Source organism: Camelus ferus, chromosome 6 (genome assembly GCF_009834535.1).
Source record: "Camelus ferus isolate YT-003-E chromosome 6, BCGSAC_Cfer_1.0, whole genome shotgun sequence".
NCBI classification, from domain to species: Eukaryota; Metazoa; Chordata; class Mammalia; order Artiodactyla; family Camelidae; genus Camelus; species Camelus ferus.
In genome coordinates, this window is record NC_045701.1 from 3,704,669 (window position 1) to 3,845,542 (window position 140,874).

The following is a 140,874-nucleotide window of genomic DNA, read 5'->3' on the forward strand; positions in this document are numbered from 1 at the left end:
CATTTTAGTGGGGTGGGAGGAGGCGTGGTATTTAGAAACCATCTAATACAATACTGTGTTCCAGGATGAGGTGTCAGTGGACAAGGTGTTGTATTTTAAAATATATATTTGAATCCATATTGATTCAAATTTTAAATTAGAGTTTTGCTGGTATTTTCTCTTACATGGAAAATCTTTTTAAAATCAATACTAGACTTTTCATTTGCTGTACATAAAATAATTTCAAAATTACAACACCAGTATTACTATAAAAACTATAACTACCAAGTAAGAGTAAAGATTTTTCTGCAGGTTTTTTTGTCCTTAAAATATATCCTACTAAGAGTATATAGTCAGAGCACTGTGTTCGAAACTTACTGGAGATAATTATTCTTTCCATGTGGTTTTGTTAATCTAGTTTGATGCATAGTTAAGTTTATGTGTTTCAATTTGTTTTTAATTTTCAGGGTTGCTTTTTTCCCCTTTCCAGTTAAATCTTATTTTTGAATCATGTAAAACATTTACATGATTCGAAAGTTAAAATTATTTGAAATGGTATGCTCAGAGAAGTCTTGCTTCCTTCCCATCCCCGTCTCCTCCAATCCTGTTTCTCTCTCCCTCTACAGTTACTAGTTTCTGATGTATAGATTTAATTTCTGATTTAGCCTTCCATTTGTTCCCTTTTATCAAAATAAGCAAAAACGCATATTTTAAAACTGATTTTTTCCTTTTTTCTTCCACAAAAGATAGCACAAAGTATACACTCTTACACTGCATCTTTCTTTTTTCACTTAATAGTGTCTCCTGGTGTTCATTTCCTATCAGTGAGAAGAGACTTTCCTGTCCTTTTTTCTGGCAGTATAGCTCTCACTTATGGGGTTTATCATAATTAATTCAACAGATCCCCTATTGGTGGACATTTGGATTGTTTCTAATCTTTTGCTATTTCAGATAAAGCCACTAAGAATTACGTTAAGCATATGCTAACCTCCTAATCTAATAGATAAGAAATTGTGTCTTGGAGTAGTTTTGATTTACATTACTTCTTGAGTGAGGTTGAGGAGCTTCTCATATGTTTAAGAATATTTGCATTTCTTTTTTCTGAGAAGGATCTGTAATATCTTTTGCCCATTTTTCTATCTGGTGTTTGGTCTTTTTCCTCTCACTTTTTAGGAGAACTTTGTGTAATAGATGTAAGTAAATCTATATAATAGGTATAAAGTTTCCTAAATATAAACATATATTTCATAGATATATAATAATAATTGTATATAAATATTTATATTTATTATATAGATATAGCTCTCATAATAGACTGTATGTAAATAGATATAAAGTACTGTGATATAAATTGAAAATACCTTGTTTGTCCTTTGTTTTTAGGCCTGACTTAGAGCATTTCTTTTTGTCTTATAAAAGTTTATTTTTATGTGGTCACATTTATCATTCTTTTCTTTAATTGGTTCTGGATTTTGAGTCATAGAAGGACTTCTTTCTGTTCCTAGGTTATAAAGAAATTCACCCATGCATTCTTCTGGTACTTTCATTTATTATGTATGTATGTGTATATTTATTTTTACTTTATATTATAGAAAATTTTAAACATATAAAAGCTGAGAAAATAATATAGTGAATTCTCTTGTGTCTGTCATTCAGTATCAATAATTACTAATTTATGGTCATTGAACCTGATATTCATTCTTGCTGTTGGCTTTATCTTGTAGCCCCTAAGATTTCTGCTGCTACCAGCTGTATAAAATGGGAGGAACAAACTTCAGAGCAGATATTCAGACTTTATCGTGCTGTTGGAAATATAGTAAGTTGAAAGTCAAATTGCAGTTTTACCTAATTGTGTGTGTAATTTACTTTTGATGTATTTTTATTTAGGAATAACTCTCATAAACAAAACTTGAGGTTCCTGAAATTCATTTTTTTAAAAAACCATTTTTTTATTGTGGTAAAATATACATAACAGAAAATTTGCCGTTTTAACCATTTTTAAGTGTGTAGTTCAGTCATAGTAAGTATGTTCACATTTTTGTGCAACCATCACCAGTATCCATCTCCAGAACTTTTTCATCATCTCAGACTGAAACTATACCCATTAAATAACAACTCCCCATTCCCTGCTCCCCACAGTCTCCCTGGTAACCACTGTTCTACTCGCTGTCTCTATGAATTTGCCTGTTCTGTACCTCAGATAAGTGGACTCTTACAATATTTGTCCCTTTCTGCCTGGTTTATCTCACTTAGCATGATGTTTTCAAGTTTTATTCATGTTGTATCACGTATCAGAATGTCTTTCCTGTTTTAGGCTGAATATTCCGTTGTATTTTTATAGCACATTTTGTTTATCTGTTCATCTGTTGATGGATGTTTGGGTTGATTCCACCTTTTAGCTAATGTGAATAATGCTGCTGTGAACATGGGTGTACAAATATCTATTTGAGTCCCTGCTTTCAATTCTTTTGCATATCTGACATTAATTTTTTAAATATTATTTAAACTTTAAATTTTTATAAGTCCTTCAGAATTCACAAAGCACTTTAAAGTATACATTTTGCCATTTCCCATAACCAATTTCTGTTATCCCATTTCATGGATGAGAGGAATGAAAATGAAGTGACTAACTTCGGGTGCCCAGTCACTAAATAATGAACTTAAATCTTGTAGCTCCTAATCCAGTGCTTTTTCCAGTATGTCTTTCTGCCTTTGGCAAGTTTTTTACAATTTAATTCTTAAATTCTTGATTTCTACATATGGCATACAAAGTGGAATTATAATAACTTGTTAAAATATGTGAATTAAATTCTCAGTTCTTTGACAAATTAGGCAAGGGAAAAGGAACAATGTAAAACTCTATTTGCGGATCACATGATCTTATATTTGGAAAATTATAAAGAATCCCCCAAAAACCTAGAAGACTTAATATTGTCAAGATGGCACTATTCACCAAATTGATCTACAGATGCAACACAATTCCTATAAAAATCCTAGTTGACTTCTTTACAGAAATTGATAAACTTATCCTAAAATTCATATGGAATCCCAGGAAACAAAGAAGAGCTAAAAAAAAAAAACACACTTTGAAAAAGAACAAAGTTGGAGGACTCATAGTTCCTGATTTCAAAACTTACTACAAAGCTACAGTAATCAAGGCAATGTGATACTGACAAAGATAGACATATGGCTCAATGGGATAAAACTGAGAGTCCAGAAATAAACTCATACATTATTTGTCAATTGACTTTGATAAGGGTGTCAAGGCAATTTGATGGGGAAAGAATAGCCTTTTTTCCACATGGAGTTTGGACAACTGATATCCACAATCAGAAGAAATGCATTTAGATCCCTACCTCACACCACATACAAAAATGAACTCAAAATGGATCAGAGACCTAAATGTAAGAGCTAAAACTATGCAAACTCTTGGAAGAACATACAGGGGTAAATCTTCATGACCTTGAAATAGGCAGTGGTTCTTAACTATGATGCCTAAAGCCTAAGCAACAAATTAAAATTAGGAAATTGAACTGCAAAATTAAAAACTGTTGGGCTTCAAAGAACATTATTAAGAAAGTGAAAAACAACCTACAGAATAAAAGAAAATATTTGCAGATCATACATCTGATGAGGGTCCAGTATCCAGAATGTATAAATAACTCTTACAACTCTATAGCAAAAAGATAAATAACATGATTGGAAAATCAGCAGGGGCTCTAAAAGACATTTATCCCAAGAAAGTATATAAATGGTCACTAAGCATATGAAAAAGGTAACCAATTGCGTTAGTCAATTCCATTTGCAAATGAAAACTTCTGAGATACTACTTCACATTCACTAAGATTGCTATAATTGAAAAAAACAGACAATAACAAGTGTTGACAGGGATATGGAGAAATTTGGACCCCTCATTCGTTGTTGGTGGAAATGTAAAATGAGGGCAGCTGCTTTGAAAAACAGTTTGACAGTTCCCCAAAAAGTTAAACACAGAGTTACATCACTGCATAATCGTTATCTTCTGCAATTCACCTTTCCTCTCCACTGAGAAAAGCTTGTGCTGTCACAGGAGTGCTTATCTTGGAACCAGAAGATGAGATTTGATTCCTACAGCTGCCATTTCTTAACCAAGATCAAGACCCTTAATCTTCTCTGAGCTTCTGCTCTTTTACCTCTAATATGAGGTTAATGACCAGATCCACAGCTGTCAAGATCAAAGGAGATAAACTGTGAATTTAAATCCATGCAAACATATGATTTTGACAGTAATGACATGGACTCTGAAATGGCTATATTCTTACCATCCCTCTCCTTTCTGCAGTGCTCTGATGATAAGGTAAAGACGAGCTTTACCTCCTCAAGAACAAGAACGTATATTCTGATTCTATGCCAATCATATTTGTAACTCAGCAAATGTTTTCCAGTCAGTAAGCAAGTTTCAAAAGTATTTTGAGTTCTTTGAAAGAAAAAAGTTACATGCATGTAAATCATTTCATAACTTTTATTGAAAGCAGGTGAGAGAAAAATCAGTCAGCAAATTATAGAAGAGGATTTTGTACCAAAATAGGGCATATAAAAGGTCATGAACACGTAGAACTTTTCTTCAAATTTATTTAATTCTCTGACTTACCGTTCAAATCTTTGAAACAACCTAACCATTCTGGAAAATTAAATGTCCTCTTTAGAAGGTGTTGTAAAAAGAGCACTGAGCTGAGAATAAGAAAACAGATTCTGATCCTTGGCTCTGCCACTAACTAGCGGCGTCTAAAACTTGGGAAAACAGTATTTTTCCCATTTCTGCATTTCTCTAGGCCAGTTTTCTTTCCTGTGAAATAGAGGACTGAACTACAGTCTGAAAAGCAGTTTATTTACTTTAGAAATTTGAGAGAACTTATTTCCTGGTGTTGTTTAGTTTCTGTTAGTCTGTTTAAATCAAAATGTGATTTTGCAGCAAAAGGCACTGTCCCAGAAAGTAGTGTTGGGACAGCTAGATTAGCCATTAGAAGGGGGAGCCCTCAAGTCTCACGTTTTAAAATCAAAATAAAATCTAGATGGATCAAGGATTTAAATGTAAAAAAAAAAAAAAAAAGAAAAAACTGCAAAGAACTGGGAAAAATCACGGTTGAATAATTTTATAATATTTGATAATCAGAGTGTGGCTAGGCCTTTTTTAAAGCATGACATGAACCACTGAAGTCATGAGAGGAAAGACTGATAAATATTACTCCATAAAAATTAAAAACTTATTATGCATGGAAAAAAATTACAGGACCCAGGATTAAAAGTTAACAAACTGGAAAAATATTTATAATACATCTAAGAGTTAAAGGGCTAATTTCCTAAAAATATAAAAAGCTTTGTCAATTAATAAGAGATGAATAACTCAGTTTTTTAAGGGGCCGAGGACATAAATCAGCCTGAGAAATAAATAAAATGTGCAAGTAAACATATGGAATACTCCTCAGCCTGATTAATAATAAACAGCAATAGGATGCCATTTTTTCCCCTCTTATGGAGGCAATTTAACAATAGAATGTTGATGTTTTTTGAAATCTAAGTCCTCAAAGATATACCTACCAGACTATTTCTTACCACACTTAAAATTTTTTACATTATAAAGTATCCATCATAAAGATACTGGTTGCATAAATTACAGTACATTTCATAAAATGGAATACTCTGCAGCAGATAAAAAGGGTGAAATAGATCAGTGTGTACTGATGAAAGTTTGTCCATGGTTTATGGTTAAGTGAAAAAAGTTCCTTGTCAAAGAGTATGTTGTAGATTTTTCTGATAATTATATTTATAGAAAAAAAATACAAGGCTGTACACATCAAACTATTAACAGTGGTTACTAACCTCTGGGGATGAGAGTACAGAATACTTCCACTTCTAATTTTTTAAAATATAGTTGTTGCAATGCTTGCACTTTTTATAATGAGCATACATTTTTAGCTAGAAATACTAATAAAGATAGAAATATTTTTTTAAATAGTGTTTAATTTTAAGATCTTGTAAGTCCTGGAAACTGATGTAGAGAATCATGTTCTGTTCTGTTCCACAAGGTTTAGAGACTGAGTTCCCAATTCCTCTGTAACTGGGAGAGAAGTCAGACCAGAGTAACGTAAAATGGTAGTTGAAAAGGGTTTGGGGGTTGAATGTAGCTCTTTATCATACCTTCTTTAATTTTATTTGCAGATTCCGTTGCAGACACTCTGGATGGGTAATACCATTAAACTTCTGGATTTGATAGAAGTTAATAATTCCATCCTCACTGGTACTTATTTTTGAATAGCTGACATGGAAAATATTTTCACTATAGTCTATTTGAAAACATATCTGTTTTACCATAGGTCCCATTTTCTAAAAATAAGGATTCTTTTAGTTTGTTTCAGTTCAGTAATGGTAATACTTTACTTTCATTTAGTCTTATTCTTTGCAGTGTCCATTCACATGTATTCTCTCTTTTAATCATCATGAGAACCTGGAGAGTAGGCAGAGCAGTGTTACTATCCCATTTTAATCTCTGTGATTTTCTCTACTAAAGTTTTAGTACAGAATGACTTGTTTGATTTCACTCTTGTGAATATCATAGTGAAAATCATCTGGGCATCTCAGTGAGAATCTTAGGCCAGGGTGTAGCATTTCATGACACTGGTCCATTCGAAAGCCCATCAGTGCCCTGCTGTCCTGGTAGACTGAGGAGGGTGAGCCACAGAGGGAGCTGGCGTAGTTCAATTCCTCAGGAATCTAGGAATTGGAATTTGGTCATAGATGGAAGGGCCAGCTTAGATCTAAGCCTCTTGTATGTCTCTCCACTGATAGCTAGTTATCTCCCCTGTATGGTCAAAATGTCTAGATTCAACATTTTAGGTTGATCTCCGGGACACTGGGTAAAGACTCATAGCTTCTTGTGTGTATGGAAAGCTTCCCTTTGGATTTGAGATACACACAGAACATCGTGGCTTTACCTTAAGTTTTAGATTATAAAGTCAGGACATCAGCAGATATGTCCCCTCCCAAAATGATTTTTGATTTTTAAGAAGCACCATGAAGTTGCATCATTATTTATCTTGTCTCTCATATCCCTTTCCCCCCCCCATTCTTTAGATCCAAAATTAACAGGACAGGCTATTACTCCAGGGTCAGTAATATACCACAAACAATCACAGATACTGCTGGTTTGTTGCAAGGTACGTTTTCCTTTAATTTCAAATTAAATCAAATTAAATTTAAAAACTTGTTTTACTGTGTTTACAGTTTGTATCATTTATCATTTTAACTTTAGTTAGTTATTTTTAGTGGAGGTCCTGGGGATTGAACTCAGGACCTTGTGCATGCTGAGCATGTGCTCTACCACTGAGCTATACTCACCCCCCATTTATCATTTTTAGTTGGGACTTCCCTGCCTATCAGATTGAGCCAATGGACAGTTTGATTTTCTTAAGAAACAGTAGAATCTCTAATATTTTTTAAGTGATGAAGTTTTGCCAAAGCATTATTATTACTCAGACAATGAAAGAAGATTCAGTGCTTTCTTAAAAAAAAGCTTTTATATTCTCAGGAATCTAATTTAATTAACAAATCATTGTGTTAACATGACTATCACAAAAGATAGTCCTATCAAAGTAGCTAGCTGAACTACAACAGAGCTTGCATCCTACTTGCTTTTACTGTTCAACAGTGGTTAGACACAACATTGTAAAATGACCATAACTCAATAAAAAATGTTACAAAAAAAAAAAACAGGAGATTTCTTAACTATTTAAAATAACTTTGGAACCATCATTGTTGTATAAGACAATGGCGTTGTCCTGAGACATGTTCCACGTTCCTTCCATTTCCTGAGTGTTTTCCGTCCTGTGGTGGTTATGTGTGATGTTCCATGCTCAAGAAAGGGTATTTATATAATGTGTGATGATGGATTGCTCTGACCTACACAGACTGTAGACGCAGAACTCCTACAGCAACCTCTCTTCATCTCTCTTCAGCTTATCCTGGAGTAGCATTGGGTGCACATGTCTATGTTGCACATCTGCAGTTTGCTCTCATGGAAGAGATGGGTTGTCTCAACATGTGAGTTTGAGTCCCACCAGTTGTGTCTCCTCGGACAAATCACTCTCCGTCTCCAGGCATCAGTTTTCTCTTCCAAAATCAGTTTCTCTGGGGATAATACTGGATCTGCCGACTTTTTAGAGTGGTTATATTTTGACAGCCAGTAACAATAAGATACTTGGACACACACTGAAAATTGTAAAGCACCACACAAATATAACATACCTTTTTCTTTTGCCACTTCTGTGTTTAAACAGGTTTAATTAGGTCTGTACATTTGTTATCACTCCTTGGTAATGAACTTGTAGTGTCAAAGAATCATATATGTTACTTAGTGCTATTTACAGTTAGGCATTTAGTAAAGATTTGTTGTTGTTGTTGTTATTGTTGTTTTTCATGATAAAAGTTTTATAAACTAAAATTTACCACCAGTTTTGCCAGCCCTGCCTATTCACTGTTTGTCTTTTGCCCCTTAGGATGGCTGGATTGGTGTTCAATCAGTGATGCTCAAGAAAAAACTAACAGCTACTGATTTCTACAATGGATATTTGCACCCCTGGTACCAGAAAAATTCCCAAGCTCAACCAAGCCAATGCACATTTCAGACTCTCAGACTTCCACCGAAGAAGAAGCAGAAGAAAAAAATTGTTGCTATGCAATAGTGCGTTAAGTAGTAAGGAAGAAGATGGACAAGATCCTACTGTGTATTTATAATTTGTTAAAAGCCTTATTTATATGGAATTACCTTGACTTTCAAAGAAGATGACACTGTTGGAAGGGAAGATTATTGTCAAAAAGATGAATTACCTCACTTTTCACTTTTCGCTTAACAGTAATTAAGAACGGCTTTTTCTATTTGAATAACAAAAGAAGCTTTGAATTAAATTTTTATTTATAATATCAAATTCATGGAGACTATCTTTCCCTAAAAGTGAGTACAGCTAACTGGTATGTGTATACATACTGAAGAGAAGTTCTTTTAAAAGTGTGTCTATTAAATTTTTTAAATCATATATTCCCTTTGGCTGTTCTTTCAGCAGTATTTAATCTACATTTCTGATTTTCAACAAGGAGTAAAGTCAGCTCTTTAAATTTATTTACCATCTAGTCACCAAGTAGTAAACATTTATAATATGTAATAATCTCTGTCACATTGATCTGTACAGTAAATTCGTATTTTACATCTAGATTTTATTAAAGTAGGAATATGCTAACATTCTTCAACTTACTTGTGCAGTAAAGGTTACTGAGCATCTGGTCTGTGCAAACTCAACCTTTCTATCTCCAGGGGAGTCCGGCACTTCTGGAGGAGGAAGGATGTACAGCGGCCAGCTGTTGAATTTTTGAAAATCTTTACAGGTCAGCTTTCCCTGCCTAGATTCTATCAGTTAAAAATTTTCTCCAATGATTAACTTATCCATTCAACAACATTCACTGATAGGGCGATCTTATAATTGGTCACCTAAACTGGGACATGTTCTTGAATAAAAGTTAGCACTTAAAATAATTTCTCCTGGACAACAGGCATAAACAGGACCCTCCCAGGTTGTATGGACGTTGTATTTATTGAACATTTGCTAAGTAACTCATCTTTATTGCTGATTGCTGGAGATTCAGAGATTAAATAATATTTGGTATCTTCAGTCTGCTAGTGAGGCTACATAAGCAAATATATAATTTTGTTACAAATGCCGCAATGGAAGTATAATGGAAGCATTAAGTCTCCCTCAAGGGAGTCATTGGAGGGCATTGGTATTCATTTAAAAATAAATAAACGTAATTACCTGCCCTCACACACCCCCAAAAAAACCCAAAATGTAGATTGCTGTTCCAGAGCTTGAATCATAATCTGGATTTTTTTTTTTTTTTTTTGCACATGGAAAATGAGACTCTGCATTTTATCACACTCAACAAATATGCCAGAGCAATAACAGCTTTAAGTAGCTTAAGACGAATAGGGAGCCACGTGCTAGCCCTCAGGTCCCAGGTCCTCCCAGGCAGGGTGGACCACTGCCTATTCTGTGCTCTGGCTGACAGGATGGATTTGCAAATACACTGCCTCCTTATGCAAGATGCTTCTGCTTTGATTCTTGTCATTGCTGAAAGAACATCAGACTCAAAACAGAATTAAAAAAAGAAAAAACAAACCAGAATTCAGTTACTCATTACTAGTTGGGTGACCTGGGACAAGTTACTTAAAATTTTTAAATTCTAATTTCTTAGTTTAAAAACATAGGTAATACCTACCGTGCAGAATAGAAAAACATATAGACTATGCCCAGGGACGTGCGTGGCACACAGTAGATGATAAAATGGTAGCTATTTTTGTCACCACGGTGTAATTGTGCTATAAGGCCTTCTGCGGGCCTGCAGCAGTATTTCCTCCTGTGGAGGGCAGCTGCAACTTACCGAGATGCCTTTAGATGAACAGGAGGAAAATAATTTGAGTGGGAGAGGGTTTTTAATTCAGTACTCACAATTTCAGTTTGGAGATGATGAAACAGGTCCAGCAGCAGCTAGCTAGTGACAATGTGAGGATTAGAACCCAGAGACTACAGTAGGTTTCGTTTAAAAAAAGGATTTTATTTTTGGTTCGATTTGAGGGACAAAAGAAATGGTTCTGAGCATAAAATCAAGCTCTTGAGAAAGGCCACTGCAAAGGGATGTTTATTGCTTTTAAACGTTGTATTTTAAGTCAGTACAACCTGTTTTCACCATTTTTCTTTGTATTTATCAAACAATTTCAAGATAAAGACACATGATTTGAAGAGGCAGAGTCTTACATTCAGCTAACATGGTGTAGGCCCTGGCCTTGCTACTGACCCTAAGCCTAGGCTGACTACTCACCGTCTCTGAATCTATTATCTATGAAATGAAAACGGTACCTACTTTGCAAGGGTTCTCAAGAGGAATAAAAATAATGCATGTAATTCACCTAGCTCGGTGCCTGGAACACTGCAAGTTCTCAATACCATTATTATTTTTTTCTGTGTTTTATTTTACTTTTATTAACACTTTCATTGTAGTCAATTCCATTATTATTAGCCAACATTTATTGAATGCTAGCCACGTTTCTAAGGACTTGACCTGAGCTATCTCATTTTATGTTTACAGTAACCCTGTAAGGCAGGTAATGTTAATGCTCCTCATTTTCCCAGAATGTTAAGATAGCTAATAGGTAGTGGAGCTAGAATTCACATTCCAGTAGTCTGACACCCATCTGTAGGCCTAACCACTTTGCTACCCTGCCTTTATTGCAAATGTTTTTATCTCGATCAAGGAATTTAATGTATTAGACTTCGGTGCTCAGAAATGAAGAAATAGGAGCACATATTGAGTGCCCATTATATGCAGGAACTAGGCTAGACAATTTCAATAAGATTTTCCTATTTTAGTTAGTATTTAATCACTGTCTTTATTACTTCTAAGAATTCATAGTTTTCTGGAACCCTACAGATAGAAGCTGCTTTACTTTGCAGTATAATAGTGCAGCCCTTCTTTCCCAGGATTTTTTTTATTGCAGCTCTTCTTTGAGAAGGTAGATTATCACCTTGTTATTTATGGAAGAAACATTAATGAGATGCTAGGTTGGCAGATGATACAAAAGATGTGGTACCTTCGCTTAGGGACTTTTATTTTACAAAGTTAATAACGGTCAAACATTAACTTATCCAAGAAGTCAAAATACTGTTTCCATAAGGAGGCATGTTGGGGTGGAGGCTACTTTTTTAAAAAGTTTGATTGGAAGGGAGTAGACGGGGTTAACAGAGAAGAGCAGCTTTGAGGAAAGGCTATTGTAAAGATTCTGTAATATAGCTCTCATAAGTACACAGTCTAAAATCTTAGAACTGATAAGAACTTAGAGATCATTCAGTTTAAGCTTGAACTCATTTTACAAAGAGGGAAACCACATCTAGAAAGAGGAAATGTCTTGCCTAAAGATAGAACTCAGGTCTTAACTCCCAGATGATAATAAATTATTAATGCTAAATTACTGTATATAACTTGTTTGATAGGATGTTTAAGTAGGTAGCAAGCTATAGAATAATCACATCAGTATCCCCACTCTGTGTCTGATCCCTGTTACCCAGTGTACTATATATATGATACAGACTGGGGCTGGCAGTGAGGAAACAGCATTCGTTTTCAGTCTTGGTTTTCAGCATAATTTGACATATAACACTGTAGTCAGTCGTACCCTGGGAAGCTTTAAAAGGATGGTATTCCAAGAATTGATATTCGTATGAGAAACTAAATGTTTTTCTCCTTTTTTACTTTTTTTACACATGGTTCCTGGGGCAAAATAAGGGTAACTGACTGATGAGTCAGGTGGAGGGAGGCACTCTGAGTGGAAGGAAGAGCATATACCAGCACCTAGAGGTTTGAGACCTCATAGGGTGTTCAGGGCCCTTTGAGAGAGTTGTATCTGCTCTAGCCTATGCACTTTGGACTTTAGCTTGAAGGCACTGGGGAGCTATTGAAGAATTTAGAGCAGGGTTTAGAGCAACATTTAAAGCATGAATATAGTTGCTTTTAAGTAATTTTTTTATCACAGGATAACATATGGATACATGTTTATATAAATTCAAATACTAAGTATAAAGCCAGCTGCTCCTTCACCACCCCTTGCATTCCCAGTTTCTCCTCAGAGGTAACACTACCCTAATGTATATACATGCAGAAGAGCTATACCTTGGATTATTTCACATGTGTGTTTTAGAACAAGTATTATCCTGTCAAAAGATCAGTATGAGGGAAAGAGCTTGGGTTGGCCAGTTCTGAGAACCAGCTGGCCATCTGTTTACTTTGCTTGATGTTCACAGTATATTTTGTGAACATTCCAGTTTGTAAGTGAGATTCTCACGCAGGGATTGGTGCTGTGGGAACTATCTGGAAGACCCCAACCATGACAGCTGCAAACTGTCCCAGCCGTATCTACCAGGTCTGCCAGCACTGTGGTCTCAAAAAGTTTGCTCTCTGCAGCTGTGCAGTTACAGGACAGCTGGAATTCACAGATATTAAGTGTTCCTTGTTCAGATTAGGGAACGGACAATGTGTTTGCCGTGTATTATGGAACAACTGAAGATCCAAACATGACCATGGTTTCCTTTTCCAAGGGAGACAAAACTTTCATTATTTTGGGTTTGACCTTTTAATAAAATTATACATAAAACAAAACATCCACATAGTGAAGTGGTTTTCCATTATCAGCAGTCAAGTTAAAAATTATTACCAAACTAACAGAATAAGGACTTCTAATATATTTGGGCACATCTATAGATCAAGTCTCATTAGGGTTGATACTCAAGTGAGGTCTGGAATGTGGGATCTAAGGACTACAGCTTGAGGAATACATGGGAATAGATTTTTTTGTTCACTCATTAATTCATTCAGTACACATTTAGTATCCATTATGAGCCAGGTCACAACAGCTAAGGCACTGGTTAAATCACTCTGTTCCCTTTGCTCTAAATTAAAGCTCCCAACCTACTGGGGGAGATGGATAAACCATGTAATGAGTACCCATAATGGGTTTTACATACAACCAGTGATTTGCCAGTTATTCCATTCATTAAACTATTCCAGGTTTTTGAGGAAAAGTGCCAAGTTTAAAAATCTTCTGAGGAAAGATCTCCTCTATGGCACCTATGTGGTGCTTATAATTAAAAAACCACTTTCTGTTACTGACTCAAATTGTGGGAAAGGTGATTGGTGGGTGGCAGAAGGCGGATATATTACTGTGGTCTTGGGAATGCCTTCGGGATTAGTCCAAGTTCTAGATGGGGATCCAAGGGTCCTGAGTAGGGGGGCAGAGGTCTTGACTTAGGAAGCAATTTACTCGGATTCTCCTCTTGACCTTGACAGCTGCCTGGGTAAAGACAAAGGTCTTTAATAGAGTACAAGTTTTTCCTAAAACTGATTAGGGAGAGGCATTTTCAGCAGGACCTTGTTGCAGGATCATTAAAAAAACTCCCAACAAGGAGATATACATGTTATTCACCCTTATCATACCTGCATATATTTTACTGAGAAAGAGTCGTGACCTCTGCAACATCTTACTTAAGACTAATTATTATAAATATATTAATAGGCTCTATTCCTTTAAGGGAAAGTGATGAAGCTGGAAGCTCGGTGGGCTGTTTCTGGAAATCCCCAGAACGTCAGCACAAGCCTGGAAGGGAGGTGGGGGCGCTACAGTGGAGGATTATGGAGGGCGTCTGTAGCTGTGCCAAAAGAATTAAAATCTTGCTAAGAAAAGAGAGTACACAAAGCCCAGTTTATCAAAGCCTGCAACACGAAGGGGCCCCCTCAAAGCCTCACATGGCGGAGAGAAAACGTTCGGCATCTGCTTCCTCCAAGAGGGCGCGAACTGCAGGCAGAGACAGGCCCCAGGGGTCAGGCTTCTTCCACTTCCACAACCTCTCCCTCGGTGCTCATGTCACAGAGGTGACCTAGAACTGACCCAGAGTCTGCTCGTTCTTCCTCCCCGCTCACGCCGCCACCGTGGATGCGGACTCCGCACCCAACAACACGTAAGAAGAGCGCCGGAGGTCCCACCCTGTGAGCAAACCCGCCCGTTGCCATGGTGACCACCGGAGCCACGCAGCCCCGCCCCTTCCTCGAGATGTGGCCCCGCCCCTCCGAACCCGGAAGCGCGAGGCTCGCGCTAGCTGCGCGAACAGCTCGGAAGGAGGGAGGGCGGCGGCCCAGGCTCGCTCGGCCGCGCGCCCCGCCCCTCGGAGGCCGGCCTTCCAGCGCACCCCCGCCGTCCTTAGCGCTTGCGGGGACCGAGCGCCCAAGCTGCCGGCCGCGACCCGGGCCCAGCCGCCTCCCGGGCCGCACCAGTACTGGAGGGAAGAGCCGCCCTGGGGAGGAGGGAAAGGGACCTGGGGGCGGCCACGGCAGGTGAGGGGTGGGCGAGGCCCTGGGAAGCGGGGGGTGTGGATGTGTGATGTGTTTGTGGCTGTAGGTGAGTGTGGTTAGTAGTGTACGCTACCTCTATCGGTGTGACTTTGTGAGTGTGGCCCCAGTGAGTCGGTTCATGTGACCATGCACGTGATTGCACGTCCCTGTGTGTGTTTGTGTGGTGTGTGTGTGTTGAGGCCGAGTCTGAGTTCATGCGGGGAGGAGGGGTCGGTGTGCCTGTGATCCTGCCTTTGTGTGGCCTGTCACTGGTGGGGTTGGGAGAAGGCGGAGGTCAGTGTGTGGGTTGCCTGGGGTGGGAGTGGGGGTGGGGAGCTCTTGACCTGGGCATACTGCTATAATTCCATCCTGGGGCTACACTGCTACAGCCCAGGAAGGTATTTTTCAGTAAACTTTTAAGAACTCTGAGCAGAAGCTAGTTATTTCGGAGATTGTACCTCAGCCTGAAAGCGACAAATGTCTTTGTCATTGCCGAGTCCGGGCCAGGTGTGAGGCTTCTGAATGGGGCATGAGGAAAGTAGCAGAGCTAGGCTGTCTCACTTCTCCTCCTTTTCCTGGGGAGTCATAAGTTCTGCATTTATGCTGCTTCTTTGTCTCCACCTACAAGGTTCCAGCTCCTTTTGGCACAAAGATTCAAGAGACTGAGGGGTAATTGACTAGCTGTGTGCAAATTTCCAAAAGCTTTTATACTAAGACAGATTACAAAATGAATTGTCACAGTTGAAATGTCAGGTAGTCAGCTTTTCCCCTCATGAGGTTTAGAAGATTTTCTGAAGAAGAAAGGGATCAGTCTTCCCCTGAGGAAACCTAAAAAAAGAATGGCTGTGTCCTGCTGTGGTGAGGTCTGGAGGCTTGCATTAAAATGCCAATCACATCACTTGGAGACTCTCAGGTTCTAATATTTTGTTACTGCTGGTGTTAATAATAATCCCAGATTGACCATATATATAGATCATATGATTGAGATAAAGGATCAGAAAAGCTCTGACTAGTTGAACTGGTTTTATGACTTAAACACTTGTGAAGGCAACTTCACTGACTCTAGATTGGCAGCTTCTGTTGAAATCTTGAGGGATAAGTGGACTGTAAACTGGCTGGTTCTGTTGAAACCTGGAGAAATAAGTGCACGTAATTCTTGGTGCACACTCCCACCTGGCAGTCCTGTTGTCGAGCAGCACAAGGGCCTATAGAGGATGGAGTGGCCAGAGCATTCCTCCCGGAGGGATTGTCATTTCCTTAAGCAAGATTAAGGCAAAATTCCTGCAGTGATTTTCCCACCAGCATGAACAGGTGCTTTCATTTTTGTGAAGAATTGCGTTGTGAGAGATCAAATCACTGTTGAGCTCATGGTCCGCACATTCTTTGTTATTTAATACTGACCAGTTTGGTCACAATCTCAGTTGACCTTTTTTTTTGCCATATGCAGAACATTCCCCTTGTGACTTGGAAAAGTATTCCCCTGTAGTGGAGGAAAGAGGGCTGGGAGAACAAACTTCCTTTTCATACCACTCACAGCTGCTTTCCCTTTGCAGCAGTTTTTTTCACTTAGACGGCAGTTGGTCAGATGCAGCATTTGGTATCTATCTTACCTTTTATGTACTGCCAAGCTAGCACAAGTGTTAAAACCGCTTGCCTCTACAAAAAATGTAGTCACAGTTGGGTGGAATCTCAGGCAGATTAGTTATAAAATGTTATAATATTGGCTGGTTGTGAATAATACTGCAGACTGGGGTAAGGAACATCTTTCTACTTACTACTGAGGGAAGAAGTAGATGCCTGAATGTGTGTGTCTGTGTTTGATGTGTGTATGTGGATTTGTGTGGTACACTGCAACTGGTTCCAAACTATGAATAATTTATTTTATCCCAAGTTTAGTGAATCTAAAAGCAAAGTTTCTGGCCTTTATTACCTGAGGTGTTTTATAAGTCTATTGAGTAGATTTTTTTTTTTTTTGCTAAACATGTTTTTTATATTTCCTCCTGCAGAATAGTAATTGTTTATAGAAAATGTCTCCATTAGGAAATATTTAGATGATATAGGAATATTTCAAGTCTCTCCAGGTAGAAAATATTCCAGAATTAGGTGTATGTGCTAGTTGCTCTCAGTTAAAAGCAGTTACCAGCTTAGAGAAAGGCTATAGTTCAAATGGCTTTGATTTCTTTAACATGTTAATACTTGTTAAGAGAAAATAGATACGCAAAGAATGATCTTCTTTACTTCAGTCCATCTTTGCACACTTGATTTTCAGCATAAGCCTGGCAGACTATTTTCTTTAGTGGTACTTTAGGGCCACTTTTCTGAAAGTACCATCCTAGCCTTAAGAGACCATTATTACAATGTCAGCGTTGTAAATCAAGCTTAATATTTGATGTCTGCATTTCCCATCTCATTGGGGTTCAGCTTAGTAACCCCCTCAAGGTTGGAGGTAACAGTTAAGACTGCTGAGTGCCCAGTGTTCCTACGGAGCAGATGTGGTGGGCCAAGGAGGAAGATTAATTGGCTTTAGAATCCCTTGTTCCTGGCCAGTTCAGAGTTAGCCCAGGACCTAAGTCCTAGGGTCTCAAACTCATCCTAGCCCTGCTAGGAAAATCCAGGCTTGCCCTGAGGTGGAGGACATGATGCAAACAAGCATTTGAATCCTACCAAACGGATGGATGGACGTTCCTCATTTGGCAATAAGAATCTGCAACAAGGAACTATAATTTCAGGTTCCTGTTATGACATAACACAGATGCCTGAGCAAAGAGGGGTGGCCTTTAAATTGAAGATGCTCAGCCAATCCAGTGCTCGTAGGCTCGTAGGGTTAAAAGGGACTCTGGGATTGCCTAGTTGGGTCTGCTTCGGGTGTAGTCGTTCACTTAGGCAACAGATAATGCCTGCTGTGTGCCACGCACTGTTCTGTGCTTTGGAGATACAGAGATGAAACAGTCGTAGATGAGAAAACAAGCCCAAAGAGGGTCAGTGACTTTTCTGAGGTCACAGAGCTATAAAAACTGGAAATCACTAATCTCACAACAGAAAACCACACTTTTTTTTTCCCCCTAAAGGCACTTGTTTTGTTTTGTTGCTAGTTAGCGTGCCTTCAGGTCTGTTCTGGTATCTTACCCTAGATATTTCAGAGGGACATTATGTCACTTTTAATCACATGCATATGAACAAGTTTTCCTGTATTTTGGTTTAAAAATTACGTGTGAGTTTCTGAAGTTATGTTCCCACGGGAGTTAGATTTATGGCATTTTATGAGTTTATCAGGAGGTTGGCTTACATTAACTCCTTTTTCTAGAAAGTGTGAATTGTTCCCTAGAATTCTCTCTGACAGGACCATCTTTATTGCAATGGATTCTTAAGATATTGTCAAAAAGTGATACTGCTGCAGTTTGGAATCATTTAACTAGGACAGGCAGTCAGGTGTAGAAATACTGTCCTGCATCTGGTCCTGGTTTCTCAATAGCTGTAGGATCTTGGGTAAGTCACTTACATTTTCTAGACCAGATTCCCCTTCGGGAGGAATGAAGTAGACTGGAATAATTCTCTCTTAGGGCCCTTTGTGCTCCATGATTTTAGGATTTCATCAAATTGTTTTCTGTAGTTTAAGTATATATTGACTAGATAAAATAGCTCACTTCCTTGGTTTCACCCTTTAAAGTATTGTTGGTAGAGCTCGACCAGACTCTACATTTAGTTCTGATGTAAACGTGAATTCTTGACATGAAACATCACATGCTTTTATTTCAGGGTTAACCTCCATTTCAGCTAATCATGGGAGAGATTAAAGTCTCTCCTGATTATAACTGGTTTAGAAGTACAGTCCCCCTTAAAAAGGTATGTATGGTTTTACTACACCTCTTATTTGCAAAATCTTGTATTGTTTTTATGTGTGATGTAGACATTATGTCTTCGTAGCATTTGGGAGTAAAGGTTGTTGCCAAGTTTCATGACTCTGGGTTGCAGAGCATAAAGTTCACCCCTTCCCTGTCCAGTACAATCAACTTTTTTTTAAATATATTTTTATCGAAGCGTAGTCAGTTTACAATGTTGTGTCAATTTGTGGTGTACAGCACAATACTTCAGTCATATACAATCAACTTTTGAGGCTCATTCAAGAATAAAAGCGAGAATAATTATGCCCATTATTTTATAATTGCTTTTACAAAATCAAGCAAACAGGAATATGTGTACTCCTCCGTATAGCTCAGTAGAAAGCTTACAGCAACAGCAGCTACACGGTGAGTGCTGTTACTTATTAGAAAGCATTTTCCTGTTCCTCAGATGTAACATTTACAGTGGGTCACATAGTAGCTCCTCTGTTTGCAATGACATATACTCATTCTGCCATAGTCATCTTCTGGAAGCGTTCTTTGCCTGGGATGTCCAGAAGCCCCAGACACGTACACTGAAGTTTGACCGTTAACTCTGAGTCCCAAATTAATCCCAAATGTTTAGGGATTACACTAGACAGAAGTTGTTCAAGCCACAGAATAAAATCTTTGCTGATCCCCTTGCAGAAGTATTAGAGAACTGTGATCTGAAGATCATCTGTGTCTCTGTTAAAATTATTTTGTCAAGGTAGAGAGCTGTGGGAGTATCATGCAAGTTTGAATTAATAAGAAAATTACTCTTTATATAGAAATTTGAGATACAGTCTCCAAGTAGAGACAGAATACCTACTGTATACCTGGCACTGTTGTAGGAAGTCCCAGGTGTCTTATTTAATTCTTTTAAAGTTTAACCAAAGGGTAGTGGCATGCCCATTTTACAGATGAGAAAACCAAGATTCGTGGAGATTAACATGTTAAAGGTCACACAGCCTGGTAGAATTTGGATTAAAATCAAATTAATCTGGCTTCAAAGCCAGAACTACTTGGCTGCTTACCGAAAGGAGCCCCCTTTTCTTCTTGCTACCCTGGAAACCACTGCCCATGCTAGAGGGAGCATCGTCCCCCTGGAGTCCCTCTCCCTTGTCCCATCCCCTCAAGTGACTCACGTGAGCTCCTGCTGATGGACTTGCTCAGCAAGCTGCTCGCCAGACCCAAAACAACACAAACTTACCTAAATATTCTTGGCAGTAGTTAGAGGAGGTAGTTTCATTGATGTAATTTTCTCCTCTGATTCTTTTGGTCCATACGTCATGAAAAGTTTGCTTGAAATTTCATAATGCTAGATTTTAAATCATCAAACAGATGCTGAGTCTTCTAAAGGGATTCTGACAAAATTGCCATTCAGAGAGCTCTGAGGAAGTTGAAGCAATAAACAACCTTCAAGTATTTTATGGTTTAGATTCAAAACATACACAACTCATGGGGTGGGGAAAGAAGGAAAAAAAGAACATGCTACTTTTATTCCTTTTCTTCCAGACTGTATTAGCAAAATAATTTCCCAGAAAATTTCAAAGATCTCTGAATATCTTATCGCATATGAATTTTTTTGCTACAAGGTTGGAATTTACTGTATACACTGTCGAAGGTCATTGAAATTTTTTACTATAGTCGTAGCAAAAAGAAACATGAAAAGCAAAAATGTGAGTGGCAAATACAAAGGGCAAAAGCATAATCATGAGATATATTGTCACCTGGGGAAGTCCAAAAGGTCTTTGTTAGGGCCATCTGGACTTTGCCCGGCCCTGTTTGTCTGCTCCCAGTGATGCCAGTGACCCTGGTTAGTGAGCGGCCACCACATTGCCACCTTGGGGCTGCAGCTCTGTCAGCTAGAAGCTCTCCGAAAATAGAACCTTGAACTTTTTAATGTAAAAGTCGGATGAGTATTGATTTGCATTGGCAAAAGTTCAAGCAGTTAATGTACTTTTCCAAACACCACCAAAAAGTCAGCCAAAGAGAACAAAAATTAAACTCTCATGCAGTGAATACCAATAGCTAACGCTATGGAACATTCCATATCTGCCAGACTCTGTGCTGCACACCTGATTTGTCTCAGCTCATTTAGTGCTCATCTTTTCCCCCTGTTGGGTCAAGAACCACTAAATCTGGAAGGTTCCTGATGACCTTCCTCCATCCCACCCCCTTTTCCCCAAAAAAGCCAGTTTTTCCCTGAGCCCACTCCCCACGTCTGACTGAATGGTTTGAAACATTCTCACGGGGCAGGGGGGCAGTGAAACCTACACCTGCCTCATCCCTCCTGTCTAGCAGAGGGCTCCCTCCTCAGAGGCTTGGTCTGCATCAGGCTCCTGAAGCATCTCCCGAGTGGCACCATCTCTACCCAGTTTCTCCTGGAGCCTGGAGTCTTTTTTCCCTTATTCACACGCTGACCCTGCAGATCCCAGCCCGTCCTCTGGGCCAGCACTGGAGAATGACTCTGCAAATCGCCCTCCTCCTACGTGCATGCACGCACGCACACACAGCCAGAAGTATGGGGGAGAAATAAGATGCCATATACAGTTTACTGTTTAATGGTAAACAAAATAAACTTGGTACAGTCACGGATGGGAAGGAAAATTACAAGCTGATAGAAAAAGCAGCTCTTGGGAAGAAGCATATAAAGCAATTCCACTGGACTGTGTCAGCACTGAGGAAGGAAAAGGAGAGCAGAACTATTTATTATCCTGTGCTAGTGTGGGGTGAACCCCCACTTAGCTGGTAACAACCAAGGCAGTGCTATTAAAACTGTCAGCGAAAGTACTGTGTTGAAATAACTATATAAAACCAAATCCATGAGGTTTTTCATTTTTTTTCTTATAACTTTCCCTCCAGATCATCGTGGATGATGATGATAGTAAGATCTGGTCGCTCTACGATGCGGGCCCCAGAAATATCAGGTGTCCCCTCATATTTCTCCCTCCGGTCAGCGGCACTGCAGATGTATTTTTCCGGCAGATTTTGGCTTTGACTGGATGGGGTTACCGGGTTATAGCTGTAAGTATCATTGATTCAGGATGAAAATGCAGGTCCGTGTTTTCTGGTTTTGTGTATGTGTGAGTACGTGCTTCTGTTTCTGAGTAACTATAGTAATGGGCAGGTTTTTTTTTTTTTTAATCGAGGTTGTATACTGTTTTCCTTTTTTAAAATGTGAAAGGGAGTTTTTTGAAGGAAGGTGGTATGGGGCACGGACATACAGAGGGGGACAAACTTCTTCTGGAAGCCTTTTCTCTTCCCAGCTTGTATGTGCATTTTCTGAATGAGTTGAACAGGAGTCCAGAAGCATTGTCCTTGTTTATAGATGAGGAAACTGAGGTCCAGACCATTTTAGTGATCACCGAGTGTCCCACAGCCAATAGGTGGTTGAGGGAGAACCCAGCCCAGTCTTCTGACCCCATTCCCACTCCCCTTTATTACCCACCTGCTTCTGGGGGCAGAAAAGGGATCCGCTAACATCCAGCTGACTGAAAGCTTGCTTTAACGCAAGTCTTCGACAGTTGAGGTGAGGTTCATTCATTAGCTCATATCCCTAGCACTGGGTTAAGAAGTTGTTTCTAATTGTTACTTTATGACTCAATTTGGTCTAAATCTAGTTTTGCATTTATCATTCTTTGATCTCCTCCTCTGGGAGAAGGGCGTAGGTGGGAAGGCACTTTTGCTCATGACAGAGTTTTTGGCATGCCCCGGCTGGGTGAGGACAGTGGACATTGGTTTCCTAACAGCCATTATTAGACACTCTACTTACTACCTAAAGGAGAGAAAACGTAGGCCAGATCCCTGCTCTTGGAAAGCAGTTGAAAATTCTACTGGGGTTACCACCAACTGGGGTCATATAAAACAAATCTAATTCCTCTCCCTCCTGACAGTCCTTCTCTTTCTTGAGAAAGCGAGCTACTGCCTGCCCCACCTACTGCCTTCCCCACAGGTCTCTTCTTCCCTGGCTGTATCTTTCTCCAGGTTTTTTAACCATTCCTCGGATGGCGTGTTTGAATCCCCACAGCATAGTCCTCCCTTGTTCTGGGTTTTCAGTAATCCCTCTCAGTGAACAGCACTCCAGGAGAGCAGGGCGGTAACCACCCTGACCCCAGACCTCTGCAGCCTGAGTCGGGACACTTCCTGTCCTAGTGGCCACTGCTAATCAGCCAGAGTGGGGAAGCCGAGCAGCGTCCACAGGTCCGTCTCACTTTAGAGCACTGTCCAAAGCGGACAGTGTTTATTGCTCCACATTGGCATTCACATAGTCTTGCCTTCCGGCTGGACAGTTCTCCTTGCCCTCAAGCTTCTTGATGTGGGCCTTCCCTCCTACTTAGCTGGATGATGACTCAAGAAAAGGCCTGCCACGTCTTCAAAATTACTTTAAGACTTGAATACCCAGCCCCATGACGTTCTGAAACATACTAGGTATTTGTTAGTATCTAGCTGTTAAAATACATGGATCCTTTTTTTCATTTAAATTTTTATTGCGATAATCATAGATTCACAAGCAGCTGTAAGAAATAATAGAGAGAGAGCCATTTTATACTTTACCCAGTTTCTCCTAATGGTAACATTTTACAAAACTGTAGTAGGCTATCACAACCAAGATATGACGTTAACATAATCCACTGACCTTATTCAGATTTCCCAGTGTCACTCATACTCCATTGTGTGTATGTATTAAGCTATATACAATTTTGTCACTTGCCTAGGGCAATTTTTAAATTAAAGGAGTCCTAAAAATGTCATCTCCTTTCTTTTAGGCTATCATCTGACTCAAATTGTAAAATTTTCTGCTACGGAGTGTCTGTTCTCCATCCTGCCTCAGAATAGTGGAATCTTATTAACAAATGGAATTTTAATAGTAAAAGTAACATAGTCCGTCAAAGCTGAAATTATCCCATAATTTACATGACAGTATCTATTTCAGTGATTTGTCAATGACTGAATCTAAGTGCTTAAAACAAGCCAGTCAGATGGGTTTCATTTACATTAAAGACAAGGGGAATTCTTAGGTGACAAGCCTGAGTCCCCTAGAAAGGAATTAGTGACTTGTATTTCTTTTTCTTCATTTTCATTAATAGGCTACTCAGGGTCAAGCACCTGACTTTTTTGGTCACAAAAGTACTACGAGAAATCAGATAGAATAACTAAGTCAATTAAAAGTAGAGCTATGATTTTTTTTTTTGAATACTCCTTTAAAGAAATGCTACCAAAGAGAGGAAACTCTCCTTGGAACAGATTTTATATCTAGTTCTTTGAGCCGTAATTCAGAATGAAATTGGATTAAAAAGAAAACAGCATTTCTTTACTTGATGGGTTCTGCTCTATTCACCCTTGAACCTCAGAGTTTCTCAACCTATTTGGAAAGGAAATCGAGGTGAATTGAAATTGTTGTGTACATTCATAGTATCACTAGAGTGTGCTTTTTATTTTTATTTTTTTAATTGGTCTGTTGGATAAAATGTGAATTTGATAAAATTTGAAGTTTAGGAGAAGTCGAGAGCTTATTTTCATATGTTTTGAATAAGGAGCAGAGCTTGAGCAAATGAAAAATATTGGTATGAGAGCCCTAAATTTTTCAGATATATATTAGTTGCATTTTACCTCTGTAGTTTTTAAAATAAATTTTTAAATTATTGTTATTATTCCAGTTGCAATATCCAGTTTATTGGGACCACCTTGAATTCTGCGATGGATTCAGAAAACTTTTAGACCATTTACAGCTGGATAAAGTGAGTACCTTGAAACTCATTACTCATGTGTGATTTTAATGCAGCATTTACATTGTAAAGCCTGGTGTTGTCTTTCGTTTTTTAAAAAGAGCTCTTTTGAGGTAGAATTCCCATTGCATACAACTTACTCTTTGAACATGCGTAATTCACTGATTTTTACACATTCAGAGATATGTGCAACCATCACCACAGTCAGTTTTTGAACATTTTTCACCCTAAAAGTAACCCCATACTTACTTAACAGACACTTTCCACCTTGCCTCCCCTAATCTACTTTCTATCTCTATGGATTTGCCTATTCTGTTTATTTAGGTGGAATCATAATTTGTGGTCTTTTGTGACTGGCTTTTTTCACTTTAACATAACATTTTCAAAGTTCATCAATATTGCAGCTGGCATCAGTACTTCATTCCTTTTTGTTGTCCAGTAATATCCCATTGTTGGATATAACAAATTTCATTCGTCATTTGGCTTGTTTCCATTTTTTAATTATGAATAATGCTGCTGTCAACACTCATGTACAAGTTTTTGTGTAGACATGTTTTCAGTTATCTTGGGTATGTACCTAGGAGTAGAATTGCTGAATCATAGTTTCATTTTTTTATTCTTTCTTTTTTAAAAATTTTATTTTTTGTGTGTAGGGGAGGTAATTAGGTTTATGTATTTTTTAGAGGAGGTACTGGGGATTGAACCCAGGACCTTCTGCATGCTAAGCATGTGCGCTAGCACTTGAGCTACACCCTCACCCTGAATCATAGTTTTCTTAAACAAACTATAAAGTGGCTTCATTTTCTACTGTAATCTGTAAATATTTTTTAACATATAATTTGTATGCACAGTTGTATTTTCTCTCAACAGGGTGTATACGTTGTTTTTAAATACAGTATTTCCTTAGCATGCAAGCTGTAGATGTTTCAGTCTAACGGCAGGTGATGACATTGTATTCTGTGGTTGGTGAGAATTAAAACGTTTTTTTGATGCTTATGTTCAGGACTGATCGTTGGTTTAGGATCTGTCTTGTGTTTGTTCCAATTAGGTTCATCTCTTCGGGGCTTCTTTGGGAGGCTTTTTGGCCCAGAAATTTGCTGAATACACTCACAAATCTCCCCGAGTCCATTCCCTCATCCTCTGCAATGCCTTCAGTGACACTTCTATCTTTAACCAAACATGGACTGCAAACAGGTAAGAACGTAAACATTCTGCCAAATTTATTATTATTTTTGTTCAGTGGAGTTTTGAAAATGTTGGCTTCTGAGTTTTTTGATGCATTAGGGAGGGGCCATATTTACTTCTGTCTTCTGAAACCCTGCTGGGTTTTAGGGGTTTTCCTGTTTGGGGCTTTTTTGGTGGGGGGAGGTAATTAGGTTTATTACTTTTAGAGGAGGTACTGGGGACTGAACCCGGGACCTCATGCATGCTAAGTATATATGCTCTACCACTGAGCCATACCTCTCCCCTGCATGCTGGCTTTTAAAATTAGAAATGATCACCTTTGTAATAGAAAAGAATTGCATGAACTCTAAATTCAGCTGTTTCCATTCGTCTAAATCATTGTCTGCCTTTGTTTCCTATACATTCATACGCCTTAACAGTTTCTCTTTAGTGCACGTGTAAGGGATACTGTGTTCCGCTTGTTCCACTTAGACTATTTTGTGTACAGTTCCATGTGTTGACTGACACAGTGTTTTTAAGGCATCTGGCTTCTCCCGACTTTTTCATCATGTTCTGCTGTAAGTCTTTGTACAAATGACTTTTGTTCCTTCCCTTTCTGAGTTATTTCCTTGAGTTATGTTCCCCAAACTGGAGAGACTAGAGCATTTAGTCTGTCAGCTGATGGTCTGCACATCCTGACACTTACACAACAGGAGTCTGCTTTTTAGAAAGATGGAAATGGTGAAATGCTTTGCAGGGCAACCAGTGGGGTATCTGCCTCCTCTGAGTCATCCCTTCATGGATTTTCTCTTCTTAATTAGTTTGGTAGTGTCTAAGGGTACCTTAAAGCTGACTTCATGTGCATTTCTTTCATTGCTAGCAAGGCTAGGCTCTACCCTAAAAAGTAGCCCAGCGACTAACCTACCTGTGTGAGCAGATTGGTTTTTCACGTAACATTCTAGGTAAACATCTTCACGGTTTTCACACCTACTTAAGATTGCAGTCTGATTTTTTCAAGAACTTCCCCTGATATTTTCTCAGTTGTTTACTCGGCATTCATGCAGCGATCTGTTGTTGTATACATTAGCCACAGATACACTTCATGTCCAGGTGCTGCACTAAAGCTCATTGATTATTTGTGATGATTTTTCATGTTGTTTTAACTGTCAGAAGTCAAGACTGCCCCCCACTTTCTGCTCTTGCGTATCGGCTACTATTTGTCAAATGTCTGAGTGCCTACTATGTGCCGCACTGAGGCCGCAGGGGTGAGCAGAGCCGGCAGGACACCGCGCCCCCCCCCCCCGCCCCCGAGCACACCTAGGCGTCATTTAGAAACTAAGAAGCTGTCAGAGGTGGGGACTAACTTAGAAAGGTCACTGAAAGATGGCCGCTGGTCCTAGTGAGGGAAGCTCACTGAGAACACGCAGCAGGAGGTGGTCTGCACCTTTTATCAGATATTTTCAGCACAGGTTGAGAGAAATATGTCATAGCTCTCAGTGTAATTAATGGAATAAATAATTAACTAAAGATCACATATAGAAGTACATCAAGACTGAATTGCCTTGAATTAGCCCAACTGACTAATAGTAGCGGTAGGAGGTACAGTAAGTCTTTCATTTTGCTATTTTGAAATCTGCTTTAAAGGTGATTTGAACCTTAAGATTTTTATGTTAAGTGCCGAGTTTTCCAAAAACAGGTTAACCATTGGAATTAAGGCCAATTAGAAAACAAAAGCTTGGAATCATCAGAATGTCTACCTCCATAAAGGCGTTTTGAAATACCGCTTATTATTCCAGATTCTTAAAAGTTGAATCGTATTAAACTGTCACACTTTTGGAGCTTGGGAAAGTGTATATGAAAACTGGATGCTTCAAAACTAGCTCTTTGAAGGAAGGGACGAAGTCTTTATCTCTAGATCCCAAGAACCCAGCTAACACAGAGCTTCAGTGTTGAATGATTGCCGTTCACATGTAGTCTTGCAAGTTTAAATGATCGGGTCTTTTTTTTTTTTTTCTTTCCCTGCAGCTTTTGGCTGATGCCATCGTTTATGCTCAAAAAAATAGTTCTCGGCAACTTTTCCTCTGGCCCAGTGGACCCTATGATGGCTGACGCCATTGACTTCATGGTGGACAGGGTGAGGACACCTTGTCCTGGGAATTCACATGTCTGCTTGGTTCCTAAAGAAATGGCTGTGTATTAGAGGTGTTTGTTAAGTAATTTTCCATACTAACTTTAATACATCCAGGCAGATAGTCCTGCTGGTAAGTAATTCATCAGAATCACTTGGGGGAGCTTTTAAAAATACAGATTCTAAGGCCTCACACCAGACCAGTGAACTGGAATCCCTGGCCAAGGCACCTGGGACTCTATTTTCCCTCGCTCCTCCTCCTCTTCCACCTCCCCCAGGTGAGTGTGACGCAGCAGGTCTGTAGATTTGCATCTCAGAACTGCCAGGATAGATTTTTTTTCCTGAGGCCTCTCCCTGCTGTAAGATCACTTAGATGTCTCCGTTGTCTTTGAGCTGCTGGAACTGGCCTGCTGCCCACAGGCACCTGGTTGAAGAGGCAGCTCAGGTTGAGGGCTGGGGAAGGGCCTCGTTCCCAGAATAGAACAATATTACCACTTGAAAGGCCCAGTTCTTGGTCTCAAATACATCGTGTTTCCTCGCTGGTGACCTTACTGGCCCCACCACACATAATACCACCTTTCTAAGCACAAATATCATCTGTGGATTTAATGTAAATGTGAAAAACAAAATTCATTAAAAAAAAAAAACTTTACCTGTGTTTGTTTCCACAGCTGGAAAGTTTGGGTCAGAGTGAACTGGCTTCAAGACTTACCCTGAATTGTCAGAATTCTTACGTGGAACCTCATAAAATTCGGGACATCCCTGTCACCATTATGGACGTAAGCAAGCTTTATTTTAAGTAGAATAGATACTTTGCCTTTTTAAAATGTCTATATCAAGATCCACCTTATAATTATTTTACCATTTTTCAAAGTGCCTCTTCAAATGCTGCCTTGGATTTTTTCTTTTTTATTTTTTACTGCCCTACTTTCTCAATTCCAAAATAATTGTTTTTTCTTTTTGCTTAACCTATATTTTTCCTGGCAGGAATAACACCATTGAAATCAATGTAAATTTAAACAAACATAGTAGTCCTTACTCATTTTGGTTTGTTTTTGCCACAGACACCGCTCTTTAGCTGTTGCACATCTCTGGGCAGCAAAGTGAAGGTGCCTCATGAGGGCGGAGAATTCAGAATTCCATAAAGTCTAACATGAAAGCTTGCTTCTTATATTTTTTAATTGTAGTGAACTATATACATAAGAAAATTTACCATCTTAACCACTTGTTAAGTGTACAGTTCTGTGACATTAAGTCCATTAACATGTGGTACAGCCACCACTGGTATCCATCTCCATCACTTTCTGTCATCCTAAACTGAAACTCTGTACCCATTAAGCAATAACTCCTCATCTCTCAATTCCCCTCAGTTCCTAGTGACCTCTGTCCTGCTTTTTGCCTCTGAATTTGCCTATTCTAGGTACCCCATATAAGTAGAATCATATAATTACCCTTTCGTATCTGGCTTGTTTCACTTACTTGGCATAATGGTTCCAAGGTTCAGCTGTGCTAAAGCATGTTAGAACATCATGCCCTTTTACGGTTGAATAATATTCCACATTTTATTTATCTTTTCATCTGTTGCTAGACATCTGACTTGTTTCCACCTTTTGGCTATTGTGAGTAACGCTGCTGTGAACATTGGTGTATGAATACCCACTTAAGTTCCTGCTTTCAGTTCTCTGGGGTAGTCTATACCTAGATGCGGAATTGCTGAATCATTTGGTAAATTCGCTGTTTAACATTTTAGGACCTGCCTTATCATCTTCCACATGGGCCGCTATATAAGGCTTCCAACTTCTCCGTATCCTTATCAGCACTTGTTAGTTTCTGTTTCTGTGATCGTAGCCGCCCGAATGGTTGTGAAGTGGAATCTCTCTGTGGCTTTGACGTACTTTTTATTTCAACCATATAACTGTCCTGTCTCACGGATTTATCCCTAAATGCTGAGAATATGGTATTTTTAAGAATCAGTTTTTATCAGGAAGTTACCCACATACTGTAACTTATTCTCTACTGTAACTGCTACGTTCCGACATTTAGCAGTGAAATATTTGGTCCTCACGTTGCATTTGCTCTGCTTGCCCTTTCAGAGCCGTTCGTCACTTGGGTATGTGGTCACGTAATACCGCCTACAAGCTTGAGCAAGTTGGAAATGCACCTATTTTTATTTTCATGGGGTTTTTTGGTTTCTTTAAATTACTCTTTGAAAAACTTTCTGAATGTGTGGATAAACATACATACATTTGTGTGGGTATTGAAAGTTATATAGTCACATACTCCAACCTTCTAACAGTGGCTCTCCAGGAAAGGATTTGGACTTTTTGTCTTACACTCTTTAAAATTTTTTTTGAATTTTTTTTCACTGAGCATATAACTATTTACATAACTTTTAATAAAATTAAGAAGTTCTTTGGGGATTTTGAGATCTTTTGAAATTGCCATTTCCACTAATGATTGTTCACTGTTAATATTCTGTTAATTCAGAAGTCCATGAACAATAAATGCTGGAGAGGCTGTGGAGAAAAGGGAAGCCTCCGACACTGCTGGTAGGAATGTAGCTTGGTGCAGCCACTGTGGAAAACAGTATGGAGATTCCTCAAAAATTGAAAAATAGACTTACCATATGATTCAGCAATCCCACACTTGGGCATATATCCAGAGGAAACTCTAATTTGAAAAGATACATGCACCCCAGTGTTCACAGCAGCATTATATACAATGACCAAGACATGGAAGCAGCCTAAATGTCCATTGACAGATGACTGGATAAAGAAGTTGTGGAATATTTATATAATAGAATACTACTCAGCCATTAAAAAAATAAAATAATGCCATTTGCAGCAACATGGATGGACCTGGAAATCATTGTCAGTGAAGTAAACCAGAAAGAGAAAGAAAAATACCATATATCATTCATATGTGGAATCTAAGAAAAAAATTTTAAAAAGGACACTGTGGATTCATCTACAAAACAGAAACAGACTTGCAGACATAGTAAACAATCTTATGATAACAGATACTAAATTTTGAAGAAAAAAATATTCTACTAATTTAGTTAACTGTTTGAGAAAAGATGGAATTTCATGGTAGATTTTTTTCCCCCAAAGAATGCAAGAGACATTTGGCAGTAAAGTGTGTAGCTAACTTTTTACCTTGGAGTTGGAGTCACAGGGATGAGCAGGAGAGGGTGGCACTTTGCTACTGTGAAAATATACTGAAATAACAGTATCAGCCTCATTTTTTTTCTTTAAGGTGTTTGACCAGAGTGCACTTTCAACTGAAGCTAAAGAAGAAATGTACAAACTGTATCCTAACGCCCGGAGGGCTCACCTTAAAACAGGAGGCAATTTCCCGTACCTGTGCAGAAGTGCAGAGGTGAACCTTTATGTCCAGGTAGGTTGGAACCCAGAGTCTCTGGTTTGAAACAAAAAGGTTTGTTGGATTTTTTTTGGTGGCAGAGAGTAAGAACTACAGAATTCTCTATAGAAATGAAGCACTGACTTATAATAGATTCTATTATATGTGACAGATAGATTCTAATAGATTCTAGGATAGATCGATTGATAGATTCTGCTAGACTCTATGACAGACAGACAGACTGGGATTGGGAGGACGAGGCAGCAGCGGCTTACCTGTGCCCAGAACAGAGATCTGCTTCCACAGGCCTTGACTAGAGGCTTCTTGGCAGGAGGAGATGCTTGGGCAGGCACGTTCTTTTTTTTTTTTTCGTATGAGTGTGGATTTCTCAGGTCACCCCTGCCCTGTGAGAGGGAATGGTCTCCCCATGGTCCCGGGTGTGGGGGTTCACATGCCCCTGCCAGGTGTTGCCACAAGGTCCAGGGTCTGTTGCCCAGGCACCAGGGGAGGGAGCAATTTCTCCCTATGGGTTTTAAAAAGTTTCTTTAGCGCTCCTGAAAACTTAAGGTTATTTGTAGTGGTTCCTATGGGTTAAAAAAATAACCCACAATAATTCTCACGTTCTAACTGCTAACTTTTTTTATAAAACAGCTTTAAAACCAGTTTTTAAATAAAAAGATCCTTACCTGGGGTATTTCTGGACAGTAGGCTTATAAAGGATGTTTATTTTCCTCTTTGTGCTCTTTTGAATTCTAAGTTATACAATAAACACAAAAAGAATTTTCCTTCTTTGATCAAAACATATGCACATAAACACTTCTTTAAAAGGAAGACGGCCTAGATACAACACCTCCTTGACATTCACAGACTTGATACTTGCCATTTTAACTATCTGAGGAGGAGGCCCAGACAGGTCATTACGGCGTTAGAACAGCAGAGGACTGAAGGACCGGATTCATCGTGGCAGGCGGTAGGGGTGGGGGTAAACACCTACCTGTGAAGAGCGTGCCGCAATCTTGCAGTTACCTAGAAATATCCAGACTGGTTACACAGTAAATGAGGAACAAAGATCTCAAATTGTGGTTTTAAAAATTATTTTTCGACTTTTCTGTTTTCCAGTTTTTCTCTAATTAGCATGTATTACTGGATTTTTTAGCATTGATATATTTATTTTTATTGAAATATAGTTGATTTATAATATCATATTAGTTTTAGGTGTATAACAGTGATTCAACATTTTTATAGCAGGGGAGGGTATAGCTCAGTGGTAGAGCACGTGCTCAGCATGCACGAGGGCCTGGGTTCAATCGCCAGTACCTCCATTAAAAATACATAAATAAACCTAATTACCTCCCTCCTCCAAAAAACGAACAAAAATGTTTATAGATTATACTCTATTTAAAGTTATTATAATTATTGGCCATATTCCGTGTGCTGTACAATATATCCTTGTAGCTGATTTATTTTGTACATAGTAGTTTGTACCTTTTAATCCCCTACCCCTATCTTGCTCCTTTCCCCATCCTCTGTAACGTCAGAAGTATAGAACATTTATATACAACAGTGACGTTTACAATGATTCTGCAGATACACCTGCTACAATTCCACGGAACCAAGTATGCAGCCATTGACCCATCGATGGTCAGTGCCGAGGAGCTCGAGGTGCAGAAAGGCAACTTCGGCATCAGTCAGGAGGAGCAGTAGCCGGGGCGTCGGCTGTCAGTGGTGAGTGACCCAGCGAGTCCGCACAGTGACATCCGTTCCCGCCCGTCGGCCTCTCCGTTCGCCAGGTTCACCGCTTATCACTGTGTTTGGAACGAGGACCGAGTGTCGACTTTGTGACAGGCGGCAGCTCTTCTAAGCCCGTGTAACTATTCCCTCTTTGGTTTTTTTAGCTTTTGAATTTAAAGAAGTACTTTTGAAGACACTCATTTTAAGACTTGTGAAAATTTTGCTACCAAAAGTCTTCACTACTATGTTAAGTTAACGTTAATTTTGGAAGTTCGGGATTTGTGGGGGTTTTTTTCTTTCCTTTTTCTTCCTTTTTGTTACTTGCTGTAAATGTTGCATATCCACACCGTGTGTCAGAAGGACACTGGTTATTTTTATGCTCCTCTTGGTTATAAGCATTATCAGTGCCAAGGCTGTCACCTATTGTTGGCTCTCCTGCAAATCAACTACTTCTAATTTCCAGTTAAGCTCGTTGTTTTCCGTTTTGGCTGTGGTCTTTCTACCCATTACAGTCTTTGGAATAAAAATTCAATTTCAGTGGGTGGCTCTTGTGATTATTGTAGCTGCCAACTGGGCTTCGTACACGCAGGACTTTCCGAGAAGCAGACTGGAGTGTCTGCCACGCCTGTGCGACTTTAGGTAAGTTACTTAATCTCTCTAAAGTGCGGCTTGCTCATTGTTAGCAGCTTAATAAATGACAGTTACTGTCACCTACATACCATGTACTTTTCATACCTTCTTTTTTCCCCTCGGTGGAAAATTTTAAACATAAAGTAGAGAAGAGAGTACAATGAACTACATCCCCATCACACAGCTTCAAAAATGATCAACTCATGGGCAGTGTTGTATCATCTCTTACCTCATCCTCACTTTTTCCACACATACTTCCATCACCGGAATACTTTAAAGCAACTTCTGATACCTTATATTATCTTTAAATATTTCTACATGTACCTCCCAGAGCTAAAATAATGCCATTATCACACTTAAAATCAACTCTGTTGCAGAACATCCATTGATGAAAAAACACAGAACCTACCAGAAAAGATCTTCTGTGACTAAAGATACAAATAAGGAACCACAGCAAGACGCGTAGGAGGGGTGGAGTCGCAATATAGTCCAGTCCCATACCCGCAGGTGGCAGACCCACAAACCAGAGAACTACAATTGCAACAGATCCTCCCTAGGGAGTGGGGGTGGGGAGGTCTGAGACCCACATCAGGCTCCCCAGACCAAGGGTCCTGCACCCAGAGTATCTGACTTTGAAAGCCCAGTGGGGCTTACTTTTGGGAGTCCCAGAGGGCTGGTGGAAATAGACACTTCACTCCTGAACAGTGCACACAAAAATTTCACCTGCTCCAGGCCTCGGGGCAGAAGCAGTCCTCTGACAGGCACCTGGGTCGGACCTACCTGCTGCTCTCAGTCTCCTAGAGAGGCAGGCGGCTACTGCAGCTCATCTGGACACACAGACACTGGTGGCAGCATGTTGGGGAGACTGTGCTACCATGTGGACACGGGCTGCCCAGCGCCACTGTGGAATCCTCCTTCCAGCTTATTAGCTCCAGGACCCAGGCAGACCCTGGCCCAACAGCCTGTAGATGCCAGTGCTGGGACGCCTCGGGCCAAGCAACTAACTAGGCAGGGACACAGCCCCACGCACCAGCAGTCAGGCTGCCTTAAGACACCCTGAGCCAACAGCCAGGGTGCTTGCTCTAGCTTCCAGACCAACCTGATCCAAGAGGGGGCAGACACCAACAGCACTGAAGGAAAAAAGCAGTTCCACAGCTGTGGACCCAGACTCCCAACAGCTGTCCAGGTCTTGCACTGAGACCCGCTGGGCCCTGGACCCATGCACTAGCAGGCCAACATGAACTTCGGGATGCCCAGGACCCTGCAACCAACTATATCGGGAATAGGTCCCACCCACCAGCAATAGGACAGCAACCAGCTCAGGGACTCCTGGGCCCCATGACCAGATTCCAGGACCTAGCTCTGCCTGCCTGTAGGCCAGCACTAGCCCCAGGATCTGGCTTTACCCACCAGTGGGTGGGCAACAGCCCCAGAGCCTCCTGGACCCTGACTGCCCACCAGTGAGCTAGCACTAACCCTCGGGGCCCCCCAGAGTCCCCCGGAGTTCCACAGTCAGCCACCTTGTGACCCAGTCCCACCAACCAGCAGTCAGCAGCCTCTGCACAGGGATGGACTCAGATTATCATATTAAATGAAGTAAGGCAGACTGAGAAAGACAAATACCATGATATCACTTATATGTGGAATCTAAACAAAATGATACAAATTCTATTTACAAACCAAAAACACTCACAGACATAGAAAACAAACTGGTTACCAAAGGGGAAAGGGCAAGGAGGGATAAATTAGGAGCTGGGGATTAACAAACACACATCACTATATATAAAATAGATAAACAAGGACCTACAAGGACCTACAGTATAGCACAGAAAACTATATTCAATTTCTTGTAATAACAGAAAAGAAGTTAAAAAAAGATGTATATATGTATGTATATGTATAACTGAATTATTTGCTGTACACCTGGAACACTATAGATCAACTACACTTCAATAAAAATGCTTTTTAAAAAGACCAAAAGCCAAAAAAAAAAAAAATAATAAAGTCTATTTGTTTAAACACACACACATACACACAAAACAAAAACAAAAACACTAATTCAAAAAACTATATGCACTGTGATGTTCATAGCAGCATTATTTACAATTGCCAAGATATGGAAGCAACCTAGGTGCCCATCAACACATGGATGAAGACGTGGTGTGTATACACACGTATACATACATACATACATACACACACACACACACACACACACACACAGGAATATTATGCAACCTTAAAAAGTGAAATGATGCCATTTGCAACAATGTGGACAGATCTGGAGAGTATTATGGTAAGTGTAATAAGTAAGACAGATAAAGACAAATACCATACATTATCACTAACGTGGAATCTAAAAAATAAAACAAACTTGTGAATATAACAAAAAAGACTTCAGATATAAAGAACAAACTAGCAGTTCTTAGTGGGGATGGGGGTGGAGGGACAAGACAGAGGTAGGGAATTAACAGGTACAAACTATTATCTATAAAATAAATAAGCTACAAAGATATATTGTACAACACAGAATATAACCAACAGTTTATAATAACTATAAATGGAATATAACTTTTAAAAACTGAATCACTATGTTGTACAACTGAAAGGTATATAATACTGTACATCAGCTACACCTCAATAAAAATAAAGTTAGCTCAGCTCCACCCTGCCAGTCCCTCCACCATCCTCCTCAGACAGAAAGGGGGATCAAGTTGGCAGAGTTAGAGGATGTGGAGTTCACCTCCAACACACACATCAAACATGTATCTACAGGTGGGACAATTCTCTTGGAAAACCAACTGGAAACTGGCAGAAGAGCTCCTATACAACCAAAGTTGCAAGAAAGATTTCCATATAACCAGATAGGATTGGGGGGGAAAGCCATCAGGTTTGGACCTGTGCCCCTAGAAGGATCTGTAAGGAAGAGAAGGTCCGAACGGGCAGACTCTCACCCTGGGGAGCAAGCAGGTTGAGCCGCAATCTGGGCATCCCAGTTCTGGGGTCCTGCATGGAGAAGACAAGCCCCCTTGCCTGCCGGGATTTCACTGGGATAAACAGAAGGTCTGGAGAAGCCTAGATCCTCTCTCAAGGAGTGCACACATGATGCCTTGCTAACAGTAAGGGTGAAGAGAGCCTTGTGTTGGTGGCTGCCACTGCACCGCACTTCCCAATCCAAAGAGGGGAACACATTGGCCCCGCTCCCTACACAGCACAGCCTGGGCTGAGCCCTGAGAAAAGGCCTGGTCTAGCTACATTAAGACAGACCAGGGCACCCGGTGTGTAATTCAGTGGAGGCAGGGCGGCCACTGTCAGCGTGTGCACACCCGCACCACAAGAGCACAGCCACAGCTAAGCGCTGACTCTCAGGCAGACAGGCCCTGGGAGAGGACTTGATTTAGCTATGCAGACACTCCCCAGAGGACCTGGGGTGTGGTCCGGGTGGGGCAGCGATGGTCATTGTCAGTGTACGCAGAAGTAAGCAGCGGTTCATCTCCCTACAAGAGCGCCCCAGCTCTGCCCACTCCACACGGCAGCTTAGCCCTAGGTCTGGGACAGACAAGTGCTGGGAGAAGACTGCCAGAGAGGCAGCCCAGATCTCTGGAGGCAGCAGAACCACCTCAGTTCCCGCAGCCACACACCCCAACACCCAGCCCTAGCCTACTCTACATCATAGCCTTGCACTAGATCTGAGATGAACACGACAGAGGAAGGGAAACGACCTTGGGTTGCTTCTGAGCAGAAATGTGTGTGCATACACAGGTGATTCACAGGTAACTCCTCTGTGATCCCAAGGGCCTCATTTGTTCCAACAATCACCCCATTTGCAGCAGGACATGTGGCCAAGGGCAACAGAGCATGGTTGAACCCGATCCTCAGTGCTTCTACTCCAACAACTGAGAAGCAGACCCCACGCTTAACCGGACTGTGACAGCCATGGAGCAGAGAGAAAGCCCTGCCTCACACCCTGCAAGGCTCTAGACACTAACACCAACCACACCTTCTATTAAGAACCACATCTCCTATAATGGGCAGCACTCCCTGAGGAAAGGTCTGGCTGTCATCCATGCCTACACATCAGTCCTCACATCAAAAACATCAGACACACGGTCCGCACAGGGATGCTCCCACATAAAAACACCCCTTCAAGACCACAGCAGACAACTATTTCTCCTAAATTCATAGAGACAGAGAACGTTAAGTAAAATGGAAAGGCAGAGGAACTACTCCCCATTAAAAGGGCAAGAGAAATTCCCTGAAAGAATAAATAATGAAACAGAGCTCACCCATCTACTAGACGTGGAATTCAAAAACTTGGTAATATGCATTCTGTTCATTCTTATTGTGTGGTTGGCTTTATTCCTTTGATATTTACTTAAGTTTAAAAAGCTAAAGCTCTAAACTGTTCTTAGACACCATGGTCAGTACATATATGTAAGCCAAAAAAATGTGCAGTATATTGTATATATATTTACATGCAATATATTGTATATGTGCAGTCAAACAATTCTACCTAATAAAACTGAAAAAAGGTAATAAAAATGGTAATTGAATTAAGATTGTTGATAGAAATGCAGATCACTGTAAGAACTAAAAACTGTAAAGATGAAATAATCAAAAATAGACAATTCAAATGCTGAGATAAAAACCAATCTAGAAGCAATGAATAGCCAACTAAATGACACAGAAGAATGAGTAAGTGACTTGAAAGATACAGTAATGGAAATCACCCAATCAGAAGAGCAGACAGAAAGACAAATGGAAAAAAAAAAAATGAAAGCAACATAGAGGATCTATGGGACAATATAATATATGCCACCAACCTATGCATAATAGGGGCTCCAGAATGTTAAGAAAAAGAGGACTGAAAATGCACTTGAAGAAATTATGGCTGAAAACTTCTCAAACCTAAAGAAGGAAACAGACATGGAGGTACAGGAAGCACAGAAAGTCCCAAACAAGATGAACCCAAACAAACCCACATCAACACATAATTAAAATGGCAAAAGTGAAAGATAAAGAGGATTCTAAAGGCAGCAGGAGAAAATGAAAAGTCACTTGCAAGAGACCCCTCCATAAGGCTATTAGCTGATGTCTCTGCAGAAACTTTGTGGGCCAGAAGGGAGCGGTATGATATAGTCAAAGTCCTAAAAGGGAAAAACCTATCACCTAGGATAGTCAAGCCCTGCGCAAGATTATGATTTAGAATGGAAGGAGAGAGAAAGAATTTCTCAGACAAGGGGAAAGGGTATAGCTCATTTGGTAGAGCGCATGCTTGGCATGCATGAGGTCCTGGGTTCAATCCCCAGAATCTCCTCTAAGAATAAAATCAGTGAATAAACCTAAATACCTCCCCCTCCCACCAAAACAAAAACAAAAACAAAAAAAGAATTTCTCAGACAAGCAAAAACTGAAAGACTTCAGCAACACCCTAAAAGAAACACTGAAGGTCTTCTCTAAATAGAAAAGCAAAAATCTATAGGAAAGGGAAAATCACAATAGGAACGGCAAATATATAAAAGGACTGAAGATTGCATAAATAAACCAGTACACAGATTAAAAAACAATTTAAAAAATTGTAGAAGTGAGTTTAACTACTGTAAACAGTAAAATGATAAGCAGGAAGATGTAAAACAGGACATCCAAAATTACAAAATGTAGAGGAGCGTAGTAAAAAAAAAAATGTAGGTCTTTTAGAATGTCCTTGAATTTGAATGACTATCAGTTTAAAGCAAGAAGATTTAGTTATGGGCCAACATACTTGAACTCCATGGTAACCACAAATCAAAAATATACAACAGAGTCACAAAAAAACAAAAAGAAAGGAATTCAAACATACTAAAAAAGAAAATCATCAAACCACAAAAAAAAGAGACATGATCAAATAGAAAACTGAAAAACAAGGATAAAAATGGCACTAAGTACATACCTATCAATAATTACTTTAAATGTCAATGGACTACTGTTCTAATTGAAAGGTATAGTGGCAGATTGGATAACAATACAGGAACCTGCAAAATGCTGCCTATAGGAGACTCACTTCAGGGTGAGAAACATACACAGAGCCAAAGTGAGGGGAAGGAAAAAGGTATTTCCTGCAAATGAAAATAATAAAGCAGTGGCAGAAATACTCATATCAGACAAAATAGACTTTAGAACAAAGACCAGAAAGACAAAGAAGGGGATTATATAAAATATATAATAATAAAAGGATCAGTACAAGAAGAGGGTATCACATTTGTGAACATATAAGCCACACCTAACATAGGAGCACCTAAATATATGAAGCAAATACTAACTGACACAAAGGAAGAAATTAAGGGAATAACAGTCGGAGACTTAACACACCACTAACATCAATGGACAGAAAATCAATAAGGCAACAGAGGTCTGACCAAGTTGGTGAAAGACTTATAGGCAGAGAAACTACAAAACACTGATTTAAAGAAATGGAAAGATATCCAATGCTCTTAGATTGAAAGAATATTGTTAAAATGGCCATACTACCCAAAGCAATCTACAGATTTAATGCGATCCCTATCAAGATACCCATGACATTTTTCACAGAACTACAACAAGCCTAAAATTTATATGGAATCAGAAAAGATCCAGAATTGCCAAAGCAATACTGAGGGGGAAAAAAAGAATGAAGCTGGAGGAATAACCCTCCAAGACATCAGACAATACTACAGAGCTACAGTAATCAAAACAGCGTGGAATTGGCACAAAAACAAACATACAGATAACTGGAACAAACAGAGAGCCCAGAAATAAACCCAAAGAACTATGGTCAATTAATCTTTGACAACAGGGGCAAGAATATACAATGGAGAAGAAGACAGTCTCTTTAGCAAGTGGTGTTGGGATAACTGGACAGCTTCATGTAAATCAATGAAGTTAGGACACTCCCTCACACCATACACAAAAATAAACTCAAAACGGCTTAAAGACTTAAACATAAGACAAGATACCATAAACCTCTTAGAAGAAAACATAGGCAAAACATTAGCTGACATCAATCTTAGCGATGTTCTCCTAGGACTGTCTAGCCAGGCAATAGAAATAAAAGCAAAAATAAACAAATGGAACCTAATTAACCTTATAAGCTTTTGCACAGCAAAGGAAACCATAAGCAAACAAAATGACAACCTACAGAATGGGAGAAAATATTTGCAAAAGATGATACTTACAAGGGCTTAAATTCCAGAATATAGAAACAGCTCATACAACTTCATAACAAAAAACCAAACAACCCAATCCAAAAATGGGCAGAAGATGTAAATAAGCAATTTTCCAATGAAGACATACAAATGGCCAACAGGCGCATGAAAAAAATGCTAAATATCACTGATTATCAGAGAAATGCAAATCAAAAACTACAATGAGGTATCACCTCACACCAGTCAGAATGGCCATCATTCAAAAGTCCACAAATGATAAATGCTGGAGAGGCTGTGGAGAAAAGGGAACCCTCCTACACTGCTGGTGGGAATGCAGTTTGGTGTAGCCATTATGGAAAACAGTATGGAGATTCCTCAAAAATCTAGACTTACCATATGATCCAGCAATTTCACTCCTGGGCATATATACAGAGGGAACCTTAATTCAAAAAGACACACGCACCCCAATATTCATAGCAGCATTATTTAAAATAGCCACAATATAGAAGCAACCTAAATGTCCATCGACAGATGACTGAATAAATTGTGGTATATTTATACAATGGAATACTACACAGCCACAAAAAATAATAATGCCATTTGCAGCAACATGGATGGACCTGGAGATCATCATTCTAAGTAAAGCTACAAGGAGAAAGAAAAATACCATATGACATCACTCATATGTGGAATCTAAAAAAAAAAAAAAAAAAAAGGACACTATGAACTCATCTACAAAACAGAAAGATTCGCAGAGACAGTAAACATTCTTATGGTTACAGGGGGAAGAGAGTGGGAAGGGATAAATTTGGGAGTTTGAGATTTGCAAATGTTGGCCACTATATATAAAAATAGATAAAAAGACAGATTTCTTCTGTATAGCACAGGGAACTATATTCAGTATCTTGTAATAACCTATAATGAAAAAGAATATGAAAATGAATATATATATGTATATGCATGACTGGGACATTGTGCTGTACACCAGAAATTGACACATTGTAACTGACTATATTTCAATTTTTAAAAATCTCTAACCAAAGAAAAATAAATTCAGACCAAGATACTGAGGAAAAAAAAAAACAAGATGGTATTGACACAAAAATAGACATATAGATAAATGGAACAGAATAGCAAGCCCAGAAATAAACCCACGTGCCTATGGTCAATTAACCTATGACAAAGGAGGAAAGAATATACAAAGGAGAAAAGACAATCTCTTCAACAAGTGGTACTGGGAAAGCTGGACAGCTACATGTTAATCAATGAAATTAGAAAACTCCCTTCCATCATATACAAAAATAAACTCAAAATGGTTGAAAGACCTAAATATAAGACATAACACCAGAAAATTCCTAGAAAAGAACATGAGCAAAACACTGACATAAACTGTAGCAATTTTTCCTTAGATCAGCCTCCCCAAGGCAAAAGAAATAAAAGGAAAAATAAACAAATGGGACCTAATCAAACTTAAAAGTTTTTGCACAGCAAACGACACCATCAGCAAAATGAAAAGACAACCTACAGAATGGGATAAAATATTTACAAATGATGTGACCAACAGGGGGCTAATATCCAAAATATACAAACAGCTCATACAACTCAGTATCAAAAAACAACCGAATCAAAAAATGGGTAGAAGATCTAAATAGACATTTTTCCCAGCAAGACATACAGATGACCAACAGGCACATGAAAAGATGCTCAATATAACTATTAAAAAAATGTCAATCAGAACCACAATGAGGTATCACCTCACACCTGTTATAATACTTAGCATCAAAAAGTCTACAAATAGGGGGAGGATATAGCTTGAGTGGTAGAGCACAGGCTTAGCATACATAAGGTCCTGGGTTCAATCCCCAGTACCTCCTCTAAAACCGAATAAATATAATTACCTCCCCTAAAAATTAAAATAAATAAATAAATAAATAAATTTTTTTTTTTAAGTCTACAAATAACACATGTTGGAGAGGATGTGGAGAAAAGGGACTCCTAGTACACTGTTGGTGGAAATGTAAATTGGTGCAGAAACTATGGAAAACTATGCAGGTTCCTTAAAAAACTAAAAATAGAGCTAATATATGATCCAGCAATCCCACTACTGGGTAAGTATTCAGAAAAGATGAAAACTCTAATTTAAAAAGACACATACACCCCCAAGTTCATAACAGCACTATATACAACAGCCAAGACATGGAAATAGTCTAAGTGTCTATCAACAGATGAATGGCTTAGGGTGTGTGTGTGTGTGTGTGTGTGTGTGTACACAAACATACATATATACATATTACTCAACCAAATAATAGAATGAAATACTGGCATTTTTAGCAACACGGACAGACCTAGAAAATATTAGATTTAGTGAATTCAGAGAAAGACAGACTATCCACATGTTGTCACTTACACATGGAATCTAAAAAACAATATAAATGAATCTATATACAAAACAGAAACAGATTCACAGACGTAGAAGACAAACTTTCAGTTACCAAAGGGGAGAGGGAGAGGTGGGAGGGACAAATTAGGGGTATGGGATTAACAGATATAAATTATTATACATAAAATAGATAAGCAACAATGATATACTGTAAAGCACAAGGAATTGTATTCAGTATCTAGTAATAATCTATAATGGAATATAATCAGAAAAAAAACAGTCACTATGCTATACACCTAAAATGAACACAGTATGGTAAATCAACTATACTTCAATAAAAAATTACTGATCTAAATATTTTTTTAAAGTTTTTAAGAAACATTGAAAAGTTTTAAAAAGTTGTTACAGGTTGATCAAACAGGCAACAAGAGTTCATTCATGGAAACCTTGTAAATCAATCTTGTAAATTCTGTTTAAAAAAGCAATCCACAACAGCTTGTTTCAAATTTTGCCACTAATCTCCCAAACAAAAGTGAGTATTGAATTTGCGAGATATATTTCAACATTTCAACTTTATTTAAGAACTTGCTTTTCTCTCTCAAAAAAATACAAAACTCATCCAATTACGTGATCTACGTCCCATGTGGTATAAAATAGTTGTTCATCCCACTGGACACATCACGTTTCAAGTGCCTGGGAGCCGCAGGTGGCTGGTGGCAGCCGTTTGGATAGCACAGATCTGGAACATTCCCATCCCAGTCAAGCCAGGCCTACCCCAGGTAGGTGACCCTTTGCACAGGACTCAAAACAGGGAGAGTGACAACCAAATGCAACGTGTGATCCCAAACCGGATCTTGGTCCAGGAAAAGGACCGCAAAGGCTCAACTGACAAAATTTGAATAAGATGTAAAGAAGAATAGTATCGTATCAGTGTTCATTTCCTGCTTATATAAGATGCTAATATGGGGGGAAGCTGAGTGAAGTGTATTTGGAAATTCTTGGTATTATTTCTGCAACTCCTTTTGTAAGTCTGAGATGATTTCAAAATTAAAAGTTTACAACTTTAAAAAATTATAAAACAAGAGGGGGAAATAAGAGTGCGTGCCTCCTATAATTGTCAAAGTGTACAAATAGGCGTGGGAGTAGAAGCAGCTGTGAAGTAAGCATGGCATTCGTAAAAGCCAGGGATTGAATTTAGGGTGATCCCTTTGTAAGTAATGGATGGAGCCCTTCGCTGGGTCGGGGAGACAGGAATACTGGGTTTGGCCCTTGACCTCAACACCTGATTAGCTTTTTACCCCACTCACCTGAGCCCCAGTGTCCTCTCTGAAAAGACACCCCTTGACCTCAGGGGACTGCTGTGGGGCTCCGATGAGATGCTGGAGATTAAAGTGAGCCGAGAGTTGTGGGAAGGGATTATCTGCAAAACCTGAGAGAGGCCCCCGAACCAATCCTTGTGACAAAGATAGCAAACATCTGCCTGCCGGTCCTGCATGACTGTGGGTTCCAGTGGAAGCAGCTGGAGGTCTGTTTACAGTGATTTTTTTTTTTTTTAAAGCCCTTACATGGCGATCCTCTTTTCAGTGGCCCCTGCTTTCAGGTCCCATGCTCCTGCAGGTCCAGCCCCTCTAGTTACATGGCTGTGCACCTCCTTGGGGCACTCGGGTCATCGTTTGCTTTCTTCCTGATGCTCTCTGCAAAAGACAAGAATCCCATTGCCTCATGTTGCCTAAGCTTTGCCTCATAGGGCTGGTCTGATGTTTTCATTGCCTGCCAGGGTTTGTGTTTAAAAAAAAAAAAAGATGCAACAATATTTAAGAACATTTTAGAAAAAGAACAAAGTCATCCCTAATTCCTCCCCTCTGAAAGGACTGTTTTCCCATCTTGTGTGTGGCAGCTGTGGGAGACCCACCACACAGGGGACCTTCACTTTGGTCCCCAATAACATGCTATCAACACTCATCCTTGTTGCCACATGACTGATGTACCTTCATTACTACGGGTGACTGCCTAGCACCCCATCCTGTGGTTGCCCCATAACGCACCATGCCTATAAACATTACAGAGTTTAAGCATTTTTCATCATGGGCTGATTTCGTTTTTAATGAGGAGTCAGTAAGAACCTGTTACTCCGCTTGCCTGATGGTTCCAGGTGGTGCTCTGAATTCCAAACCTCCAAATCCCAAAAAAAAGCTTTTGGGATTGACAGACTCAAATAGGTAGTGATGGCCTCAGAAATTTTATTTGACCAGATCTGACTGGTTCAACTCACATTAAGCCAGTTCTGGCCCGTAAGCCTTAACGTTTGTGAAAAACAACCCATTAGGCTGTTTCCGCCTTATTCCAAAATGGAAGGGGGAAAAAATCAAACTGGTATAGAGAGCCGATAGGAAGAGGCTGTTACTTCAATGGCTTTGGGGCTGTGACGGTCATAGGGATCATCTGGGCCACCCTCATTGCACAGATGGGGAGGCTCAGGCCAGGAGGCACTGTGAGTGGCCCCAGACTCTGCCTGAGTTTTGGAAGGAGGCAGGGCTAAGACCAGCAACCCGGAAGGTTCGGAGCCAGCGCCATGGCACTGAGGTCTGAGCAGCCCTTGGAGGGCCTTGCCACATTCAGTGGGGCCTGGCAGCTCTGACCCCTGGGGCCCACGCTGCTCTGAGCAGGACAGGGGACATCCTTACCAGCCAGGTCCCTCCTGCCAATGGCCACGAGGCCCTCGAATAGCTCTTTGCTGGGGTTCTCACCAGCCGTGACCACGCCATGCAGCCAGATGAGCAGCATCCGGTGGCCGTGCTCCCGGTAGCTCTTGGTGCCTGAAGACCGCGAGGGGAGAAAGAGATGAAGAAGGCATCAACCCTGTCTACCTTACCTGAGCGTGCCCCACACCGCCTCTGGAACAGCAGGTCCTTCTCCGAGCTCTGCTCAGCCCAGAAATGAGGAGGGGAGGGGAGGGGAGGGGAGGGGATGCGCAGCCTCAGATGGGTTGGGGGTGGGGTTTTCTATCAGGGACACCTGGACCTCCCCCGCCCCAGGCTTTCTCCTGAGCATCCACCAAGCATCCCGTTGGTGTTACTGAGAAGAGAGAAAGAACTGGCATTCGCTGTGGTACCACAATGTACGTGACTGTACTGTTCATCTCTCTGGCTGCTCACCATAATCTGTGCCTTGCATGCTGGCGGCCCTGTCTCCAGCTTAGTTAGAGACAGAGCTGGCCATGTTCTTGCCCCTGCCCCAGGGCTTCTCGGCCATAAATGCTCATTGGAAACACCTGGGAAGTTTTAGAAACTTGCCACCTGGGTCCCATCCCACCTCCCGCAAGATTCCTACACACTTGGATCTGGGTGCAGCCTAGGCACTGAGTGGTGTTAAGGCTTCCCAGGTGATTCCAAAGTTTGGAGAATAGGTGCCCACACTCTTCAGTGCTGGTGGTGGAGTTCACTGGTTACTGAAGTCTGTGACCAGGTCTGCTCTCCCAGCTGGGGACAGACACTGGGGCACAGCCATCAGGTCCAGGTCATCCGCCCACTGTGTCCGCTGATGTTCTGGCCTCTCTGCGCCCCCAGCAGGCACTTCCTCCGGTGCTTCTGCTCCCTAGCAGTTTCATTTGACCCTTTTATTCACTAACCCTTGTCCCCAGCCCCGTCATTTACCAGTGCTCCTTTATTGTCTATGAAATCCTCATCTCTAACAGAGTTTACTTTTGGACTCTCTGCTCTATTCCTCTACCTGATTTGCATATGTTTAAGTCACGTAGCTCTCTGTTAATTATTTTAACTTTCTAAGGTTGATTCTGGTTGAGTTAGACCCTCTTCACTTTTTTCCCCCAAATATTCACTTACATATTCCCTGTTTATTCTTTCAGATAAACTATAGAAATCCTTTAGTCAAGGACTACAGAATCCTTTAGTCAAGTTCCATAAAACCTCCTATTTTGATCTGATTAAAACTGGATCAAAGCTTTAATCTAATTTGGGGAAAATCAGTATCTACACGGCACTTTTTCTAGCTGGGAATACAGAAAGTCATTCCATTTACCTAAGTCTTATTTTATATAGTTCAACTACTTTTTAATACCCTCCTCATATGTCATTCATATATCTTTTTAGAAACACATACTATTATAAATGAAATATCTTTTAAAAAATACCTCTATATATTTTGCCCATTTATTGATGGTACACAGGAACACTGGTGTTTGTATATGTGATCATACATTTAGCTATTTTATTGAATTATTTCAGTCTAAGAGTTTTTCCATTGGTTCTTCTGGACTTCCTATGTATATAATTATAGTATCTGAAGTTAGTCTGTCTCTTCCTTTCCAATACTTACACTTTTTGTTTCTATATCTGTTTCATGCCTTAATACCAGGGCCAAAATTTCCAAACAGATATTAAATAGTTTCAACGGCAGCTCTTCTCCTTTAGCTCGATGTGTGGACACTGAGTATCGGCTCCAGCTGTTACACGAAGGATGTTTAGTTCACAGGTCAGTGCGGAGGGAGGGGCAGAGCACCTCGCCTGTGCAAAGGCCTGGAGCGGAGAAGAGCACTCAGCGTGTTGGAAAGGCTCTTGGTGAGGCTCTGCTGTGGGTGCATAGGTTTTCCCCCAGAAGCACAGACACCCCAAGTGCCCCCACGCCTCCACCCCGGTTGCTCTGGAATGCTGAGGCAAGGTGGTACCTGTCCACTGTTGCTCGATGGCAAGGACATGGGCCTCAGTGAACTCCCAGCAATAAGCCAGCTTCTTCCACTCATGGGGCCGCAGGTACCTGGAGGCCAGTTGCCAGAGCACGGAGCGGAGTTGCTGCGTCTCCTGCTGATGGTCCTGCTTAAAAGTCAAGCTCTTCCCACAGGGGTCACTGGGGTCCCTGCACGAGAGGCGGTCCTGTGGGGCAGACCCCAGAAGTGCAGCAGCCATCTGGGGGAAATCCCTGCCAGTCTCTCCCTCGTGAGCGTGGACCCAGAACTGGCATCATCACAGGCCTGGGGCTTAGTGTCCATCACTCTGGTTTCTGACTCCATGCTTTGCTTTGAATGTTGGCACCTGAGCTGCTTACACCGTGTCTCCATCCAGAATTCCTCTTCCCACCTCCCTGTCTCTCAACCCCATTGCCAAAGTCAAAAGACCGCCTACATGCTACCTCTTCTAAGAAGGCTTCCCAATTCCTCTCTTTTCTTTGTGTTCTTATAGCACAAGTATCAGTAGAATGACTGAGCAGCTATGGCTAAAACTAGCCAAGCCAAGAATCAGGCAGTAAGTAGACTTCCTGAATCCCAACAAGTAGAAAAGGGCGGGGTTACAGAATCCTTTCTACACAAAGCAGATGATAAAATGAGAGGTTATCAAAAAATTATGTAATAACATAAGTTAAACCCACAAAAGCCTAAGTTAGCCCCTCAAAAAGATGTGGATGCAGAGTTCTGGTTGTTAGAAAGATCAGATGAGTTCTGGCGTCTGTAGCGCCAAAACTTACATCCGGGTGAACAGTGCTGGCTGGTGACCTGGGAGGTGATGATCTGGGAACTTGCCTCTCACCGGGGGTGGTAAAAGCCGTTTCCTTAGAGCAACGTTCTCAGCTGCATCTTACATTGGGATCATCCGGGAGCTTTAAGAACTGCAGAAGCTTGGCCCTCACTCCTGAGATTCCGATTGAATTGGTCTGGGGGTAGGAAGGGGGGATTTGTGATTCTAACTGCACCACTGCTTTAGTGCTGAGAACTTTTAAAGCCTGGGGTGCTTTAAAGTTAAGTATAGACATGAATAAGTTCACCAAACCATTGGTATTAATATTTAGGAGTAATCTATTGTATGCAAAGGGGTTGTAATGCTTACAAGACTCTAGCTTGCTGGTGAAAGAAGATGTCTTATGATTCCTATGGAAATTTATTATCAATCAATTGACTTTGGAACAGGTGTAAGAGAAGGTTAGTAAGTCTGTAATCAATAAGGGAATGTTTACGATATTTGAGATTTACTTTATAGGTTTGATTTATTGAATTTACTAGGATAATTTAAGAACTTAGGGTGCATTTGAAGTGCTTAAAAAGAAAATTTATTACATTAAGTGTATCCATTCAGTTAAAATGTTTAAGGTGGTTTAAGTTTAAATGCGGGATCTCCCCTTGAAGGGAAGGGTGTAGTTCAGTGGTAGCGTGTGCACTTAGCACGCACGAGGTCCTGGGTTCAATTCCCAGTACTTCTGTTAAAATGAATTAACCTAATTACCTCCCCTCCAAAAATGAAACAAACAAACAAGGCTTCTTTGAAAGTGACTGTTAAAATTTACTAGTTGTATGAATACAATAATGTTTTTTAAATTAATTTAAAAGATTAAGGAAAACTTGGATTTAAATTTTGTAAAAAATTTAGTACTAATTTCTAAAACTGAAATAAATGCCAAAATTTATTTCCTGTGTAGAAACACAACCCTCAAGACACCAAAAGACTGCACCTACCCCCATTTGCTGACATTAGAACTGTAAATGAATAACCTTACATCTGCCACTCCTCTGTCCCAACATTGCCACAGACATCACTAGTCAATCCCAGCACACCTTCCTTCTGCGTTCAGAAACTTGCCTGAATAGAATACCCCAAGCCACAATTCCAATCACCTGGAGCTGACAGTGAGTCGGAACCAACTTGCCATCGCTTTACTCACACCTGTGTGCATTCCTCCATCAACCAGAAGTTACAGCAGTGTCTAGTAGGATCTCCACATTGGCATGGAGCTCAGTCAGCCTTATTTCAGGGTGGTTTCAGTGCTCACCTATCTCTGGATGCCCCCAAACCACCCTGATGGTAGGTAAGGCAGGAATTATCACTCCTTTGGAAAATGAGGGGTCCCTGAACTGGTCAGGGCTGGGGTTCAAAGCCAGCTCCGCCTGGAGCGACGGCCACTCCATCTCCAACAAGGAGAGACCAAGGGCAGGGACTCAGTACCTTCTCCCACCTGTAGAAGCGATCAGCTTTTATGATCATGTCCACCAGGCTGACGTGGTTGCTGCGGGCGGCCACTGCCAGGGCAGTTTTTCCTTGCTGCAGGTAAGAGACGAGAAGGGAAGCCAGAGTTTCTAGAAGAGGGTGTAGGGTGGCCTCCAGCACTGAGTACAGACCCTGCTGCCCAAAGAAAGCCACTTCCGGCAGTCTACACTGGAGAGCAGAAAGGCTTTCCAGGCATGACTCGGGATGTGGGAAAAGTCACAGGCAGAATAAGGCAATAATAATAATTCCAGCCACCACCTCTTGTGTTGCTTTAGAGTAGGAAGACTTAGTGCTTATGAAACTCAGCCTGAATAAACTCTTCAACATCATCTATGGGTAGATGTTACCAGCCCCATTTCTCAGATGAAAGCAGAACCCACAGAAGGGGCTTGGGCCCCTGTGTCACGCTTGCCGCCTCCCCTCAGGCTCCCAGGCTTCCCGCACAGTGCTGGCCTCAGCCCCCTCCAGGGACCTGCAGGGAGACGGGAAGCTCCTCTCCGCACTTGGCCGGCTGCCCTGGGGCCCAGCTCACAGCGGGCCACCCCTCCCAGGTCCAGCCTCAGGGCCAGTTCCCTGCCCCCACCTCTTGTCCACAAAATCCCAAGGGCTGGACCACAAGTGCAAGTACCCTCCCCTTCATGAGCCTGTGAATCCTCGGCCTCATACCAAGTCTTCAGCTCTCCTCAAACCTCTGACCACCTGAGGAGTTAGTCACCCCAGAGGCACAATAACCTGGGAAACCTATTTGACACATAGGGAGTTGTGGGGTGGTGATGCACTGTTCCTCAAGCCCCTCTCACTTCTCCCCACCAGATGACTCTAGGAGCTCAAAGTCTGACAGGGACCATGAACAGAATACGACCATATCACAGGCCAAGACCAGGAGAGGGAAGGGCCAAGTGCTCAGAGGAGACAGGGGAAGGTGGTGGAAGGGCAGGAATGCTTCCTGGAGGAGGCTGCATTTGAGTTGACATATAATGGATGAGAGGCCTTGAACACTCTGGGAGCAGGAGGCGTTTGAGCAGGGTCTCTGGCAAAGAGAGAGCTGTGAAAGTTTGAAAGGGAGGCTGGTTGTGAGCAGAAGTACCTTATCTCTCAGGTTTAAGTTAACCCCAGCAACGAGGAGCATCTCTGCTATGTCCTGCCAGGCGTGCTCTGCAGCAAGGTGTAGGGGTGTCTGCTGCCTCTGGAGAAGAAGCCAAGGGGACAGGGAACAGAAAAGCATGTAGAGATGGCCCACGGCTCAAAACCAGGACAGGACCAAGGTAGGGTATACGCCCAACTGGGCCTGAACAGAGTTTCTCAAAGAAGTTACAAGGGAGGGTAAACTGGGTTTAATCATAAAATAATTCTCAGCAGAGAAAACTTGGTAAAAACAAAAAAGTGGAAAGAACAAAGGAAAAAACACCGCTCACTAGCCCACCTAAGTCAACCTCTGCAATGATCCTAGTGCCTTTCATCTAGTTTTTTCTTTAATGCAGAAAGGTTTGTTTGATGGTTTCACAGATCTGAGATCATCTTGTGTATACATTTTGCATCTATAAAACTTTCTGCACATTATAAACTCTATAAACACCATTTTTAATAGCTCATAAGAACTGATCTATGTCTAGACCCTCATTTACCTATGTTTCAATTATGATTTGGGCCATTTTTGAAATGGAAACTGATAAACAGTGCTGCAATGAGGAGTATCTCGGTCCATGAGCTCTTAGTATATTTCTTGAGGCTCAACTTTCAGATGTGCAAATACTGACTGCCTTAAAGGTATATGTTATATTCCAGCAAACTGCTTTCCACCGCGAGTGGTTGCGTGTGGCGGCACCAGTTGGGGGAGTGGATTGTGGGGATGGGGGTTTAAAAGTGCTCCTGACTCATCACAACTTCAGGACTCAGAGGCCTCTTGTTACACAAGACAGTTCCAGTCATCCCTGCCCTGGGAATTTTCCCTAAGGAAAAAATAATAATAATAATAAAAGGAAAAGGTTGAATGTAGGCAGATGCTTACTGCGGTGTTCTATATATCGTGAGAAAAACTCAGAAATACCCAAACGTTCAAAATAGAGAAACGGTTGGGAAAGTGATGCTAGCTTCCACAAATATTCAAACAGTTTTTACAAATAAAACAGCAATTCCTCAACTCTGGGCCAGGCTAGTAGACCACAGCCAAGCCCTGGGCTCTCTGCGGCCCCGACGGTTTCTGCAGCCACTTACATGGTCAGTGGCGTCCAGGTCACTGCCGGAGTCGATGAGGAGCTGCACCAGGACTGGGAAGTTGTGCCTCACAGCGAGGTGCAGAGGAGAGGCGCCCTGCTGCGGGGGAGACACACAGATCAATGGATGGCACCCTCCCAGGACTGCCCAGCTGCAGGTTGGGGCTGGAAGATGGGAGTTGGGAGGGATATAGACAGTGCTTCTGAGTCTGACCCTTGTCGCTTCTCATATGACATGAGAGGCCAGAGGCATTTATAGCCCAAAGCCTGAATCCCAAACTGATCCCTGTAGTGTGCAGGGGGCCGGAAATCCCAAGTTGGAGACCTCGCTGTGCCAGGAACTCACTACATGACTTTGGACAAGTCATCTGGCTTCTCTGCTACTCTTCATCTGGCAAGTGATGTTTGCTGAGGTCCCTTCTAGCAACCACACCTTAAGATTCTCTGATATCCCACCTACTCCCATTTACTCGTATTAAAGTAGGTAGAAAGTATGTAGAAATGATATTATTCTTATTAGTACGTTCATCTTACAAATGAGAACACTTAGTGAGTTCAGAAAACTTACCCAACTCTTGGGGAAGGTATAGCTCAAGTGGTAGAGCACATACTTAGCAAGCATGAGGTCCTGGGTTCAATCCCCAGTACCTCTTCTAAACATAAATAAATAAATGTAATTACCTCTCCCCACAAAAAGAAAAGAAAAGGAAACTTACCCAGCTTACCCAAGGGCACGTAACTAATAGAGACCTTGTGTTACTGGACTTTCTACCCCCAGAACCTAGGCAGGTGCCTGACAACTATTTTTATATGAAATGAATGAAAGAGAGAGCCAGCCGGGACCAGCAAAGAGGCCTCACTCCAAGTCCAACATCCATCCAAAGCCTCACTCAAGGCTGGAGAACTCCATCCCCAGTGGTCCCCTGTGACTCCTGACTACGTGACAAAGTGGAGAGACTGACTGCCACCGCATCACTCTAAGTGATATGGTGACACACAGGCAGTGTAATAGTATAAAGCCAGAAAAACCAATGGTTTAGATCTATACTTAGTGTGGAAAAACACCCTCACATACTGAGTATTAAAAGGTTGTAGAACAGAACACACAGACATACAACCAAAATGCCCACTATTGCCATTACTAGTTTAGACCAGAAAGAAAAAAAAGTTTATGTATATTGGAAAAGAAGATTTAAACTATATGATTATTTATAGGCAAAGTGATTATATATTTAGCCAGATTATGCAACATTGTAAAATGACTATAACTCAATAAAAAAAGTTTTTAAAAAATTAAATACATAAAAAATAATTTAAAAAAATATTTAACCAGATTAAAATAGTTACTATAACCCTCCCCCCAAAAAAACTCTAGCAAAATTAATGAAAAGTCACATAGAAGATAAAAATACTAAAGTCGGATGTTGGGAGCCAACCAGAATGTCTACTACCTATTAAAGTATTTTTTGAAAAAACCCATTCCTCTTGTGGGGAGGGTATAGCTCAGTGGTAGAGTGCATGCTTAGCATGCATGAGGTCCTGGGTTCAATTCCCAGTACCTCCATTAAAAGTAAATAAATAAACCCAATTACCTCTATCCCCTACAAAAAAATAAACAAAAAATTTAAAAAGAAAAAAAGATTAGAATATAATGAGTATAATAAAATTATTTAAAAAATACCAAAGTCAATAGCATTCCTATATTGAATGCCTTCAAGAAATGACATATTTTTAAAAGCTATCCTGTTCACAATGGTCAAAAAATATAAAGTACATATGAAGAGTATAATTGGAAATAGATATTACAAAGGCAAATGAAAAGACTATAGAACATCACTGAGGGATATAAAAGAAGACATAAAGACATGGCAAGGCATGTTCCTGGTGAAAAAATAAAACATTGCAAAGACGACCATTTTCTCTTAGATTATTTACAAGCTTAATGTAATTCCAAGCCCAGATTTCAAGAAGTACCAAACAGTATTCTAAAACATAGCGAGAAAAAAAATTTAAAACCCAGGTAAAACTACCTGGGTAGAATTTCAACAGTGTCCTCAGATCATTGCTAAGTAAGTGAAATCAAAATCAGGCCAAAAGAAGGCGCGCTGTGAGAGTGAACGGGCAAACACTGGGAACCGGCTCCAGAGCCTGACACAGATGAGCCTGGGAACTTATCAGAGCCTGGCTCTCCAGGAAGCGGCTAGCCACAGGGATAAAATAACCCAGCATGCTGGATCTGGCCCCCGCTGTCCTGGAAACAGGTCTGGGGGAGTGTGGTGTGGCGAGAGAGTAATGTTGCTTTTCATTGTTTTACATTTTATGTATAAAAACCAAAAGAACCAAAAAAAAACAAAAGGTGTCTGGTGAAAAGCCTTCTTCCCACCCCAATAACCCAGCTGCTCAGTTCTCCCCACTCCCCAACCCCGATGGTAACATCTTACAAAGATCCGAACCGGAATCTTGACATCAATAATGCTCACCATCTTAGTCAGATCTCCCCAGTTTCACTGGTAGTCATTTGTACACGTGTGTGTTCTATGTAATTTTATGTAGGTTCGTGTATCCACTACACACACAAGATACAGCACAGTTCCATCACCACGAAGATCCCTTGTGTTGCCCTTTTATACCCACATCCTCCTCCCTCCTCTGCCCCAACCCCCATCCCTAGCCCCCAGCAACCACTAATCTGTTCTCCATTTCTATTTTGAGCAGTGAGGTTGGGAGATTCTGCAGTGGAAACCCCCCTTCCATCCTGACCCTGCACTTACACGATCAGCCACATTGGTGCAGCCTCCTGCGTGGATGAGGGCCCGGGCCATGACCTCAGAGCCACCGAGGGCTGCGTAGTGGAGGCAGCTCTGCTTTTTCTAGAGGGAAACAGGCATCAATGCAGCCTCCTGAGGACCCCCAGCAGCGGGGTTTACAATGCATTATGGGATTCATTATTCCATTTGCAGCTTACAACCCACCTGGGGCTATTACCCCCATGAAACCCTGAGGCGGGAGAGATCAAGGGCTTGCCCAGACACACCTGGTGGTGAGTAAAAGGCATTCACTATGGTCTCAGGCTTTTCCTCGCCTCCCATCACGGGCCAAAGCCTCACAATTCCTTAGCCAGTACAGGCACGCAGAGTATAGACTCTGAGAAGATGGTTTTCTAAGAGAGGGGACTGATAAGATTCCTGCCCACCCCACCCCACCCCACATGCACTGCCGAGCTGGAGCTGGTCTCGGAGCTTCCGCACAGGAGCCTGGCAGGGCCAGACCAAGGGCTTTATCCTGGATAGGTGTTCATCTCAGGCAGGACCCACTGGGCGACCAACTGTCCTAGACCGCCTGGGACTGAAGGTTCCCTGGGATGCAAGACCTTCCGTTTTAAAGCCAGGACAGTATGGGGCAGACCAGGACAGGCTGGTTGCCTTCCCAAAGTCGCATCTGAGCCGGCGCACAGGGTGGGTGGGAACTCACCCACCTCTCAGTGGGAAATGCAATCACTCTGGGTTTGCCCCCTCCTCAGAGACCCTGCCACATGACCCTGCGAGGGCAAGGGGTGGGAGCATGGGAATGGAATGTGGTCTCTGCCAGAAACCTCAGATCAAGGCTGAAGCACAAGGCCCAGTGGAGGGCGCAGCTCCAACCCACCAGTGACCGTCAGCTGGACTCAAACCCCCAGTCACTAAAGTCTGGTGCTGTTAATATAGGGGAGGGGGCCACGGCATGTCACGTCTTTGCCCTCTCCCAGGGCCTAGTGCTGGGCACAGAGAAGGGGCCTTGCTGACCAAGGAGCAGCACCCTGCTGATGGAAAGACATGGCTGGGTGCCCTGGGACAGCCACCTTCCCTCTCTGGGTGGTAGGGATCCCACCCCAGCACCCCTGGGGTAGTAGTTCCCACACTTTCAAGAGTTCTGCAAATTAAATATTTTGTGACTTATAAAGCATTATTCACATTTAGGGGAATTTAAGATTGATATTATTATTAAATTTCCATTTGCCATTTTGCTATTTATTTCCTGTCTTTTTTGTTCTATTTCCCCTTGACTGCCTTCTTTTGTGTTAAGCAAGTATTTTTAGCATACCATTTTAATCCCCGTTTTTAAACTATTTTGCTATTATTTATATTATTCATTGGTAATATTATTTTTGCTACATTATTGAAATTTAGAACAGAGAATTCTAGACCCTGAAGCCACTCAACCAGCTAACAAAGATGATTTGTCACTGATCTAAAAATGAAAAACAAAACAAAACACCAACTCCCCACCTAAAGAAAGGCCACAACCCCTGTTTTCCAAGGACACAGAGAATTTCTAATGGCCGACTTACAAAATGCAGCGGTGAGGGAGAAGAGGTCTGTCCCAGAGTCCCACTCAGGCCCCAGCTCTGAGAGCCAGGCTCCTGCTGGGGACCCTCTCACTGGGCAAGGCAAGCATTTCAGGCCCTGAGCTCTGGAGTCAGAGGAATAGGCTTCCTAGACTCAGCTTTGCTTCTTATCAGCTTGAGACCTGGGGAAGTCACTGAACCTCTCCCATCTGTAAAATGGGGGGAATTCTTCTGAGGTAACAGTTATAAAAGGGCTGTGTGAACTGTCAGGTGCCCAACAATAAGACACTAGTGGGTACTGAGCTCCTGTCACGTCCTGGTCTCCATGCTAGGCATTAAATCCACACAGCAGTGTAAAAAAGTAAGTATATACTATCCCCAGTGTACAGGTGGGAAATGAGGCTCAGAGAGGTTGAGTAACTTGCCCGAGGTCACAGAGCTCAGCAGTAGAGACGCCTAGTCCAGAAGCTGGGCTGCTGCCTCAGAGCCTCTGTTCTGTGCACACAATGTTCAGGAATCACACAGTCTCAGCTCGGCAGCCGAGGGCAGACATGAGTCGTGGGGAGGCCCGGCTACCTGGGTGAGGGCGTTCACGCTGCTCCCAGCCCTGAGGAGGAGCTGCACACAGTCGGGGTGGATCCGTTCAGCAGCTGCGTGCAGGGCGGTCAGGCCTTCCTGAAACACGGGACAGAGGTGTGAGGACTCCTTGCACCATGGCTGCAGCTCCCCGCTGCCCTGCTACTGAGGACAACACCTGGTTATCTGTGATTCCCTGAGCCCTGCACCCGATTCTCACTTGGAGGGCAAATGGTGCATTCACTCCCTCCGTGCACAGCTCTGCTCATGTCCTCCTCCCCATCTCAGCCGCCTCACCCCTGCTCTATTCCCTCCTACTCCAGGAAACCCTCCCTGCCAGCCTGGCCACAGAGACCTCCCCCTTCTTTAACACACACCACGTGCACAACTTTTCCGAAATCCCTCATGCCCAGTGCCCCACTGAGCCTGGAGTTTTGTGCTGCTGCTCATCTGTCCTGCTGGGCTGTTAGTCTCAGAACATGTCCTCGCTCCTGGCTTCAGGGGCCCCACCAGGGGAAGGTCAGACTGTACCACACGTGGGCTGTGGGCTCCTCAAAGGCAAGGAGCAAGCCAGTGTCACACATCTCTGCGTCCCCCAGGCAGGTGACTCACCGCATTCTGCTCCTCCAGGTCCAGCCTGATGTCCACGAGTCGCTGAAGCACAGCCAGGTGGCCCTGGCGGGCGGCCAGGTGAAGAGCCGTGTTCCCTTCCTGTGGGGAGAAGGGCTCCTGAGGGGCCAGTAGAATCATAGACCCTCAGAGGCCCTGGGAACCCACCGAGGTCCAGAGAGGGGAGACACAAAGGGTCACAGAGCAAGCCTGTGACGAGCTACAGCTCTGTGTGCTGGGCCAACGCCACCCTGCTCTGAGAACTGTACCCAAAATCTGAAAATCAGGGGCACTTTCAAGGGCCAACTTCTAGTCTCTCTTTTCTTACACTTTGAGACAGACACATTACTATTTTTTTTTTAATCCCTATTTTTTATGCTCCTGTCTAAGCTGGTCCCAACTCAGGGGACTCCAGATCCATCCCCTCCCTCTGCTCAGGCCAAGGCCCCAGCGACTGTCCTCACACTTGGGCTGCACCCAGGCAGCCACATGACCCAGCCGCTCCCCTCCTGCATCTTTGCTCAAGACGTTAGCTTCTCATTCAGTGGGTGCGGCCCACCCTGATGGCACTGTTTAAAACGGCAGCTCCCAGCCCCTGTCCTCCTGACCCTAGTCTGCTTCTCCTGTTTCCCCAAAGCACTGACCCCCTGACACACTCCGCAGCCTACTTGTGTACTGTATTCACCGTCCATTGTCTGACTCTCTCTGCTTGAACCCAGCACCACAAGGGCAAGGATTTCTATTCGTTCTCTAAAGTTTCCCCACGTGCCTAAAATAGGACCTAGGGCACATGGCTGACACTCAACAAGAGGTTCAATGAGTCAGAAAAGAGATGGAGAGCTTGACATGTGTCTGGACTGGGAATAGCCTCCCCTCTCCTTGAGAAGTCTAAAGGTGACAGTGACAGAGCCAAGAGAGGTGGCTCCACTGGGCGGGTGAAGGACACCATGTTCTTTGTGTTGGAAGCGGCACCGCGGAGGGCAGCCTGTTCGAAGTCATCCTTAAAGAGACTTGCTACAGAGAAGCAACAGGAAGGTGAGGGGCCTCAGCGAAGAGGAAGCAGCTGGATGTGACATGCCCGAGAGAATGTGTGTCCCTATAGAGGACCCACAGACGGGGGTCCCCAGGAGGACCCCACAAGAGCATCCAGAAGGGAAGACCCAGCTCTGGCCATTCATCGCTCCCAGAAGGCTGCGGGGACATAGTGAGCCGAACCAATCATGGGGCCCTCCCGGCTTTCCTCCACCCTAGCCTGTGTCAGTACCTTCCCCAGGAAGAAAAGAAGACACTGAATTTAGGCACAGATCTTTAAAGGGCCCACTGAGCATGTGAACACGTACCAAAGCCAAAGCAGTACTTACAGCAGTTAAAAACATACCCCACCTCCCATGAAAGATACACACACACATAATCAGCTGTTACTACCGAGGATCAAGGATGAAACATTTAAATTTACTTTATGATCATCGTCATATTATATTAATAAATAAAATTAAGTTTAAGAAATCCCCTCAACAGCTGTGTTCTGCTCCTGTCCCACCGGCACTGTGGTTAACTCACTGCTGCAAGCGGGAATCAGAGAATCACGCTGGGGAGATGTAGCCACAGCGTGAAGCCTCTTGTGTTCAAAGAGACAGGAAGGAAGCAGGTGAACTGTGGGGGGCCGACATGTGCCCCTCAGTTAGCTGAGACAGGGTAGGGTTTTCCTCTTCCTTCTGGATTATAAATATCCACTTCCTGCCCTTGGAAGCTGCAGGTGGCATGGACCCCCCACCAGGGCACTCTGCCTGGACAGCGCAGGGAGCTGGGTGGAAGCGGCATTCGCTTTGGGCCTGGTGCCCTCTCGCTTCCACCCACAGGGATGTCCAGCCTCTCCACCTCTGTCCCCCCATGCAGGCTGGGCATTCCTAATAGAAGTCAGATCTTCAGTGGCCCAAAGCCTTGAAAAACTGATCGTGCCCGCTCCCCAGATGAAGTCCAAAATGAAAACACTTCTCAGCTAAAAACACAAAGCTTAACAGGGGCATGCAATTTTAAAAGCTTCTTCCTAGAATTTGTGATTGCAAGATTCTGGGTAAGGTCACCAAAGCTAGACTTTTCTTGCTTTCTGGTTTTGATGCTCCTGGGGCCCTGAATACATTTTTCTTCCTTCCTTTCTTTCTTTTAATTAATTAATTAATTTATTTGTTTGTTTGTTTGTTTGTTTGTTTTGCCTCATGGTAGATATGCCCTTGCAAGGGCCATCCTTTACCCATCTCTGTTTACCCAGTTCTGGCCCAGGGCATGGCACAGAGCACGACCTGCTCAGCCCACGTTTCTAAAATGAAGGAAATCAGCCTGATCTGAACCTCAGAACATTTTCATCCCATAAGGATGTGGACAGACAGATCAGGTGGAGATACCAAGGACTCAGAGCCCCAGGAGGCAGCCAGGTGAGAGGGAGGAGCATGGGGCTAGGCATCAGGATGCTGGTTATAAACCCAGCCTGATCTTTGGTTTGCTGTGTGACCCTGGCTAAAGAATCCCCCTCTCTGGGCCTCAGCTTCCACATCTGTAAAATGAGAAGGGTGAACTGGCCCTTGATGAAGACACCTTCCAGTTCTAGGGCCTTGTGGTCTGTCTGTGAGCTCTGTCACTAGCTTATGAACAGGACTCCTATTCTGGTTAAGCACATTAATCAGAAGATTAACAATGGAGTCCATCCCTTTGTTGGAAGCATTGTTTAGAAATTGCTGCAACATATTTGCTTAATGATTCGCAATGAGCCATAGATACAAGTCATTTGTAGGGCCGTCCCCTCTGGTCCCCATCCCTCACCCCTTCTCAGCGTACTGGATTCCTGCTTGGAAGCTCTCCACCCTGAATGCACTGCTCCCCCCTCAGCGCTCTCGTCCCACCTTTGTCATAATCACAGTAGATGACTAAACACAAAGCAAGCAGCTACCCAGCGGGTGTGTGGCTACCATCCCCCTAACTCTTCCCCATTCCCCCCAACAACAGACATCTGCAATGGAATCGCAGTCCCACTCAAACCCACTCCAGACTCCTAATCAGATTTGCCATCCTGGCTCCCCACACTCTTTAATAGGACTGTGGCATTGAATTCCTTGAGTAAGAAACTGTGTCTTGGGCATCTTTGTGCTCCTCACCCATAGCATGGGACTGGCCCATAGTGCGTGCTTGAAAAATGCCTGCCCCATGATCATCGAACACACGCGGGTCTTCGGGGCACCCATCTCTCGGGCACATGAGAGTTGGAAGTAGGTACAGGTGAGCTGCAAATGACCATCCTGGTCAGGAGCCCAGAGTCTTGCCCTCCCCTGGGACCCACAGTCACAGTACCTTGTCTTTGACACTGTGGTCACAGCCAGAGCCCACAAGGAAGTCCAGAGCATCCAGCTGCCCGTGCTCCGCAGCCTGGTGAAACGCGGTCCTTCCCAGCTGGCGGGGGTGGAGAAGGGAGTGAACCTTTCTCATCCCATCCACCTGGCCTCAGTTTCCCCAGCCACCCTGGGCTTGCAGTGCCCCAGACGCTCTCCTGTTCCCTTGCCCAACACATCCTGCCTGGAAAGCCCAGACCCAACTTCCCAACAAGACCCCACTTGGGAAGGCCCCCTCCCTCCCTGAAACTCTCCTGTGGCTCCCTGCTGCCTGCAGAATAAAGGACCCATTCCTGAGGCTGGGGCTTGAGAGCTCCACCTGGACCCCCAACAACCTCTTGGGCCTTCACTTCCAAGACTTCAGTCCATCTGAACTTACACACAAAGAGCCCTTTTCCACCTCCAAAGCTCTAGCAAAAACCTCTCTCTCCTCCATTTGGAATGCCCCCCGTTTTCTAATTATAGCGACAAAATCTAGTTCATACACCGGATGCCACTTCCCCCAGGAAGCAGAAAGCAGCGGCTCCTTCTCTAGCTTGTTTAGTCCCGATCAGAGTCTCTCTGAGGGAAGTGACCATGTGTCCTACTGGTGTCCTGCTCATTTGTGCTTTAATGCCCCTTCTAGCTCAGCAGCTCCCTGAGGCGGAGTCCCGTACACAGTACCCGTGGCTCAAAGGATGCACTCAAGGAATGTGCAGCAGGGAATCAGGAATCCCAGGCCCCAGGGAAGGACTCACAGCCTGTGGCCACACTCACCTTGTCAGCCTGGTCCAGGGCCACGTCCTCCAGGTCCTCCATCATGAATGCCAGCACATGCACAGTGGCCTTTTTGGGCTGCACAGTGTAGTAAGGTCAGACCGTCCTGGAAACAAGCCCAGGGCGGTCCCTGCAGTCTGCGAAGGGAGGCCCCGCTCACACACTGGCTGTCTCCCAGACTGGTGAGTGTTTGGGACCAGAACACAGCTTTCCGATGGAAACAACACTGAAAATGGGGATGGGCCCCTGGGAAAACTGAGGCACCCACTTGGCCTCATGGGGGCTGGTGGGGGCCAGGATGCCACAGTTCAAATCCCAGCTCCAGCATTTATCAGCTGTGTGGTCTTAGGCAAGTTACCTGCACCTCTCTGAGCCCCCATTTTGTCACAGGTCAAATTAGAATAATGCAGACATACCTCATGTTACTGTGCTTAGCTTTACTGAAGGTCTCTTAGCCCCTGAAGCAGTAAGTGCGGGAGGTTTGCAAATCCCATGTTTATAACCCAGAGCTTCAACCTTGACCTCGCATTACAGCTAGATTATTTGGGGCACATTTTTTCAAATAGATTGCAACCATCAACGGGTCATAAAAATCAATAGAATGGTGTTCTACATCTTGACAGTGGTTTGGGTTACATGGGAGCAGCATTTGTCAAATCACAGTGAGTATAAATTTAAGATTTGTGTATTTCATTGTATGTAAAGAATGTGAACTCTAGTAAATAACATGTATGCTGAGGTATTTATTTAGTGTGACGTGTACACTGATGTCTGCAATTTACTTTGAAATACACCCAAAATTTATAAAGAACTCTAAAAACTCATCAGTAAGAAATTAATACAATTAAAACATAATTTGAACACCAAAGAAGATATATACGTTGCAAATAAGCACATGAAAAGGATATCTGACATCATTAGTCATTACTGAAATGCAAATTAAAACCACAAAGAGTTTCTAACAACAGAGACTGGAAAGGCAAAAATGCGAACATTCCAGTGGAGAAACCTGGCCAACACCACTTTAACCAAGTGGTCAAGCGTGGAATTGTGATTTATAATAAGAAATACATATTTGGTCTTCTTCCTGGTTCCTGGTACAGAGCTCCTAAAACCTTAGGAATCTCCTAAATGGTAAGTGATTATTATGTTAATGAGGTGACTTGAGACACCCCTAGGTACTGGTTGCCAGGGAAGCAACTGTGGTTAGGTTAGAACTTTCAGTCCCCCCACCTCTGGGGAGAAGTAGAGGGGCTGGAAGTTGAATCAATTACCAATGGCCAAAAATTTAATCTATTGAGTCTACATAATGAATCCTCCATAAAAACCCCAAAGGATGGGGTTCGGAGAACTTTCAGGTTGGTGAACTAGAACACATCCAAGCTCCACAGGGACAGAAGCCCCCGTTCCGGACCTTGCCCTATGCATCTCTTCATCTGGCTGTTGATGAGCCATATCCTTTAATATCCTTTGTAATAAGCCAGTAATTTAGTAAGTAAACTGGTTACCGAAGTTCTGAGAGTTGCTCTAGCCAATTAATCAAACCTGGGAGGAGGGTCGGGGGAACTTCTGACTCATAGCCAGCAGCATAGCCAGGCAACCACCTGGCCTTCTGACGGGCACCTGAAATGGGGACAGTCTTGTAGGACTGAGCCCTGACCCTGCGGAATCTGGCGCTATCTCCAGGCAGTGTCAGAACTGAGTTAAATGTGTGGACACCGGTCAGTGTCCACGGAGAACTGAGCTAACTGCTTGGTGATAGAGAAAAAACACACATTGGGATTGGTGTCAGAACGGGATCAAGATGACATCACCAGTGACAAGTCACATTGGTATCATATGCCCCCAGACAGGGGGCGATAAGAAGGGTACTTGACCTTGGTGGTCTTCTTCCCCACATTCTGTGGCCGCCAAACTACTCATTAGAAAATAGACAAACCCAAATTGAAGGACATTCTTCAAAATACTTGACCAGTGCTCTTCAAAAGTGGCAAGGTCATGAAAACCAGGACAGATTGAGAAACTGTCACAAGATCAAGCAACTAGACTGTGCTAATTTTCTCATCAGGAGGAGGAATCCAGTATTTTCCTCCCCCTGAAACAAGGCTGACCCTGTGTTGGGCTTTGGCCAGTAGAATGTGGTGGAAGTAACACTTCAGGAAATCCTGCCACTTCCGCTCTTGCTCTTGTGATGTCCTGGGGCAGTCACGTGAGGAAGTGTCCAGGACCAACATCAGCCACCACCTGGCCACACCATCCCCAGCAGTCCCCCTGCCTGCAGAGGCCCCAGGCATGTGCTGACTGTTCTCAGAAGTGGGCCCTGGCAAGGCCAGAGCCACTGACCAGCCAATGACATTAGTATGAAAAATAATAAATCATTGTTACTTTAAGCTACTACGTTTTAGGATGTTTTGCTACCAAAAACAGAAAATTAATACAAAGTGGATCTGCTTAAGTAGAAGAGTCCATTACTCAGAGCCCTGCCCTCCGCACACACCTAAGACCTGGCCTCCTTCATTCTAGAACACGGAGGCTCCTTCTGTGTTTACAGCAAATTTCATTGCAACAGCCCCTGGATTCCCCAGGGCCACTGAGCAGCTCTAAGGCTAAGCCAGGCACACATTTTCATCGGGCTGTTGATGACTCACATTCTTCGTAATAAAGCAGTAAATTAGCAAGTAAACTGGTCACCTAAGTTCTGAGAGTTGAGGACCCTCTGGTTGAACCTGGGTGTCTTCACAGGGTGCCCTTCTGAGGGCCCCTCTCTCTCTCACTCCCACATTCTGGGCTCAGGCCCTGTGGCCCATAACCTAGGGACTCCCTCACTGGGAGCCATCAGACATTCCCACCGCTGCCAACAAGATCCGGACAACGGCCCAGGGCAGACTTCTGTGCCATGGCCCTTTCTGGTGTCTGGTGAAGCCTATGGACCCCTTCTCAAAATGATGTTTATTTAAATGCAGAAAAGAAAAAAAATTGGGAAAAATTTAATCAAACATGCAGGCCTACAATGGCGTTTTAGTTTCATATTGCTGCTAACAAGTTATCGTAAATTTAGTGGCTTAAAACAATGCCCACTTATTATCTTACAGTCAGAAGTCTGAAGTGGGTTGGGAGAGCTGCTTCTCTTCTGGACATTTCTAAGAGAATCCATCTCCCTGATCTTTTCCAGCTTCCTAGAGGCTGCCCGCATCCCTCGGCTAGTGACTCACATCCCTCCAACCTCTGCCTCCTTCAATCACATCTCTTCTGACTTCCCCTGCCTCCCTCTGTCCCCTGAAAGAACAGGTGGGCACGTGTGGATAATCCAGAATAATCTCCCCATCTCAGGGGCCTTAACTAAATCACATCTGAAAAATTACCTTTGCCGTGTTACGTTGTGGAGTTCACAGGTTCTGTGGATTAGGATACGGACATCTGGAGGGGGAGGGTGTAGCTCAGTGGGAGAGCGCCTGCCTAGCATGCACAAGGTCCTGGGTTCAATTCCCCAGTACCTCCACTAAGAAATAAATAAATAAATAAACCTAATTACCCCCCCCAAAAAAGAAAAACCCAAAGGAAAGAAAAAAACATTTAAAAAAAAAAAGGATACTAGACATCTTGGGTGGGGGAGAAACACTATTCTGCCTTCACAAAAGAAAAACGATATTGAAATAGAATTATCAAAACATTAAAACCCCAATTTTAAATCTAGTTAATATGTGTGCTTGACTAGGTCCATTAAACAACAGGATGCAGTGAAAGGTCTAATAATAACTGCACATGATTTCTAAGTAATCAGTGAGCATAAATCATATTTTGAGATAACTGCAGAAACTGTGATGTGATATGAAAAGAGCTACATTTTGTCCTAGTGACAAAGTCACAGGTAATGCTTACACTACCTACATTCATCATTAAAAGAAATGCTAAATATTCAAGCAGAGGCCAGTTTGAGAAAAAAAAAGTACTTTTTTTCCCCCACCCAAGTCCATGGTTCCCTGAATTCTCTCTCTCTCTAAGGACCAAGATTGAGAACTCCTGGCCAAAGGTATTTGGCCCTGAAGTGTTGGCATTTTCATAAGGCCACCGATCCCCTAAAAGGTGAGACACCAGGGCAGGGGTTCTGGGCACTGTGACTCCCTGGGGCCCTCCTCCCTCCAACCACAGCGCACACCAGTGAGCAACAGGGGGCTGCCAGCTTCCCTAATATGCCAGGCGCTGAGCCAGGTGCTTGACACGCAGCACCCCACCTGCTTTTGCCTCAGCTCGGAGGTGGGTACTAGCTTTTAGCGCTCTCATTTCCAAACGGGAAAATGGAAGTTCAGAGCAGTAACATAACTTGCCCAAGGTCCCAGAATTTGTTAAAAGGTGCTTTGCTCCTTCCAGCCCGCCACACTGAGCCTGAGGGAGACAGGGCCGTGCAGGAGGGCGAAGGCCCCACCTCCCTCTCATTTAATCTTCTGAGGCTGTTAGTTTGAATCCTCTTTGTGAACAGGAGGCTGGCCAGAGGGGCCGGGACGGTCCCACCATCACAGAGTGGTAAAGGGCCCCGGGTGGCGAGGGGAGAAAGGGGCTTTCAGTGTTGATGGAAGAGGCATCTCCAGGCCCTTCTCCCAGCCCCAGTAGAAGCAGTGGGGGTCCCAGCTTCACCGGCCTGAGCTCAGCTGCGGCTTCAGGAAGGCCGGGGCAAGCTGGGGCAGGCAGAGGCACGTGGGAGGACAGAGGGGACAGCGATGGGGACAGGCAGCAGAGGTGGGGGCAGACCTGTGCAGCCAGGGGCAGGGGGAGCAGGAGGGCTGCCAGTCAAGGCCCTACCTTGTTCTCACAGTGGATCTTGGCCCCAGAGTTGACCAGGATCTGGAGGATCCGTAAGTGGCCAAACCAGGCAGACAGGAGAAGCGCATTCATACCAAACTGGGGGAGAGGACACGAGGCAGGAAGTGAGGAGAGTGTGAGGCGTGTCTGCCTTGCCAGGACAGAGCCCTGTGGCATATCATAAGAGACCTCCGTCCCGATGACATTCCCCAGCCACCCAATTACCTGTTCTACAGCCTGTATCTCTCCCTGTTCACACAGCATCACGAGGGACTAAAAAGGTTCTCTGAGAACTGAAAGGCCCTTGAAAATGAAGAGAGCTTCATGACTGTGCAAGGGGAAAATGGGATCAGCACAGTGTCACTAGTCTCCAAAAACTCAGACTCCCTGCCCAGCCGGCATCTGTGTGTCTGTGCATCAGTGGCGACCTGGGCGATGACAGCTGGCTCGCAGACCCAGATGAGCTCCGATGCCCCGGCCCGACCCTGAGACAGACAGGCAGACAGACACGCCTCCATGGCGGTGGGGTGGGGGGGGAGTCCTACCACATCCTCGTCATCCACAGCAGCCTTGTGTTCCAGGAGCAGCCGCACCGCCTGCTCATGCCCTGCGCCCGCAGCCCAGTGCAGGGCCACTCGGCCCACCTGGTAGGAGGGAGGGGAAACCGTGTGGCACCAGCTTGCTGCCTGGCCCACCTCCCAACCCTCCCTACCTCCCGGCCAGGACAGCTGGTCTGCAGGGTGGAAGGGCCTTTGCTGGCTCCGATGACCAGCTGGCTGGAGCCCCAGCCCCACTCGGGCCCCCTCCTCTTCCACGCCACAGCAGCTGAAATGAACACAGTAAAATGCCATGTCTAGATTCATCTGTCCCCCACCTGAAACTCTTCACAGCTTCCCACTGCTCTTGGGTCAAACTCCTAACCCTGGGTACGAGGCCCCACGGGGCCCAGCACTGCTGGCCACTGCTTCTCAGAAATGCCAAACAACTTTCCACATCTACGTCTTTGTTCCTGCTGCTCCCTCTGATGGGCAGCCACTTGCGTCTGAGGGCTATTCTCCAAGTCCCCGAGGAACCCTGAGTACCTGGGTTCTGTCCCCTCTTTTCTTCAGAACCGGGCTGGAGGGTTCTGACTCCCCACCTCATTGTCAAGCCAGCCTGGCAGTTCACCCTGGTCTCTGGCCCTCAGCGCATCTGAGCAGGCCCAGGGGAAGCCAGCCTCTGCCCCAGGAACCCACTTCCCTCATAGTTTTCAGCAAGTGAAGAGACAACGAAAGAAAACACGGATTTTCTGTGTGGTTCCTCTGGGGACCAGCTGTGCCCTCCTTCTGCTGGTGCTGTCCCTCTGCCTGGGCCACTGCCCTTCTTCACTGGCTCCTGCAAAAATGTCACTTCCTCGGGAAGCCTTCTGGTGGGGCAGGACCCTCCGATCCCCACATGCTCTCAAATTGTGCCAGTGAGAATGAATTGTTTGTGAGATATTCTGTTTAATGTTTGTCCTCCCACACGAGACCACCAGCTCCAAGGGGGCAGGGTCCACGTCTGCCATGGGTTCTACTGTCATCAGCACCGAGTACAGTGCCGACCGGAGGAAGCCCTTAATAAATACTGAATGAATGAATGAATCATTCAATGAGTAAATAAATGAATGAATCTGGTATTAGCATCCCATCATCCTCCAAGTCCATGCTTCCTTGCCAGTGCCTGCCCAGGAGTTGAGACTAAGGCTCCAGTCACCAATAATGTGCTGTGTGACCTAGGGGGTCACAGCTGCCCTCTCTGTGCCTGCACCCTTCTATAAACAGGACTAATCCTCTCTGCCCTGCTCACCTCTCCAGGGGTGAGTGGGGACCAGTGGGAAACAGGTGGATGAGTGCTCTGAAAACTAAAACACACCAGGCATACCCCAGAATTCCTGCCGCTATTACTGAGCCCCCAGCGGGCTCTGAAGACCCAGGTCACATACCCTTGTCACACCAAACCAGACAGAGCAGCCTCTGCTGCAGTCAGGAATCTCGCATTCAGCACTTTCAGCCCCCACTGGCCTCTCACCCAGGCCCTGGCATCTCCTCTAAGACGCTCCTGACAGCTAGAAGCCCCAGATTAGGGAGGGGCTACCCCGGGCAGAATGGCTTTTCCCTTTGTTCCCTTCTCCAAAAGGCTATGCACCACCCCACGAGCAGACCTGAGGCTTGGTTTGCGGGGCCTGGTCTGCCTCCCTGCCTGGGCTTTGAGCCCTCAGATCAGGCCTGGGCCAATAGCAGCTTTACACAGTCACCAGGCACAGCGGGCCCTCAGAGAACTGAACTAAATTGCTGCTTCACACGTGCTCAACCTCTCTTGGTCCCAAATCCCTGGACTTCTGACCGCAGGCACCACTCCATCTTTGTCTCTCCAGGTGCCTGCCCCTATCTGCCTCTCTGCCAGCCTCTGACTCCTGAACTCTGACCCCTTGCCCTCCTGACCCTAACCTCTGTTTCTTGGGGGAGCCTTCTGGATGGATCACAGGATTAAGAGTTGCAAGTTCTAGAAGTGCCCAAGCCTGGTTGGAATCCTGACCGTGACTTTGGGCCTCAGAGACCTTGAGACAATGCAGGCAAGAAGGACAGAGCCTGAGCCTCCCCAGGGTTAACAGGTGCCAGTGTGCCTGCCTTGGACTCTGTAAATTGTCCCTCCCAAGTGGTGGTAACACCATGGCACTGTCCCCAGCCGGTGCCCCTGTACACACGTGGTTTCTGGCCCTGACGTTGACCCTCCTCCCGATCAGCTCCTTCATCCTTCCGACATGGTTCCGGCGGGCAGCCTCGTGCAGCTGCCTCTCCAGGGGAAGCACTGGGGGGACAAAAAGGGGGGCAGGATGAGGGGGGACGGCCCCTCACACTGCACAAGGAGGAGCAGGGAACAGCCTCTCCCAGGCAGATGGACTCCCAGCTCAGAAAGGTGGGGGGGGGGGGTGCCTCCCTGCCCTCTCATTGTCAGGGAATTCCCCAGACAGGCTGCTTCTCCTTCTAACGTGAGCGTCCACACGACTGGGACCCGGCAGAACCCGGAGAGCATCAGCAAGACCATCCACAGGAGCCAGGTGTGTGCCCCTCCACCGAGAGATGCCCCGTCATCCAGTTTCCATGACTCCAACTGCTGCTCCCGAGGAAGGAAGGGAATGGCATTCATTCCCACCGAAGCTGACAACTGTCTTCTCCATGGCTCTGTCCAGGGAAGGAGGCAGCCAGGGTTTACTGAGCCACTCACTGCACTGGGTATGTGCACCTGGCTTCCCTGTCCTTGCCCCTCCACCTCTTCTCTCCTCATCCCCAAATCCTAACCATCTTTCGCCTCCCGGCTCTGGGGCGCACTCCGATGTGACTTCTCTGTGGTCTCTGCACGCTTTTCATCTTCATCGCTGCACCTTCATCTCAGACAGTCTCAGACTAGAGGGAACCTCTGAGCCCCGCTGCCAGCCCCTCTCATAGGCAGCGGAGGGCTCAGAGGGTTGGAGGCCAGGCCAGGAGGACTCAGGCCTGGTGATGTGGTCCAGGGCTTATCTTACTGGCCCCCCATGCTGCCGTCACCCTGACTGCTCTTGGCCTGTGAAGACAGCTAGTCTCTTTGGCTGGACCACAAGCTCCTTGCGGGCCCTGGCCACACCTGACCCTTACTGATCCACCACAACTCCCAGCAGGCTCAAAGCTGAGCACAGAGGGGAATTCACAAAACTCTGCTTCCATGAGTGACACTGAAAATCCCCAGATTAACAGATGCCTGTCCTTCTTTCAGGAAGGCTTAGACACATGAGCACAAGGGACAGCTATCTATCTGCTGGTTTTTTTCATAATCAGGACAGAGTATGTAATTTGAGATTTTATTGCTGCCAAACCCCCATCCTGCAAGTTTGGTCCAGTGCGAATGTCCAGACCCAGCCCCTCTGTGTATCCAGGGACAGGTGGCCGGTGTCTTGGCAAGGAAGGCTAGGATGTGTTTAGGTGACAGACAGGCCTGGCATCACTTTGTTTTTCCAGATAAATTTCATGTGGCTTTCCAGATACAGGAGAGGATTTGGGGCTTTCTGGGCCTCACAGATGCAACCTATGGACCTCAGAGCCACTGGCCCATGGCTGAGCTACTTTCTGGCTGTGTGAGCTAGGTTACTTAACTTTCTTGTGCCTCAGTTTCCTCACCTGCAAAATGGGGGTATGAACTGCCCTGCAGGGTTATTATAATGATTAAATATAAGATGTAAAAAGCCCCTGGCACTGGCAAATAATACCATCACCATCACTATTATTCCTCCAAAGCAAAAGATCAGAGAATAAATTTTGGTGGCCAACGATCTAGAGGTGGTAGGGCCCCCTTTATTCAGGGCCCTCTGAGCCGGTCAAGCTCCAACCAAGGAAATACCCTCCCTACCCACCTGCCTGCATTGCTTCTCTCCACAGCACCTCTCACCATTGGCGTGTGCTATATTTATACATTTATTAGGTTTATTGTCTGCTTCCCCCATTATAATATAAACCCATGAAAGGAGAAATTTCTGTCTAATTTGTGAGCTACTGTATCCCCAAATTCAGGCCGTGGCACATATTTGCGAATGAATGAGTGACACACAAATCATTAAACCTCTTCAGGGCCTTTGTACTATAAGATGTTGCCCCAGTTAAGACTCATTAGTCCCCTGGGAAAGCAAACCACAAGCCCAAGTAAATAGAAGGAAAGAGGTGTGGGGGAGGGGGTAAGCTTCAAGTCAATACATCAGGGGAGAGGGGAAAACACTGCCTTCCAAGTGGTGCCCATTGATAGGCCCACCCTCCCTCGCCCCCGAAGGCTCTTTCAATCCAGGGTGGGCGAACGATCTGGCCCTTCAGGTGTGAGCTTCGAGAAGCTGGGGTTTAGTACCCACTCTGCCACTTTCTAACAGCAGGAAACATCCCCCTTGGGGGCTTCAGTTCCTCCGGGTGTAAAGCTGGGGGAGGGTGATCTGCTGAGATCCCTTCCAGCTCTGACTCCCTTTCTCGTAGCTGAAGCCTGGGAGGAGGCAACCTGATCTGAGCTGGCAAACAGCCAAGAGTCCATTGAGAGCAAGCAGACCCTGCAGAGCGCCAGTGAAACCCAGTCCAATCTCACCTCTTCTATCCACCTCAACCCATGCATCCTCTTCTCCGGCCACATCAAACACACAGTGCACTCTGGCCTCTGAGCCTTTGTCCAGGCTGGGTCCTCTACCCAGAATTCCATCCCACACATCCAAAAGCTCCATCGCTGCACATTCCTTAAGGGATTGCCCCAGGCAGAACCCTATACTGTTTGTAGCATGTGACAGAGCCCCCAACCCCACCCCCATTCACTGGCACAATCCTTCTCTCCCCTCACCAGGCAGTGCAGCCAAAGGCCCCCAGGCCAGCTGATGCCCACAGGGATGCTGCTGCCCCGCCTAGAAGCCCTGGCACTGGGCACACCCCCAGAGGGAGGCTCTGAGGTGCCCTCATCCCCTCTGCAGCACACCACACCTCCGTCTCTGGGTCTCACTTTCCCCATCTGATACGGTCCTCACTCTGCATCCAGCCTCGACATTCTGGAGAAGCTGCAGCCTTCAGCATTTCTACTACTTAAAGGATGAGTGACCTCGGGCAACTTGTTAAACTACTCTGTGCCTCAGCTTTCTCTTCTGCAAAATGGAGAAGACATTTTGTCCAAGCCATAGGGCCGCTGTGAAGATCAAATAACGTGCCTGTCGTGGCTCGGACTGGCGCACAAAGTAGTCAGTGAAGGATCGCATTACCATCTTATTTCTAGCTAGTGTCTCCTCTGCCCAAGCTCCCTGCTCTCAGGAGTCCCAGATGCGCAGCCAGTGTCCCCACGGCCTGATGCCCGTTCCTCCAGGAACGGAGGAAGGAAGCCAGGACGCCAGTGGCCACGCAAACCACGCCAATCGCAGCCTTGGTCGCCCTCGAGGGGGTGCGGGGTACTCGGCCCGCTCCCGACTGTCCCCCTACCCCCAAGCCCGGCCCCGCGACTCACGGCCGCCGGTCTCCCACGCCAGCTCCTCGTCCATGCCGCCGCCGCTCCGCTCCGCAGCCCCCGCGCGCTTCTGCCCGGGCGCGAGCCGCGCGTCCGCCCAGCGGGACCCCCGGGAGCGCAGGGAAAGGGCGCTGAGCTGGGGGTGGGCGAGCCGGGGGCGTCGGGGAGCCAGCGGCAGCCGCTCCTCCGGACCGCTCGCCCCTCCTCGGCCCTTGGGTATGATGTGCGCGCAGCTCTGCGGCCTCCCGCAGGCCCTCCATCCCGGGCCAGACTGCAGGTGTGTCCTCGGACTCCCTCGACCTGTGCACGGCCCGGCGGGTCGGGGCCACTCGAGGCTCCGCAGGTCCCGCTGGGCGTGTCTCCCCCGCGAGCTGTCCCAGCCTCCTGGGCCCGGGTGCAGACCTCCAGCAGGCCCCTGGCTCCGGACTCGGCGCCTGCTCTGGCGCCCCCAGGCGCTGCAAGTCAGACCCCAAGCACTTGGGCATTGAAGTTACGGAAACCTCAGGCAAGCCTGCGGGCATAGGAAGAGATGGTCAGATTTGTTCATGATCAGGAAAATACAAGTTAAAATGACAATGAGATATCACTTACACCAATTAGACTGGCAAAAATGAGAAAAACTGGATAATGCCAGATAGTCGTGGGGAATGAGGGGTGTCACAGCCAGGTGCACTGCTGGCAGGAGTAGCCTTCCTGGAAAAGAGTCTTGGCTGTAATGAGGAAAACTAAACCCAGCCAACGATGACTCTAAAATCCAGCTCCATCTCCACAGGCTCATAAAGGGACATGTAAGAGGTTGTTGTTGCTGGCTTGTTTTGTGGTTGTCGGGAGTGGGAGGCAACCTAAATGTCACAGTGGGGGTGGGGGTGGATGGGTAAAATGTACTACAATGCAACTTTAGATGCAAGGGACCAGGTGTACTCAGAGTAACAAGGATTCAAACACCGAGTGGTAGAGCGGAAAAAGTGAAAAAAACAAATGAGACTAAAACACGGTATCAATAAAAATGATTGCACACTAAAGAACACAGATCTGCAAAGACATACAAACAAAAAGATACACATTGAACCCATCAGAATGGGTTGCACTTCAGACACTGGGGGATGTCCATGTCTTCTCTTCTTTGCCTTTTAGGCATTTATAGACTCTTTAAATCTGGGGATATTGGGGTCCCAAGGCATCTCTACCCCAACGTAAGAAGCCATTACTAGTTCTTCTGGGATCAGAGGAAGATAAATATCTTTATCATTAGTGCAGTTCAGAAAGGCTTCCTGGAGGAGGAAGCATTTGGGATGACCTTTGAAAAATAACATAAAGGGGGGATCAGGAGATATAGCTTAGTGGTAGAGCACATGCTCAGCATGCAGGAGACCCTGGGTTCAATCCCCAGTACCTCTATAGAAAAAGAACGTAATGATACTAGCTAATAATTAATGAGACCCACAGTAGGACTCTGTGGATTATCTCATTTTGTCCCCCAAACCACCCTATGAAGTGGACATTATTACCACCATACTATGGTGGAGGAACTGAAGCACAGAGAGGGTAAAAAACTCTCCCTACCTCACACAGTAAGTGGTGGAGCCAGAGTTCTACTCCAGGTGGTCTGATTCAAGAGCCACAGCATGAGCATCTGATGGGTGGATAGGACCTTGAAGGAGTCAAAACTGCAGACAGACCCTGATGGTCGGTCAGTCTCCAAGCCCTGGCCTCCCAGATGGATGCAGAGGTGCCAGCCATCCTTGAAGTCCATGGCCCTGAGCCAGCAGAATGAAGTGACTGCTGCTTTATCACCTTCCTCCCTCATCCACTGCTGCCTGGAGACAGTCTGTGTCTCCATACGTTCCCTGGGGAACCTGGAGGTGAGACCCAAGTGCCCAAGTGACCATGAGTGGGCATTAGAGAAACCCTTGGGAAGTAGATGATTGACAGAAGCCTGGCTGTCCCCACCAGCCCAGCCACCCTGGCCCAAGGTTAGGCCACACCCATCTAGTGTTTCCAGCTAAGCCCGGAAGGCCTTATGGGCTTCCTCTAGGAGACCTCCCCAGCCTTCAGTGCTCCCACATTCTGGCCAGGGATTTTTAAATTCATTATCCCACTTAATCCTCACAACAATTCTGTAAAACAGATATTATCATCCCTATTTTATGGATGAGGAAACTGAGGCTCAGAAAGTTCCAGTAACTTGTTGAGACCTTAGAGCAGCAAGTGGTAGAGGCTGGATTCAAACTCACTGCACCACACTGCAATTTCAGTCTGGAAAAAAATGGCCCATTATCCCATCCTTCAAGTTCAACTCCACAGTACCCAGCCCAAGCCCCCAGCTTCCCAGGAAGGCTCCCTTGTAGGTGTTATAATTAGCTGGTGATCTAGGTCGCTCCCTTCCCCTTTCTTGGGCCTAAGTGGCTTCATCTCCAAAACTCATGGATTGGAGGTAGGGTCTATGGGCCGTCCAGCCCCAATGGTACGTGGCTGGACACCTCACAGTGATCTTTCCGGCGATCACGCAAGAGAGGCTGGGGGCCCCTGACACCTGACACTGGTGGCAGGTTTCTCCACAAGACAGCCCTCCTGGCTCTTCTTTGTTCTTACTTCATATCTTGAGAAATTAGAGAGGTGTTTTGTTTGCTTGTTTTACAAAATAGAAACGTGACTTGTGTTTTACCATCTACCTCATGGATTTCATGCTCCTTTGTTACCTGGGTGACATTCTGTTAGAAAGACGGAATCCTGGTCTGCACACCAGAATCAGAACCTATATTTCAATAAGATCTCTGGTGATTCCTGTGCACACTGAAATATGAGAAGGGCTACTCTAAGCTGTCAGCACCACTTCATTCCAATCCATCATTTTCAGGCCTTTATGCCTGTTTTCCCCAAACAGGTCTAACTAATCTCTTTGAGCTGTCATCATTTCCTGAGCACCAGCTGGATACCAGCCGCTGCATCAGTCTCTTATCAGCATTATCTCCTGTACTCTTCCCAACCTCCCTGCAATGCTGTTAGCAACCTTATTTCCAGGGAGAAAACTGGGATGCAGACAGTGAGTTGTAGCCCAAGGTCCCATGGCCAGTAAGTGGCCAATTCAAACCCAGTACGTGTTTCCCCAAAGCCTTGGGGTATCCTTGGGTCCTAAGCTACACAGCCACTCTCACTGAGGGCAAGGCTGTGATGGTGGCTTCTGTGCACCCCCTGCCAGGGGAATGGGCACAAGCCAGTTTCAGGACACAGTCCACGATGGCCCTTGTCACTTGCACAGTGGTGGGTACCTTCCCCTCAGAACCACTCACTGTAAGTCTGGGGGGCTCTGCTGGCATTCTGTCTTCAGAGAAGCCCAGGACTGCAGTGCACACGGCCTGCTCCCTGTTCTGAAATGCCCTGTCCTGGTGCCTATACCCTGGGATACACAGTGGTGGATGAGAGGCACAGGAAACCACAACCAGAACCTCAGTTTTATTCGATGCCTGAGAAGAGGTGGAAAAGTTGCATTTTAATTAAAACAACCATGGTTATATGAGCAACTGAGTAAGATGCAAAAATCCAGCGGGCCACTTTGGACAAGGTCGCAGAGTTTTGGGTGTTTATAATGCTCTACCTTTGGTGTGTTTGGAGGGGGACGTCTGGGGGGAGCCAAGTGCTGGTTCTGCCCTTCTCCTGTCCCTGCCAAGACACAGAGCCCATTTTGACCCTGCATTTCCAGCTCCCACCTCATACACAGCCTCCCCCCTCAACACACACACACAGGCACATACACACACCCTAGTGATCCCAGGTCATTCTCCAAGCAGACAGTACTCAGCTTTGCCCACAAGCTGCCTTCATCCCTTTGGCATAAGGTACCCAAGGCTGAGGGACAAAAAGGACATGTAATTCAGAGACTACCAGGGTTGACAGGGATGGAGAGAGGGCGTGAGAGCACAGAGCTGGGGCTTGGGGTGGAGGATGTGGGGCAGCTTCAAGAAGTGTGTATGTGTGTGTGTGTAACAGAGGGAGATGACTGACCTTAACACCGATTAGAAGTAATCAGAAATATCGAAATGAGGAAAAGCAGATGGAAAACTTAGTTTGTGGAAAAATAATGCCAATTATAGTCACTTAGGAGCTCTACATATCATTTGAGCCTTTTAATTCTGTAGCCTAGTAATGACATACATCATTTCAAATGTCTTCTTTTTTTTAATCCTTGGGGAAGAAAAACCAATAAAATTAAACTTGTAAAAGTTCCTCCAGCAAAATGAACTTTCCTCGCTCCTGCCTCAGGGCCTTTGCACGTGCTCTTCCCTTTTGTTAGGAACAACTCTTCCCCACCCTTTTCCCATGGCTAACTATTTGTCGTTTTTCAAGACTGGTCTCAGTGTCAGTTTTCCAGTGTTAATTGTGCCACCCCCACCCTCACTATCCCTCTCACAGCCACCTTTTCCTCCAGAGAGTGGTCACAATTTGTTATTCTGTGACACACGAATAACACTGGGTCCACCTATTCCCACTCAGAGCCCATTGCCCCGTCATTTCACGCAAACGAAACATTAATGTGGTTCCAAAGCCTTGAAAAATAATGCAAATGAGATTGTCTTTGACAATAGCTTATTTAACACAGGTTCACTGCAGGAATTATTATAATTTCACAAGCCAATAGCATACAGGATAATGTCTCTTAATAAGTCAATAAAGAAATAACATACTCCGACAAAAGATAGATTGGTTACACTATTGTTCCAGGCAAGGGCATATGAAGAGAATAAAGCCCAAATTCAGTTAAGCCTGTACTTTTTCTACCAGTTTTGGTTTCTCAAGAGACACACGCTTGGCCAACGGGGGAGTTATGTCTAGCTACCAACGCAAAAATAAAAGTCCTTGGTTGCTGGAGTACGTTGCTAGGCAACGATGGCGCCTGTGCTGACCGGCAGGCAGATGTCCTTCTAGGCTGCAGGGTTCATCACTACTGCTGATAAAGGACATGCCTTTACCACACCAGGAGCTAATGCCCCCAAGGTCTTCGGAGAGCTGGTCAGCAAAAGGTAGCTTTGCTCAGACGGAAACTCAGTCATTCCTCGAAAACTCTCAGCATTTATCGTCTGTGTCCCCTTGCCATAACTGCTTCTCCGCAGTTCTCATCAATAAGCCCCCATTTTGGGGGTGCCCTCAGCAGCTGAGGCACTAAGGGCTTATCAACAGCAACAGATGAGATGACATCCTGACGCAGCTTATTCTTTATCGTAACAACTTTGGTTTTTTTGGCCTTTGACATAAACAAGTAGATTTAAACAACTTAGCTTAAGTCATAAACAAATGGGTTTGAAATCATATCAAACCAATACACAAGTGGCAAGGAATTCAGGGAAGTTCAGACAGAGCAAAACTTCCTAAAAACCGTATTTCAACATCTTTCCTCAAAGGTCCACTCATCCCAATAGGGCACCCACTTCTCCTCCCAAATCTCCTCTGCCTCCCTTTTACCTGGACTCTGTAACACTCAAATGTCCTCTGCTCAGCCTCGTTTTCAATGTAGAACAATTCTGTCTGCTCACCCCTTCTGACACTAGGATCGCCTCCAACGCCCCAGCTAGGGGTGCCCACAAGCAGCCAGTGTGCTCATTTAGAGGCTGTAAAGACGCAAAGCTTTTGAACAAGCCCTGGAGCCCGCTGGCACTCGTTGAAGCCGCTCTGAAGAAGTCCCGGGCTCTCAGTGTGCCTGGAGCCACTGACACCTTCACCCCTACTCCCCACTGCAGGACCACTCCACATAACTGCATTTCTGCAGGATAAAAACATCTCTTGATGTGTGTTTACCCTGGCAGGACTCATCTCTGCAGGAGACATCCGGCTCACAATACCCCAGGTGGACATGCCTCACTTCCTGCCTTCACCAGTCATGAAACTTCTTGTTCAGAGAAGTCCCTGACAGATCTTACAACCAATCAGGGGCTCGTGCACGAATTGATCATGCAGCCCCTACTCCTTGTGTGCACAGGCCCCAACCCCCAATAAAAGACCCTGCACGCCCACCCCTGGGCTCACACAGGCACCTTTCGTCTGTGTGGCCCACTGCTGTGTAACTATTAAACTTTTCCCTGCTGTTAAACTCTCCTTGGCCTCTGGTACACACTTTTACCAACCCGCGTCACCGGTCCATGACCGCCCCCTTGTGTCCCACAGCACATGCCATGTGCATATTTGTTTACTCGCCTGTCATCTGCCTCCCCCACTTCCCTTTAAGCACTCTTGTTCACCATTAAATCACAGGGAGGGAGGGTGAGGTACAGTGGAGGGTACGTCTCAATGGCACAGGACTCTCCAAGCTGACAGGAGCCCTGACATGTGGCTTCAGAGTTCCAGGTGCCCCCAGGCAATATTTGGAAGGAGTCCAGATGCCCCTGGATTTTATTCCTAGCTCTGACTTTGCTGGGTCTGGGGGCTGCTCCAGGTGGTAGCCTGTGATCAGAAGACTTCTCCCAGGCCTGAAGGACTGACCGATGGGCCCTTGGGAGCCCAAGGTCTGGGCTGTGAGGCCTCCTGCTGCGGCAAAAGGATTAAGACAAAGCAATGACTTTTTTCTCCTAATGTTTTATTTAGAAAAATTAAAACCTACACAAAAGCTGAAAGAATAATGATACATATTAATATTTTGCCATATTTATCTTATCTAAGAGACAGGAGTTTTGTAAAAAATTTTTACTACGTAAGATATCAAATAAACACAAATAATAATATAATGAACCTCACCTACCTAGCACCCAGCTTCAACAACAGTTAACAATCCATGGCTAACTTCCTCCTCCTCCTGAATTATTCTGAAGCAAATTCATAAACATCATTTGATCCATAAATGTCAGTCTGTATCTCCGTAAGTAAAACCTCATTTAAAAACATAATCAAAATACCATTTTCAAACCTAAAAGTTAACAATGCTTAATATCAACTATTCAGTCATTGTTCGACTTTCTCCAGTTGTCATATATGTGCTGGTATTACAGTTTATTTGAATCAAAATTCCAGTAAGCTCCATACATTGAAATAGGCGGATCTGTCTCTTAATCTAAAAGTTCCACCCCTCTTTCTCTCTCTTGCTCTCTCTCTACTGTCGACTGAAATAAATGCACAGCCTTAAAGTTGAGAGTTATGTTTTATTTGGCGGGAGGACTCGGGCCAGGATGACAGCCCCTCAGATCGCTCAGAGGGGACTGCTCGGAAGAGGTAGGGGAGGAGCTAGGATAGATAGGAGCTTTACAACAAAGCTTTACAAAGACCAGGCAGTTGGAACAATAAAAGATTACTTGTTATCTAAAGAAAACCAGGCATCTCAAGTTAGAGAACTTAGCACTTTTCTATGTAGGGGAGGAAGCAAACATTTGGGCTCATTGAATTCATTCCTTTAACAAGCATCTAGCTATCTAGGGCCAGTATCCTGTCCTTTCTTATTCTGAGTCCGCTCAGGGTGCACCATTGTGAGTGGCCGCAGAGGCTGGGCTGCAGGCTTGTCTTCTTCACTGGGGGGTGGCGGCAGCCGCTGGTGACTTGATGGTTTCAGCATTGTTTACTGATATGGTTTGCGGTATTTTTCATTTACACTACCCCCTTCCTCCTCCCTCCCGCCCTCTCACAATTTATTTGTTGATACACTGTACTGGGTCATCTATCCTGAAGAGGTTCCCACAGTCTGTATTTTGCTGATGACTTCCCTACGATATCATTTAACGTGTTCCTCTGTCTCCTGTGTTTCCTATAAACTGGCAGATTGATCAACGTTTTAAACTGAGTTTTAGAGAGGCTCCTTTCACAGAAGTGGTGTGTGTTTCCATCAGAAAGTACATAATGTCTTGTCCCTCTTTGTGCGATGTTGCCATTGATAACTTTGGAAATCCACTTTTTAAACCACTGTGATATTGTGATTTATAATAAAATATATATTTGGGCCTCTCTTGCTCCCTCATCTTCAGAGACCACCTGCACTCTGTCTACGGATCGCGTATCTACTTTAACTTTAACCTGAGCGCTCAACCCCCACACCTCGTGGCCTTTCTCTGAAACAGCCTACACTCTATGTAGTATGTATCTCTCTAAATAAATCTACCTTTACTCAAAAAAAAAACCCAAAAAACATATATATATATATATATATATATATTTGGTCTTTGTCCCATTCCTGGAACAGAGCTCATAAAACCCTTAGAATCTAAAACAAAGAAACAAAAAAATAAACAAAAAAAACCTTAGAATCTCCTACGTGGAGAACAAGATGCCTTTTGTTATGTTAATGATGTGATTTGGGAAGCCTCTAGGTAACCTAAGGATGGGGGCTGGTTGCCTGGGGAACCAACTGAGAGCAGTCAGTTGGAATTTTCAGTCCTCTTCTCTCCACAACCTCGGGGGAGGGGAGAGAGGCTGGAGGTTGAATCAGTCACCAGTGGCCAATTATTTAATCAATCATTCTTACGTAATGAAGCCTCCATAAAAATCAAAAAAGGAGGGGGTGTGGAGAGCTTCCAGGCTGGTGGACACGTGGAGATTCCAGGAGAGCAAAACCGGAGAGCAGACATGGAAGCTCCGCACCCTTTTCCCACACCTGCCCTGTGCACCTGTTCCATCTGACCGTTCCTGGGTTCTACCCTTTTATAATAAATTGGTAAACACAGGGATGGTAACACCTACTGGGTGGGTATTATTTCTAGGACCGATGCATAGAACTAAGAAAAGTTTGTTCATTTGTTTTTCTTCTGATAAAGTGCACCCGTAGTTCATACTCATGACTGAGTATCAACTCAAATTCAACACAACAGGGTTCTGCCTAACACCATCAAGATCACATCCGTCTTTTTTTCCTCCCATACTGGAAATCCAACATAATTCTTCATTCCCTTTACCCTATGATCTACTCAAAACAGTCTCACAATAACAATTTCAACATAATAAGCAATAAGATGATTCCTGAAAACTGTGTAAGTGTTTTTTAAACTTTGTCTTGTTGTTTGGATAGACCCCCACTAGCGGCGTACAGTCAGCTGTCCACATCTGCAGGATCCACATCCAAGGATTCAATGAGCCCCAGGGCAAAAATACTAATTTAAAAAATCCAGAAATTTCCAAAAAGCACAGCTTGAATCTGCCACATGTGGGCAACTACCTACAGAGTATCACACGGTTTTGTAAGTAACCCAGAGATGATTTAAAGTATAAGGAGGATGTGTGTAGGTTATATGCAAACACTACGCCATTCTATATAAGGAACTCGAGCCTCTACAGATTTTGGTATCGGGGTCCTGGAACCAATCCCTCTCGGATACCAAGGGACAACTGTATAGTCACACTACTATTTCAAAATCACTTGGAATACTTCCTCTCTGGTTAGGCACAGATTTATTTGTTCCATTTTGCTTTTTAGATTTTTTCTTCCAGTTTTATTCAGACACAATTGACATACAGCACTGTGTTAAGTTTCAGGTGTACAGAGTAATGATCTGACTTACATACATCATGAAGTGATGACCACGTAAGTTTAGTGAACACCCATCATCTTTTATAGGTACATTAAAGAGATAGAAAATAGTATTTTTTCCTTGTGAGGAAAACTCTTAAGATTTACTCTCTCAACAACTTTCATATATATCATGTAGCCGTGATTTTTAGATATTTTTAATGTTAATTTTGTTCTACAATTATGTAAAATGTTCCTAAGTTTCAGAGTCAAGTCTCTGAAGGTCGTCATAGTTACCTATGACCTGCAGCTTCCACCTGGTTCTCGCTCTCCTTCACTCCATGTCCTTCTTTTATTCCCAACTGATGACCCAACTCACCAAGAGTGGCCACAGGCCACCATGGTTGCTCTGGCGGCAGACTCAGAGGCATCCTCTACTCAGAGGATACAGCTTCCCATAGACCTCCCGCAGCTTCTCCTGTGGTCCCCTTAAGACAGCTGGACAAACTTGGTTTCTCAGATTGGCTACTGACTCCTCTGATGTGCTAACTGCCCTCAGATCACCTTCTTCCCCAGTTCCTTTCACAATTGTGTAAAGCAGATTACCATTATAAACCCTCTAGCCCACCGCCTCAAAGTGACTCTGCTCCCCAATTAAATCCTGACTGACACGTGGCTGACACAGTAAAGTTTTTTGTTCTAGTTGCTTACCCTTATATTGCTTAGTGTATTACATGTATATTTTTTCTCCCTTTCATAGAGTAGCATACTACACAATTTTCTCACATTTTTGAGTAACAGCTTTATGGAGATGTAAGTTACAGCTCAAGTGTATATCATACAATCCACTCATTTACGTGTACAGTTCAATGGTTTTTAGTATTGCTCAGAGTTATATAATCACCACCACGAAATTTTAGAACAATTTCACCACCCAAAAAAAGCAAGCCCATACCCTACAGCTCTGACTCCCCTCCCCAGTCTCCAATCCCCACCATGGCCCCAGCAAACACTAATCCACTTTCTGTTTCTACAGATTTGCCTCTTCTGGGCACCCACCTTGCTGTATTCATGGAAAACTCACCTCAGCCATCTCTCTGCAATAATATGAGCCTTTCCCATTCCTTTCACAGCCCGAGTCCTCCCATGTGTGGCTTATTCATCCAGTTCCTGTTGATGGATGTTTTGCCCTGTTTCCAGTCTTTTGTGATCACGAAGAGTTACAATGAGTAGCCTCATGCAAGCATCCTTTGGTAGTTTTTACCAGTGCATCTACAGGATCTATTCTTAGAGGATTTCTGGGTCAAAGGGTAAATGCACACGTGATTCTGCTAGCTGTTGCCAGATGTCCGATATAAGGTCTATGTAGTCTTGCACTCCATCAGCAATGTAAGAAAGTGTCTTGTTTCCTCATGGCCTTCCCAATAGAACTTGCTGTCAAACTTGAATTTTTGTCAATCAGATAGGTTAGAAATGGTAAACTTGGTGTGATTTCAATTTGCATTTCTATCATTATAAGCAAAAGTTGGTCACCTTTTTCTGTATTTAAGATATATTTTTAAAAAATTTTTAGCGAGTAATCTGTTCTTATCTCTAGCTTATTTTTCATTATGATTGTTGGCCTTTTTCTTAAGAGGATTTTTTTTTTTAAATGGAGGTACTGGGGATTGAACCCAGGACCTTGTGCATTTTAAGCATGTGCTCTACCACTGAATTGTACCATCTGCTTTTGGGGAGGGGGGTAATTAGGTTTTTTAAGAATTTTAAAACAACTTTATTTCTTGTCTTAGTAACGTTTGCTCATTCTGTGAGATTACAGCTGCTTTGACATGGCTCAGCTTTGGCTTAAAAAAGGTCAGTGTCTGTCTGAAAACTTCTATGTGAGAGGCGATGGCACCAGGGTTTATTTCTTCACCCAAGATGAGCTGGACACACTTTTCACTACTGCTGAACTGGAAAAGGTTCTGAACCTGGTGGACCGCCCGCTGCAAAGTGAATCGAGGGAAGCAACTGACAATGTACCAAGTTTGGATTATCTCAAACCTCTTCCATCCAACACCAGCTGAGACGCACCAGCTCCTAACATGCGAGTTCACTGGGGCTTTTTAAAAGAACATCTACAAACAGGCTTGAACCTAGGAAAACAATGTTCCTTATCAAGATTCTAACCATTTTGCTTCTCATTTGTGAAGCCCTGTTATATACTTTTCTCAAGTTTTTCTTAAAAAAAAAAAAAGTTTGTTCATTACTAAAGAAAATTTAAAATGTAGACAAGGAAAAAAACACCCACAATTCATCTACCCAAAGATGCAATCACTTGCTGTATATATTATGTATAGATATATATACATACAAAAGAAAAGAGATACACTCTCACCCAAACACACAGTGGTAAAATATTGGCTGCTCTTATGCCAGCACTTGGTTTCCTGTGCTCGTTTCCTCTCTGCTTAGAGCATCAGCCCTGTAAGGGGGGAGAGGCCAGGAGTGTTTGGGGAAGGGAGAGGAAGGGAGTGGCATAAGGTCCTGGCCAAGTGGGGTCAGCAGTGGCCAGGAGAAGCCTGTATAAGTGGGCAGTTTGTGGGTGGGAAGGAGCACCCCTCACCCACTAGAACTGCTCCCTCAAAGCAGAAGTGGGGTGGAGGAGCAGGAGCACAGGGACAGAACTGAACTCCCCTCCAGTTCTGAGCTGCCCAGCCATGTGACCAAGGGCAAGTCTCTCCCTGTCTCTTCATAAGGAAACAGGCATACATGGTCTTTTAGGTCCCTGCCCACAAAAGCATTATATTATAAGGGAAGAATAATCCATTAGAGAAAGCAAGCACTGATTAACAACCCAATGGGAGACACGGCTGGATATTTTTCAGGCCTTTGAGCACCTCTAAACTCACCAACTTTGGACCCTCACCCACACGTCTCAGCACTTGATTAGCCATGTCTATCCGAGGAGTCCAGTCCCAGGTCTGCCTCTGTAGCTGTGTGACTCTGGGAAACTCACTAAATCTCAATCAATTTCTTCATCTGCGGATGGTATCTTTTATAGGGCCATCTCAAAATGCCTCGAGCAGCCCCGGCACACCGTGAGTGTCCCATTATGGTGGTGGTTATTATCCTGCTCTCCCCCTGCCACCTGGACCATCCCATTGGATCATCTTACAACCCTATGAGACAAATGCTAGTAAATCTAAGCTCCATTTTACAGAGAAGACAAGTGAAGTTCAGAGATGTTAATGACTCGCCCAGGGACACACTACAAGCAGGAGAGAGTCCCAAGTGGAATCCAGCTGGGCTCCCTGCAAAGGCGAACTTATGGTCCCCACTGAGCCTCACCCAGCTTTGCGACCCGGGCGGGGCCGCGGCAGCAAATGAGGCCTGAGGACGTCGCTCGGGTCAGCGTCCGCTGGGCCACCTCAACTCTAGGGGGCGACTCAGTGTCCAGGAAAGAAAGCAATTTGGTAGAAAGCCTCAAAACATCGCGCGGAGGAGCCCGACCAGAGAGTTACGAAGCGCGTGGGCGTCCGGCTTCCCTAAGTGGCTTCTCTTCCCGAAGCGGCTTCTCTTCCCGGAAATCCGCCAGTAGTGGGCGGAGCCGGTTTGGCTCGACTGCAGTTCCTGTTGTCGACACGCGGGGGAGCCAGAGCCGGCGAAGAGCCACCGGACATACCGTAATTCCCTCAAGTGTGCGCAAACACAATCTGTCCCATCACTGGCACGACGGTACCTGAGGCCAGAGTGGCGGGAAACAGGCTATAGTCTGACCTGAGGTTAGCTAGTTTCTCCAGTGAAGGAGGAGGCTCCGCGCGGAGAAGTGGGTGCTTTTTGCTGGTGAAGGTCCTTGCACGGCAGGCTAAGGACTTGGGTGAGGGCGAGATGAAGAAGAGTTGCGGCGGGGATGTTAGTAAATGTAGAGTTAACTGCCAATTTAATTCCCACTCCCCCTGACTTCCCATTTAACCAGGGACCTCCCCGAGAGCCCCCAAGCTTTCTAAAACTCAGGGAAAAGACAATAACTTTTTTCAGACAGAGCGTTTGGGAATGACTAAGTTCCTGTTAGAGTAATGTGCATTTTAAAAAATTCAGGACAGAGCAAATGCTAAACCCCAAAGAACTTCTAAAGGCCTAATTTCTGAAAGAGGTGTTTACCTGGAGAAGGGATATTATGACCTAGCATTGCTGGGTTGAGAAGTGAGGCAGCTTCGTGTGATCTGGGCCCCAGAGCAGGGACAGGGGCGAGCCTGCTGTGAAAACCCAGTTGACCTGAACAGTGGGGTCTGGGTCCCGCGTCTCTGAAAGAAGGCTGTGCAGCCATGGGCAGAGTCCACAGGCAGTGCCCGCAGCCCAGGGCTCTGTCAGCCCAGCCGTTGTGGCACAGGATAGGGGACAGGAGTCTGGAGGGAGAGATGATGGGGGAAGCACAGCAAAGAGAAAGGGAAAAGGCAGTTAAGAGCTGGGAGGATGGAGCTGGGCAAGACCTTCACTCTCCAAGCCTCAGTTTCCTCATCTGAAAGGTGGAGATTCTACTACTACTTAATGTAAAGGGCTGTTGTGAGAACTCAGTGAGTCAGTGTTCTAAAAGTGCTCCGTAACCAGTGCAAAGGCTAGGTGAGACACCTCCTCTGTGGAGCCTTCCCTGATTGCCTTAGACTCAAAAATGCTGCTTTTCCCTGGGGGTTCCCAGAGCCCACGGTCCAGCCTTTGGTGCCAGCCCTGGCCTTCATGGGGATAACTGTTTGCAGTGATCATCCCCCACGACGCTGCTACCCCCACTCCAATCACTGCCAGACCGCGACCTTTTTAAGACGTGCGTCAAGGCTGATTCATCCCTGTATTTACTCAAAAACAAGGCCTGATAATACTTGGCAAAACGATCCTAAAGTTCATCTAAAAAAATAAACATGTGCAAACAGACAGTAAAGGTATGGAAACTGTGGAGGGGAAAATTGGACCAGATAAGGAAACAATTTGACAAGAGTTATCAGAATGTTTATAAGTATACACATCCTTTATGCGCAACAGCTCCATTTCTAAGAATCTACACTGCAGAAATAACAGCAGTGAGAGGGCAGAGATAAATGGACCAGGATGTCTGCTGCAGTATTGTCTGTAACTATAGCAAAGAACTGGAAGCAACCCAAGAGTCCATCAATAGAGGATGGTGAAATAAATGGAGGTGCAGACATACAGTGCAATGCTGAGCAATTGTTAAAAAAACGGAGTGGGTCTGTGAGTGCTGAGGCAGGAAGAATCTCCAAAAGATAACAAGATGCAGAACAGAAAGCACAGGATGAGTCCTTGTCTTTAAAAACATTTTCCTACCACTGACTTCCAGCCTTTATTTCCTGACTCTCCCTTCCCTGTCCCAGGATGGCCATCTGGCAGATTCTCTGCTACACAATCGCTTTAACAGTCCAGTTCAACCCAATTTAAATTCCAAGCTCTGCACCTTCAAAGTGCACATAGCGCAGGTACATACCAGGTTTGTCATTTCAATTCGTTTATATCTCACCACCACCAGTTCGTTTATATCTGAAGTCGACACTGTGCTTATCATCTCCATTTTACAGATGGGGACATTGTGGTATAGAGAGAGATTAAATAATTTCCCCTGGGGAGGGTGTAGCTCAAGTGGTAGAGCCATGCTTAGTATTCACAAGGTCCTGGGTTCAATCCCTAGTACCTCCTCCAAAAATAAATAAACCCAATTACCTCCCCTTCAAAAAATTTTTTTTTTCCTCAAAGTCACACAGATCATAAATGGCAGAGTCGGAGCTATAGTTCCAGAATCTATGCTCTTAACTGTTCGGTTATGTCACCTGAGACTCCCAGGACCGTGAGTGAGACTTTTTCTTGCCTCAAGCTTTCAGCAGGCACAGTATGTAACATTAACTAGATACATCAGAATTCATTTAGCCCCTTTCCTAATGATGGACAGATAGATTTTTTTCAGTCTCATGCTATCACAAACAATGCTGCAGTGAATTTCTTCAGTCAGGTGTTTCTGTGCACTTGTTCAAATGTCTCAGTAGATCATATTCATAGAAGTGCAGCTGCTGGCTCAAAGGGAAAATTTAAATCTGGGTGCTGTTCCAGATGCCTACGGCTGTATAACAAACTAGCCCAAGACGCAGTGCTTAAAACCATCATGTCGTATTCCCCACATGGTTTGGGCTTCATCGCAGCAGGTAACGTCAGGTAATCACAGTTCAGGTAAGAGGTAAGAAGTGGAACCCACTGGGCAAGTTAAGGGGAAACACTTGGAATTACGGTAGTATCACTTTTGCTGTATTGTATTGGTCGGAGAACTCACAGATCAGCCCAAGTTCAAGGGGTGGGGACGAAGAGCCCACCTCTCTATGGGAGAAGTGTCAAAGAATTTGTGGCCATCTTTACTCCATCACAATAGCTATTTCCATCTTGCCCTCCAAAATGCTGGTCAGTTTGTATTTCCACCCGCAATGCTCAAGACCGAATTTCCCCCCACCCTCACCGACACTATCTATTATTGTAAAACATTTTAACTGGTGCCAACCTGGCAGTTGAAGATGGTATTTAATTGTTATTTTGTTATGCATTCCTTTAATTATGAGTGAAAGTGAGCATCTTTTCATGTATTTACTGTTCCTTAAAATTTTTTCTTTCCTTGTGAATTGTCTGTTTATATACTCTGCCTATTTTTCACTTTGGTTGCCTTTTTTACATTGATTTCTGAAATGAATATATTGAGGAGATTAGCTCTTTACCCGACATTATGTTACAAACAGTTTTCCCAGTGTGTAGTCCAGCCTTTAACCTCGTTTTTTAAAATAATTTTCTCCATTCAGGGTCTTCAATTGTTTTGCATGTTCAAATGATCAATCTTTTACTTTCAGATTTCTGGGATTTGTGTGGATTGGAGTGTTTCTGTCCTTCTTCAGAATTTTCCTGCCAGTTTCAAATGTTTATTTTTCCAAAGATTAATATCATCTTCCGAGGCTCCTTCCCCAAACCTGTCGGTGTTTGGATTGAAATAGCTTTTGGTTGACAGACCGCGCAGTTTGACAGCTGGAGGGCAGGGCTGGGAGTCACCTGGTTTGAGTCTTCTCTTCCGCAGGACATTGAAGCTTGCCAAGGGGGTGGCAGTGTCATCTCAGGGAGGCCCCTGCACTCCGGGTACCTATCGGGAGGGAGCTCAGGAGCCCAGCAAGGGCAGCCCTAGGGTCAGACAGGCTCCCCACAGCCCTGTCCCTGGGAACCTGGCCACTGGAGACCTACAACTCTTAGACCTCCCTGCAGAGTGAACTCAGGCCTCCTTGAAGGAAACATTCCTTGGAGACCCAGGAGAGGGGCCAGATATGCCCTCAAAGAGCTGATTCACAAGGTAGGAGATTTCACAGAGCAGCGCCTTGTTCAGGAGACCAAACACAAAAATGCCTTTGCCAGGGACAATCCTATGGTCTCAACATCACAGCCCTGGGGAGAGGCAGGGATCTGCTCTGGGAACCACAGATACAGGACAGGAGGCTGCTCTGAGCTCAGGCCTTCAGGTTTGCCTTCCCCACCCAGCCAGGCTCCCCTGTCTTCTCTCTGATCCGGATCCCAGACAGCAGCATTCCTCAGCTGCTCCTTCCCCAGGCAGGGCCCAAAGGACCCAAAGGCATTCCCCCAGGTGCCTGGGGAGACTGAATGGCATTCATTTATTCAGGAATTATTTATCGATGCTTGCTATGTGCCAGTCAGTGTTCTTGGTGTACAGTAGAGAATAAAAGAGATTCCTGCCCTCCTACAGCTTACAGACAATAAAAAATAAACCAGAGTGAATATGGAAATATGATAGGAAATAAGTGCCCTAGAAGAAAACGGGGCAGAGTAAGAAGACTTGGGGGTTGGAGGCAACCTTGCTGGGGAACATCCATCTGCCCCTTCAGCCTGGCTCAGCACGGGGAACCTGCACAGGGGAGGCAGGGAGGAGAGGAAGAGGTGTGTTCCCTGGGCTCCGCCCTGCAAGGGCACTCTCTCCCGAAGCTCTCCTTCCTGGTTTCAGCAGTCACATCTTCCCCTCCCCCTCAGGCCTGGGAAGAGCAAAGGTGCCCCAAGCTTGTGGGCCTGAGCACTGCGCTCTCCCTTGGGGTTTCTTTATGTCCCATCCATACCTTTGCTGATAGTCATTGCATAATCCTAATCTGAGTGCTGTATGCTGTTGGAACGCTGAGAAATACGGTGCCATCTGAGCAGCCTGAGTATCAGGTGGTGTGGATACCCCAGGGAACGGCGTCCTGAGTGGAGGGAACTGCCTGCACCAAGGCCTGGAAATGTTGTGGGAGAGAGATGCTGGTCTTGTCTCAGAAAGAATTCAGAAACAAGACACAGAGGTTAAGAAAGCAAAGCAAGGATTTAGTAAGGGACAGACAGTACATTCTCAAGGAAAGAGCCGGCAGACCCAGGTGGGTGGCTGCCCCGAGTGTCCTTGGCAAGCTCCTTATATGGGTGTAAAAATGAATGGGCAGAATATTCATTGGCAGGGATGGGCTTGGGGTCGTCTTCCCTGAACTTCATCCCAGCTCCACCTTCCCAGGTGGGGAGGAGGGATTTTTCGTCCTTATTTAGTCTTGATCAGAAAATTGGATGAGGTCATAATGAACAAAAGGTCACATTTGGACAGAGGTCAAAACGATCAAAAGGTTACATTCGGATGGATTGTGGGGATTCCTGTCCTGTTCCTGCGTGGCTGGAGCTGAGTGAGGAGGAGCAGTAGGAAGTGGGTATCAAAGGTGTGTGTGCCAGGAAGTGGGGCCACTGGAGGGCTTCTAACCGAGGAGCGATGTGATCTTTAACACTATGCCTCTGGCTGTTGTGTTGAGAACAGGGAGCTATCGCAGTATCCCGGGCGAGAGACAGTGATGGCTCAGATGGCAATGGAGAAGGAATGAGACAACAGGGTTTGCTAAGGGATTGGACGTGGGGTGTGAGAGAAGAGAGGCGAGGGAGCTTCAAGGACTGGGGCCTGCTGGATTTAGCAGGGCTACTAGGTTTCTCGTAGCTTCTCTGCCTCCCCCCTCAGCCTGGCTCTCATCTCCTGTCCCTCTGAGAACGAGGGTGCACGTGTGCGTGTGTGTCCAGCCCCTGGGGTTGTGCCCGGCAGACCCATCTCTTCTCTGGCAGGCCCAGAGGTCTGCCAGCCTCGGCCCGGAGGTGTCCTGGAGTGAGCCACGGGCCCTTCTGCTTGGGGCCATCTCTCTGCTGGTCCCTGGTTCAGGGTCCGCAGTGGATTCAGCCCCTGGGGCGCTGGGAAGGGCGGCTAAGCTGGATCCCCAGAAGCAGCCCCAGTGAGTGAGTTGACCGTGCTACATCATCAGTGACCTGCTCTCTAGGGCGCTCCCTGACTCATGCTCTTCAGCCTGGGTTCTGCGGGTCAGCCAGAACTGAATGTGACCTGCTTCTTCTTCCATGACTCGCTCAGCTGGCTTCCTCTCAGGCTCCAGCCCTCAGTGGGGACACCTGAGGCGGGAGGAAAGATCCACCCCAACCCCCTTCCTCAAGGCCCTGAGCCTTTGCCCCTCCTGCTGGCCGTGGTCTTTCCAAATCCTGGCTTGGAGGGCCTCCTCCCACAGCACCCTGTGGGGTCACCTGGCTGGACTCTCACTGCCCCAGCTCCTGAAGTCAGACTGAGTACCTTCTGGGCAGGCCAGGCCTGGCCTCCACTGGTAAGAGCGCCACCATCCAGCACCTTCCCTGAGCTGGCGCCGTGCTGAGCTCTCTCAGGCCCATCCTCACAGGCCCACAGGGGCCCATCTAGCACAGAGGGGTTATAGGAGTGGGTTCTGGGGTACAAGCTCTGCTGCTCACCGGTGCATGACCCGGGGGAGTCACCTAACTTCTCCAAGCCTCCATTTCCTCAGCAGACCTCGTGGTGTCCCCTGCACGTTGGCAGCCCTTAAAAGACTTTCTGAGCAAGTTACTGCATGCGATATGCTTAACACAGTGCCTGACTCACTGTATGGGCTCAAGAAAAGTCAGCTATTTAAGTTACCCCATCTCCAGATGAAGAAACTGAGGCTTAGAGAGGACTGGAACTTGTCCAAAGCCACAGGGCTGGGAAATGGTGGAGATAGATTCCCCTGTGCTCGCCCCCTGCACTTGTCTCCTTGTTCTCTGTCTCCGTGAGGCCAGCACAGAGTAGCTGTCAGCCCACAAATGGAGAAGCTAGGAACTTACACTCTGAGAGCTCCCAAGGGGAGGGGAGGCTCCTGTCATAATGAGAGATACAAAGATTAATTAAACACAAGCCCACAAGGGGCTGCCCATCCTGGAGCCAAGAGCCATGGTGCTCTGGGAACAGCATCCTTCCCTACGTAAAGGATCCAGGAACCTCCATGGAGGGGTGACACCTGGGTTTTTGAGACGTGACCGGCTTATCGAATGCATCAAGCTTACAAGAAATGGTGACCATGCAATCTGAACTTTTAAAGACAGTCCAAGTTTCAAACTTCTGTCCCATTGTTGGAATAAAGCCTCATGAGCCCCAAAGAATCCAATATTGCAGCACTCAAATGACTTCTCAGAGCCAGATGGGTCACAAAATCCATGTAGGGTGCCCATTATTCCAGCACACAGCTGCCAGCTGCCCCAGCTTCATGGGTGTGTGCACGTCCACACAGACACTGACACCAGCCAGGGCTAAGGGTCACCCACTCCTGGGTCACTAGGTGACTCCATAGCTTGATAAGTGTCCCCTCCTCCTTCCTAACCCCAGTGCTGGGTACCGTAATGTCTGGGGTGGGGGGGCATTCTGAATCCTCACAGAAGAGAGCGTCTTGTCTTGCACACTTTTTGTCACCATGAAGGTCAAGGTCTGGTCTAGGTGACATCAAGACTGCTGTTAGCGAGTCTGACCAGTCAGTCATGGAGGCTGTGCTCCCTCCACCCAGCTTTGCAATCTTAGCATTCTGCTGCAGACCCGCCTTTCACATTGCCTCCTGGTAGGAGTTTTGGTTTCAGTTTCTAAGAGCAGAAATGAGCCCTATCCCTTCCCTCTGCTGCCTTCCACACTCTCCTTCCTCCTCCCTTGTCTCTGTCCTTCCTTCCCTCTCCCACCCTGGTGGGACACGGCCCCCTGGTCCCTAGCTCTGTGGGAAGGGTTAAGGAAAAGAAGAGAGGGGAGAAAGGAGAGTGGAGAGTTGCGAGACCTCACTTCATTTTCAGGGCTGGGTGGCCACTCACAGTTGTACAAATTGCGCACTGCACAACTCCAGGGGACACAGTCATCTCGATGTCACCAAAATTTGCATAGTTGTTAATGCATTTTTCAGGCAGATGGCAGTAAAGTATCCTGAGAGGGGGCATCTGTCTGAAGTGCTCCAAGTGGAATGAAGGTGCTGAGTGCATTTTGGCTCTGATCTCCCAAAAGCCCCAAGCCATCCCCTGGGGCTGTGGCATCTCCCACAAGCCACCACCACCCCTAGGCCTTGTACTCTAGCCCACTTGTCCCTCAACGCTCAACTTCTCAGCTCGGCTAGAGCCCCAGTAGGAGACTCTGGATCAAAAGAGGCTGGCCAATCACCTCTAGGGCCATTTGTGGGACCCAAGAAAGTCTCTTTCTTTTGGGCCTCGGTTTCCCCATCTGTAATAGGCAGAGTGGACAAAATGATCTCTAAGGCGCTCTCCAGATTTAACATCTGAGTCTGCACTGAGGGTACTGCCCGGGAGGCAGATGAGTTACAGTTGGGTTTGGCCTCAGGGTTCCCTTTACAATGAAGAAAGATGGCTGTTGTTCCCTTGACTGAAAGCAGGGCTCAGACAGGATCCTTTTGTTGAAGGATGATGGTGGAGGCCCCATGAGGTCACCCAGAGGAACTGTGTGACCGGCAAGTCCTCTGACCTCTCTAAACCTGTTTCCTCCTCCATGAAATGGGGGGTGATACTTGCTTTGCAGGTGGCTGTGAGGACTAAAGAGACTTCTAAGTACAGAGGTGCTGGCACGTAGTAGGAGGCTAGGAGGCGCTCAGAGAAGAGCAGAGGAAAGGAGCCCTGGGGAATGGGGGCAGGGGGTGGAGTGGGGAACTGGGTTGGGGAGGGGGCTGCCCAGGCCCTAAGGCTGGGAGGGAGGCACAGCAGCCCTGCAGGCCCCAGGCCGCCACTGCCTGAGCTCAGGCTCTAAGGGCAGGAAACCCACCTGGTTTCCTCCGGGCCTGACAGTCACCCCTGTCCTTCCTTTCGCTGTGGGCTCCCTGCCCCCTCTTTGCATGACTGCACTTTGGGGAGGATGCCAAGGGCCTGCACAGCTCTGTGGGAACCCCAAAGAGCCCAAACTCCTTAGCCAGGCACTCGATGCCCTCCTCTAATCCTCCCACCACCGGACACCCCAGAACAAGCCATGCAATGTCACACCTCCTTTCTTTCTCCCACATGCCTTTCTTTCTCCCCTCTCCCCACCACCTCCACCCATTCCCCAGAGCTAAATCCTGCTTATTGTTTAGGGCCCGGCTCAAATGTCACCTTCTCTGGGAAGCCTTTCCCTGTCCTTCCAGTAAAGAAAATAATCACCCTTCCTGTTGGCTCTCTCAGCCCAGGACACACAGTCAGGGGCGCTGTGGAGTGAGTCAGTCACATTCCCCGGGGCCTCCGAGCCCTTGCCTATAAAATGGAGGCAAGTCACCTCTAGCTAAGGGGGAAGATGTTGGAAGAATTCAAGAAAGGGGGACACGTAAAGCCCCTACACACCGTACGGACACACAGGCCGTGCCGATAAACCCTACTTGAAGCTTCAAGCCCGGCCCAGGGCGCGGGAAGGGTGTGTCAGGGACGTTTCCATCCGGCTGTTCCAGCAGTTTTCAGTGGGTCCGCAGATTCCCGCCCATCCCCACAGTTCATTGGAAGATCAACGATGATTGACAGGCCCTGAGCCCAATGACTAGCCTAGTCCCTCCTGGAGCCCCACCACTGTCCACCCCACTGTCCTCTTTGGCACCTCTACCTAAGGAAGGCAGCGGCCATGAGTCTTTTTTAAGGGACGGAACTGATTTTCACAGCAGCCTTGTGTCAGCTGCGCAGCCTGACTGCCCCACTGATGACTCAGGCCTACTCCCCACCCTTCCCCTTCAGGAAGAGGCCCTGTCATAATCACAGTTGTGCTCCACAAAAATAGCTTCAATTCATAGATGCATGAGCACCAGGCCTTTCCACTGCGGGAAGAGGAAGGCCATTTCCCCACACTCGTTCCCCACGGCCCCGCTTCAGAAGCGGATCTTCTGGGGTGGGGTCTTAACACTTCTCTGTGAATGGCTTCAGCAGCAGCCTCCTCCCCAGCTTTGGTGCAGAAGGCTTTTCTGCGGCTTTGCAATCAGCTTCTCACATTTTCTCATTCGCCCTTCGGTCAGCGATCCGGGGCAGAGCAGCTGAGGTGGCTGTACCCATTTTGTAGGTGTGGAAACCCAGACCAGGGGACAGGGGGGTGACTTTCCTATCTCACAGTGAGCTGGTGGTGGAGCTGAGTTGTGGGCACCTGACTCCTGCTACAGTGTTCGTTCTGCTCTGGCATGTGCCCCTTCCTCGGGAAATACCCTGGCTAGGAGAGGAGAGAAAGGCTGGGCAGAGCACAGCTTTGAGGAGCAAGACATTCATGCAATGAACATTTGTCAACTTCCTGCTACATGCCAGGCACGATGCTCGGCACTAGGGATACAGTAGAGAGCAAAAAAGAGGTTCAATTACTGTCCCCATGGAGTTTATAGAGTGAGAGCTAACATTTACTGAGCCCAGTCTTTAGACCAGATGCTTTGCTAAATACTTTTACCCGGAATAAATCATTTGATTCTCACCCACATCCCCATAAGGTAGCATATTGGACATCTGTCACTTGTGTTGGCCACCCAGCATCTGAAACCGCTTCCTAGGTATAAGGTGTTCTCCTCTCATGAGGAACAGCCCAGTTTCCATTTCTGAGGCTAAGTATGCCAGACACACCCTTTCCCAGCCCTCCCTTGCAACTAAGGCTGGGCACATGACCAGCCCAGACCTGATGTTGAAGTCTTGGCCAATCAGTAAAGCCAGCCCAGACCTGATGTTGAAGCAGTGATGGCACAGATCCATCATGGCCATCAGAGCAGTGACAGCAGGACCCCCCCCCCCACTTCCCAGAGTCACCAGCAGCCATTTACAGGGGCAGGGTCCCTCGTTCACTGCTGGTGGAGCCAGGTATCTGTGCTCAGGGGTGGCAGTTGGTGTCGTCCCTCCAGCTCTGCAGAGAGATTTTGAGTATTGCCCCTTAGCTAGTAGAGAAAGGAGAAAATCCTGCCCCGCTTACAGGTGGGGTCCCTGCAGCTTCCCCCCAGGGAAGCAGGTGAGGTGGGCAGAATCTGGAGATGACAGGGATTCTGGGCGGTGGTGAGACTTTCTCTGAGGCCTTCCAACCTGAACCCAGTGGCCTGGGCTGGGGTGGATGTGGGCACTTGGTGATCTCAGAACCTCTGTCTGGTGGCTGCCTAGTCCTCCCTTTCCCTGTCTAGTCTCAGGTTGACTCTGTCTCTCTTCTCCCATTCCTCTTCCTCTCCATCCCACTGTCCCAGGCCTGGTTCTCACCCCATGACCTGCCTGGACACTTCCTTCCTCAGCTTCTCCTCCTTGCAGCCACTCACTCCCATCCTTCATCCCAGAGTCAGAGTGAGCCTCCAGAACACAGGACTGATGGAGGCACACTCCGCCTTAAGCACCTGCCAGGACATCCTGGCACCCAAAGGCCTTTGCGTGGCACTCAAGGCTCTTCCAGCCCCTCCAACCTGCACATCAGTCCTCCAGCCCCAACCCAGAGTTCTGACACCGCACAGCTCTGGCCAGACGCCCTGTGCTCCACTGTCACCGCGCCCTGCCCCTTGCACACCTTCTTGCACTGCCTTTGCTCATGCTGTTTCCTCTGTTAGGAATGCCCTTCCCTGTCCCCTCCACTTTCCTCTTTAATAACTAGTAATACAATCTCATTCATTCATAAAACAGCTTCAAATGCCAACTTGCTAGACTCCTTATAATATTGTTTCCTTTATTTTGTCCGTGAGAAGTTCTGTGGCATTTTAAAGGGGAAGGGGTGGTGAGGTGCTGCTGCCTGGATCAGCAGGCAGGTGTGCCTGTGGGACCGGGACCCTGGGCTCTTGGTCAAACAGACCCAGGTTCAAATCTAGACTTTGCCATTTACATGCTGGGCTCTTATGGGCAAGTTGGTTAACCTCTCTGAGGCTCCCTTCTTCAGCCTCACTGACCCTCCATGACACATTGGCACAGGTGTGTCTCATCCATGTGCCTAAATGCTGAGAAGTCCAAGCAGGTGCTCTGTGTGTGCATGTAGCTATGTACAAACTTGGGGAGGTATGAGTGTGTGTGGGGAGGGGCATATGTGCTTATCTGTGTGTGTGTGTGTAGCTGCTGTGGTTGTCAGCTCAGAGCAAAAAACCCCACACTTCCTGTTAAGAATCAATTAGAGCATTTTTTATAGAAGCCCCAAATCTCCCGGAGAGTGTCATGAGAGCTCAGGGAGGAGAGGTGGGAAGGCAGGGCAAGAAGGATGGGAGCAGAGGGCAGGATTCTGCTGCCAAGTCATCGCATGACCCTAAACAGCATGGTACCTCTTTGGGCCTGGGTTTCCGTTTCTATAAAAGCAGGATGGGGGATTTAGACTAGGTGATCTCTGAACCCTCCCAGCCCCTTACTTTTGGAGACAGATTAGTATCCAGGGTACACTCTTCAGAGGGAGACACAACATATGTCCCACCAGGTATGCCCCTGACCTCACATGGATCTAACCCTTCTCAGACCATCCTTGGAAACACCTAGACTCTTCCCTGTGATTGTATGGGGGAGGGGACAGGGAGGATGTTTCCAGTGGGGAAGGGCTTAGTGGCAAGCCAGTAGCCACATCAGCAACTTCCTCTCCACTCCCATCCCCACCAGGCCCTGCTGCCTCCTGGTTCCCACATCCTCAACCAGAAGAGAAACAAATCAGTTCCTCAGTAGGAAAGGGCAGGAGTCGCTGCGCCTTCCACCCACCTTGTCTGCAGTGGGGGAGGGTATATGGAGAAGGGGCCAGGATTCACTATCAAAGCTGGTCCCCACATTTTACAGATGAGGAAATAAATGCACAGAGAGGGCCAGTGACTTGCTCAAGGCACGTGGTGAGACAGTGGTGGTGCCAGGATTGCAGCCAGCTTCCCACAAGCCTTTCCATGTCATCAGGCTGCCCCTCCATGAAAGAGGGTCCCAAACTAATTCTCATTTCCACTGAGGGTGGAACACAAGGAGAGGAGCTGACATTGCAGTAAGGGGACTTGGAATGGATACCAGGAAGTGCTTCCTGTGAGATTCCCCAGGACAGGTGCCAAAAGGACACTCACCTCCTCCCAGGCGTGCCTTTAGAGTATAGGATACCCTGGGATGTTGTAGCTCCCCATGGTTAGAAAGAGGGCTGGAGAGACCTGGCTTCCAGCCTGAGTTATCTTGCAGAGAAGGGGGCAGGATTCCAGGAGAAGAAGGAAAGCTACCATGGCTGGGCTCCATGCTCAGTACTCACACCCATGCCCATTTTACAGATAACGACACTGAAGCCCAGAGAGGTTAAGTGACTTCCCCAAGCTCACACAGCTAGGACCTATGTGGTATGATCCCCAAATCTTGTCTTCCCACTAAATATTTTCCCAAAACAGACCACAAGGTGGAATTTAAAAACATAATCTATAAGGTGAGTTTAGATGATACCTGGGAGAATTGTTTTTGGGTTTTGTTTTTTTTTTTTTGAGCAATATATTGATCCAAATGTAAGTGAGAAAAAAATAAATCAGCCATTAAACTCATTATTTCACAGACATTGTTGCTTGGGACTAGGCTAAGTTTTGAAAGGAGTTGAAAAATATTAAATGGATAATTGTTTAGGTAGCAAAACTCTGGAAAGTGATGCACGAATGACTGAAGCTTTAGAAACAACCTTAGAAGCCTCTTGGTCAGAGGCAGTGACTAGGGGCCTCTGCTGGCAAACACCAGGGTGACTCCTGTGTGTGCACTGCCCCCTCCAACCCCGTCCGTCTGTCCACTCCTGGCCGTGCAGCTCAGGCTCCCACATGTGTGTGCAGGAGGCAGTTGGTCCTGGGTAAAGGCTGCCAGGGGAGAGGTGACACAGAAGAGAGCAGCTGGGCTGCTGGCCTCCCAGGGAGGGAGGTGGGCAGGAGGAGGGGCAGCTGGGGAGGCTCAGAGGTGTGAGAGGCAGCGCTGGGCACCAGAAGTCAGCTCTGCGAAGAGCTGAGCTCTCCACTCGGCCTGCCCTGTGTGGGCGCCCCTTCCTCTCTCGGTTTTAGCTCCTCATTTTGGGTCCCGGTTCCCACTCTCCTCTGTCCCTACCAGTTTCAGCCTTGCTCATTTCCTGAGGCGCCATCCAGGCAGGAGGGAGACCCTGGGCCTCCCCAAGGAGGTAGCTCCACTCCCGGCCCTCCCTCACGGGTCTCCAGGCCTGGCCCAGAGGCCAGTTCAAGCAGCTGAGCATCAGGCCTGGCGGCTCGCCGGCCTCCTGGACCCAGGGGACCGAGGGAGGACGCGGAGCCCAGCGAGGGCCCGGCCTGCTGACCCTGCAGTCTGGGGTCAGCCCCACGGGGGCCGGCCATCAGGGAGGTCGAGTGCAGTCACTCCAAGGCCTGGCTGGGGAGGAAAGTCTGGGCAGCATCTTCCCTGTCAGCAGGGAGCCCTGTAGTGGGGGTGGGAGGGCCTCCCTCTTCCTTCAGCCTCCTCACCGCCCTAGCCCTTGGGTCTGCCCAGCCTGTCTTAATGACTCACAGCCTAGTCACCCACCCAGGATTTGAATCCTGAATGATCAAGATCGTATTCATCAATAAACATTTTTCGGGTGTTTCTCCCCAAAGCTCTGGGCCGAGTGCTCCTCACACAGGACTTCATTGAATTTCCACAACACTGCGGTTGATCCTGTTATCATCTCCACTGAGCAGGTGATAAACTGAGTGTCAGAGAAGTGAAACTGTCTTGCCCAAGGTCAGACATAGGTCAAGGAGGAGCCAGGCTTCAGTCAGATTCGAATCTGTGCCATTTCTCCATCCCCTAGAAGGGAGTGCTCACCATTGGAGAAGAAGGTCAGTCCTTCAGCCTAACTCCATCCCCAATTTCAATACAGAGCCCACTGGTTACAGCCATCCTTGAAGCTTTATCAGTCACCTCTACCTTAGTGTGAGTGATTTCATGATCATTGTGATCTTGCACCGTCAATGTTATCTCACTTCCCATCTTATTTAGTCCATGCCGACAGGAGTAGATGTCATTTTGACCATTTTACAGCTAAGGAACGAACCCAAGACTTGGGGAAGTGTGGTGACAGGTCGCTCAGTGCTGTGGCCAGCACTACAAAAAGCCCCTCTGTTGAGTGGGCCACTCCATCCAGCCCACAGGCCTTGTCTCTTAGGCCCTTTCTCCCAGAGCACATTTTGTTAAGAGGAAGGGGACCGGTGTGAGGAACCAGGCCCCCGGAGAGAGGGTGATGAGGGAGAGAAGTGGGCTGCAAGGAAAGAACAGAGATTATCTGGACCGTGGCCGGCCAGCCTGATTCTGGCCATCCAAGGTGGGTTTCCAGGGCTGCCTGCAGGAAGGGAAGCACTGGGCTGCCCTCCTGAGAGCCAGACAGTTGTCCTGTGTCCTTTCTGCGACAGCCTGCCACCGCCATCCTCTTTTCTAGCCACAAGACCTCATTCTTAACCATTCCTCTTAGGACATTGCCTAATTATGGCAAGTATGTATGTATATGAAGAAAAATGTGCAGAGGACTCCGGGTTGTTTTCAGTTACCTTAAACCATGCAATGCCTGTTTGGGGGGAAGATTTCTCTGCTAATAGGCTGTTAGAAGTGCTCACCTGGAGATCTGTGGGTTGCTCACCATCCAGTGATGGTGGGGAGCTGAATTTCACTCAATTAAATAAAATAATCAGATCAGCATTCAACTTTTGGATTTAACTGTAAAATAGTCTTTTTTTAAAAATCAGGATCCATTTTTTCAATATGGATATCTCCTAAAATACTGCAGGGCAAGCCTAGAACAGGGGCTCATAACCTCGTGTGAGTCTGTGTTATGGGCTCCTTTGCCATCTGGTGAAGCCTATGGACCCCGTCTCAGAATAACGTTCTTAAATGCATAAAATAAATAACATAGGTCTACAAAAGAGACCAACTATATTTAAGTGTAGTTATCAAACATTTTTTAAAATCTTTCTGATGTAGTCACAGATGGTGCTTCCTAATTAATGCGTGAAGTATCAAGATCTAGCAAAAGGTCTAATAATTACTGCAGTTTTGAAAGTAAGTAAGCCGTAGTTTGAAATATCAAAAAAAAAAAAAACTGTAATGTGGTTTGAAAATATCTGTAATTGTGTCAGGGACACCGTCACGGGTCCCGCTGATACTGCTGTGGTTTGTTGCCACATCATTAAAGATTTAAAAAAAAAATTCAGGTAGAGGTCAATGAAAATAAAGATGTGGATTTTTTTTTCTCTTCCAAGTTTTTAGGTTCCTTGAATTCTATCTTTTGATCCCTACAGACCCCAGATTAAGAATCCCTGGGCTGACAGAAAATAAACTAAGGTTACCAAAGGGGGAAGGGGTAGGGGAGGGATAAATTAGGAATCTGGGATTAATGTATACACACTACTATATAAAATAGGTGAACAAGGTCCTACTGTATAGCACAGGGAACTATATTCAACATCTTGTAATAACCTATAATGGAAAAGAATCTGAAAAAGAATATATGTATATATATAATTGAATTACTTTGCTGTACACCTGAAACTAACACAACATTGTAAATCTATACTTCAATAAAAATAAAAAATTAAATTAAATTTAAAAAAATTTTTTAAAGAACCCCTGGTCTAGTTCTATCTTTTATTGTATAGTACGATGTACAATTGTATCAAATGAAGTTTTAAAATCTGATTAAATTTACAAATAGATAAAGTGCCTGGCAGGTAAATGAGAGTCTCTGGGCCTGGAGTGCCTGCGGAAATTACTTCAGTCGTTCTTCTAGGGAAAACGGCACCTCTGTTTGCTCACCGGCCAAGTGGAGCTCCCAGGGCTGCATCAAGACGCTGTGCCCCAGATGCCCGCAGACTGCTCGGCACTGAGCCAGGCCTTCCTCCACCAGAGTGGCCTCTGTGCCCCTGCTCACCCTAATGCCACTTGGCAGAAGAATCGTGTTAGGTCTGGGAGAGTTTGGACTGGCCCTCGACCCTGGGACGAAGGTGGCTTCATAACCAGCCCTGGGGAGTCCCAGCCTCCATGGCACTCTGAGACCTCCCTCACCCAGGGCCCCGAGCTGCCTGCACCCCGGCAGTCCCAGAAGCCCTTAGGTGCCTGCCTGCTTCCCCTTTTGATTCATGTGTGGTCACATGAGGAACACAGTCACGAGCCAGAGTGACTAGGTCAGGGCTGACAGGCTCACGAGACACTTGGCTGGGAATCAGGCAGCAGACAGTGGCGGCCAAGCTGAGAGGCCCTCAGAGCCCAGGGAGCAGAGGCTGACTCCAGGCCCACAGGCTCTGACTCCCCAGGGCTCCCGTCTTCCTCCTCCTCTGTGGCCTCCTCCCCACAGCCAGGCCACCCTTTCCCCCTCCCGAAGTGTCAGTGCCCTGGGGATCGTGCCCTTCACTCTAGCAAGGTCTGCCACCCAATCCCTCTGCTCCAGCTCTCCCCTCGTCCCTTCTGCTTTCCTATCAAAACCCACCTGTTCTGTGTCCCATCAACCGCTGCTCGAAGGCAGCTCCCGGTTATCTGAGGTACGTAGCCTTCAACTAAAGGCTCTGACTGGCTATAAAGCCCTCTGCTTCTCTGGGCTTTGTTCAAAGCCCTCGTCACCCACACCATGTGTTTACATTGCAGGCCTGCCTTTCGTAGCTGTTATGAGGATCAAAAACATTTTTAGATGTGAAATCACTTCATAACTAGAAAGCATTTTCATACGTATAATACAGGACTCATCATGGCTGACAAGTTGTCTGATGGGTTTCAGTTCTCGGGGTCCTTCTGGAGAAATGACGGTGGTGGTGCTTCAGGAGAGGTGAAGATCCTGGTAACTAGATGGCCCTGCCACATTGTCCCACCTCCTCCCCTAAATCATACACCAAACAGGACATGTCCTCGTGGGCAGAGTCTGGTTCTGAATCTGAGTGGGAGTTTGAAAACTCTAGAGAAATGACCCGGCTAAACCCCACACAGAAGATTGACCAAGTAGACATTGGGGGCAACGCAGACTTGCTTCTGCCTTAGATGTGATTCACCCAGTTTGCCTCAACCGTTGTGGAGCCAAGAGGGAGACGGAGGGAAACTTTTGTTTCTGAGGAGAAAAACCGGAGAGGTGCTCCCTGCCAGGACCCGAGCCTGAGGCTCACAGCGGGGACATATTCAAATCATTTGTCGGCTTGGGGGCCTGGAGGGTGACTTGCTAGGAATCACGCAGGGTTTAGCAGTAGAAAGCTTGGGTTCCGGACCCTGCTTTGCCACACCCAAACTGTGTGCCCATGGGCAGGTCGTCGGCCATCTCTGGGCCTGCACCTGCTGTCTGTAAAAGGCCTGTAACAACCCCCAACTCAGCAGGGTCTTCTGAGGAGTCAAGTGTTCACTTCACGAGACTCAGAAATGCCTGCAGTTGAGCTGCAGGGGGAAGTGCCCACACACCCCGCCCCCGAGGGTGCCAGCCCCGATGCTGTCACCCAGCACAGCACTTGCCTAGGCCTCCCGTGTGTTGGTCTGTCTCCTCATTGGTCTGATTCCTGCAAGAGAGCGCGGTGCTTCCTCATCGTATATTCACAACGTGGGGCACATTCCCGAGCTGCTGTAATTATTACTTCGGAGCTCATGCTGCGTCAGGGCCCAAAGCCCAGGCAGGCCCCTTCCTCCCCGTAAGGCTATGATCACATGGCTACATTTGTATTGTTTTCAGATAGTCCATTTAGCTTTCTCCTCCGGGATCACAGGAAGGCCTCAGCCCCAGCGGCAGTCTCCCCAGCGTCTGGGGGGCTCCATCAGTGTCCTCTTTCCTTTAGGGCTAGACAGTCGGGTTCAAATCCCAACTCTGCTACTTACAAGTCACTTAACCACTCTATGCCTCAGTTTCCTTGTTTGTAAAATGGAAATAAGAATTTTTTTTTAATTGAAGTACAGTCAGTTACAATGTACAGTGTACAGCACAATAGCCCAGTCATGCATATACATACATATATTCGTTTTCATGTCTTTGTGGGGGAATAAGAATTCAGCCTACTCCTGGGAGATGTATGTTCAGCTCGACAAGAAAATGTCAAATTGTTTTCTAAAGTGGTTGTGCCGATTTATATTCTCAAGAGCTGTGTTTAAGAGATCTCACGGTCCATATCCGCTTCCAGCTTTGTATCGCCAAACTTTGTCCAACCAAATGGATGTAAAATGGTTCTCACTGTGGTGTGTATTTGCATCACCCTGAATGCTAATGAGGTTGAGTATCTCTTCATGTTTATTAGTTTAATATTAGTACATTTTCTCCCTTCAGTGAAAAGCCTATTTATATCTTTTGTTTATTTTTCTATTATATTGTTTAGCTTTTTGTTAATTGATTTATAGGCATTCTCTCTCTTTTTTCTATATATTCTTAACACTAATCCTTTGTTGGTTATATAAAATAATTATCTTCCCCCAGTTTGTCTTTCACTTTACTCAAAGTGTCTTCTGATGAGCAGAGGTTCTTAATTTTAATGAAGAAGGATATCCGAAAGATATTCACCAAATTTTTTTCTAAAGCTTCTGGTGTTTAACTTTTAAGTTCTTGATCCATCTAGAGTTGATTTTTTGTGTACGGTGTGAGGTGGGGTTTTTATCTTTTCCATGGGGATGATTAAATTTTCTACTTCCATTTGTGGAGCAGTCCTAGAGCCAACCTTCTTATTTTTCCTGGATCCAATATCTTAACAGATCTTGAGGGGACAGGAAGGGAGGGCCTGGTTTAAGTCTGACTGACAGAGAATTCCCTCCAAGCCTGACCAAGAACTTCCTGAGGGGGGTCACATCCAAGGAGGCTAGAGATTAAAGGAGCCACACTGCAACTTTGCCCAAGCAGCCTCTGCCTGCATCTGAGCTCACCATTAATTATTTTATTAAAGATGTAACATATGTATATGGCAGACAGTAATAATGATTTAAATAGTGCTGAAAAGCATCAAATGAAGTTAAATTTTCCCACCTCGAAAACCACTGCCCAGAGGTAATCACTTCGGCAGTGACTCAGTAGTGATTTTCAGCTCTTGTGAATTCTCTCCCTGACTGCAAATAACCTGCCTGATGCCTCGATTTCTTAGTTTATCACATTTAAAATGACTCTGGTGATTTTCTGCTAGAAAAGTTAGTTTTCTTATACCTGCCTTATCTCTCCTCCCTTCTTACCCCATTCTCAAAAATATTTGGTTTCTTAAAACGAATGCTAAACGCTACGCCAACTCCAGCAGCTGCTGCCACAGCTGTATTTCAGGAAGCCCAGCCCTGCGAGATTGCTGCCCCTACCCCCACCCCCTGCAGGAGAACATCAGACAGGACATCACCCTGCTTCCTGGTTCCAGGCATCAGCACCGAGCTGGACAGAAGGAAAACAGCCTTTCGGTGCAAAGCAAACGCTTGGGCTGGTTTCCTGAGTTGGGGTGGAGAGCGCTGGGAGAGGGCGGGAGACAAATCCGGGCTGGTTGATGCCCTGCTCCAGGCTCCCTGTGTGACCTTGGGCAAGCCCCCTCCCGGCTCTCTCTACCGGTAAAGTGCAGGTTACCGAGGTCCTTCCCGCCGTGGACTTTCTCTGATGAAGAGAAGAAAAGGCTCTCCTGAGAAACAATATGCTAATACAATGACATATGCACGGCTGGGAGATTGTGCTGTACACCAGAGATCAACACGCTGTAACTGACTACTTCAATTTTTAAAAAGTGGAAAAAAAAAACTTGGAAAAAAAAAAAGAACAGTGCCTCTCACGGGGCCAGATAGTTCACATGCAGGATCTTATTTAATGCTCATAATCCTCAGGTGGGCATTATTCTCACTTAACAGATGAAGAAACTAAGGATCAGAGAGGTTAGGTTAACTGTCAGAGGTCATAGGGCCCAAAGGTCAGTGCCACCAGTTCAATGCATCACCTAGTCCTGTTGGAGAACTGGAGATCTGAAAATGCTGAAAACCTCCAGGGTCCCTCTGGGCCTTCAGAAATAGGTTAGAAGGTAGGAGTTAACCTTTCCTGAACTCAGAGACCCTACCTCCCAGACGCACTGCAGAGACTGACCCTGGCCCAGGCCCAACGGGCGATTCTAAGACCAGTTTCCTTCAGGAGCACTTTTCACAAGCAGAGAAGAGTAGGGGGCTGTTTGGCGTGGGGACCCCAGACAGTTCAGAATGGCCTGGGGGCTATTTCTGTCTCCGGCCCTCCAGCCAGAGGCAGAGCTGTTCACACACTCCGCACCCACTACAGGCACACTCGTAGCCATGTCACGTCCTGGGGACCCTGGGGACCGGCAGGCCTAAGCTCAGCAAGGCCTGGCACTGGCTGCAGCTGGGGCAGACCTGCTTCCCTTCAGACCCAAGGCCACAAGCCAGGAAGGAAATGAAGGTGGGAGGGGCCCAGAAACGCTGACTTGGCTGGAAGGCTGCCCTGTAGGGAGGAAGCAAGAAAGGCCTGGCCCAGGGCTGTAGGCAGAGCCAGCAAAGCCACCCTGGAGTCTCTGCAGATTCAGGACCACAAGGGCCTCACCTGGGCCACCCAGTCCTAACTTGTGGCCGGGAGGGTGGGAGGAGGGTCCGGACTGGGTCGCACTGTAAGTGAGGGGCTGAGCTCTGGCGACAGGGCTTTCTCCCTCACCAGCAGTGAGGGGCGGGGGTGGGGGCTGGTGGGCAAAGAAATGGCTGTAGCTTAAACAAGCCCCTTCCCTGAGAGTCCAGCCTGGGAATCTGTGCTTCTGAGCCCAACACCAAGAAATGACTTAAACAAAGAGACACAAACAAACAAACAAACAAAAAACAAAGCCTCTTGACTTTTGTAAGAGGGCAGAAGCCCCTCCAAGTTAGGGTAAGTCTGACAAAACCCCTGAGCCTAGGTCTGCGCTCCTGAACCCCCCTGACGTGTGGCCTGCTGGGGACAAGTGTCTTGCTGGCCCACGAGTGACTTGTCCACTGACTCTGCAGTCTCCTAGTTGAGGCAACGGGACTATAGATTGTCCGTCTAGGTCAGGGTTTGTCAACCTCAGCACCACTGACATTCTGGGCCAGATGTTGTGGGGGGCTGTCCTGTGCACTGTTTAGCAGCATCCCTGGCCCCCACCCACCGGATACAGTAGTATCCCCCCCAGTTGTAACAAACAAGAATGTCTCCAGACTCTGCTAAATGTCCCCTGGAGAGCAACACGGTCCCCAGTTGAGACCCACTGCCCTAGGTTCATTCTTCCCTTCTTTGGTGATAAGACTTCTGATTTTCAGCCGGCACATGGTTACCAGGATCAGAGACCAAGGAACAAGACCACCCTTGCAGCTAAGTGTGGCCATGTGGCCAAGGAGAGGTAGGCAAAGGTTCAGCTTCCAGGAAGCATCTTTAAGGGGAGTTTGTGTGTCCTTATGACCCCTTCTCCATTCCTCCTGGTTAGAATAAAACTGTGATGAGCGGAGCTGAATTGCTCAGGGCTCATGAAGTGCGTGTCGAGTGCTAAGACGGCAGAACAGACGGTAAGCAAGAAAGAGGCTGGGGCCTGGGTGCCCGTGGGGCCACTGTGGTGGAGACGGACTCTGCCGAGGGGCTTACCTCTCGTGAGAGACATGAGCTTGTACGGCTGCTACATTGGCCATCACCCCCAGAGCCGATCTGAGCCTCTGACGAGCTCTCCCTGTTGGGAGAGCTCTTGTGGCCTCTTGTTGGTCACGGTCAACGGTCAAATCCAATTCTAAGCAACATATGAGATCAACTCTGCCATACTTGCGGCTTCACTCACCCGCCATCTGGAAGTCCGTGACCTTCCGATCTGCCCCAGCCCAGTTTCGGTAGTTCACCAGACTACTGCACAGAGTTGCCGTCCTCTCTCCAACCTGCCTCTCCCTCGGTGCTCCCCATCCCAGGAAAGCGCACCACCACACCGCCAGCCCCCCGTGAGGCATCACTGATTCCCCCTCCCCTACTCCATCTCTCTCATATCCACAAGATCCCAAATCCCCCATTTGCCTCCTAAAAAGCATCTATTCCTCCACTCCACTTCCAATGTCAGGTCCCTGCTCAGCCCCTCAGCACTCCACACCTGGACCACTGCAACCACCTCCTAACTGGTCTCCCTGCCTCCAGTCTCCACCCCACAGCCTGCCCCTGTCCTCTTTAAAACCCTCTCATGACTCCCTTTGGTTTCTAGGACAAAGTCAAGCTTTCTGGGTGAACATCACGACCCCCTACCTTCTGCCATCTCATTTCCCAGCCCCCCCACCCCAGCACCTCTGTTGCAGGATACTACACAGAATTTGCCCCAGTTCCAGTAACATGCTGTTTCTCCTCTCAAATGCCCTTCCCAACTCCTGTTTGGGAAACTCTTACTCCTCCTTCAGGGCCCGGGCAAAGGTTCCCTCCTCCATGACGCCGTGCCTGATTCCACCAGCAAAAGCAGCCTGTTGATCTCTCCTTTGTGCTGCTGCAGAACTTGCCCTCCAACTCAGGGCTGAGCCTACCGTGTTCACTGAGTCTGGGCATCTGTCTCTATTTTATTGTACTTGGAATCCACAGCAACAAATGTATAATTGGAACAGGGTATGTGTCCCATACACAGTATTGTTACCCATTTACGAAGCCCCTACTCTGTGCCAGGCCCTGAAGTAGATGCTTAATTGAAATTATCTCATTTTATCCTCAAAATCACCCTGCTGGAAGAGATGAGACTGCGATTCAGAGAGGCTGAGCGGCTGCTTCATGTCACACAGCCTGTGGACAGCAGTGTCAGGGGTTGATTCTCTATTCATCACACTTGGTCTCCCTTAAGATCTGGCGTCACCCCACTACCAACCCCAGATGGTGTCCAGGGAAGCACCAATCCCCAGAACTAAACAGACCTGGTTGTGGAAAAGACCTTTTGTCCTTTTATTCAAGTTGCAATTTCTTGAAAAGGAACTTTAAATAAGAAACTAAGGAAAAGCACCTCCAAATATATATATGTTTACATATTTAAATATATATACACTCGTATATATTTTTAAACGAAACAGATGGGTAAGTTCAGGTCCTCCCTCTGAGCTATTACTTCCTTTTCTCTAAAACCAGCAGGAGGGGCTAGATTGTCTCAAAGATCCTTAATAGTCCTGATACCCTGTGATTCCACAATTAGTTTCTCAGATGGACCGTAGACTGGTGGTTTTGTTGGGGAGGGCAGGACACCAGCTATGGGAGGAGTACAGTAGGGTCCTGCTGAGAGCTGCCCAGCCCCCACCCTGGCCCCCTCCCCTTTATGACTTGACCATAGAGGTCAGAAGAGAGAAAGAGAAGGCTTGCCCAACAACCTCCTCCTGCCTCCTCACTGGCCCTCGGATGGCCCTGTCTGAGTCTGAGGGATGGGCCTGGGGATGGATGGGCCCACTGCTTGGAGTCCAGACTGTGTGCTTCCGGCAGGGCCCAAAGGGTCCTGTCTGCTCTCTCTCCCTGTTTATGCATCTTCCCTCTGTGGGCCACCGCCCGCTCCTCCTTCCCACGCCTGCCGGTGGGACCCTCTGGAAAGCCCCACTCAGAGACACAGGATGGGGAGAGGGGAGGCTCGTGGGCGAGTTCCTGCGGAGGCTAAACTCTCAGCTGTAGCCGTTGCAGCCTGTCATTTCCCTTCCCCCGCCCACCCAGCTGGGAGGCCGAGAAGTTTCATCACGGCCAGCCAAGTTGTTGCCCTTATAAGGGAAGCGCCTCCTGAGCCTCGCCCTTGGGCTGGCAGAGAGCCAGGCTAGCCTCCGGGTGTCCTTCAGGCCCCAGGAAAGGTGGGGATGCCCCAGCCCCCCCCCCCCAGTCAGCCAGAAGGCCCCTGGGCTGAGTGTGCATCTGAAGTCACAGACTCTCCAGAGAAGAAACAGGAAGCAGTCAATTGGAGCCCCAGGCCAGGAACCCAGGGTGTCAAATCCTTGGCCCCAGCACTAACTTGTGGTTGCCTAAGCTGTTTAAACTTCAGTTTTCTAACCTGCAAATGGAGTGAACAGAAATAAATCTTCCACAAGAGACCGCTGTGCTGACAATGAGAGACCAAAATTGGCCTGCCAAATGGTAGGTGCTCTATGAGGCCAGGCTGCTGGGGTTTAACAACCTCATTTTCTATGAGGCAGGCCAAGGGCTAAGTGTTCCACAGCAATCCTGTGAAGAAGGGAGCATTAGCCCATTTGACAGACAGGGAAAACTGAGGCCCATTTGCCTAAGGTTTGACTCTGCCTCCGAATCTAAAGTCATGTTTTTTTCTACTTATACCCCGCTAATCCCTCCAGGAATTTTGTTCATCTAATAAAATTATGATGACAGGGAGGAATTTCCACTGTCACCTCTTCACCCTCCATGTTCCTCCACAGAGCTGCCTCATAAAGTCTCAGAGACACAGGAGAGGGAGAGGGGAGGCTCGTGGGCCTCACTTGAGGGAGTTCATGAGGACTTTTCTGACAACTCTGTCTCATGTCTCTGACATGTCTCCTGTCAGGGACATAAGAGTAGGGGTTGGGAACACAGGGAAATATATACAAGATCTTGTGATAGCTCGCAGTGAAAAAAAAAAGTCACAATGAATATATGTATGTTCACGCATAACTGAAAAATTTTGCTCTACACTGGAATTTGACACAACGTTGTAAAATGACTATAACTCAATAAAAAAAAAATGTTTTTTTTTTAAAAAAAGAGTAGAGGTTGGGAAGGTAGAGAGGCAGGAAGACAAGACTTGGAGGAGGGCACAAAATATGGTGGCTCCAGAAAGACACATGGAGCTTCCAGGGCCCAGGCTTGGGTGAGGGCAGAGGAAGGGACGATCTGGAGTCCCTTCCTCCACCAGGCCCTCCCCATCATCCTGGGTCCTGCCTGGAGGCGGCCATACTGTGGTTTGTAAAACCCCACAGGACTTCAGGCCACTGAAGTATTTAAAAAAAAAAAACAAAAACAACAAAAAAGGCTCCACTTCTCTGCACAGGCCTCCAGTCCCCAGGGCCAGAAGGAAGGAAAGTTCTTACCACATCCTTCCTCAACCTTGCTGCTGACTAGCCACCGACACCTTCCCAGCAACTGCTCCCTTCAAGGAGGCCCTCACAGGAGACCTGGTTCCTAGGCCGGGGGCGGGGGGGGGGGGCATGCCCCCATCAATAAAAGAACTTCTGCCCCTTACCTTGGTTCCTCCTCACAGAGGAGGTGAAATGATTTGTCGGGGTCTCCCAGCTTCTGCAGGCCACCCACTTGGTGTGGCGGCTACCCGTCAGGCCAGGGGCAGGGGAATTCAGCAGGGACATGAGGGTCACAGAACAGTCAGTAAGCCCCGGGTCAGGTGCTTCCTGTTGTGTTGGCCACCGGGCCTGTCCAGCAGCCCTCACAGAGAAGGAGAGGAGCCGGTCTTTGGTGAGCACAGCGGTGCTTTCCCACATCGGGAGCAGGGGGCTCTGCAATTCTCCTTTCATGAATGAGGAAATTGAGGCCCCCAGAGGCTGAGATTCACCGAGATCCCTGGGTAGGACTTGACATGTTCCTAGCAGCTTGACTTGATTTGGTAGCTTGACTTGGAGCTCTGTCCACTAGTCCAGGGGCTTCCAAAGGAGTACTCAGCAAAGCCTCAGGGTCCTGCTGAGAGGCGTTAGGAGCGCCACGGGCATAAGGCAGAGCCCGGGCTCACCCCAACCAGGACCAGGCTCTGAGGTTAAAGTGACAGCTGGAATCGTTTTGAACCGTTATAGGAAACACCTGTTCAGGCAATTATCATCAATGGAGACTAGACCTAGGGGGAAATTCTTGATGAGGTGCAACATATTTGTATATGGTCTTTAAATGTCTCCTAGATTGCTTATTAGATACCAGAGAAAACTACGTTACTATACAGAAGAAAAATTAGACTCTGATCAGGTGACCGAAATTAACATCGCCAGTGAGGAACGGAGGGCGGTTGTGTCTCCAGATTTGCTGCCCTGAGAAGGACCTGCTATCACTTATGCAATTCTCGGGCTGAGAATCCACAGCCTTGATCTAACTATGGGAGACCACAGACAAACCCCAAATGAGGAACATTCTATTAAAAAGCTGGGGAGGGGGGTGTGTGCATAGTCTTAAAAAATGTCCACATCGTGAAAGATAAAAGCTTTGGAAGTTTTCAGATTAACGGAGACTAAAGAGACATGTATACAATATCCAACCCTACACCAAAGGAAACATGATTAAAGAATAATTAGGGGGGGAAGGATATAGCTCAGTGGTAGAGTACATGCTTAGCATGCATGAGGTCCTGGGTTCAATCCCCAGTACCTCCATAAAAAAAAAAAAAAGTTAAATAAATAGCCTACTTACCTTCCCCCCTCCAAAGAAAAAATTAAATAAATAAATAACAAAGAATAATTAGACCCAGTAATTTGGGTCTAATGACAAAACAGGAATATGAATGGTAAGTATTGCAACAGTGTTAAATTTACTGAAGTTGATAACTGTACTGTGGTTAATAAGAGAATGCACTTATTTTTAGGAAATACACATTGAAGTATTTAGGGGGAAGGACCCATGATAACTAATTCTCCAATGATTCAGAGAAAAGCTGTGTGTGTTACAGAGAGGTGCTCAAAAGATAAGCCAACGGGTTAATGAGCACGTGGGTGTCTTTGTACTATATTTATTCTTGCAGCTTTTCTCTGTGTTTGAAATTATTTCAAAATAAAGTTTTTAAAAATAGAAAAGCAGGAGGGATAAATCGGGAGTTCGGGATTTGCAGATACCAACTACTATATATAAAATACATAAACAAGGTCCTACTGTACAGCACAGGGAACTATGTTCAGTATCTTACAATAGCCTATGATGGAAAAGAATATGAAAAGGTATATATAGGGAGGAGGGTATAGCTCAGTGGTAGAGCTCATGCTTAGCATGCACGGTCTTGGGTTCAATCCCCAGGACCTCCATCAAAAGTAAGTAAGTAAACCTAAATACCTCCCCAACAAAAAGATCAAAAAAGAAAAGAAAAGAAAAGAAAAGGTATACATATAACTGAATCACTATGCTGTACACCAAAAATTAACACACATTGTAAACTGACTATACTTCAATAAAAAAATAAACTAAAAAAAATCGAAAAATATTGTTCCTTATGACAGCCGCTACGCTATAGAAACGTGTGTAGGAGGGTTGAGACTGGAGGGCCTGGCTGAGTTTAGCAAAGACAGCACACCGTGGGAGGGTGAGGCCCCCAGCTAGCCTATGGGAAGGGGGCCCCTGAACAGAGTTTGGAGGACTGGTGATGCCCTGATCAATCTCCACCTACCCACCCTCTGATTCCATGAGGTCCTAGGGCTGGTCCCTATACCAACAAATAGGCTTGAAGCAGAGAAGTTCCATAAAAAGGGATTTATTGCCAAACTTCAAGAAAGGCGCTTCATAAGCAGAAGACATGGAATGTCATCCTCCTCAAGGAGGCAGGCCAGGCAGCCCCTGCGTATTCCAGATCCTCCTCCCTCCACTGAAAGCTGGCTTCCTCTCCTTGGCCCAGGCTGCCAAGACATGGGAACCCCATAGGAACCAACAGTACTAGGCCACTGAGATGACCCCAGAGCTCCTTGCTCAGGCTGGTCACTTATCAGAGGACACTAAGTCCCTGAAAGCAGATGACTTGGCTAAAGCCCCCACCAGTCCAGGCTGCTGGTGGGGGAAGGCTATTCCCCAAAGGAAGACTGCAGGGGGACACATGAGTGTGGGCACCTGGTGACATTCTTGCTGTCATACTGGAGACAGATGGGAGACAGGCAGACTGGCATGGGAGCCTCGTCTGTTCAAGGAGTGTGGTTGGGGGAGGCCAATGGGGGCTCATGAGACACAATGTTGCTGCTCGCCCCCACCCCTGCCTCGTGTAGGCTGCAGAGTGGACACATGCCCTCCTGATCCCCGGCCACCACCCAGAAGAACAAAGCAGAAGTAGAGAAGGCAGCTACCTGCACGGTGGGCATGGCCAGTGACTGGGGGCAGGGGGCAGAAGACCAGAGCATGCAGCTGAGACCCTTCTCTTTCAGCAAACAGAAGTGCACTTGCAGAAATCCCCTGAGCAGGCCTGTCAAGCTGCTCCCACTCCCAAGGCCCCAGGGAGAGTGGTTGTGGCCCTTGGGGCCTCCGCACCTGTAGACTCTGCCCTCAGTCCAGCCACTGCAGCAGGATGGAGACTGGATGTGCTCCTAGCATCAGAGATGTGTTGGGGAGAGGCCCAGGGTGTGGGCACGGACCAGGAAAGGTAAGGGAGAAAATGCTCCTTCCACAAGGAAGTTCAGGAGGAGCAGTCCATGGGGGGCCTGAGCCAGAGGCGTGGGGGGGAAAAGGGAGAGGGAAGTGGTGTCAGGCCCCAGCACACCCCCATCAGCATTTGCATAAATGACTGGGATATTGGACCTGTTTGCACTGTGAAGGAACCACAGAGACCCAGATATAAATCCCATCTGGGAGGCACAGAAGTTGGGCAGCTTCTCTTCTGAAGGTTCATTTATAATGGATTATGCACAGAATTTTCTGATGCTGACATCGGGGTTCACCTGTACAGGAATGTGCAAGGCTGGACACAAGCTGGTGCAGGGCCAGGGACTAGTCTACGAGACCCTTCGAGTTCCTCCTCCCCGCTGGAGTCCTCCAGTCACAGCTCACCAGAGGGGAAGGCCTGCAGAATAGGAAACAGGCCCAGGGAGGGGGCCACACAGCAAAGGGCTTTCTCTCGCAGATGCCTCCCACCCGCTTTCAGAGGCCCTAGCTGGGTTCCAGGTCTCACTCAGCTGAGGGATGAAACTATAGCCTGGACCCAAGGCCTTGGCAGCTACTCAGAATAGGTGGGTGGAGAGGGTTGCTTATGGCTTAAAGCTGCCTCTGCCATGAGGCTCTCTGCCCGGGAACATCTGGACATGGAGGCTGCAGGGGGGCTCAGCTGTGCTCGATTCAGAAGTCAGGAATGTAAACTACTGAGGGTGGGAAGCAGAGATGATGCCGCCCTCAGAAATCCTGAGCGCTGTGCCAAGGCCCTGGGGCGGTTAGGAGCAACCACGCGAGCACAGAGGTCCTGAGTGTATGCTCCCAAGCCAAGCCCAGAGCCGGAGGCCAGGCTAGGCCAGACAGCAGCCCTGGGTGGTACCTGACACCACTGGCCAGGGCAGGGCGGGAAGGATCCCAGGAGTCTCTGCAGGTCCTGGCCAATCCCCAGCGTGCCTGATGGCGCTTCTACAGCCTGAGCAGAAGCACACTTCTCGGCAGGGCTGGGCTCTGGCGGACTGAGCCAGTCAAGAGGGACCGTGCCTGGCCCGGCAGGCCCTAGGGCGCGCTCCTCCTGTAGAGCGTCACCAGCTCCTTCCGCTTCTCCCGTAGCCCAGGTGCTTCCTGGCTCAGCTCTCCCAGATCTCTCATCTCCTGCAGGACCTGGGTGGCCTGCCTCAGCTGCTCCACAGCCTGGCTGAGCAACGACTCGGCGTTCACAGGGGCCGGCTCACTGCCCAGCACCTTTTTCAACAGTTTCTCCGTCTGTTCCGAGGCCACCTTCACCTCCAGCTGGGCTTGGTACAGCTGTTCCCTAGGCTGCCGTGGACGCCGGGGGCCTTCCCCAAGCAGGTCCCCCAGGGAGGAGCAGCGGGGATGGAACCGAGGTTGCGGGTCCCAGGGGGGCAGTGCTGTGGATGTTGCTGCATCATGTGGGGGAGTTCCTGGGGTGCCTGTGGCCTGGGATGGCTTGACAGGCTCAGAAATGTCATCCACACCATTCACTGAGACCTGTGCTGGGGCTGGGGCAGAGGTCTCAGAGGCCCTAGGACTCTGGGCTGGCCCAGAAGCCTCCACACCACTCATAGAGGCTCTCAGTTTCTCCGTTAAGATCTTGGGTGGGGGTGTAGGGGGCTTCCCACCCTCCCTGGAAATAGCCTCAGAAGTCTCAGAACAGGGTAGCTGGGACAGTTCTGCACTCTTACGGTCAGGGGACTCCTCGGCGCTGGGGTTCTCCCAGCTCACCTTCAGTTTGTCAGGCAGGACCTTGTTGGGGGGCTGCTCAGAGCCACTGTCCTTCCCCACTGGAGTCTCTGAGTCTTCTTGGCTTTCAGGGTGGGCCTCAGAGCTTGCTGGGACAGGGGTTGGGGCTCTCTCCCCGGCAGGGGTCTCCACGCTGTCACCAAGACTGGTCGTCTCAGAGGCTGGGGAAGGCTTGGTAGGAGGCATGGGGGGCTGGAGTCTCTCCCGGGGCTGGGCTGCACTGACATCATCGCTGGGGGCAAACACTGGCGGCCCGCTGTCCGGAACATCGAGGTCTAGGCGTGAAAGCCCATCAGAAGCGGCATTGGCTACCTGAGGGGTGGAAGGGGGGCAGGTATGGGTGTAAACGTGGATGACTGGCTGCTCGGTCAGGTATGCCTACTTACAAGGGTACTCGAGCCTTCCCATCCAGGTCCCCCACTCTCCATGCCCTCTGCCCTGCTTCCAAGGCCATTGGTTAGAAGATGAAGTGACTCTCTCATGAACCTTCTCTCACTCCCACAGAATTCCTGGTTTTGGAATCACAGGCCAGGAAGGCAGAGCCAGGCTATCTTCTCAGCGCCCCAGCCTGGCTTCTTCCAGCCTGGGCGATATGTCACTTTTTGAGTGGCAATTGTGCTGGCCTGAGGGGCAGAGGTCATGGCTCCAGCCTTGTTCCGGGCCCCTATCTGGCTATATGGCCTTGGGATGGTCCCTCTTCCGCAACCACTCACCCAGGGTCCCCACAGCCAGCAGGCATCAGTACCAGAACTCCCACATCACCTTGAGCTCACTCTCTTCTGCTTCCTCACCCTGGAGACCTCTGTCCAGTCTGCCAGCCCCCCAGCCCTGATCTCTCCAGCCTTTGCCTGCCCAGCTGCTCAGCAGCCGGTGCCCACTCTCCTCACACTGTCACATGTGGCCCCAGACGCGGGCAGCCCAGACCACAGCTGACTGCCAGAGGAGAACAGCTGCACCAAGCAGGCGGCTGTCCCCACCTGGCCCCGGGGACCCATGGTCATGGGGACAACTCCCAGGGAGCCTCAGAGGACCTGGAGCCGGGCTGGGCAGGACGCCCACCCGGGGTCCCTGGAGGTCTCTCACTCGCTTTTAAACGCACACAGGAGACGGGGCTAACACATGCACTCAGTCACTGGGACACGAGTCCCCTCCCTGATTTCTTCTCAGAGGGCACCCCTCTCCAAGGCTGGCTCCCCAGCACCTCCCTCAGACACGCCTCTTCTCTCTGGCTACTTCAGCCTCTCCCTCTGAAGGCTGTTTTTCCCTCAGCTGACAGACACGAACAGGCTGCCTCATCTCAAAAGCAAACTCTCCAATGTCCTTGGCCCCTTCCCATCTCCCTCCTCCCACCACGGTCCCTGTCCCTCCAGAACCAACAGTTCTGCACTCCTATGACAACCCTAAGCTGACTCCTTCTATGAGAAAATGTGCTGAAATGTCACCACCTGCCTTTTCCTCAGTCCCGCCTTGTGACTTGTGGCTGCCAATCCGGCTGATGACCCCCGAGCCTGTGCCCTTTTCTCCGGACAGACACGTCACTTGCCTCTTGGGCTTGTCTTCCTTGGCCCTCTACTGCCCCCAATCCCCCAAAGGTCACATTTGCTGAGGTGCTCTCCTGGAGTCCAAGACCTCCCCGGACCCCAACCATCTACCCCCATGAGTAACCCTGGTCTGAAAAAAGTCTCCGCCCTTCCCCCTTCCCTTTGCCCACAATGTCCCTTTGCCCACAATGTCTCCCAAGTGCCCTGTGCCCAGGGCCTCCGTTCGCCTGGTCTCCAGACTTAGGTTGCCTCTGACAACCTTCCCTCTCTGTCCAGTCCACTTCCCCGAGCCCTATATTCAATCATGAGCCCAGGCAGCTCTTGCTTCCCAGAGTCTCTCCCACCGGCCCCTCCCTTTTCACCCCCTCCTAGAGCCTGGAGGCTCCCTCTCCCTCTATTTTCTGGCCCCCTCTCTTTCCCTCCACCAACCAAACCCACCCTGCCCAAGGCCTCCACCTGATCTCTGGAAGCCACTCTGCCCCCAGCTCCTGCTTTCAAGACCTCCACAATTTCTTCCCCTGACCCCGCCTTCCCAGACCCATCTCCCAGTCAAAGGGACCAGGCAAGCCTCGAACTCTACTGCCCCATGACTCAAGCTCGCACCATTCCCGCCACCCAGGACCTCTGTCACTTCAGGTCTGCCCACTGAAACCTTCCCCACTCTCCGAGGGTCAGCTCAAGTGCCTGTGGGTCCTATGTGGTCCCTCCTGCTCGGCGTCCCAGAGCTGCCCTCTGTACAAAAATTAGATACAGCACTGCTTGGAGCAGTCTGTGGACGGGCTCTTCTCCAGCTGGAAGCTGAGCTCTGAGAGGCGGGGACTAACCTCGGGCTCTCAGTTTCCCTCAGGCACCAGCTCGGCCCAAGGGCACACAGAACACATGCGCCCCCGACGCCGACACCCTGCACACCACTCAGGAAGCCCAATGCCAAGAGTCCTCAGGAAAAAGGTGGTCCCAAGCCCACCGCCACCCTAAGGAGCTGGGGTCCCAGGCTCAACTGACCCCACCCCCATCCAAGCTGGGGGCAAGGCTTTACCTCCTTCAGATGGACTCTCGTAGGGGGCCGGCGCCGCATGCCCCCCCGCACACGGTCCCGTGTCACATGCTCCAGAGCACAGCTCTTGTCCACCTTTACCTGGGAAGGAGAAGGAACCACATCAGTCCCCACCAGGCTTTGGAGAACAGAGGATGCCCGGGCATTCACCTGACTCAGAGGCAGGGTCTAGACCTGCATCCTCGCTTGACAGGCTCCAGTGCCCCATGCTGCCCTCTCTTGGAGGCCTCTCCCTACGTCCGGACCTCTGCTGCACTCCCGGTCTCCACACAGCCTTCATCATCTCTCTGCAGTCCGAGGCGCTCCCTGCTCTGCAGCTGCCCTCTTTGCCTCAGTCTTCCTGCCCAAATGTGGGCTGTGAGCCCTCACCACCCCTCAATCTATTGCAAATATATGAGCAGCCCTGAGACTGCTTTTGTTCTTAGCGGGGAGAGGGGGGAGAAGACAGCCCATGATCGCCTGATACTTGGCTTCCAGAAAAGTCCTATCCTGGCCCCAGTCACTCTCCCAGGACCCCCAGGGGTAGCCCAGGAAAGAGCTGGGCCTCTAGCCCTTCGGGTGGGGGTGTCTGGAGGACAGTATCTCCTTTCTGAGGGTAAGGGAAGGGGGCTGAGGGGCAGCCAGGAAGCCACAGTGAGAGTCACATGGGAAATCCAGCCTGAACCCCAGAGGAGCCTGTCCCTGTGATGGGGTTGGGGGGGTAGGCTAAGACTCTTCTGCCCCCAGGTGAGGCTCAGGGCTCAGTCCCATCTGGGGGTCCTCGCAGTGGAGAAGCTGATTCTGCTCTGCCAAAGCAGCAGACTGCAGCCCAGCCCCTGCTCCTGTGGCCTCTAACACCCGTGGTTTGGTCCATCACCCCCGCCCACAAAATGGGGACTTTTCCCCAGCTAGTGAAGGGTTGAGCATGACACAGTCACATAAGACGTGACATAGGAGCCATGGCTGCAAATCAGAGGACCTGGGTATTAAGAAGGGACTTGCTTGGGAAGATTCGCTCTCAAGTCTCAATCTTCTGCAATCTAGGTGGCCCCCGGGTCCATTTTAGCCCAAATAGCTACAAATCCAAGATGTCAAAGATAAACCCTCCCTAGGAGTTCCAGCCCCATGGGCCAGTCCTGCCTGCCCCGAGCCTGATCATGGCCACTGCTGCCGTCACCACTATAACTCAGGGGGGCTGGGTGGCCACGGCAGACAAATAGGGAGGCCCAGGGCTAGAGCCAGCCGGGCCTGGACTTCACAGCCCAATTGACAAGTGAACTTGTGGCTCTCAGCTCACTGCCAGATCTCTCTGGCCTCGGCTCCCCTGCTGTTTCTAGCTGAAGCTGGGCTGGAAAGGAAGCATGGCTGCAACCAGTTAAATTCTACCCACCACCTACCCATGTTTTAATTTAAAGTAACTTACTTATTTTCCTTACATCTCAGTTTCCTCATCCATAGTATGGGAACACTAGCACCTACTTTGAGGGGTGTTGTGAGGATTAAATACAGTAACAACAGCAGATGCCCAGTGTTTGTAGCTGTGACATAATCAAATGGTTGTCTGGGGTGGAGCAGGGCAGGGTCCACCCCGAGATCACACGTGGTGGGGAGGGGCACAGAGCCATCCATAGGACTGCATCACACCTCATCAAAAGCCTTGTTCTTGCCTCGGTTGATCCCTTCATTGAGGGCTTTGATCCAGGATTCCTTCTCCTCCCCACTGGGTGCCTGGAACTTGATGTCGCTGACCTGCAGAAGGCAGGGGTGGGGCGGACAGGCAGACGTTTAACAGGGTTCACGTTTGGGGTCTTAAGGAAGCTTCCCCCCGCAGACTGAAGACTGAAGTCTGCCCTGGTCAGGAACAAACCAAAAGGACTCCCACATCAGGTCTGATACCAGGGCTTCAGGGCAAGGGCGGGGACAGATCCAGCAGAGAAGGGGCCCTCTCCCTGCATGCTGCTGCCAGAGATTTGGATTCGAATCAGCCTTGTCTTGTGGAAAGAGCCCAGATCTGGTCTCACTCCCAATCTAGTGACTCCCTTAGGCCAGCTGCCTCTGAACTTCAGTTTTCTCTGTAAAGTAGGAGTAGTCCCAGTCTGCAACCTCAATAGACTGAGTCCAAGGGCGGAGGTGACAGGCATGAGGGGTGTCCCTTGGTGAAGGCCCACTGAAGCCAGGGCCACCTGCAGCTGCTAGTGGGTCCCAAACCCAGCCTTGGCCAAGTGAAAAAATCTCAGGATCTCCTTTCTGGAGTTGAATCACAGGTTACAAGAAAGGGCCTTAGGGAGGTCAGTCACAACACCCTCATGAGGACACAGACTCATCATATGGGATGGATTTGGCCAAGGTGGCGGAAAGTAATCCCGGGACTTAACTTCACACCCCAGCCACCAACCCCACCCCACAGGTCCCTTTCCACCTCAGGCAGGAGCGCCAAGCTCCTGCACTGCAGTCAGAAGGCAGCTCAGAGAGGCCCCTCCCTGCCAGGCCCCAAGGTCAGGGAGGAAACGGTGGAAGGAGTGAGGCCACACACACTGAGGAGCCGCCTTGCGTGGTGGAGAGTAGGGCCTCTGAGCTGGACAGACCACCACTCACAGCTGGCTGACCCTGAGCCCCAGGGGGCTATGAAGATCAATGATGTATCAAAAGTGTTGCATCTGGAAGTGGGCACAGAGCAGGTGCTCAGTAATAGGAATTACCACCATTTCTCTCCTTCTGGACAAAAGAGTCCTAGTTTCCTGTCTGGAAAAAAGGATAACGTCCTACCACACAGCAACACTGAAGGAATCAAACATGACGAAAGCCAGGGCCTGCCACATAGTAGGTACTCAGTAAACAGTTACTGAATGAATAGCTAATCAATGGATGAACTGGCCCAAGGTTCCTGTTTTGGGCCGCTGCCCACTCTCTGACCTCAAGATGCCCTAGTTCTTTGTCCGGTGGGTCACCAGCTGCCCATCCCCTGCCAGGGTGTTAGATGGCGCCTGCCCTCCCTGCCTCTCTCCCAGTCATTATGTAACGCGTAGCCCGCCTGGCCCCCTCAGCGTCCTCATTATATAACTTCCTCCTGGCTGCCTCTGCCTTCTTCTCATACAGGGCCCTGGGTCCCACCCACCTCCCCATGCCAGGCACAGCCAAATACTCATTTGCATGACCAGGGTAAATTCAATCCTGGCAGCAGATCAGCAGCTAAGTCGGAAACCCCAGGCCACCTTGGCAACTGCCTCGGCCCAGCCATCAGGGCTGCTAGGGGCTCAGGAAGGGACAGCACTGCGTTCGGGCTCTGCAAGGGCCTCCCCAACCCTGTGATGGGGGCTGCAAGTAAGACGTCCAGGGCAGCCCGTCACCACTGCTGCTGCTCCTGCTCGCAGGCCCTGAGTTGCTGGGGCCCCTGCGGGGTGCAGAACTTAGCATCCCAGAGAGCTTGAGAAATGCACACCTGAACTCAGGAACAGATGTAGCAAGAGAAAGAGTGGGGCAGAGAAAGAGCACTGGCTTGGGAGTCAAGAGCGCAAAGCTCTAGTCCCACCAACCTGCAATGAGACCTGCATGGGTCGCTTCACTACTCAGGGCCTCAGCGGGACCAAGAACACAATCACTAGACCCAACCCAACTGTGACCCTTCCCCACTGGCGAGCCCACCTAGGCAGGCTGAGGGGAGGGTGTCGGCCCAGGGGCTCCCCTAGGAGGGAATACAAGGTCAAATGGGACCCAGCCCCACCCTAAGGAACCCTGCAATCGTGGCTGAATGAGCCAGGCATCCCATAAGGGTGATGAGAATAGGGACAAACAGGGTATCAAGCAGTTGCTCCTCTTGCCTCACCCCCACCCTCATGTCCTGAAGGGTCCCAGGCTGCACGGGTCCCTTCCCAAGCCCTTCCAAGAAGGTCCAGGGGCACTAGGAGTTAGGAAGCTAACAGGACCGGCCACAGAAAAGACCCACATGGCTGGGAAAGGGGGGGTAAAAAATGGCAGAGAGGAAAGAAGTGGGAGGGGCAGAGAGGAGGCAGGAAAGAGGAAAGGGCCAAGCTGGCTGAAACCTGCAGGGCAGCAAGGCCCAGCAGAGGCCACCCTGCTTCCTGGCAGCGTCTGCCTGTGACCTCATGGCAGGGGTGTGGGGATGGGGAGGCAGGAGGGAGAGGGGCAAGCAAGACACTGGAGTCTTTGTTTATTTGATTAAAGGGGAAAAAAAGGCGGCCTCAGGACCAGACAGCCGGGGTCATGTGACCTCCCGTCCAGCCTGTGGCCTCACTAAGGACGGGAACACCCAAGGCGATAGCAAAGGAGGGGAGTGGGGACACACAGTGCTCTGGGCGGTCCACCATCTGACCTCTGGAGAGCCCCCACTCTCTGTGTGAGCTCCTCGGGTGTGAGGGTCGGGGCCCTTGAGCTGGAACCAGGGTGTGCTGTGCTCCCACTGGCCTGCAGCCCCCACCAATCACTCCACAGCCCCATCTCCTCGACTGATCGCCCTGTTCCTAGAGTCACCCGGAGCCCACCTAAACTCTTGGCAGGACTGGAGGGATGAAAGGGAGGGTGTTGGCTGAGGCAGCTGAGAATGCGGCTGCACAAACAGGCCTCCCAGAAGGTGGCATCCCACCCTGAGTGGGGCCCGACCCACCTAGTCCACCACCAGCGGCTTCTCAGAGCCAGGAAAGGAGGTGGCCCATAGACGGCACTGGCAGAGGACAGAGAAGCAAGGGCCCCTTCACCCCACATCCACATGAGCTCACTAAGACACATACAAAGACGCAGGCAGCCCCTCGGCCAGGGGAGCACTCAGGCGCACACATGCACGTCAGGCACCCAGGCAGACCTTCATACACAGTGTGCTCTACACGTCTCTCAAACACGCACACAAATACCGCGCCACTCAGAGAGGAAGTGGGTCTCCAGAACAGGGTGGAGGTCTCCAGGGCCTGAAAGACCAAACTGTGGCTCTCCCCTTCCTCCTAAGCAGCAGAGGTCAAGTGAAAGCCACCGCTACTCTGGGCACAGCCCCGTCCCTGGGGTCTAGCGCCACAGTTGCTTCTTTGCCCCCACCCACCACCGAGCAGGACAGAGGGTTAGTAAGTAAAGCATCACGGTCTCCTCCAGGGCCCAGAGCTCAGGGGACCACAGAGGACCGGGCTCCTGGCCCTTAAAGCTGGGGGAAAAACAGGGGGAGCATGTAGCTCAGCGCTAGAGCACATGCTTAGCATGCATAAGGTCCTGGGTTCAATCCCCAGCACATCCATTAAAAATAAATAAATAAATCTAATTACCTCCCCCCTATCCAACACACACAAAAAGCTGGGGAAGAAACAGAATGGCCTCAGGCAAGCCCAGACCAGGCCTGCTCCCCAGTCCCCAGCCTCTGTGACTCAGCCCTGCTCCACAGGACGCGCAGAGGTTGGGGCGGGGCGAGGCGCGGCCTGGCTGCAGATGGGCGCACCAGCCTCCAATCTGAATTCCCTCCCGACATCTGTGAAACTCCGCCACATGTCAACACCCACCCGGCCTCCCCGCCAGAGACGCTGGGTGCAAAGAGTGAACTTCATCTGTACACACAGCATGTCCCAGGGAAAGAAGCTCTCAGGCAAGAGACTTTCTCCAGCTTCAGCCAAGAAAGGACCATGCAAGGGGAGGAAAGTTGGGGGACTGTGGGTCCAAGAACTGAGTCTAGGATGGAGGTTAGGAGGGGTGGTCCACCCGGGAAGGCCTGGGATGAGAGAAGGGTGTGGCCGCCTGACTACGAGAGGTGACGGCCTCATTCCCCAGTTTTCTTGCCTCAGTCCTGGGCCTCCTGTGTCCAGGGTGTGGGAGAAGGCCAAGGGCCCCACCTCCCAAAGGCTACTTTCCAACTCTAGCCTGGGAAGGAGGCCCCAGGGCCTGGAAGGAGAGCAGAGCTCTCAGCAGAGCCCTAAATGCACCTCCTATCAACCAGGGGCTGGGGGACTCCAAGACAAAACGAGCCAAAGGTCCAATTGGTGGCCGCCCCTGGGTTTGAGCTTCAGCCACACTCCACAGAGAACTGGCAGGTTGCATCCAGGGGCCCAGCCTGTCTTAAAGAGCCTTCCACAGGGGATCTTCCCAAGCAGATCCTGGCCTGGAGGGAGGTCAGCCAGCGGTGGGCCGAGCCCTACCTTGTTCCCTGGGGACCGCAGCAGGATAAAGCGGTGTTTCCGCTTGAGGAGGGCACGAAGGTCCTGGCACTTCTCATAGCTGCCCAGCTCCACTGTCTCCACACACTTCTGCTCGTCCTGGGGAGGAAGACAGGGGACACAGTGAGAGCTAGATGCACCCAGACCCTCAATACCCAGGCCTCGCCCCAGACCCTGATTCCACTCAGTGAGGGTATCACTTGGTCAGAGGGGGACCTTGGGCTGCCAATCAACCACCAAGATGCAGAATTCAGACCTTGGCAAGTAGATGGGGCTCAATCTGTAATGGTTGGGGGAACGCCCTCAAGGCTCACCATCCGCATGAGAAATGGGGTTCAGGTAGCAGGGCTGACTCAAAGGAGGAAACAGGGGAAGATGGAGAGGCTTAGGAAAGTGGTTGGGGGTCCAAGCAGAGATCTGTGAAGAAGGTGGCCTGGAAGAAGGAGCAAGTCATCACAAAATGATGGGGAGAAAAGGTTTCCCAGGCAGAGCCACAGAGGGAAGCGTAAATAAGGCTTGTTCAGGGCTACACACCCTGCCTTCACCACAGTGATCCTGAGCTGACTTCCCCACTTGGCCTCTTCCTCCACTGACCCTTGGCTTGGGGTGAGAGGCCACTCTCCATGGCCTGCCAAGGGGAGAGGGCAAGAGTTCCTTCAAGAGCACCCACTCCAGGGGGAGGGTATAGCTCAGTGGTAGAGAGTGAGCACGAGGGCCTGGGTTCAATCCCCAGTACCTCCACTAATAAATAAATAAAAACCTAATTATCCACCCCCCCTCAACACACACAAGAGCGCCCATCCCAAGCCTGCCACCCTGAGGCCTCATCATTAGTAGGGCTGGTGGCCAGCCTCTTCTCAGCTACCCCTGAACACTGGCTGGGCTGCATTCCTGCCCACCAGCCCTGGCTATTCAGCGTAGGCTTCCTAGTGGGTTCTGCCCACCAGGTAGGTGCCTCCCCAGCAAGCGGCTTGGGGCACACTCCTCCCTCAGTGGTGGTCAGCTGGTTCCTCGTCCGGGGGAGACCCAGCTGGAACAGCTTTCTGGGTGTGGCGCACTCTTACTCTGGAGATTCCAGGGAAGTAGATGCAGGCCCTCCAGACTGGCCAACAAGTTAAGCAAACTTTCGCTTAACATCATGCAGAACCAGCAGGAGCATCCAACCAGCGACCGCCTCAGTGCTCTGCAGTTTTGGGTGGAATGTCTGGAAGGCAGTGACTCAATTATTTGCAGAGGAAATGCCCCAATTTCCCTCCATGATAATCCACATATACTAAGAAACCCTGATACTTAGTAAAACGTTTGCATCCTGATTCTTCCAAGCCTTCAAGCACCCTGAAATCCCAGAGACCCAATATTTGCCTCATTCTATAGAGGAAGAGGCAAAGCGATTTGCCTTAGGAGTACAGAACCAAATATAAGGGGTAGGGCCAAACTCAAATGCACATCCTCTGACTCCCAGGCCAGAGCTCCTTCCAGCTACAACACTTCTCCCAGCCAGAGGCTGGGCAGTGCTTAATGGCAGGTGCTCTGCACCAGTGGTCCTCCAGGTGTGGTACTTGGGCCAGCAGCAGCAGCAGCATCTGAGAACTTTTTAGAAATGCAAATTCTCAACCCCCATCCCTACTGAATCATAATCTTAGGAGAAAGGGCCTGGCACTCTGAGTTTTAAGCCCTCCAGACGATTGTGATGTATGCAAAAGTTTGGGAACCTCTGCTCTACACCAGAGGTTCTCAACCTTGGTAGCATCTGGGAGCTTTAAAAGCCCCAATGTCCAGGCAACATCCCAGACCAATTACATCAGGATCCCTGGCGGGTAGAGCCCAGACATCAGTATTTTTCAAAGCAGATGACTGCACAGCCAAGGTGGGTAAGCACTGATCTACTTTCTCTTCAGCCCCTCACAGAAAGGGGAAGAGGTAGCCTGATCTTTCCCAACCAGATTCAATCAGGTGTCTTTCCCCATTTTTGCCTCCAGCAGCTCTTTCCAACCCTTAGTCTCCAATCCCTTCCAGGTTCCTGCACTCCACACAAGGCTGGTAAAATCCACCTGCTCCAGGAAGCTGCCCTGCCCACTCGCATGAGCCCGAGCATCAGTGCTCTCTCCCTCCTCTGAGGTCCCACATCAGCGGGCACCTCTGCAGGCGTCATTCCAGGTGCTAGACATGCCCTGCCACGGGGAAGAAAGTCCTGACTCCCTACTAAGCCATCTCTTTCTACCCTCTGCTGCATGTGTCTGCTCTCCTTTCTGCTCCCTCTACAGCGCCCTACAAGAGGCAGCCCTCAAGGGTGGTGGACATAGGAAAAGTTCACTGAACTGAATGCCTGACTCAGAGTGAGACTACAGGAAGGACTCCCCATCCCAGAGAGTGCGGCTCACCTGTCCCATGTGCACAGGCCTCTTCCAACTGGGCAACTACTGGCCCAAACATACCCTCCTCTGCCTGGAAACAAAAAGTCAGTCCATCTCCACCAGCTGGCTCCCTATGCCCGCCTGACCTGGGTCTCCTCTCAACCTGAAACGCTGAATCATCCGGCCCTTCTGCAGCTCAGAAGAATCGGATAAACCAGCAGGCACTGGGCGGGGGCAGCATTTTTGGAATGTCAGCCTCACTGACAGCAAAGAAACAGCCAAGAGCCATTCGCACTCGCCTAGTTCCTTACATCAGAAACAGGAATTGAACTAATAAGCATTTCTCAATTCCTTCTCCTGAGCCAAGCTCCCCCACCCTCAAGTGCTAAGTTCTTGAAACTGCACTGAGGTTTTTAATAGTGATTTTTTTTTTTTTAAGTGTGATTTAGACTTTTCACGTTTAGGGGATGTGAAATCCTTTCTGCTTCTCAGATGTGGCCAGATGCAGAGAGGCGGCCCAGGACAGGCTGGCAGCGCCTGACAGGCTGACAGCTGGGGGCCTGCCACTCAACTCTTACGGCAGCTGAGACTGGAGGAAGCTGTGACAACCCCCTTTATTTATAAAAATAGCCCCCTGCCGCCACCATAGCACAACCTAATTTGGTGACAGCAGCAGTGCAGAACATCTGGGGGGCTGTCTGCCCCATGCACCCCCCTTGGCCTTCTCCAGCTGCTTCTCTGACACCCCAACTCCATGAGCCTGGGGACTCGGGCAGGAAAGATGAGGTGCTTCTAAAGGCAGCTCCTTTAAACACCTAGATCTGGCTGCCCAAGCTTTCTTGGCCTGGAACAATTATGAATTTGCCAAGACAGCCTGAGGCACGCTGACAGAGGCTGATAGGGAAGGGTAGGAACCCTCTTCCTCTGCCCCAAGGCCAGTTCTACCCGCCCCCCAATGTCAAAGGCACAGAGTGATTAGCCCATTTTTAGGGACAGGCCCTCTGATAGCCTCAGCATCTCCAGGTAGAAGCCACCTTTCCTCCTCAGGTCTTCACCCAGAACTGGTTCGACCCTTATTTAACACACAACTTCCGAATCCTTAGTTGTTCAAATTCTAAGCCTGCTGAAATGAAAATGGGCACTTCCCTGAAGTGGGAAGACGTGAGCACTGGGAAAGGCACAAGGGCAGCAGAAATGGCAACTGGCAGCTTGATGTTAAAGGAGAAAGAAAAGCTGAAAAGTACAGTCCGGCAGCACAGAACGGTCTGGGCATCAGCGACGCCGAGCTATCAGGGAGAGCCTCCATTTAGGCCGGCACCTTCTGTGGAAGAAGGCAGACAATATTCACCATACTTTAGAGGATTTCCACCAAAAATAAATTTTTGAGTTTACTTGCTGGCATAGCTGGGTGGAGAGAGCCCTGACTTTGGTTCTAGATCTAACCTTCATTCACTGAAATGCTGGACAGGATTCGGCCGCCCTGGACCTCAGGGTCCTCCTCTGTAGAATGTAACATGCCGACCTCTCTCACAGGACTATCGTGAGCATCGTCCAAGAGGTGTGTAAGACCTCTAAACAAGCACGAGCCATAAGTATCATTTCTACTCTCATCACTGAGTAGAGCAAGGCTGTTTTCTGTAAGAGTCACACGTGTGGAACCTAGCCCCTAGCGTGGGTGTCAGGCTGAGGAGACACACACGTCCCCACGCACACACGCCTCAAAGAGCCCCTCATCTAGAAGCCCCAGACTTGCACCTGGAGGTTTTGTCGCCGTGTGGCACAGACTCAGAGAAGACCAGGCAATCACCCAAGGTTGCACAGCAGGTCAAAGGCGGAGAAGGTCTTCCAGCCCTGGTTCTGGATCCTCTGCTGGCCTGGGCTGCCCTCCCTTTGCTCCCTGCCCTGGCACCCCCAAACTCAAAACCAGGCAGGCGCTTACCTCGTTCTCGTAGACCAGCAGCTGGGCCTGGCAGAGGAGCAGATAGCGGTCTTTCCAGAGCCCCAGGAAGCCCCCACTGCTCTTCTTGATCCAGCCAGCCTTGTCCGCCGTCTGTGCTCCCCGAGGCTTCTCGCCTCCCTCCTTCACACCCTGTAAGAGAGCACCGGGACACGGCGTGAGGGCCGCTGCCGTGACGCCACACAACGGATGTGTCCCTCTGCTGGAAACCTACTGACACCGCCCCACGTGAGCATCCCCACAACACCTGATGCAGAAACTCTTGATCCAGCACCAGGAAAAACAGTAATAACAGCAGCCACCTTATACTGAGCCACCGTATTATGTTTTACATACACCGTCTCATTTAACTCGTGCGACTGCCCTCCCAGGCAGAAGCATCATTATCCACATGTCCTGGCAGACTGGAAAGCTCCTTTGAAGGGAAAGATGACTTGCCAGAGTCACACTGCTGGAAGGACAGAATCAGAATTCAAACTGGGTCTCTGGCCCCATGTTCTTCCCCCTCCACCATTCCTCCTCCCGTGAGTTCATTCAGCCAACGAACACACGTTGTACTGAGCACCTACAGTGTCACAGGTGCTGGAGGAGGCAGAGAAGAATAAAAGTAATGCATCTTTGCCCTCATAGAGCTGGCAATGCGGGGAAGGAGGAGCTGAACAAACACCAGACATGAACACATTAACAAGTGTGAGATGCTTGCTCATGAAACACTGAAGGGAAGTGAAAAGCAGGGAATGAGAGGACAGCGGGGGATCTGGTTCAGATCAGGGTGGCCCAGGAAGGACCCCGGGAGGAGAGGACGTTTAAGCAGGATCAGAAGGGAGGAGGCAGGCAGGCAGAGTGGTCATCTTCCTCTCTACCCCTACCCTTTCAGAGAGCCCACTCTGCAGCCCCCGCGTCCTGCCCCAAAGCAGGAAGCTCCTCTGCCCTCACTCCCGCCCCAGGCCAGGAGGTTGAAGCAGCCACCCCATCTGGTAAGGGCATCAAGGATGCTGCCATCAACCACAGGCTGGTACAGAAAATAAACTCAAGGTCTCCTCCAGGACATGGCAGCCACCCTGGAGCCTCCAGGCCAGCCACCGACATCTTGTGCCCTTTGATTACCTGCTTGGGTAGCTGGGTGCCAGGTATATGGCTACCAGATGGGGTTGAATTCACCCTTAGTCCCCAGAACCCAGCACTGTTCCTTTACACATAATGGGTGCAAAAATATACCCAATTTGCTAACCACTTTGCTTCAGTGACTGGTACCCACAGCGGTGAGTGTAAAGGGGAGGGTGGAAGAGAGGGGGTTAAGAAGCGTGTCAGAATCTAGAGGATGCTAGAAGGAAATCAGCACTAATTTTGACTACTTTATAATTTACATAAAGCTCAAAAAAGGGGTTCCCGTTAAAAGGAGCATAATTCTCCCCAGGGATACCCTGTGACCACAACTGCCTTTGGAAGGACAAGTCCAGACAGAAGTGTGGTGAGCTGTCAGGGGCTGGGCCGGGCACAGCCACCCTGCTCTCCATTGTGGCGGAGGAGCCCCAGCCTGGCTCTCACTGAGGCCCCCTCACCCTCTGAACTTCACACACCAGTGATCAGGAGTCTGAGCTTTGAAGACCAAGTCACACAGACCAGGTCCCCACCCAGGTCAAGAGGCAAGTCACTCGATCTGTCTAAGCCTCAGTTTCTTCATCTGTGAAATGACAATATTAGCAGAAGTTGCAATGATTATAACTCCATGAGGGCAGGGATTTTTGTTCTGTTTACTGCTGTATCCCCAGTGCCTAGACGGTGTCTAGCACACAGTCGGCACTCAATAAATGTTTGTTTCTGGACAAAAAGATAAGGCATACAAAGCAGTGCCTCGGATACCCTAAACTTAAAAGTAAATGGTAGCTGTCATTATTGTTACTGTTGTCACTGCCATCCCCTCGCTCTCAGGGACCCACTCCCTGGGCCTCAGAATTCCGGACAAGGCCTTTCTGGGCTCAGCTGCTGGGCCTCAGTGCCCCAGGAGCTCCAGGAAAGCAAGGTACCCCCTCAGGGTCTCTTTCTAACTTGTAGATGACAAGAGGGAAGTGGGATGGTCCCAAGAGGTCTTCCCAGATCGAGGAATGAGGAAGTGGGAGGCTTGCCTACAGGCCAGTTATGAGCCACCCTGACTGGGGGAAAAGGGGACTTCAGGGCTGTTAGATAAGAAAGGAGAGGGTCTAGCACCCTACTGTGCACCCAACGCCCCGCATTACCAGAGATCTTGTGTTTAGCCCCTTGGGCTGTGTGACCCACAGGGGCCTCATCCCCTCAGAGACCCCTGCAAGCCAGTCCAGGCCCAGGGCTGGAAGGGAAGAAGTGAGAAATGGGAAACCCCACCCCCACATTTCACACGTCACACCTCTCCCTCAGCAGCTACAGCAGTTGGCCACCTCCTAGGACTGCAGACTCTGGGCTTCTCCTAAACGAGACTGTGGAGCATGGAGCCGCTGCCCAGATCTCCCCCCTCACTCCAAGCTCGCCTCCTGTTTTCAGGGGCCCACCCACCACCCCATGGGATCTCACACCCCTTTCTAAACTCCCTCCACTTGTGACCTCCCCTGCCTGCCTCACCCAGAGCCTGGCACGTGAAAACTTCCTGCCACGTGAAAGCTCCGGGGGCCAGGCTGGAACCCGGTGCCTTGACCACTGTCCCCTCTGGGTGTTGTGGAGCAGTGCCCAGTGAAGACCACAACTGGACTAGCTAGAGAAGCAAGTCCAGGGCTTTTAGGGATGAGGGGACCAGGATGCGACTGAGGAGAGAAGGCACTTTGGGATGGGGAGAGTGACAACTGAGGGGCTGGAGGTGGCATGAACCAAAGCCCAGAGAAGGGTCCCTTTGTCAGGAATCAGCTACAGCAACAGCCACCAGAGGAGAGGCCCGGCTGGAGGTCAGAGTCCTGCTTGCCGGCCACCCTTCACCCAGCCCTCTCCCTGCCCCTCAGACACTCTCCCACCCGGGGCTGGGCTATGCCCCAGTAAGTTTTAATAAGCAGCCCCTCCCCTTGGCAGGGCTCACAGGGGAGTTTTTGTCCTGCTCAGCCCAGTTTCTCGGCCTCTTCTCCTCTTATTGACCAGCTGACCACTGTTCTTTCTGTTCGCCTTCTCCTCTCCCACCCATCCTCACTCAGGCCCTCCCCTGCCCACCGTGGGATGCTTCTGAGGCACCCCTGGGCGCCAGCCTGGCCCCACTCTGTCTGAGGTGGGAGGGTCTCTGGGTCATTCATTTAAAAGAAAAAAAAAAAGGAAGAAGATGCCAGGTCACCCCAACCCTGGGCACAGAAGGGAACAGGTGGAAAGCCACAACACAGGCCATGACAGAGGGACAGAGACCAGCAGAAGGGAACTTGCTGGCACCTCACATCACAGGGAGCTTATGATGATGACCTTTGCCCTTTGACTAAACCCCATGATGTTCTGACCAAACCCTGCTAAGAACCCCCCACGTCGGAGGTCTGTGATGGGGCGATCAGGGAGGGGAAGCAAAGGCTCTGCCCTGGGGAACGTCCAGTCTGATGAGGGCAACACAGACCCTGCACAAGGCAAGTGCTCAGCCTGGGGGTTGGTGGGCATCCCCCGCTTGAGAGGACCTGAGCCTGCTGGGAGGGTCCTAGCACCTCCCCAGAGGAATACATCTTAGCTCTCTGGCGGGGTAAGGGCTTGGGGTTAGTTTGGGAAGCCCTTGCAGGAGGGAAAGAGACACACACCTTGGCCCAGAGAAGGAAAGGCACAAAGGGTATCACAGACCCTACACTCAGGAGGAGAAAGCGCAGGCCAGAAAGGGCCAGAGATTAGCTCATGGTCAAGTGCTGGGACAGGACACTGCCCTGCCTCTCTCTAGATAGGTAAGGGCAAACGAGCCACCTGGAGCCACTGGGGAGCTGGAGGCCAAGCCAGGGAAAGGCATGGCTGAGAGGAAGAGGGGCAGAACCCCAGGGCAGGGACAGGAAAGCCTGAGTTCAAGGTTTTTAACCCTACTCCAGTGGCAACAATACTTCACACTGATCCCTGCAGCTTTCAAAGCTTTTGCACATAGGGCATGGCATTTCTGGTCTGCCCACCTCCCTCATTTTATAGATGGGGATATGGAGGCCCTGAGAACACAACTGGATAGAAGCTCAGTGCCCAGAGCCACCCTTCACCAAATCTCAGCCTGAAAGGAACTACCAATCCATTGCACGGAAGAGTTCACTGAGGCTGAGGGGGCTTGGCACCAGGATGCCTGAGGCATGGGGAGGAAGTTCAAAGCTGGGGGAGGACTGAAAGCAGACATTTGGGAGTGAGATGATTAGGCCAGCCCAGGGTCATGGGGTAGAGCAGGTGACCATGATCTAAGAGGTGTTTTAGAGAAATGAGGATGGGCACTGGGGCCTGGAGAAACCAGGGGAAATGACTAGAGGAAGAAATGGGCGAAAGAGAGATACCAAAGGGGAAGTAGGGGATACGGAGCCCCTGGCTGTGTGGGAGGTGGTAGGCAAGATCTTAGATAGCCCAGGTATGCGGGGAGCTTTTGGCATCTGCAGTCAGTAAGTGGCAATGCAAGAGACTCAGGACCAGAGGGAGTACACGGCTGGGCTGGGCCAACCACGAGACAAACCATCGGCCCAGGAGGCCCCAGGAGAACTTCCCTTAATTGGGGGCCAGAGCAGATCAGGAGATGGAGTAATCCTGTCCCACATCCTCTGGGAGAAGGGGTGGGGCTACAGCCAGACAGCCTGGGCCCTCACAACAGGAGTAGGGGGGCAGCCCCATCCCTGTCAGCAAAGCAACCACAGCAAATCATAGTGGCCTGACTTTGCCCCCTACTTCCAGCCACTCTGAGAGAAGGGACTACAATCAGAACCTGGGGAGGAGGCCAGGCCCTATATTTTATAGAAGAGGAAATGCAAGATGAGAGGGGAAGTGACTTATCTACCATCCCACAGAAATGCAGGGCCTGGCCTAGAGGGAACATTGACAGATACCCCAGCTGCCCCTGGTCAGTGGTCCTAGGAAGTAGGGAGATGAGCACTGACAGGGACACAGGCAGCCTGGCCTCCAGCTGGCCAGGGTTGGCCCAAGAGTGAAGGCTTCATCTTTCATCCATGTAAAGACACATCCCCTTCCATTTGTCTGGGAGGGGCAGAAGCTGAGACTCCCCCCGCCACCTCCAAGGTACCAGAAGCAAAATCCTCTAGCCTCAGTAGGCCCCTCCCTAATTTATTCATTCCACAGTCACACATTAAGTGCTGGCTGTGTGCTTAGATGAGGTGGCTATTGAGAGAACTGAGTCTGCAAGTCAAGAGCAGGGATCACAGAGTGCCTGATCCCACCCCAGACCAAGATGGTTTTGAGGGGTAAGAGGCAGGTTCGAGGGGCACTGCTGGTCCAGCTTCCCAGCTCCTCCAGGGAGTCAGCCCTCCCAGGGATGTGGCGAAGGCAGGAGCGGGGATCAGCCCCTACATGGGCCTGACTCCTCAGTAGGGGAGAAGGCAGACTCATAGGGGAAAGGGGCTCACAGAAACGTAAACAGGAGAGAAAAATGCAACTTCTCCAGTCCTCGAGCCACCAGACACGGTCACAGCTTCAAGATTCCTTGAGACAGGGACTCCAGAACCCACAAACCCACCACAACACACACACACACACACGGTTTGGCCCTTCAGGATCTGACCTGGACGGCACAGGGAGTCAATGGTAACCAGAGTTCGAGCCCAGCAACCCAGGCCACTTTCAGCAAGCCATCAAACTGACCAGAGCCTCAGTCTCCCCATCAGTCGGATGGGAACAGTATCAGCCACCATGCCCACAGTTGGTAAAAGAAGACAGATAATGAAAGAGGACGAGTCTACGAGTCTAGGATCTCTACAACGGCCTCTGCCTCCTCCCAACTGCCTAGACTCTGCCCGGGTGGTGGGGGTGTCCGCAGACCCGCCGGAGAGGGGCTGGCTAGAACAAGGGCCTGAACCAGGGACCCAGCCTCCGTGAGGGGCTCGTAGACTCCAGCCCCGGCCCCGCGCCTGGCCCGGCCCTCACCTCTTCTTCCATGGCGAGTCCGGCCGCTCAACCACTCGGCCGCTCAGTCCCCGCGCCGCGCGGGCTCCTCCACCTCCATCCGCGCCGGGGCCGGGCGGCGGCTCTGTGCGTTCTGTCCCGCGGGCTGCCGGGGGCCCAAGAAACTTCGGGGGGGCGGGGCCGAGGGCGGAGAGAGGCTTCCGGGGGCTGGGGGCGGGGCCTGGGGAGGGGACTAGCGGGGCCCCGAGGCCCGGGTCTGGAGCGGGAAAAGAGGGACGGGGCCGGGCTGAGGGAGGAGCCTGGGCGGGGCCGGGCGGGGGTTTGGGGACTGGATGGAGGAGCGGGAGCCCGAGGAAGACGGTGGGGCGGGGGACAGGGCGGAGAGAGGTTTCCCCGACCCGCAGAGGGAGAGGGACTGGAAGGCGATGAAGAGTGCGGGGAACCGGCAGGGAGAGGGGGAGGGGGCTTCCGGCCTTAGGCGGAGGCGCGGGAAGCGGGCGGGGTCCGAGGGCCGGGCCCGGGTGGGGCATGTCCGAGCGAGCGCCCGAGGTGCAGGCTTCTTGTGCCTTTGAGGTTGCCAGAGTGGGCCAAGCCGCCCCTGGGCAGCCCAGAAATGGGGGCATCCAGAGACTCCTTTCTTCCCTGACGCTGGGGTAGTGGCGACAACGTGGTCCTCTTCTCCGTGGAACCTCCTGGCAGGGCGGCGCCTAGGGCTCCGGTCACGGTCTCGGAGAGTACCGTCCCGAGAGAGAGTATAACAGGAAGACCTGGTGCTGAAAGGCTGGACTCCGGGGTATCTTTGGGAGAGGAGGTCTGCCTCTGGGTCTCAGGGGTTCCCAGATGCAGTTTTCTCCTACTCTTGTGGGGCATTGCTCAGAGCTGTCCTTTCTGGTTCCTAAATCAGCATCGCGCACTCCTACCCCCATCCAACCGTGAATCTTGCAGCCGTGACAAACCTTGCCGGGGAGTGAACTATAGGGACCAGATAATGGTGTTAGTTATAACTTGTGCCCTTACACTAAACAGAGGCCCCGAGAGAGAAAGTTACGTGCTGCACCCCAGCCTCCAGCACCATCCTGTTCCCACCCCCACTCTTCCCCCTTGGCTCTCTGTGTCAACCCTGCCCATGCCTCAGCAGAAAGAATTAAGTGCCTGTGGAATCAATGGTGACCTCCTTTGGCTCTGGCTGCCATAGCAGCAGCTGTACCAGTTGACCCAGCTCTCCTTTCACTGCCTTCTGCTGGCCCTCAGGCTCCCAAGTCACTTCCAGCCAGCATGGAAAAGGGCAGCCTGGACCTCCAGGGCCAAGGGGAAAGAAGATGGCGTCATATTTTTTCTTCATACCAGGGCCTGGGTTCCTTTACCAGAAGGGATGAAGAAAATCCAGGCCTGAGGAACTGAGAAAGTCAGTGTACATGGCCACAACATGGTTTTATTCCCTCAATCTGCAGAGCTGTGCAGCCATTGTACCTTGTACCTGAGGACTCAGAAGATCCTGCATCTGGAAACTCAGATTCCACCTACTGGAGACCAGAGACCCTGGGGAGTTCGTTCTGGTGCACACAAGCAACTCATGGTGGGGATGGGGGTGATGTCAGTTTTGATACCCAGCCAGCTCTGTCACTTTTGAGAGTGCACCACTTTGGTCTCAGTTTACCCATCTGGCCCATGCTGACCCTCTGGTTATTGCCGCCACACCACGTGCATCTTTTCAACATGGATATTTTATTTGCTGTGATTATTTGTCAGACCCTCCAGCTGGAAGATAATGGCAGGACCCAGGGTCCATGTTCTCTGTCAGAAGAGAAAGGCAGGTGAAAAAAACCATGTGTTCGACGTGAGGGTAAATGCATAGAGGAAGGGCACCAAAACCAGGACAGAGGGGCAGAATAGGCATTCTAGGCAGAGGGGACAGTGATAGCAATAGCATGGAGCCAAGAAGCAGTATTTGTGTGTGTGTGTGTGTGTGTGTGTGTGTGTGTGTGTGTGTGTGTGTGTGTGTGTGTTGTGTCTGTGTGTGTGTGTATAGGGAAGGCCAGGCTGGAGAAGCAGACATAGCTCAGTATAGAGAGGACCTTAAAGGCTGTGTGGAGGAGAGTATATTTTAACCTCAGGGCAATGGGAGGTCATTGCAAGTTTTGGGCAGTGGAAGGAATGAAGTCTGTTTTGCATGTGTACCATTTAATTAAAGTTTATTGGGTGCCTCTTAACTGGGGTTTATTTCAGTACTTCATCCTGACGTTTATCTGTTCACTCAAAAGAATTTAAGGCCCCTCTGTTACCAGCTCACTGTACCTAAACTCTTCACATATATTTCATTTAATTCTCACAAAAGTAGATACCTATCCATGAAATAGATACCATTTTTATCCTCATTTTACAGATCAAGAATCCAAGATTTGGACCTGTTTAAGGTCACTGGCTGGTAAGCGGTGGCCCATGGATTCAGACCTTGCCTGACTCTAGAGCTGTGTTCTTTACTAAATGACATGTTCTGGCAGCATAGGGTGACCAGGCCACTCAAAGGCCCAGGCCCTGCCTTGGAGAGCTGATGAACCAGAAGGAGGGTTGAGAAGTCCCGAGAAGGAATACACAGTGTGTGATGAATGCTGGTTCCCAGAGGGGGCTGGAGGTAGCAGGGTTAGATGGATGGGGGCCCAGGGAGAGCAGTGGGAATTTAGGAAGAGGGAACATCTCACAAACATGAGAACTTGTAACCCTGACTTGTTACGGGAACTGTAGGCAGATTTCTGTGGTCATATGCATGTGATGGTGGTGGGGATTTCAGAAAGATGCCACGGAAGGAGGCAGCAGGAGCTAAAGCACTAGGGGCTTTGAGTGCTGACCTAAGAGATTTAAATTCCTCCTGCAAGAAGCCAGCAGCCAATGAAGCACTGAAGCAGAGCCCAGCATGATTTTCATTTTAAAACCTCATTTTCATGACTGCAATGTGAAGAATGATGACAGGGCAAGAGATACATGGATACCCATTGGGCAGGAGGTTATTACAGAGATCCAGGTTGGAGGTGATGGAGCCTGAACTAGGCAAGTGGTTATAAGGATGGTAGGGGCAGATTCAAGAGATAGTAGAGACAGAGGGATCAGGTCTTGGAGAGAATGGTTTCATTTTTCATTGATAAATATCCACTCAATAAGTATCTGTTGAGAGTCTCCCATGTCTCGGGCATCGTTCTAAACACAGGGCACAAAACCATAAACTTGGCAGGTATGACCTCTGCCCTCTTGAAGCCGGAAGACAAAGATGATAGGCAAATAAACAAATAACCATCATAACAGAATGTCATAAGTTCTCTAAGGGAAATAGATAGGTAATAAAATAGTAACTGGGGAGCCCACTTGAGACATGGTAGGAGTGGTGGGGAAAAGCCTTTCTGCAGAGCAGATATTTCAGCTGACACTCTGCTGACAGATGAGAAAGAGACAGATACAAAAAGAGGTAGGGTGAAAGGGGGGAAGTATTTCATGCAGAAGGAAGGGCAAATGCAAATACTGGCATAGGAAAGGGCGGTGGCATTCAAGGAACACCAAGGAGGCCAGGGTGACAGAAGCATAGTGAGCAAGGAAGAAAGTAGTGGACTTGAGGTCACAGTGGAAGAGAGGGAGGGAGTTGGCCTCAGGCTATGGTAAGGACTGTGGATTTTATTCTAAAAGGAATAGCCCAAGGAGGCATTGAGAGCTTTAACTGAGAGCAGTATCAAAATCTGATTTATGTGTTTGTGTCCCAACTGCTGCTGTTTGGAGAAAGGATTGTAGAGGAAAGCCAGGCATCCACTGAGGTTGGGAGACTTCTGTAATCCAGGGGAAAGTTGATAGACTGCAAGCTCTAGGGGGTGGGGTGGGGATGGAGAGGAGTGAATAGTTCAAAAGACATTTTGGAGGCAGAAACAACAGGTTTCAGTGGTGGACTGGATGTGGTCAGTGAGGAAGGAATCAAGATATGCTGTGCGTTTTGAATTTGAGCCATAAATGGAGGTGCCATTTATCAATGAAGACAGGAGAAAAAAAAAAAAAACAGGTTTATGTAGTATTGGAGAAGAAGATTAAAAGCTCTCTTTGGGAGAAAGTGAGTTTAACATGCCTCTTAGGCATCTGTGTGGAGATATTCTCAGAAGGACAAATGGAAATACAGTCTGGAGTTCAGGGGAGAAGGGCAAGCTGTCTCCATACAACACTGAGAATCAGCATGTAACTGATAAACCCTGGGATTGGGAAAATAGAGGGGGGAAAGATAAATCCCCCCACTTCGAGAGGTTTGGTTGAGAAAAAGGAGACCTACAAGAAGCAGCCAATCTATAGGAAGAAACGAGGGGAGTGTGTTGTTAAAGTTAAGAGAGTATTTCAAGGTGGATCACCTTTACCAGAGTTTCAATAAAACGAATGTCAACTGCCAGGAGAAGAAGCAATGCGAGTGAAGTCGTGCTCTGGAAGCTAGAAGACCGTGAAACACCCTCTCAGCTCCTCTGCAAGACTGTCTTTTAAACTTAGGGCGGTAAAGGCGGGAGGGCAAAAGCAAAGAGAAAGGACTTAAAGGGGAGGGTATGGGAGGGGCTGGCTCTTTCAAGTATCAAATGAGAAAACGCTGAAAATGCAATTAGTAAACCACCTAGTCCAGTGCTGATGTCGTTGTTAATTGTAATGAGCCGGGGACTGGACTGAGACAACCAGTGATAGAAAGCAGATAAGACATATGGAAAGAGTTCTGGAGGAGGAAATTTCGTGGTGAAGAAAACCCGTTCCTCCTGAGAGCTTGCGTGAAAACCAGGCTTTGGGTTAGGCGAGGAGATCCCTCAGCGGTGTTGCGCTTCACTCGGATTTGACCCCACGGCGGCAGCAGAGAGCAGGAATCCGGCGGATACGAAGACCGGCCAAAGCCGAGAGGGAGGAAGTCCGGCCCCAGATTGAGGAGTCCCTTGGGCTCCGCCTCCCTCCTCCACCGGCCAATCAGGATCCAGCTGGTGGCCGGCGGCGTTGGGGCGGGGAGGAGGGCGGAGTCTGGGGACCGTTAATCCACCTCGAGGTGGTATCTAGCTTGCCTTTTCCAACAAGGAGTCACTGCTAACCTCGTAGGCATACAACCACTTTGAAAAAACAGATTCATATAAACTAAATATAAACTCCATGAGCCAGCAATTTCGCACCTAGGTATTTATTCAAAAGAAATTAAAGCAAAAATCTCAGAAAGTCCAGATATCTATCAACAGGAAAATGGATAAACTGTAGCATATCCATACAATAATACTCAGCATTAAAAATGAACCAACTGCTGGTTTGGGGAGAGGGAGGGAGGAGTGAATAGATGGAGCACAGGGGATTTTTAGGACAATGAAATTATTCTCTATGATACTATAGCGGTGGCTACATGTCAATATGCATTTGTCAAAACCCATTGAATGTACAGCATCAAGAATGAACCCTAATGTAAACTATGGACTTTGGTTAATGATAATGTGCCCAAGTCG

The 140,874-nt window shown here is 47.4% G+C and overlaps 4 protein-coding genes and 1 non-coding gene across 7 annotated transcripts in view; 3 read left to right on the forward strand and 2 right to left on the reverse strand.

The window, feature by feature from the left end:
• The window catches only part of MTFMT (mitochondrial methionyl-tRNA formyltransferase), a 17,079-nt gene extending 8,032 nt beyond the window's left edge, over positions 1-9,047 (forward strand). The window contains exons 6-10 of one of the 3 annotated variants that reach the window (XR_004320367.1): positions 1,704-1,795; positions 6,178-6,256; positions 7,090-7,172; positions 7,971-8,055; positions 8,511-8,649. Coding sequence is in view for 2 of the 3 variants with exons in the window: in XM_032480947.1 (XP_032336838.1) it covers positions 1,704-1,795; positions 6,178-6,256; positions 7,090-7,172; positions 8,511-8,696 (440 nt within the window). In the remaining variant the exon portion in view is untranslated. Of the gene's footprint in view, positions 1-1,703; positions 1,796-6,177; positions 6,257-7,089; positions 7,173-7,970; positions 8,056-8,510 lie in introns of all 3 variants that reach the window. The other 2 variants (XM_032480947.1, XM_032480948.1) reach the window with 2 other exon arrangements.
• Positions 9,048-14,695: 5,648 nt separating this feature from the next.
• Positions 14,696-33,449, forward strand: SPG21 (SPG21 abhydrolase domain containing, maspardin). The gene is made up of 9 exons (XM_032480949.1): positions 14,696-14,940; positions 18,694-18,780; positions 21,663-21,824; positions 24,458-24,538; positions 25,575-25,720; positions 27,716-27,824; positions 28,490-28,597; positions 31,074-31,214; positions 32,766-33,449. The coding sequence occupies exons 2-9, from the start codon at positions 18,718-18,720 to the stop codon at positions 32,880-32,882; spliced, it is 927 nt and encodes a 308-aa protein (XP_032336840.1). The 5' UTR covers positions 14,696-14,940; positions 18,694-18,717; the 3' UTR covers positions 32,883-33,449.
• Positions 33,450-44,619: 11,170 nt separating this feature from the next.
• ANKDD1A (ankyrin repeat and death domain containing 1A) lies at positions 44,620-73,143 on the reverse strand. The gene is given in 16 exon segments (XM_032480950.1): positions 44,620-44,773; positions 45,764-45,895; positions 47,764-47,968; positions 50,027-50,122; positions 51,156-51,254; positions 52,283-52,381; positions 55,053-55,151; positions 57,182-57,280; positions 57,794-57,892; positions 61,133-61,231; positions 61,927-61,989; positions 61,991-62,032; positions 66,724-66,822; positions 67,224-67,367; positions 69,449-69,552; positions 72,733-73,143. Coding segments are annotated over 16 exon segments (1,575 nt in total). The 5' UTR covers positions 72,767-73,143; the 3' UTR covers positions 44,620-44,711.
• On the forward strand, positions 53,774-53,845 carry TRNAA-AGC. The gene has a single exon. It is a non-coding gene; the product is annotated as a tRNA-Ala (tRNA).
• A 41,676-nt stretch (positions 73,144-114,819) lies between the features above and the next one.
• Positions 114,820-135,571, reverse strand: PLEKHO2 (pleckstrin homology domain containing O2). The gene is made up of 6 exons (XM_032480951.1): positions 135,416-135,571; positions 129,362-129,511; positions 125,051-125,167; positions 120,570-120,674; positions 118,929-119,027; positions 114,820-116,663 (listed from the first exon to the last, which is right to left on the reverse strand). Exons 1-6 carry the CDS (start codon positions 135,425-135,427, stop codon positions 115,647-115,649), a joined length of 1,500 nt encoding a protein of 499 aa, XP_032336842.1. The 5' UTR covers positions 135,428-135,571; the 3' UTR covers positions 114,820-115,646.
• Between the last annotated feature and the right edge of the window lie 5,303 nt (positions 135,572-140,874).

Excerpts from the sequence above, each read along its gene's own strand:
- SPG21 (XM_032480949.1), top strand. The coding sequence starts at position 18,718 with ATGGGAGAGATTAAAGTCTCTCCTGATTATAACTGGTTTAGAAGTACA. Across the intron at positions 21,825-24,457 it reads GGGGTTACCGGGTTATAGCT|TTGCAATATCCAGTTTATTG; the intron begins GTAAGTATCATT and ends TTATTATTCCAG. Across the intron at positions 28,598-31,073 it reads TCCCTGTCACCATTATGGAC|GTGTTTGACCAGAGTGCACT; the intron begins GTAAGCAAGCTT and ends TTTTTCTTTAAG.
- PLEKHO2 (XM_032480951.1), bottom strand. Across the intron at positions 125,168-129,361 it reads TGCTGGTCTACGAGAACGAG|GACGAGCAGAAGTGTGTGGA; the intron begins GTAAGCGCCTGC and ends CTTCCTCCCCAG. Across the intron at positions 120,675-125,050 it reads TGCGGTCCCCAGGGAACAAG|GTCAGCGACATCAAGTTCCA; the intron begins GTAGGGCTCGGC and ends TGCCTTCTGCAG.